The sequence below is a fragment of the Microtus pennsylvanicus genome, chromosome 4, assembly GCF_037038515.1.
Source record: "Microtus pennsylvanicus isolate mMicPen1 chromosome 4, mMicPen1.hap1, whole genome shotgun sequence".
NCBI lineage: Eukaryota > Metazoa > Chordata > Mammalia > Rodentia > Cricetidae > Microtus > Microtus pennsylvanicus.
Genome location: NC_134582.1, coordinates 23,466,223 through 23,610,401, shown reverse-complemented (window position 1 = coordinate 23,610,401; position 144,179 = coordinate 23,466,223). Strand labels below are relative to the sequence as shown.

The window sequence follows — 144,179 nt, the reverse complement described above, 5'->3', positions numbered from 1 at the left end:
CCTTTTACGTAATATGTCTTATCTTCAGATTCCTTCCTTTATTCTCGACACCCACTTGTTTCTCCATGCTAGATAACCACCCCACCTCCACGGGCATTCTCATCTCTCATCCCTCACTGTTTCCATGATGCTTGGTCAGTCTCCTCCAGATGTGAACACCCCTCAGGGAAGGATACCCAGCGGGACTCACTGGCCAGCAGGTCCCTCCTCCCTATCCCCTTTGGTGAATTTGATGCCTAAATTCTAAATTCCTCTGGAAGCTGAGCTGAACTGAAGAGAAATTCTTTTCCCTGGGAGTGGTAGGGAGTGTCAGTCCTGGGCTGGGGTCATGAATTTCATGTGTGTGTGCATGCATGCGTGAGTGTGCACATACACGTACTCCTACTACCTCAGCGTGCTGTGGGGAGCCTAATCATTAACATGGACCACACAGCGTTAGTGTGCTGTAAACCAAGGACACCAAACCAAGTCCTTAGACATGAGTTCCAGCACAGACAGGCTTGGCCACAGATATTGCCTCAAAGTATGAACCTCAGTTTCTCTACCTTTGAATGGGCCCCGGAAGAGAAGGAGGAGTCTCCGGAGGGGCAGATGTGCTGCTGCTGCAGGCCACTTCCACGCTCACTTCTGGTGAGGGACCTCAATTGTCTATCCTTTCACCAAGCAATGGGAGCTGACATTTGGGAAGGAGCCACTGGCCCTTCTGGGTGAGGCTAGAACAGCATCCTGATGACCTCTGCCTTGGTCAGCAGCCACCTTTCCTTCTGGAACAGCTGCTTCTGGCTCCTCAGCTGACCTCTGATCAGGGCGTATCCCGAAAGCTGAGCTGAGGGCAGGCCCTTAGCTCAACAGCGTTTCAGCTGGCTGCCGGCCTACCCCTGACAGATGCCTGGGCCAGCAGTGAGGAAGAGTGGGAAGGACAAAGGTCCCAGGGTCACACTGTCAGGTTCTAATTCTGACTCGGTTCTCCCCTGTTGGCTGAGAGGATCGGGAAACATGGACTCTCAGTTTCCTCATCTTTTGATTGGGGAGACTCTTCACTCAGAATGCTGCGAGGATTGAATGAGGTTTTCTTATTTTTATTGCATTCACGGTGTTCAATAAGCATTTTTATTATCAGCATCTGGAGCAGAACGGTCCTGCAGGTGCCCAATAAATGTGCACCAAATAGCTGCAAGTCTCCAGTGGAGGACGGGCGTCAAGGACCGGCTTTATTTCTGCCTAAGTTCCATTCAAACCAAATATACTGCTCCTTCAGACTCTACTAACCTTCCCCGAAGCATACCTCCAGCCTCCTGCCCTGCCACGCACTGTAGTAATTCCCTCATCTGGAATGTTCTCCTCACCTGCCTGCTGCTGTAAGAACCCCACCCTTTATCCCAACTGGAAGTCCTGTCTTCCTTTTTGTATTCCCAGGATCTTTCTCTGCTCTTTGAATTCCATGTTTACATTTTCAGTCCGTATCTTTCTTGCAAATTCTGCCCTGTGGATTCAGTATCTCCGTTTGGACATCCAATAGCCGTGACATGGGCATGTCTACTCTTCACCCTCCTCTCAGCTAAGCCGCTCCCGCTCCCGAAGTCTCCCATACCAATTACCCGTAACTCTGTCTTTCTTAGTGCCCAGGCTGGTGACATCTTACTATTCCATTGCTACCACTACAGTCAGGGCCAATGACTTCTACCCACTCGCAACCAGAGTGATTCACCAGCGTTCGGCAGAGATTGCCAAAGTGGTCCAAGGTTCCCTCAGAGTGAAAGCCAGTGTCCCAGTCACAGCCCACCATGCTTTGCAAACCGCTTACCTCCCTGATTGTCTCCTACTATGCCGCTGGCTCTTTCCGTGCATTCTGAGCCGCCTCCTCTCCCTCCTGTTCTTCCTCCTCATCCCCTTCTTCCACGTCCTCCTCCATCTTCTATTTCTTTTCAACAATATTTTGCTACATATTCTAGGGTAGCCTCAAACTCACTATCTTCCTGCCTCAGTCTCGGAAGGATTACAGGTGCGCACCATTGTACCTACATCCAGCCTTTCTTACCTCGCTTTCTTACGCATAACAATCTTCAAACACATCCTGCCAAGAGGCAGTTGGGCAGCCAGTAGCAGGCACTAGGTTGGGATGGGATGGTTGGTGAGAAGCCTGGGTATCCATTCTCTGCTAAGCCTGGCCGTGTCCCCTTAACCAGAGTTGTGGCACCTGTTCTAACAACCCCTTGACAGCAGACCTCACTCCTTGGCAGCCTGCTTGCTGGTCCATGTGCCAGCAAGCTTGCTCTCTGCTGCCCCCTTCTGGCAGGACAAGGCCTGGCGCTTGACTGACTATCCACAGGCTTGGAAATAATCTCTTCATGCAATACACTCCAATTATGTTTTTAAAAATATTTATCATAACCTGTAACTCAGCATTCCATATTTGCTTGTTTCTTACTGTCCGAGAGCAGGAATTTGCCTGTTGTTTCCCTGATGAACTAGAGAAATGGCTGGTTTATCTTAGGTGATGGGGGCATGCTTGCTGAATGAGAACACAAAACACACCCCTTTGTCCCCATCTTTCAGCGACTTTAACTGCATACTCCTTTAACACCTAGAGTCTAAGTCTGTATCTCATTCTATCAACTAGACAGATCTTCCAGGGGAAGAACCGTTGCAAAGCAAAGACCGTTAGGACCTGGCCTGCAGGTGAATTTGTTTGTACTTAAGCGTCAGCTCCTTGGATTTCAACTCTATTCTGAGCTACCTTTCCAGTGCCAAGAATTAGGATTTTTTCACTTAAAGGTGCAGATTTCTGGTTTTCATAAAAAAGCCAAAGGTCTAATTTTATTCTAGGTCATGTCGCCCTAAAAATCAAGTGGGGCCCTGATCCTTAGATTGGGCGAATCTCATACTATGTAACATGGATACGCCTCTTCCAGCTTTCTAGAGCGGAGTGGCACCCGGGTGACTTTACTCGTTAATTGCTGGCTTGTCCCTTGTAGACACAGGGCTTTGCAAACCCTAATCAATATATATGAAGGGGGCAACGGACGTGTGATTTTGGCACTGTGATATTGACAAGGGAGAAATGTGAGTTGAGTTGAATTCTGCTTCTACCCCGTTTTCCTCCTTAACGACTCATCTTGGCGATTGATGCTGCTGTCTCCAAGCACAGCTGCGGGTTTCTTCAGTTATCTCAGTTCTGCTTTCTGGTTTATGAAGGGTGATTATTAAGTGCATACATATTGCACGAGTCCCTTACTAAGTGCCCACATAGTGTATGAGCCCCAAAGAAGACCTAAGGACTCTGAGGACACTATCACCTAACTTTGGGTTGCAAACCTGAAGGCTATTATCAACATATGCCAAATGTGATTCTTTTCAAGTATATATGTATTCCGTGCCACGGTAAATAATATTCCAGACTATGGAATTAACTTTCTCCAGTTTTTAAGGAATGAAACAATGCAAAGCCTATCCTCTGACCAGTATGAAATTAAAAGAGAGGTGGATGAGGGAACGGCAGAAGGGAAACTCCAAATAATTGGAAAATAAAATCCTACACTTATCAATAAGCATAAAGGAAATTCTAAACCTTTTTGCATTGAGGAGTTAAACCACAATCTATAAAATTGGCATGATTATAACCAAAGAATAACCTGGAGAGACTATGTAGTATTAACACTTAGGAAAGGAGAAAAATCTTGTAACGACAAACTTATCTAGTAGTTTTAGAAATGAGAGCAAGGAGATATAAAGAAATAAAGGTAAGTGTAGAAGTCTATAAAATAGAGAACAGGAGTGCAGAAGAAATAATTTGTAAACTTCTATAAAACAACTGTAACATAAACTGCCAGCTAGTCTAAGGAAAAAAGAGAAGACAGAAAAAGATAAAGAAGGATTAGCTATAGCTCACACCGAAACTGGAAGAACAGGTTCTGGAGATGAATGAGAAAACCACTTGTCAGGCATGCCTGAAGGTCTGAGTTCGAGTCCCAGGAACTCTTGTAAAAGCCAAACATAGTGGTGTGAGTGTCCATCATTCCAGCACTGCTAACAGAGGCAGGAGAATACTCAGGAGTTCATAGGCCAGCTAGCTTGGCACACACAGGAGAACAATAGAAGCCCTGTCCCAAATAAGGTGGAAGGGGACTGATGCCCAAATTGTCCTCTGACCTCCACACTTATGCTATGGAATGCACACACATATGCACACGCATGCACACACGCAGGCACACATGTATATGTGCACAAACCTGGCATCCACATTATAAGAAAAATATGGCTTTACAGCAGTCAGGGAAATGCTCTGTGAAGAGACAAGAATGAACCTTGGTTCAGCCTATTTTAGGTACCAGTTTTGGGTCAAGAGGTCAAGAGTCTGACCACCGGTTTACTTTTGACCATATTTAAGCACAGCACAATTTTGGAGAAAAGTTTTCTGATAAAAATTAACTCAACCCCATAAGAAACAGAACTTAAGACATGCTTACATTGGAGCTCTTTACAAAGCACGTATAGTTTTGTCCACTGCCGGGCGGTGGTGGCGCACGCCTTTAATCCCAGCACTCGGGAGGCAGAGGCAGGCGGATCTCTGTGAATTCGAGACCAGCCTGGTCTACAAGAGCTAGTTCCAGGACAGGCTCCAAAACCACAGAGAAACCCTGTCTCGAAAAACCAAAAAAAAAAAAAAGCTTTGTCCATAAGATGTATTCTCTTTGACTTAGAAACAGTGCTCAAGATAAGGTTCTAGAGAGAATGACTGAGCTAAACATGCTGCCTGTGGGTATCAGGATTGGCCTGGCCCTAAGGCAACACAGAAGTCACTTAGGCTGTTGTAAAGTACAACTGCCATCTCTCACAAGAATTAGTTTTATGGTCTAGAAGCAATGGTCAAGCATTTAGGGGGAAAGGTCTGGGATAAACAAACATATTATTCTGGGAACCAGGCTTACCAGGTAGCAAAGGACTGCCAGGTTGTAAACTATATCCATTTCTTGACTCCAGGAGGAACAGGTTAAACGTCTCCTTTCTTAGAAGGACGCCTGTGTGTTTAATTTTCCTGGCTTCTCCCTTGCTTATCTGTGGGCACAAACACTTTTTGCCCTTTATAGCAATAGAATCAGAATGGAGCGCAAGAATTTACTCAGAAAACAGTGCCCAGGGAAGTATTGAGTAATTTATCAGAGATCTTTGGGTGTGTCATTAATCTCTCTTCTCATGTTTGTACTCAGCCCTTATTTTTCCTACCTCGATTGTGAGAACTCAGGGTTCAGGTCATGTGTCAATTGAATTCTCCTGCTTGCCTGCCCATCCAAAGAGGTACCGTCTTAGTTGGGGTTTCTGCTCCTGTGAAGGAACACCAGGACCATGGCAACTCTTATAAAGAAAAACACTTGACTGGGGTGGCTTATGGTTCAGAGGTTTAGTCCATTGTCATCATGTTGGGACATGGTGGTGTGCATGCAGACATGGTGCTGGAGAAGTAGCTGAGAGTCCTACATCTTGCTTGCAGGCAACAGGAAGTGGTCTCAGGCATCAGGTGTGGCTTGAGCATATATGAGACCTCAAAGCCCACCTCCACAGTAACACTCTTCCTTCAACAAGGCCACACCCCCTAACAGTGCCACTTCCTTTGGGGACCATTTTCTTTTGGACCACTGAAAGTAGAAAGGCGTACTGCTGGCTTTGCCAACTGAAAGCAAATTTCTTCTGGTTGTCCTCATGGATGGTACCAAAAACAAACAAACAAAAAAAGCATTTGCAAGACCAATTAATAGCTGCTTATCAGATACCAGAAGATGTACTAGTTTGCCTTGTATGTCTGGATTTTGTACATATTTGCAGACTAAAAAGCATATTTGGTTTTCCAGCTCATTACATGGGGAGTTCTGGTCAGCACAAAATCTTGGGAACCAGTGGCTGGGGCTTACTTGCTCACAGAAGAGGAGTTGGCTCACTGATACTGATGGTGCTGGTGCTGAGGTGAATCTGCATCCACCTCTCCAGATTTATCAGAAAGCCAAGGGAGGGGTTTTCAGAGTGAGCCTGGGTGTGGTTATTTTCCGAGGACGGGCACTCAGGAAAACAACAAGAACTTGATTCCTGGGATGTTCTCTGCCCTCCTCCACGCTGACAGCTCTCACAAGAACCAAACTGTGCATCTCGATCCTAGAATGTGAAGAATGTTCCACAGCCTGATAGGCATGAAGTAATCTGCAGAGAGGCGGGGAGGAGCTGCTCCCCAGGCCAAGGCTTGACAGCTCACGAGTGCTGTGGAAGCAGGTGGCTGCCCATCCCATTTTCCTGCCTCCCCTTGTTGCCTGGATACACGAAGTTGTGTTTTGCCAGAGAGCCAGGTCTTGGGTCTCTGGTATGCCTGGTAGGAGATGAGAAGAGAGGAGGCACTGTTACACAGGGGCCCCGCCCAGCACTCACATTCCCTGGCCTCACAGTTCTGGAAGGACGGTGTTATTAAGGGGTCTTTTCTAGGGAGCAGAGTGGGTCCTGGGCAGGAAGCATCTATTGATTGTGAATGAGATAACTGGCTTCATTGATGCCTTCCTTTTCCTTCCTTCCTTCCTTCCTTCCTTCCTTCCTTCCTTCCTTCCTTCCTTCCTTCCTTCCTTCCTTCTTTCTTCCTTTCTTTTTTGTTTTCTCTTTGATTTCTGCTCTGACCCTCATTATTTTCATTCTATATTCTCATTACTTTGGATCTAGTTTCTTTGCTCAGCTGCCCTGTTGGAGACTTTCTCTGTTCTAATCTTAGACCCTGATGGTATAACGGCCCTTTTGCATGCTTCTTTTGTGGCCTTGCTGGTTTCATGTGCTGTGTTTCCACTGCTTTTTGTTCAAACTGCTTTCTGATTTCTCTCTCGATTCCTCCCGTGTCCCCGGGGTTACTTAGGAACGTTTTGATCAGTTTGTGTTGGGGGGATTTTCCAGGGACAGGGCTCTTATTGGTTTCTAATTTAATTCCTCTGCTGATAGACAGCATGCACAGCTGATTTCAGTCTCTTCAAATGTATCAGTATTTGTATTCCCCACCCCCCCCAGAATGTGTTTCATTTTGGTGACATATTTGCTTGAAAATAATATCTATTCTGCTCATTTTTGGTGACATGTTGTTTAAATACCACTTAGGCTGGGGTTGATTAAGGTTTTTGATGAAATCTTTTGTTACATGGCTACCTTTTTATCTGTGTCTTCACAGGGAGATTCCCGAGGGAAATTTTTCAGGTCCCTTCAATTCTCCTACTCACTGGAAGCTAAACTTCTACTAAAGAATGCAAGAAGCATTCATTGTTACAGGACACAGCCATAGGCCAAGTTCTGAGGCATTTGGGACAGAGAGATAAGTGTTCCCTCTTTAAAAGTTAAGAGTGGACAAAGGTACCAAGAACAAGTCTGTGTTCATAAGCATGTTTTAAACTTATTGTGTTATTGTGTACATGCGTGGTATGCATTCAGGGGGCACATGAGCCGAGGCACTCATGTGGGAGGAGGCCAGAGGATGACTGTAAAGTCAGATCTCTCTCTGCTTTTATGTGGATTCTAGGGATCAGACTCCGGCCACCAGGAGTGGAGAGCAAGCGCCTTTACACCCCGGACCAACCTGGACCCCATAAACATGTTTTAAAAACTCTACAGTAATTGCCATTGAGGAAAACAGCTCAGAGGTTCCTCTTAAATTGAAACTAGAGGTACCCAGGACCCAAGAACTCTACCTACTACCAAAGGGGATGGCACATATGTGTCCAGGAGATAGCTGCACTCTCATGTACACTGTGGCAATGTCACCGTAGCCAGAGCCCAAGTGTCCATCACTGAATGAACAGTTAAAGACAATATGGTATATGTGTAGTAGACCAGAAATAGGAATGAAGTCCTATAATTGTGACAATATGCTTGGAACTGGCAATCACTAAGTGAAGTAAGCCAGGCACAGACGGATCAGTGCCACCCAATGGCACACGTATAAAATCTAGGCTTGCCCATCTCGTAGGAGTTGAACATCAACAGCCGAGGAGAGCACACAGAGTTGAGAGGGAGGGGGAACGCTGATCCATGGGCACCGGGGGGTAAGAAGTTACAGTGTGCTGTTATTCTGTAGGGTGACTATAGGAAGCAATAATGCATTGTGCATTTGAAAAAGCTTGGCGAGCCTTCTCCCAACCTGAGCCCCACTCAAAACCAGCAGCTTTCTGAGTCACTTGGTGACGATCCAGAATAACATGCCCTTGGGCAGAATGTGCTGCGTGCAAATGCCAGTGCCCACTAAGTGCCATGCTTCTTTCTTGGTGGGAGGGGACGCATGCAGATTTTTTTTTTCAGATTTTTAGAAGGAATGCCTTTCTGTCTTTGCCCTCAGCATACATGTTACTGAGGTAGAAGACCTCTGAATTTTGGTTGGATTTATTCCCACCCTTTGTACGCATATGATTTACCATCAAGTCTAGATTCATGGCTACTTCCTACTCACTTGGTTTCATCAGCATAATGTCACCTATACAAAAGACTAGTATAGTACTTTATAGAAGAGACAGATACTGAAAACCACATTATGATGTAAGATTGGAGAATGAACACATGCTTGAGGTAGGACTGTAAAGGTATTCTGCTGGCTCTCCAGCTTGCCGCTTTTGGTGATTCTTAGGGACAGCTAGAGAGAAAAAGCGGTGTACCAGTTATCAGATGTGCTGGTCTGTTCAAGCCAGGAATCCACATCTGGAGCAGCTGGAATCGTGACTTGATTAAGTTTGTGATAATTGCCTGGTTAACCCTGTTGCTGGCCTCTGAAGGTGGCCTGTGGGATCCGATCCATCTTTGGAAAACCACTAGGTGGCAGTATAGCTTAATAGTTTTCGGGCTAGTAGAGTCCCAGGCCTCAGTTGATGATGTTTAGTGTACAAAACGTGTGTGCTATTAGCACCTGTTTAACAAGCTTTTCGTGAGTTTAAATGCACTAATAACATAAAGTACTTACACTGGTGTCTGGTCCAGTGTGTTTCTGCATGTTGACATGCATTTGCTGTTATTATTGAGGTTGTTACTGGTGGCGGTGACGTTGAGAGCATGTTTGCCTGATGCTAGCTGAGCTTTCTGATTTTATAATCTGCTTATTGGTGTCTGCAACTTGGCATTTCCAAAGAACAACCTCCAAGTCAACCAGCTTCTGGGGTGTCAGGGAAGATGACCGCAGCTCTCCTTGCCATGGTGGCATCTCCCTTTTCATTGCTAACCTTTTGAGATGGGGTACATTAGCCCACAGAACTTCAGCAGCCCAGCACCATGGAGCTTACCTAGTCCCTGCATTTTAGCTGCCTAGCTAAGGGCCAACCTTACTCTGGTTAGCATCCCCATGCCACCTCTTTACCCATGGTGTCATTCACTAACCTGTGCTGCTCAGCTGTGGAGCCTAAAGCTTTGAGTTGAACATTTGATAGGAAGGGAGAAGAGGCAAAAACCGGGAAGAGGGAAAAGGGAGCATGGATCCTTGTGCGCTCAGAACACTTTGGATTGTAGACACTCAGCAACTTAGGGTGGGCTCTGGGCCCAACAGAATGATAGTCAAGCAACATGGCTTCAAACAGCCAGCACCATGCTGGTCCGAGGAGGTCACCTGTGCACCGTGCAGGCCTCAGCCCTTGCTGCATCTCCATCCTTTGCCTGTAGCTTTTCTCACTGTGCCACTGTCCTACCCCTAAGAGCTTTCAATGACCAAAAGGGTGGACATTATATTGAGAGGGCAATTGCCCTTGAAATCTGACCAGTCCATAGGGCTGGAGAGTAGGCTGCTTGTCATGGGAACAGGGTGGTTTTAGTCTCCGCAACTAACTTTGCAGGAAATGCAGCTTAGGAGGGGGAGACTACTTGGCACAGGGTCTCACTTTGTAGTTCGGGCTGCCTTGAAACGCGCCACCCTCCTGCCTCCTGCTATCAAGGGCTAGGATTGCAGGCATACAACTGGGTCTGAGTTCTCAGAAGCAATGCTACTGTTCTCCCAATGAAGCAGATCTAGCACTGAGTCCAGCCAGGATGGTGACAGGGATCTCAGGTCTTCTGAAGGTAACAGAACTTGCTCTTTATTATTGACATTTAAGAATGGTACATGTGTGTGTGTGCACGTGTGTGTGCATGCATGCGTGTGTGCATGTACATGTGTGTGCATGCCTGCCTCTCTGTCTGTGCTCATTTGCGGGTGTAGCTGAAAGGACCAGCAGGTGTATATACATATTCTCCATCCTTCCACCTTGGAAGCCCTTTTGTGTCTGACAGAGATCATACCAATCCATGTTCTTATGCTCTTGCTATTGGTACACTGTTATTTGCAAATAACAGCAGATTTTTGTGTATTTTGAAAGACTTCCAAAAACATCATCTTTTGATTGTTAATACTGATTTTCAACTGGACAAGATCTAAAAATCACCTATGAGATAAGCCTCTGGTCATGCCTGTAAGAAAATCCTTAGATGAGATGGGAAGACCCACCTTAACTGGGCAGTACCGTTCCATGGACTGGGGTCCTGGACTGGATAAGAAAAAGGAGCAGAACCCCAGAATTCATCTTCTCTCAACTTCTTGATATCACATTTAGTGTGACCGGCCGCCTCACACTTCTGCCACCGTGACTCTTCCCGGCCACAATGGACTGTAACCCTTGAACTGTGTGAGACATAATACACCCTCCCTTCGGCTGCTTTTGGACAGGTCTGTTATTATGGTAACAAGAAAAGCGACTGGCTCAGATCTCAGGATGCCTACTTGTGCTTTCTGTGTCTACTTTTTGCTGATTAGAATTTTCATGTCTCTGTAATAGCCAATTAGTTGTCTCTCTTTTTAAGTCATGACAAGAACACTTAACATGAGATCTACCGTTTAAACACAAGCCTGTCTTCCATGGGTTAGTTCAGCAAATTCTCGTGTGTGTATGGGAATGTGATGTAGGTGTGTGTAGTGTACATGCATGTGTGGGTAATGAACCTGGAGTGAGGCTGGTGGATGACAAGCCCTAGTGATACCCTTATTTTGGATATGCTCAGAATAATGAATATTTTGTAATGTTTGTGAGCATGGGGTATTGAAGCCACCCACTATTTCTGTATTAGAGTTAGTCTGTGGCTTTAAGTCTAGTGGTGTTTTCTTATGAAATTGGCTGCACTTGCATTTGGTGCGTGTATGGTCAGAATCTAATAGCTTCTTGATGGATAACTCCCTTAATTGGGATGAAGTGGCCTTTATGTCTTCTGACCAGTTTGTTTTGTCAGATACTTAACACTGAGTTTTTTCATTGCCAGCATCATACTCTGTTTTTCCTCAGTATCTTGTGTCTCTTTATTGAATTCTATTTTAAGATCCTGCATCGACTTCCTTATTTCATTTAACTGTTCATTTGCGTTCTTTCGAATCAATTCAGACATTTGTTTTTATGTTTTCTTCCACTTATTTGGATGTATTTGACATCATTTTGCTGGATTCCATGTCAGGCATTTCATTGAAGTCATATTGAGTAGGAGTCATTATTTTTAAATTGGTAGATTTTGGAGGAGATGTACTCTCTTGGTTTTTCATGTTACTGACATTTTTGCATTGTGACTTGTACATTAGGAGTTAAATCTGTGGATGAAGTTTTTAAAGGTTAATTTTTAAGTCGTCTTTTCTTCTTTCACTGGAAATGTTTGCGGTGTTCCAGAGGGACTAGGTAGAGGTGCCATTGTATGAGGGCAGCTTCTCCAGTCCTCTCCATGCACGAACACCGTCTGAAGCAGTCGCCGCTATTCAGGACTAACAGCCAACTGTAAAGCTATCAGCCCTTAAGTAAGAAGACATGGATAGCACCACGTGTGCGCTCCTTAGTAGCTTTTGCCGCTCTGGGTGTTGTGTTGAGAACCAGCATATGTAACAATATATTAGTCATTGGATATAGGAGGGGGAACGCAGGAAGGGAGGAATGAGGGAATTTGGCCGGAAGTAGACAGAAGAGGGGAAGGTAAGAACACGTATCAGATAATATCAAACAGTCTTGTACCTCAGAAATCTGAGGCACAGCCGGGCGGTGGTGGCGCACGCCTTTAATCCCAGCACTCGGGAGGCAGAGGCAGGCGGATCTCTGTGAGTTCGAGACCAGCCTGGTCTACAAGAGCTAGTTCCAGGACAGGCTCCAAAACCACAGAGAAACCCTGTCTCGAAAAACCAAAAAAAAAAAAAAAAAAAAAAAGAAATCTGAGGCACAGAAGGCTGGTAAACTAGGCCAGGCTGTATTCTTCAGGAGAGGAATAAATAAAAGGAAAGAGTTAGGAAGGGGGAAAAAGCAATGTAGAGCAGGAACTGAGGGAGCTGAGCTCACTTGCTGAAAAGGCAGTGCGTACTAAAAAGATATGAAGGGAGAGAGCAGGGTGCAGATAAAGATATGAAAATTGACTGGCCTGATTGTAACGGAGGCTTTTTGTTCCACCCAGTCTTGCAGTCACTTTTAAAGTAACTACTTTGAGGTTTAATATTAATCATTAATGTTTGGCCAATGGTTCAGGTTTATTATTAACTAGTTCTTACATTTAAATTAACCCATTCTTATTAATCTGTGTATTACCACATGGCCCATGGCTTGATGTGGTGCTCTGGCATATTGTTCCTGGGTGACTGGATGGTGTCTCTCTGACTCCACCCTTCTACTCCCTATACCTCTGCTTTGATTTCCTACCTGGTTCTATTCTGCATGGCTATTGGCCAAATTAGCTTCTTTATTAACCACTGGTAAAGAAACATATTCTCAGCAGACAGAGAAACATCCCACATCATTTCACCCTTTCTGTTTAATCAAAAAGGGAGGTTTTTAACTTTAACATAGTAAAATTGCATATAACGGAAATGGTTATCCAGCAAGAATTACAGTTACAATATGATGTCCCACATCACCTGATTGTTGTGATTACTGACTTTTGTTTGGTCTCTCTCTCTCTCTCTCTCTCTCTCTCTCTCTCTCTCTCTCTCTCTCTCTCTCATTCCTTTCCCAGGTCCTGAAATGCTGGAAGTTTAGCAAAGGTGTATTCCCTCTCCCCTTCAGCCTTCTTTTGGAGGATCTGTCACAGATGCCATCCAGGTCTGTGAAGAGTGTCTCACAGGCAGAGTCTCAGATCTGGTCATACCTTGGCAAATTGCTCTTATTTTTCTATACTTGCAGTGTAGATTAACCAGCTATATAACCCTACTCTTTTGTATTTTTTCCCCTTTATCCACCCCCCCTCCCCACCTTGGTGGTTAATTTCTTGTGTGATTTGAATATGTATAACTGTGAGCTACCCTGAACCATTCTGCAGTTAAGCTTTTGGAACGGGCTTCTCATGAATGTTTCCTTGTGAAAGTCATCAGAGAGTAGCCTTTGCCACGGTGACTGTTGTGTCAAGAGTCAGTACACAGTGTCTGTCTTCTGGACTCATCTTCTGGGTGGAGTTCCCGCATGGGCAGGTGGATTCTGTTCCCACGCTGTCTCAGGGAGTGGCCTGCAGGTTGGCAATTACCACACATGGCCTCAGACAGATGCTGCACCTCCTCAGCGTGTCCTTGTAAGGTGGAAGAATGTTTCCTAACTCCCTTGTGATTGAGCAGTAACCCTTTCGGTCTTAAGGTGTTTTGGCAAGAGCTCCCCTACTTCCCAATGGCTCAGGGTTATTGCAAGTATCAGAAGAAAAGCAGAAGGTCTAGTTCCAGCTCTGAGGACCTCCAGGCTCCCAAAGCATCTGCTCCCACTTGCCCAGTGCTCTGATTTCTGCCTTCCAGGGTTTTCCCTCTTTTGCTAAATATATTAACCTATGTCTTTCACGTTTTAGCCTACTTTGCCCTTGAGGCTCATCTGGACCAAAATCTTTGTGTAGAGGATTATAGACCCTCATGACTGTAGCTCCACCCTCTGATTGCTTACACGGGGCAGCCTTTGCTGCATCCTGCTTCAAGGCAGCCTCAGGTGTGGTATCTTTTTGAGCCTCAGCTTCTTCATCTGTGAGAGGTATACAGTGGTATTCCCTTCCTTGTAGGAGTGCTGCATGCTCAAAATGAAGTGAGATGGAAGTGCAGGCACTCAGACCAGAGTCACTCACACTCACACAATCCAGCCAGTGAGTCACACTCACACAACCAGCCAGTAACTGTGGCGCTGATCCTTTGAGCTCCAAGTTACTTCTTTTAAAGATGGCTCTGGGCTGGATATAGTGTTACATTCTGTTAGTCCCAGTACTCTTGAGGCAGAGTTAGGTGGATCTCTGAGTTCGAGGCCAGCCTGGTCTACAAAGTGAGTTCTAACACAGCCAGGGCTACACAGTGAAACCCTGTCTCAAAAAACAAAAACAAAACAAAACAAAAAAACAACCAACCAAACAAATAAACAAAATAGCCCTGAGATAACAACAAAAAAACCACAACAACAACACAATACTGTTTTAAATATAGAAATGGTTTTAAAAACTGTATTTGCTATTTGTACTGGGTACTTTCTGAAAGTTTGAAGGTTCTTTAGGAGGAAGTAAGCTTTAGCTAACCTAGAAGCTCAGTAGCCTGGGAATAATGGTTTCTGTGTCATCATGAGTTTCTCCCACACGTGGCATGCCTTCAAGCCCCACTACCCAACCTTTAGCAATTATATTCTTTCCCCAGTGACTCATCATGAACTTGCTGTAGGGGACACAATTGGGTCTCAATAGCACCCAAGCTTCCTTTTTGTGTCTTGTTTCCTCAATGTTTTCTCACCCATCTCTAGGTGTTTGCTGAAACCACCTAGTAGGGTTTGATTAGAGTTCTCAGTATAAGGCAGTGGCGGTCTACTCGATTAGTGTGCAGGAAACCAGGGACTTAATCCATAGTAACACCTAGGTCAAAATGCAAAACAAAACAAAACAATAAGAAAGAGAAATGAATAACTACATATAAATTTCCCTCCCTCTGTGACCATGCATGTATAGTGACCTCTACAAGGGCCCCTGTAGCCTCACAAAGGGAGTGGATGTTTCAGGAAGCCTTTTTGTCTCTACCTACAAGGCTCCCTTCCTCCCCTTATGCAGAACCTTGGCTTTAGGATGGTCAAATGTTTACCAAAAGGAAAGATTTAGACAAAGTTTGTCTCATTCTCCTTGGGCTGTGAAAAAGATTAAGTTTTCATGCAGCGACCACCATCGAAGTATGCATACTGAGCTAAAATCGCACAATGCCGTCTTCACACAGCATTGCCATTATGCATTTACTGAAGCCAGGCATGGGGTCTTTGTGGTGCTAAGAGGCTCAGGAGAGGGTTGAAATCAGGACACTTGAGACCCTTCCCCAGCAGCTGCCATTTAAAACCAAAATTTACTTATTTATTTCTATGTATGTTTATATCGTTCACGGAGACTTAAAACACCAGCAGTCAGATGCTGTAGAGTGGACAGTGTAGACCGTCTGACATCGATTTGATTGGCTCTGACTTTTAGAAAGGTTCTTTCTCAGATATTCTGTATTGTGTAGGTCTGTTGAAGTTATCACTTTATACAGTACCAAAGAAGTGTACGTTTGCTTGTATTTTGAAACAGTCAACTTTCCCTGGTCTTTCTTGGTAGCTTGCTCAGTGAGTGGCTACTGGAACCTGAGAAGAATGTGACTCACCTGGTAGCGTTGTGGGCATTCCCCGACTCTTGTTGAGTCTTGCCTTGCTGTCTAGATTTCCCCTGTACTTTAGCCCGTGTTTTATAAAGTGCATTTTCTGTGCTGAGATTGCCTTTCCAGCTCTTTTTATTTACTAATCTGTTTCCTCAGGTATGGTTTAAGAAGAATCAACAGCACAGCACAAAATAACAGACAGCTTTGGTGCGACACAGAAACAGCAAACTGGGCGGGGCATTTCATCCCCACTGTGGCCAGCTCAGCATTTGCTCGGCTCTGTTCTCCGCTGCTGAGCTGACCACAGTTCTTCCCACTTGGGAAACGGATTAAGCTGAGAGCCAGTGAGAGGATGAGCCATTGGTGCCCAACACTCCTTGAAGTTCTAGGTTCTAAAATTGTGCAACAAATATTACATCGTCTTAGGTCTCGTTTCCCCACTAGGTTTCGTCATGAAGGAAAAGTTCTTTGGCACAGAATGCTTCAGATAGTCTCCCATTAATTACCAGTGTGTAGCATATTCCCTTCTAGGGGTGAACACCGCTCTTTTAGTTGACATAGTTACATTTGGCATCTACTGTGGTTAGGTGTCAATTTTTTTTAAGTCTCTCTCTCTCTCTCTCTCTCTCTCTCTCTCTCTCTCTCTCTCTCTCTCTCTCTCTCTCTCTGTGCCTGTAGATCAGGACTCAGTTACTGCTCCAGGGCCATGAATTCTTCCATGCTCTTTCTCTGCTCTCCATAATGACTATAATGGACTAAACCTTTGAAACTGCACGCAAGCCCCCAATTAAGTGTTTTCTTTTATAAGAGTTACCTTGCTAATGGTGTGTCTTCACAGGAATAGAACAGTGACTAAGACAGAAATTGGTACCAGGAGTGGGACATTGCTGTGACAGACCTTACTATGCTGTCTGTTGGAGGAATATGGACTCTGAGATTCTGGACTAGAAAAGCACTTGGACACTTACGTGTGGCTTAATGGGCCATCCTAGTAGGAGCCTGGAAGACAGCGGTGCTGGAGGTGATGTGGAATGTGGGGTCCCAGATCATAAGGTTTTAGAGGGGAAGAATATTATGTAGTCTAGAGACTATTCTTGTGATATTTTGGCAAAGATATTGGTCACTTTTCTGTTCTTGTCCTAAAAATTTGCCAGAGACTAAATTGAAGAGTTTTGAATCAGTGGCATTGACAGAGAAGGTTTCAAACAGCCTAGTATTAACTCTGTCCTGTAGTTACTAGTTGTCATTCTAAGCTAAGTTTCCAACTTGTGAAAAAGAATTAAAAAAAAGACTTAAGCTTTTTCAAAACTATGCTGTTGATGGAAACTCTCACCAACAGAAAGCTGATGCAGGTGTAATTGAATGAGGGGAGGGGGTCATGTTCCAGTCCCACAAAGCAGCAGAGCTTAGCAGCTTGGGACACGTGATTCTGGCTTTAGAGTCAAGAATACAAGAAAGGGGGTGTAGACTCTCCATCTGTGACTAAGGAAAGCTGTCTAGGCCAGGTGAGTGCCAGGGTGTTCCTGCATGGAGGCCTGGAGAGGCCATTGCATGGAGCCGTGAAGGTGAAGCCTGCATTGTGTTGGAGACCCCAAGATGTTGGAAATGCCAGAGTTGTGGGATACCTACCAAGAAAAACTGCCAAGAGTGGGTAGAACCAGTCCAAGGAAAAAAAAAGTGTGTGGCAGTCAACAAAGCTGAAAGGAGTTGGGGATCTGGGAGAGCGTTTTGATATCACACATGGAGATGTAGAATTTGAAGTTTGGCTTGCTGGTGTTTGGTCTTGCTTTGGTCTAGTATTTTCTCCCTATGTTCCCTTTAGAGAGAATTCTGTGCCATTGTATGTTGGAAGTATGTGATGTGTCTTTTTTATTTTGATTTTACAGGGGGTTACAATTACTCAAGAGATTTCCTTGAGTCTCAGAAGAGACTTTGAACTTTTAAACGATGTTGAGACTGTAATAGACTTCAAAAGTTCAATTTTTGAAGTTTAATTTTTGAAGTTGGACCTAATACATTTTTGCATTATGATATGGCTACTAACCTATGGGGCCAGGGAGTAGAATGTAGTGGTTTGAATAAAAATGGTCACCAAAGGCTCATATATTTGATGCTTGGTCTTCAGGGAGTGGAACTATTTGAGGATTAAGAGGTATGGCCTTGTGAAGTAGGTATGGCCTTGTTGGAATAATTGTGCCATTGAGGGCTGTGAGTTTTTAAAAGCCCATGCTAGGCACAGCTCTCTCTTGGCCTGTGGATCAAGATGTAGCTCTCAGCTACTGCTCTAGCACCGTGAGTGTTGCCATGCTCGCCACCATGATGATAATGGACTAAACCTCTGAAACTGTAAGCAAGTCCCCAGTGAAATGGTTTTTGTTTGTTTGTTTGTTTGTTTGGTTTTGTTTTTACAAGAGTTGCCTTGGTCATAGTGTCTCTTTTCAGATATAGAACAGTTACTAAGATACACACCTACCTCCAGGGAAACGCAGAGACGGTTTTCAAGGAAGTGGTATGGGGACTTGAAGTAACGTCACATCTCATCAGGGAGAAGGAAAGCATTTCCAGGAAGAGTTTTCTTTGCCCAAGGTCACCATTTGACAGTAGCCCATGAAGTCTAGGAAAGGGCCCCACGTACACAGCCTTTTGTGTTGCACAAATTCATGAGCCTAGGAAGGTATATGCCTGTGCATGTCATAGAAGACAGAAACAGTTGCACATGGAAATGCGCACACACATTTCCTTTCTTGAGAAAGTAGCTTGCAAAGAGGTCTGTTGAAGATGAAGACTGAAGGGTCACAGCCTCACCTCTCTGATGAGCCTGTGGAAGAGTCTGCCCTCTGTTGGGTGAATTGCCCCGTGGGCTCTGCGGCAGGGTCTGGGGTTTGTTCTCCATTGTCACCTCCTGGCACATTCTCTTCTTGAAGAACGCCCTCTCTCTTCGTGGTTCGACAGTTTCCACTCACAGAATGTGCTGAGGCAAATAGAACAGGAATGACACACACAGACTTTACATAAGCAAAGAACAAACACCTATACACGCTTTTTAAGACACCTCAGTGCCATCTTTACACTACCCTCATTAAATTCTGGTTTTTGTGCTTACTTAAAGAGGCCTATGTCTAAGAGTGTTCATTCAAAATTAGGCCTTTTGACCACAAGAAGACAGCTGGGAGGCGAAGTCGAGCACTAAGATTTCTGACAGCTGGTCTTGCTCATTGCTCCTCCCAGAGAAGACAAGGCCTAGGACTGAGTGTGCGTGGGCTATCCATCTGTGTTGTCTCACACTCTATTCCAGCCTGAATTGTGTGGGCAGAAGGGTGGGAAAGCCACTTCTGCTGTCCTCCAGGGTCCAGCAGGGGCCTTGGAACAGCTTGCTGGCTAGAACCGTCATCATAGAATTGCGGTTACAAAACACCCCCAATAGGCTGCCTTAAAGTGAAGAGGGGTTTATTTTGTTCAAGTCCAAGATCGAGTAGTCCTATTTCCTTCATCTCTGGTGAGGATGGGGATATAGAAACGGTGAGTTCATGGGGCAGGCAGCAAAGAGAGCTAGGAAGCAGAGAGACGGGATGGCATGAAGGACACAAAGTCCCAGATATGCCACCTCCAGTAAGCTAAGGAGTCCCTACTAGACCCCACCTAATATTGCCATCTTAGGGATGGATGCTAGGGATGGAGAACTTATTTCTTTCCAGGGAAGGGCACAGAGGATGGTGTCACTTATTTCATTGTCGCCAGCCCAGCAGATAAAATGTTGCCTCCTGCAGTAACCCCCTATCAGCTGGGGCTCTGGGCAGCTCTCATATCACTGGGGAGCCGGGAACCCACCAGTTATCAGACTACGCCCGTGGCAGGGACCTCTTCGATAGTGCTGCCTCTTCCCTCCTAATGACCGTGCCTTGTGGTGTTGGCACTGGAACTGGAACCGCCTTCTGTGGTGTCCATTATCCTTTGGGTTAGGTCAGCTGAGGAATACAGTTACCTGGAATTTGCCCAGACCTCCCTTCTATAGGAACCCATGACTGGCCACGTTTGTATGTGGACATTCCCTCATCTCTCTCTTCTTCCATCTTCTCATCCTTCCTTCATATAGCTTTATATTTACAATGTGAAGACTGTCATGGAACATTATAGTTGAAAAGTCTCAGTAACACAAGAGATCATGCATTACAAGAGAGCATCTACTCCCTTTCTCAGCTGCGAGGAGGAGGGTATACTTTGGTTCCTGCTGGCTCCTCCATAGTTCAGGGGAGTGCACAGAGGTGGTGGGAATGACCAGATGTGCATGCACAGGCACGCACACATTCAGGCTATGTGTGTTAAGTAGCATCACATGGAAACTTTATAGGTCACTTAGTGATGTCTTCAGATTCTTTCTCGACTCTTGACATAGACTTCTTTTTCACTACTAAATCTCCATGCCTACCTATAGGTTTCTAGAGTGCTGTCCTCAGCCTCGGCTCGTAGCCTCCTGATGTTCAGGTGTGAGTATATTTCGGCAGAGGACACCCATGTGGACTCGCTGGTCAGCAGGGTCCTCTTCCCTACCCGCTCTGCTGGGTCTGCTGCCTGATATTTAAATTTCTCCGGCAAGTTGATCTCAGGAAAAATTCTTTTGTCTGGGAGTGGTAGGGAGTGTTGAGGTCTGGATGGGGTCATTAGCAACTTGGCATGTGGAGGCACACACACACACATACACATACACTCTCTCTCCCTCTTTCCTTCTCTCTCTCTTTCCCTCTCTCCTTCTCTTGTCCCCCCCCCCCCCCATCTTAAACCTGATTTTAAGACATGAGAAAGTAAGCATTATTAGTAACGCACTCCAGCCTGGAATCTTTCAAACATCAGAAATCTGTTGTCCTTTAGCTCTGGAGGTCATAAATCCACACTGAGGTGCCAACAGGTGGGACCAGAGAGATGGTTCACCAAGTTAGGAGCACTCATCATGTGGGGTAGATTTTGTCATCTTTATACAAGCTACGGTCATCTGGGAAGCAGGAACCTCCATTGAGAACATGCCTCCGTTAGATAGGCCTGTAGGCATGTTTGTGGTGCATTTTCTTGATAAACAATTGATGTAGGGGGGCCCAGCCTACTGTGGGTGGTGCCATCCCTGGGCAGTTGGTCCTGCCTGGGTTTTGTAACAAAGCAGGCTTAGAAAGCCATGGCAAACAAGCCAGTAAGCAGCATTCCTCCATGGTGTCTGGTTCAGTTCGGCTTCCAGGTTCCTGTCCTGACTTCTCTTCATGAGGGATTATAAGCTGTAAATTTAAGAAAACCCTTCCTCCCTTAGTACTTTAGTGGTGGTCTTTATCACAGCAAGAAACACCACTGGAACTAGGATGCTGTTCTTTCCGTGGGCTGCAGTTTGGTTCACCATGACTTCTAGAGGCTCACAACTCGATAACTCCAGCTCCCAGGGATCCAGTACCCTCTTCTGGTCTCCAAGAACACGCACACAAGTGTACATGCAACATGCGTATCCACATAAAATAATAAACTCATACACATACACGTAATAAAATAAACCCAGAAAATTGTCATCAGGGCCATGCTTTCCCTGGAATTGAGGGGAGGGTCTTTCCTCCTCCCAACACCCAGCTCCAACTGCTACTGTAATCCTCCATGTTCTCTGACTTGCAAGGAGGGTCACACCATTCTCTGCCGCCATTGGCCCATGAGGGTGCTCTATGTCTCTCATTCTTTCTGCTTTTTTAGACTTTCCTGTCTATTGCAATAAAAATAAAATAAAAACAATTTCTCCAACACAAAGAACCTGATGTCCAGCATTAGAAAAGGAGCTATGCAGGGTGTCACAAACACACCACAAACTATCGTGCAGTCATTAAAAGGCATGGATGAGGCTACAGAGATGGCTCAGTGGTCACGAGCCTGTGGTTCTCTTGCAGAGCCCCTGGCTCAGTTCCCAGAGCCCACAAGATGGTGCACAATCACCCATAACTCCATTTCCAGGGACTCTGCCACCTTCTGATCTTCAAGGCAAAATATTTACTCAAATAAAATAAATAAAAATTAAAAAAGGAGCCAAAGGTGGTGGCGCACGCCTTTAATCCCAGCACTCAGGAGGCAGAGGCATGCGGATCTCCATGAGTTCGAGGCCAGCCTGATCTACAGAGCGAGTTCCAGGAAAGACTCCAAAGCTACAGAGAAACCCTGTCTTGAAAAACCAAACAACAAACAAAAAAGGCTGGAAAATGACAAAACACAAAGTGCAATCTCTACTCTATACAAGACTCGAGCATTAAACAGAGTGTATCTTGTGGGGATGGCATTACTGATGTTTGTTATTTTATGTTTCTATGCTTTCAGCTTGTCTATAGTGAGGACTTTCATGGCTAGGAAGAAATTTATTTTAATTTTTAAAGTTAACATAGAAAAGAATGTTTCATTATGACATTTGCCCATGTATGTATTACTATACTTTACTCATATTCTTCCTCCTCCACTCTCTCTGGTCCCTTCCTTCCTTCCTTCCTTCCTTCCTTCCTTCCTTCCTTCCTTCCTTCCTTCCTTCCTTCCTTCCTTCCTTCCTTTCCTTTTTTGATTTTAGACAGGTTCTCAGTGTGTATCCCTGACCTTTCTGGAACTCAGTCTGTAGACCAGGCTGGCCTCTAATTCAGAGAGATTCACCTGCCTCTGACTTCTGAGTGCGGATTAAAGGCACATGTCACCATGCCCAGTCTTATTTTTGCTGTTTTGAGACAAGGTTTTGCTACATAACTCTGGCTGGCTTGGAACTCTCCATCCTCCTGCCTCAATTCCTGAATGTTGGGGTATGGCAGGTGTTAGTTACTATGCCCAGCTGAGTTGTCTCTTTCACCTCACTCTCTCTCCCCTCCCCCTCTTCTCTAGCTAACTATTCATATTAGAATAGATGTCAACTGTTCTACAGTATGATCTTACTCTGCTTTATATAATGGGACCTATGATGACCTAATTGCTAATACAATCACACTTCGATGCTGGACACATAGAACTTCTGTGTGTCCTCCCACCCCTACCCCCTCAAGTGGAACATAATTCAACCTACAGCAGGGCCTTTTTAGTTCTTCCCCACACCTGTAGTAGCCTGCCTTCTTTCCTTCTTTCTTTCTTTTCCTCTCTCTCTCTCTCTCTCTCTCTCTCTCTCTCTCTCTCTCTCTCTCTCTCTCTCTTGTCTTTTTTATGCTGGGGTTGGAATCCAGGACCTTCTGCATGTTCAGCAGGTGTTATACCTTAGCTACACTCTCTGCCCCCACTCACTCTGCTTATTACCTTGATGAGACTGTAAAATTTCCAAGAGAAGACATATTTCCCATATGCAGTGGCAAACCAGGAGCTCCGTGCCTAGCTCTGGTCTTCAGCCTCTGGCCTCTAGTTCTGGGCACTCTGAGCTTTGGAAGTCTTCTTTGAATTCGTTTGTGACATTTACAAGTCGGGGAACTCCACCAGCGGATCTGGATGTTTGGTCCCCAGGACAAAGCAGAACACCTGCTGATGTGGTCATCCCATCCTGTGATCCCCCCTAGCCCAGAGCACAGCAGGGGCTTCCCAAGTTGGGCAGAAGCACCTACTCCTTTTTGCTCCCTAGCTGGGTCAGCTGCCACTCGTCACTCAGCCAACTTTATTTGAACCAGCTGCCACCAAAAGAATATTAAGGGAATAAATGAATAAATACTTGATGATGGTGTGGGTGGCAAATAAAATGTACTTGGGATTCCCGTTTCCTTTGCGGTCATCTCCTGAATCTTCCCCAGTGAAACTGCCATCCTCACTGCTCTGCTGGGACAGCCAGTGGCGGATTCTCCGCCAATGTCGCCTCTCTATTAGCAGCTTGTAAGACACAGTGGGTCACCGAGTGTCTTAGTCGGGGCCACTCTTGTTGTGATGAAACACTATGACCAAAACGACTCAGGGAGAAAAGGGTTTATTTGGCTTATTCTTCTATATCATGGTCCGTCATTGAAGGAAGTCAGGACAGGGAGGAACTCAAGCCAGGCAGGAACCTGGAGGCAGGAGCTGATGTAGAGGCCAAGGAGGGATGCTGTTTACTGACTTGGTTCTCATGACTTGCTTAGCCTACTTTCTTACGGAAGCCAGGACCACCAGCCCAGGGATGGACCATTCACAATGGGCTGGGCCTTCTCCCATCAATCGCTAGTTAAGAAAATGGCTTAAAAAAAAAGTTGGATCTTTTGGAGGCATTTTTCCCCCAGTTGAGGCTCCCTCTTCTCTGATGACTCTAGCTTATGTTGACATAAGACTAGTCAGTACATCTGCTGTAAAGACACTTTCTTCCAGGAATTCGGTCATGCTTCTGAACTCTCACTGGCCCTGCCCCTCTCCTGCCAAAATCAGTGGATTGCAGACCCAGCCTCGATGCTTCCTTTCTATTCTATTGCACCAGCACTCTCTCAAAACATCACACTTAATTCCATGATTTAAATGTCTCCTCCCGGCTAATAGTTTTGCCTGTGGCTGGCAAGCCCCTTTGAGCTCCCGTTCTGTCTTTGCTTAGAGACATAGTGGCAAAGAGCCTTAAACTTAAAGGTTGAAAGCCATCCCCTCCAATGCTTGTTTCTCAGGACCCAACGTCTCAGCAGACACCATGCTAATTCTCTCAGTTGTTCAGGGGAAACAGTAAGTGTGCTCTTCATGAATTTGTCCCCTCATCCGCTCAGCCTGCTGCTATAGCCTTTGGAATGGTTGATTCTGTGCCACTTTACAGAGCTCATGAGAGGGAGGGAGGAAGGGAGGGAGGGAGGGAGGGAGGGAGAGAGAGAGAAAGAGAGAGAGAGAAAGCAGAACGAGAACTTTAGTCTGATTTTAGGCCTGACCATGTTTATTCATAGTTAAGGGGCATCTTGTCACTTACTTTGTCCTATAGTGAAGATGGGATATGGTCTCTATGGTGTCTTATAGGGATGGAAATGACATCCATAGCCTGCAAGGGAAGCTGGGAATTGTAGTCTTTCAGCAGGAAACTATTACAGGTGTTTGACCCACAAGTGTAAAGGTGACTGTGAAGGCACTTAGGGTAAAGATCATCTCAAAACACCCCTCCTAATATAAAAACACGGTAAGTTATGCTGGGAACATGCAGCTTAATAGTGGAGAACCTGCCTGTCCGTCATGAGGCCCTGGCTTTGGTTTTGAGTCTTTATTTTTTAAAGGGGAAACAAAAGAAAATAAATATCTTAAATAAAAACTTCAATGACTGCAGTAAGCCTGCTTGATATTCAGTGCTAACTACACCGAACACTGGCTGTTTGTCCTCAGGAGCCCCAGCGTGGAGACAGGGAGACAGGGGAGTTTGCTGCTGTGATCTCTGAGCTCATTACCCACAAACCCCTGCCCCCCAACACTCTAGCCACTGTGCTTCCTTTAATATGCAACCCAGGCTTCGGCCACAAGGCCTTTGCTCCTGCTGCCTCTCTGCCTGGAAATCTCTTGGTTCTGACCATTCATCAGAACAACTCATGAGCAGAACTGAGGCCTTTGCTTCTCAAGGGAAGCAGGGATTTCCTCGAGAATGGACCGTTCATTTCAGACTTGCCAAAATGTCTGTCTCGGTCAGCCACCCCAGGGGACCCTCTGGGACCATTGATCCGGGTCTTGATCCATCATCATTTCTGGTTGTGTGGTCCCTGTATGGCAGTGGTATGTGGAGAAGTCCCAGAGAAGGGCTAAGCCTAGCCATTTGCATACAGAGGTCAGAGCTTGGCTTCTCTCCGTTGTCTGATTCTTGGGCACCTCCCAGAGACTTTGAAAGGCTGCTTTCTAAAGAACAACTTACCCTTTCATCTTGAGTAGGTTTTGGTGAGGGGAGGGCATGGCTCACATTATAGAAAACAGACATTTTAAACAGTTGTGCAGAGACAAAACGCCCACCATGAGGGGGCTGGGATCAAGGGACTTTACCCCTGAGAGTCCTCGCCATCCCTAGCCCTCCTTGTCTCCTATGCTTTCCACCGTGGATGGATGGCTGGTCCAGAGGGTAAGAACACGTCTCTGTAAGAACATATCACTGTGTTCTGATAATGGTGGATGAGCTCACAGGTCAGAAAGGTGATACTTAAAACATGGGACCAACCAGGATGGGCGCAGGTACTAAGTCTGACATTCAGAAATGGTGTATGTGTGAATGTGTGTGCATGTGTGTATGTGTGCATGTATGTGCAGACTTGGGCAAGTTAAATGACCCTCTTCACTTGCTTTCTACCTCATCAAAAAGAAAAACGTTTATATTATGGGGCTCTTGTGGTCCTTAAATAATACATACTAGTGCTTGGCTGAAGAAAACAGCTTCTATTTGACGCACAACCAATTAGCACACAGTTTCTGAAGCTGTAGTGGAGGCCGGCTGGAGGTCCTGCGTGCTGTGTGTCCCTAGGCTGATCCACTGTGGACACTAAGGATCACTCCAGAGAGACAGACTTCTGTCCTTCTCACTGTCATCCCACTGACCAGGTCACCGCCCTTCCTAAAAGCCCAACGAAGCCTGGAAGTTCTGTCTCCAGAGAGCCCGAGACACAAGCCTGCTGCCAGGACCCTGCCTCTCTTTGCCAGTACCGTCTTGTCCTTGGGTGTTCCTGCAGACCTTTGCTCTGGGTAGGGAGGTCAGTGCCCAGTGATCCTGTGACTGGCTAGTTTGAGCAGTCAAGCATCTGAGCAGTCTCAAAGGTATGCAGCCTGTTCTCTCTGCCTCCTGTGAGTGATCTCACGGGAGATTTCTGAGGCTCAGCCCCGTTGTATGAGGTGCATTTCCTGACTCCACTGCCCATCTGAAACAGAAAAGAGCTTTCTAGCACGACCAGTTCTTCATGAATGTCTGACACCTTAAAATGGTTTGGGTAATCCAGTTCTTCAACCATAAAATTCTTGGTAACACTGGATGATTTCCTGGATTCTCTACCACCAGGACTTTGGGGGGGCCGCAGCTGGAAGGTGGGGTGCTCAACCCTGTTCACCAGCCAGTAAGTGGCTCACTGATACTACAGACTGTCACTCACTGGCCTGACTTTATCAAAAAGCCAAGGAAGCATTTGCAGAGAGGCTTTCTAAGAGCTGGCAGGGGAGTCTGTGGGCCTAGACCATCTGGGAACGAGCAAGAACGACACCCTTGATTCCCAGGATGCTCTTTGCCCTCCTCTGCCCTGGCCACCCTCACAAGAACCGAACTGTGCCTGGATCCTAGAATGCGAGGAATGTGCCACAGCCTGATAGGCATGAAGCAATCTGTCGAAAGGCAGGGAGGAGCTGCTCCCCAGGCCAAGGCCTGACAGCAAGGACTATCTGGCCTGCAGGCTGAGTGGCCCCTCCCACCTTCCCTGGCCTCCCCACTGCAGGCCGGATATCAAAGGCTGCATTGTGCATTGAGCAGCCTCGGTCCCTCGCGTGCCAGGGAGGAGGCGGGAGGAGGGCCTCCGATGGGAGGCTCCCAAGTTTCTTCTGACTGGCGTTCCCAGGGGCCTTGGCCCAGGGAGGATGGTGCACACATGGGTGGCTGCTTCTGTATCCCTGGGGAGCGGAGTCTGCCCTGGGGCCCAGGTGAGTTTCCTAAGGGGATCTGGCCTGGGTCTTAAGCTAGAGTGCTGGTCCAGGGAAGTTGGTGTTTTGGAGAAACTCTCCTTCCAAAGATTGGGAGATGGCTGTACTTTCTGGCTGCCTGCCTCTCATCCCCTTCTAGTTTGGTGTTTCCCATTCTGGGTGCAAAAAGGCAATGAAGTCTGGGAAATTCTACTTTACCTGAGAAGTAGGTTCTGTGCCGGGTCTGCGCTTTGTGAACAGGGAGTGAGGGCTGCTCTTGGCAGCCACTCCTAGTGTGTGACTAAGCCCTTCCTTCCTTTCTTCCCAAGATTCCCTAGGACAGGAAGAAGGCTCCACAGTGAGTTCCTCTGTGGCTTATGAATGGTCATAAATTTGTTTGGGGTCACTCAGCGCTATTTTCATCAGGGCTTCTGCTGCAGAGGAAGCAGGGCTGTTTCCCTCCTCTTACCTATGATGGTGGCCCAGCCTATGGAGTCGAGGTCATGGAAAGTTATGCTAAGAAGCTGTCCAGCAATCTGGACACAAGGTGACCAGTCTTCCTGGTTTTCCTGAGACTGAGGGCATTCTTGGGATGTGGTCAGCTCTATAACCCAGATCTCCATGGCGAACCAGGGCAGTTGGTCATACTGCTGAGGAACCCCTGCAGCTTTGCATAGCTCAGCAGCTGAAGGAAGCCCTGTGGTCACACTATAGGATGTCCATCCGGATCGGTTGTGGCTCTAGGGGAAAAGGGCGGGGTTGGGCTGGGGGAGGACTCACTTGGGAGATGAAGGGACTCTGCTCTAAAGCATCGGTCTGCACCTTTATTAGGGTCACGTTTCTTTCTGGAGAGCTACCATGGTTCTGGTGAGCACCACCAAGGTTCTGGTGAGCACCACCATGGTTCTGGTGAGCACCACCATGGTTCTGGTGAGCACCAAGGTTCTAGTGAGCACCACCATGGTTCTGGTGAGCACCAAGGTTCTGGTGAGCACCACCAAGGTTCTGGTCACCATGGTTCTGGTGAGCATAGCTGGGAGGTTCTGCTAGCTAAGGGCTTTTCCTCTGAATAATTGCTTTCTTCTATGGTCTGTGACTTGCGCTCCCCAAAGGACTTGAGATTTTTAAAGTGAACCCCAAGTAAGCCATAAGTCCTGGCCTACACATTTTGACACTAATAGCAAGGACTTCTTCCTAGACAAGGGACACCATGAACCCCACCCAAAACTATACATAGACAAACTCCAAATATCACAAAAGGCTGTGACATATTTTGTTTCTCCAAATTTCTGGGGGTTCAAGTCTATACATTCAAAATAGAAAACAGTCCAGCACATGGTTATTCACGCTAATAGATATCAGGCCTTGTTACTATTTCTGTGACCCTCAAATATCACATTCTCTGGGGTCCGTGGGATCCTCTAGAAAGTCTGAGGCCCCTGACACTGACCCTAGCTTCAGTGGGAGGAACTCGGCTGCTGTTTGATGGGGTTCCATTTGGGACGAGTTCAGTGGTGCGAAACTCGGACTGATACTGAAGGCGTCCTTGAAGTTTGATGACATTGTCGTCCCCCAGTTTCACCCTTTTGCTTTTTTTCCCCCCAGCACAGACCCTGGCAGCCTCTGGATTTTCTGTTTCTCCAGGAGCCAGCTTACTATTTATTCTGTCACAGCCTTCCAGTCATTCTTCCTGTATTGTTCTCCACCCACCAGCCTTTTCCTGAGGGAAGTCGCTAGGGATGCATCTGAGGCCAGATGGTGTAAATATTTCCACCCTAGCCTCCCGGTGTATCCTAGGGAAATGTCACAGAGTCTGAGACCCTTCTCTGGACAACAACTTTTGCACGACCTTAGGGAAGTCTCTGGGACCTTCGGGTAGCAGTTATCTGACTGTGGGCTGCATTGAGTGGTGGGAGGGATTAGATTGGACAGTGTGTCTCATAGATGTGACTCTCAGTGTTGGCTGGTTCTTCTGCTGTTAGCTATTACGGGCCACACCTCTTCTCTAATTTGCTATTCTCTACGGGAGAGAGGTCTGTGTTCTAGTTTCTTTGGCGGCTGTTGCTATTGGGTCTGTGTACGTGGGAGTTAACAATGAAGACCAAACCATGTGCCCTTGTGTATAGGGGAGGCAAGGGAGAAGGTTTGAAATGATGTGGGACCCTGGGTGGCTGCCCGGGTTTGCCATGGTGTAGCAGTAATGGAAGCTGGCTTGGGCTGCCTCCGCAAGCTCTGTTCCTCTGCAGAAGAAGGCTCTGTAGACCCTTCCTGCAGCTCCTCTGGTTGAGTCTTCTGCTTTCTACAGAATTCTCCCACTAGCATGTGATGAGAGGGAGGGTCCTAGCCAGTTGCCAGGCCTCTGACTCCTCCCTTTTGGGTCTCTTGTTCTTAATCACCAACAAGTGCCCACTTCAGATCACAAAGGAAGTCATGGCAGAAACGCCTAGCTCTTGTCTCTTATTCCCAACACCCCTTTGTAGAGATTTGGCAGAAATTCTTACATAGAAGATGGAGGGGAGAATTTTTTTTTGTAGACACCATCATTCTTTTTCCAGCCTTTCTATTAAGACCAACTCACTGATAGAATTATACAAGGAGGGGAGCGCACACAGCAATCAACAGGCCACCGCTCTGAATTTGAACACAGTGATGACACACAGTGTTGGAATAATGAGTTCCATCCACTTTATCATTTTGTGCCATCAGAACTGCTTCTTTTCTTTCTCCTTTTGAATAAATAAAAAAGTTGCATCCACAGTTAGGGTCCCCTGGATGGCTCCTTCCAATCTGACTCACAACTCACTCAGCAAAACCAATCACTTTTGTGAATTCTGTGGGTTCCCCCCCCCCTTTCATATCCACACACACTCAGTCACTGCAAAGAACAGTTTGCAGTTTTCAACATCAACAAAATGCTATTGTTATGCAGATTGCTTGCCGACCCCGCTGCTACTTTGCAGTCTGAGATACATCCATATAGATGGATGTAACTATAGTTAAGAGTCTGTGTTTTCTTCCAGCAAGGAGATGTGAGCTTAGCTCACAAAACCTGCTGATGGCGTGTCTTCTGGGTCAAATGAAAAAACATGGGTGATGTAATAAAGAACATGCAAGTGAGCTTTCAAGGTCGATTTTCTTGAAGTTTTGGAGTGAGGGTTGGAGCAGAGAAGCCAGAAGAAGAGAAGGGGGCGGGGCTTCACTTCCAGCAAGTGTCTGTGTTGGGATGCTCTCCTTATCAGAGACCTTTTGACCTTAGAGTTCCAAGGTCAGCTACTATAGTAGAAATAACCAAGTCTGTCCCCAGGGATTTGGATGACCTCTGTTAAGTTATTGTGTAACTTTGGTAAACTCACCACTCATTTCTATGCCTAAACTGCCCAACATTCATTTTTTGTGATGTTTCTTTCTCCCTCATATTTAGCGTCAGTCTTTTGGCAGGTCAGGGGCCCTTCTCTCTCTCTTACTTTAAGGCACAGTGTTGTTCACTCCGCTCTCTTACTTCTCACTGTTAAAATTACAGTCCAGTCTCCCACTCCCTCTCCTGACTTTCTAATGCCTTCCAGCTGGCCTGAACCTTCCGGTTCCTTCTGTGTCCCTCCTGTGTTTCTCCTAGCAAAGCGATCACTTTCATTGAGCCCCTGCACTGCTGAGAATGTCCCATAGCTCCCCACCCATTCCACCTCTGCCTGCCACAAAGTGCTCCTCTCACCTGGCCCTGCTCCATTGACCAAGCTTGGCCACTCACCTGCCCAGCACGTGCAGGTTGACTTTTGCTACCATATACGCATACGAAGCGCATCGCTACTCTGCATGCTTGTTTCTTACAGATTAAAAGAGCTTTAAAGATGTTCATTTTATTTTATGTATTTTGCTTGCATGTGTGTATGTGTACTACACGCACGCTTGGTGCCTGGGGAAGTCAGAAGAAGGAATTGGGTCCCCCTGAACTGGAGTTACAAATGGTTGTGACCCACTGTGTGGGTGCTAGGAATAAAATGAGTATGTTCAACTGAGAAAACCATCTCTCCAGTGACCCCTTAAAGGTTTCTCATGTACTTTCTTGTATACTCTAGGTTCAAGTTCTTTGATGACTGTCTGCAGTGTTAATGTTTTCTTTTACTCTGCCAGCTGTGCAGCACCCTTTTACTTACACCTTTTGATTAGCACAAGTTCTTGAATTTAATGCATTATTGTCTATGCATTATTATTATTATTATTATTGATGTGGGGAGAAGAATAGCTCTTTTCCAATCCTGCTTAGAAAACCATTAACAGCTTAAATTATACAGATAGTCAGCCATAGTTTCCGCAAGTTTATTTTTAGAGACATCTTTTACAATGTCCCATCCTCCCTACCTCTGGGGCGAGCAAACACTCGGGCTCACGTTCCAAACCTCACATCTCCTTTACAGGCCATGAAATCTGTGTTCCCCACCAGGGGCATTGCCTTTGACTTTCCTTCCTGAAGGAAGGCTCACTTCACAGGGGGCTGCCGTCAGATCTTTTTCTGTGCAAGGACACAAAGAGTGACCAGGGAGGCTGGGCTGTGGTGACTGAACAGCTTGTACTTCCCTGGGACAGTGGCCACTCACCTCTGCTGATTGTTTGAGAATGAAAGCCCTGGGCGATAAATCTTCCAGTTTTCAAAATAAAGACAAGCATTTTGGGGTAAATAAAACATTTTGACTTCCAAATGGCATTAAGCAGTTAAAACTAAAAGTTCATTCTAAAGGGGGGGGGGGAAGAGAAGATGTTTGTGGGTTTACTTTGTGGTTAAGTTTGTCATAAGATAAAAGAGCAGCCACCACACGGTACATGCTTCTTGGGCCAGTGATGGGAACACCATTTAGAAACGCTAGAAACACAAAACCCTTAGGGTTCAGCTCTGAGTAGAATACCCAGGAACAATCCAATTAGGCGCCCACTGCATATAAAAAGTATAGATGGAAGTTTCTGTCCTGCCCTCTCATAGCCATTCAGTCCCAAATAAACACTCAGAGGCTTATATTAATTATAAAGTATTTGGCCTATTAGCTCAGGATTATTATTAACTAGCTCTTACAACCTAAATTGACCTATAATTTTTATTTATGCTTCGCCATGTGGCTTGCTACCTTTACTCAGTAAGGAATTTTCACCTCGCTTCCTCTGTGTCTGACTGGCAACTCACCCTTTGCCTTTTCTTCTTCCCAGAATTCTTCTAGTCTGGTTGGCCTGCTTATTTTTTTCTGCTTGGCTACTAGCCAATTAGTGTTTTATTAAACTAATATGAGACAAATCTTTACAGTGTACAAGAGTATTATCCCACAGCAAAGAAGAACTCACTTGTGCCTATGGTTCTGAACCCTGCCTTAAACTGATGTGATCATATGGGAATTTAAAACAAAAGTACCCGTGACCCCTGTAGCTGCCCTGTAGATCACAAAAGTAAGAATCCATATTGATGAAGCCTAAGCATCAATATATTTATTTATGTTTAACATATAGATTTAATATACACATACATTACAACATATACACACGTAATGCGCATATGTATGTATGTATGTATGAATGTATGAAATATTAAACCTAGCCTGGATGACCCAAATAAATAGCCAGGGTTCAGAAGTTCTGATCTGGTCAACCCCTTCTTTCATAACTGGAGAAATTAAAGACCCCAGAAATGGACAGGTCAAATGCCTTGTCCAATGTCGTCTGCCCAGTCCATGGAGAGGTCTCATGATTTCCAGCTAGTGCCCCATCCCGCAGTTACTTCTGACTCCTGGGGGCAGAACTGCCGAATGATTCTGATGGCCTCATCTCATTTCTGCCAGATTGCCTACAAACGCTAGCTTTCAGCCCTGAGCAGTTCGCAGGGTTTTCTGCACAGAGACCTGGCACTTCCTTCTGCCTACTCAAGCTGAAATCCATTTTGTTCCTACGGCCCATCAACGGTGCTAACTGCTCCCACCGTGAAGGAAGGTAGAGAGACCCCGGGGTCAAGATGTCACCATAGAGGCCCACAGTGGAAAGGGACCAACCCTTTTGACAGCAGTATGAGGGCTAAAGTTTGGCACTAACTGAGGTGATTGTGACTGCTTGAGTCTTGTTGCATGCTTGGGCCATGCCATTAAACTGCAGGTCCAGATGGCAAGACACAGTGGGCTTGGACACCTCTGACCTAAATTTTACAGGCAACTGTGAAGAGTAAATGACTTGGAAAGAGTAGTAGAAGTAGAAACAAGATTGTCCACCTTTCTACCCTGGGAGGAGCTTATGCTGCATGGTTCTGGTCCAGTGGTTTAGTTCTTGAGAATTTTTGTGGCTGAGAGGACAAAGTCCATCTGTCAAAATTAATGTGTTGAAGACTTGAGCTCCTCTGTATCTGGAAAATACTGTGAAAGAGGCCAGTCTTGGAGGGCTCTCCAACTTTTTGGGTTTTCCACTGAAGAATGACCCGTCATAGGCTATGTATTCTCGGTGCTGTCCAAGCTCTGAGCGTGATTCATGGTCCTATAGCACAAAAGAAGGACCCTGGGCTGTATGTGGCCCAGGGGTGGTGGCTGGACACACCTTTGTGTCTCTAGCAATGGGCGAATTTCTCTGCCCTTTCTACTTCCTCGTGCTTCTTAGCTGCACTCTCTGCTCCCTTTTCAACCTTAAACAATTAAAATACCACTCCTCCAGCTTCACCCTGGTCATCTCTACCCTGTGTTTCAATCTGCATTCCCCCTTTAACACTTCTCTCTCTCTCTCTCTCTCTCTCTCTCTCTCTCTCTCTCTCTCTCTCTCTCTTTTTCTCTCTCAGGTCAGAAGATAAGTCTCAGGATCAGTTCTTTCCTGGGGATTGAAATCAGGTTATCAGACTTGATGGCCTTTGTCTACTGAGCCATCTTATCAATCTATCAGCCCACAGTCTTCCTTCTTTGAACTCTGTTATGGCGGGAGTAGGGCTGCTTATGATGGAGCCCCGAACCTTGTTCATGTAAGGCAGGCACTCTTCTGACAGCTTCGGCCTACACCCTTTGCTCCATTTCAGCGGCCACAGGAAGAGGAACTATTTTAAGGGATGGGAAGAGAGATTTTAGATGGGACCCTGTCTTGTAGGCAGCTAGGTGGAGAGCATGGGAGCTCCTCAGCCATCTCTCTAACGGTACCATTCTTTCTCACTCGGCTCCAGTCCTCCCATGCCTACGCATTGACCTAGGCCTTGCTGCAGTTAGAGCCAGAATGATCTGCGTAGGCTCCACACACCTGGAGCACTGTCAATGGACTGCACCCTGGAACTGGGTTTGACCTCTGGGTGGGAATATTTAATGAAATGGGTGCACCCAGACTGCTGCAGGATTGAGATAGCATACATGGCGGGTCTTTGATAACAGCTGGCTACAACGTAATTATAAGGCAATGGTGACAATAGTTCTCTTAAGGCCCTAGTCTTGGTTTAACCACTGGTACATGGTAGGACCCTCCAGTCCATACTTAGGACTTGCGTATACTCTTACAGCTGATCTTTTGCTTTATTCTCTGCAGATAAAGAAGTTCCTTCCAAGGATCCACCCGGATCAAGTGAGGACGCAGCCTCGCTTGAAAACAAGGGAAAATGTTTCCTGCCACAGAACATGACTCAAGGTATTGGGATCACAATGATAAGTTCAATTAAAAAAAAATACCTTTGGGTATTTCAGAAGCTTCCTCATCTCTCCCTCTGTAGACCCCCATTCCTTTGCCCTCGTTTCTTGTTACCTCCATGTGTATCTTTGTGAGTGTGTCTTTATCATCTTGTGAGTGTGTCTTTATCATCTTGTGAGTGTGTCTTTATCATCTTGTGAGTGTGTCTTTATCATCTTGTGAGTGTGTCTTTATCATCTTGTGAGTGTGTCTTTATCATCTTGTGAGTGTGTCTTTATCATCTTGTGAGTGTGTCTTTATCATCTTGTGAGTGTGTCTTTATCATCTTGTGAGTGTGTCTTTATCATCTTGCTGTCATACACACAAACCTCCCAGACTGTTAGTTAAAGCTCTTTAGAATCCAGCATGTGTCAGGAGCTCCGTATATAATTTCTGGGTTAGAGAAACAGCTTATTTATTAGATTTCTAAGGTGATATAGGGGTGTGACTAAACTGAAAAAAAAAGTGCATTCAACATGTGCATTTATGTGTATGCAGTACATAAATGTTTAGAAAATGTATGGCAGAGACACAGGTTGAGGAATGAGTATGTGGAGGACCCATTTTTGTTCTATATAACACTCACAGTCTCTTCATATTCGAGGCTCTGAGCAAATATTTCCTAAACAAATGAATAGTCAAATGAAGACCTGAGTGTATAGAATAAGATTGGCTGAGTAGAAGTATCTGAATAAATATTTTAGAAGCAGAAAATGATTTGGAAATCAATGTGACAGAAGATACCCATTTTCATTAATATCTCATAAGGTCCTCTTATATGAGGCTCTGGTGAAACTCACAAAGAGAGAATTCTCATCAGAAAATGATAGCATTGAGATGAACCTTACAGCAGAAACCAGATGACGGGCATAGAGGACGTATGGTTTCTGTAGCACAGCTTCTGGTGAGCAGTATCAGGGACCATTTTTTCTTTTTTATTTAGTATTTGAGACAGGGTCTCGTTATCTCTGGTTGTCCTGAAACTTGCTTTATAGATCAGGCTGGCCTCGAACTCACTGATATCCATCTGCCTCTACCTTCCTAGTGTTGTGATTAAAGGCGTGTGCCCCCACGCTGGGCTTAGAAGTGTCTGAATAGAGGGGACCATTTTGAGAGCAGATCCTGGTCAGGAGGTCTGTTACATGGTCTTCTTTTCACACAATCTCCTCTTTTTGGTGATACCCAAGTCCCTACCTATCAAATGGGAAGGTGGGAAGCAGAATCTCAGAAGGGACAGCAACTGTCATTTACTATGTGACAAGAAAGAGGCTTGAACTCTTGTCGTTGGGGTTCTCCAAAGGACCAGAACTGATAGGATATAGAAAGGGGATTCACTAGAGGGTCTTATAGGCCATGGTCCAGCTAGTCCAACAATGACTATGCTAACACAATGTCCAAGAATCAAGTAATTGTTCAGTCTATGAGTCTGAAAGCCTCAGCTGGTCCGCAGTATACACTGGAATCCTGAAGAAGTAGGCTCTAATGCCAGCGAAGGAATGGACTTGCTGGTGAGAGCGAGGGCAATCAGGCAGAGAGCTAAAGTTTCCTTCATCCGTGTCCTTTATACAGGATGCTGCCAGAGGTGTGGCTCTGATTTAAGGTGGATTTTCCCACCTCAAAAGATCCAAATTCAAGGTGGGTCTTCCCACATCAGATGGTTTAATTAAGAAAAATTCCTCACAGGTGTCCCCAGCTGCTTAGGGTTTAGTTAACGACAGATGTAGTCGAGTTGCCAGTGAAGTTGCCATCACTTCTGTCCTGTTTGTAACCATCACGGTCCACACTTTTCCAAAAATATACCTTCTCTTGTGACGGAAGATTTGTGGGAGAGTTACATTTTGGTATCTCTGAGTATATAAATGGTGTAAATCGATATTGTATAATTATCAAACCAGGTTCTGTCTATTCGCCTTTGGAAATTGTGTCTAAATGCTAGTTTTTAATTAAATGTTTTAAATCATGTTTATTTATGTGTGTGTTTGTATGTGTGTGGGCACACACATCAGGACTCGGGAACTGGTTCTCTCCTTCCACTATGTGTGTCTCGGGATCACACTCAGGCCATCCGGCTTACAAGTGCCTTATCCACTGGGCCATCTCAGCAGTAAGGAGAAAAACCTTGCTCTTGGGTCATTCACCTGCTTGACATGGTGAACGGTAAGCCTGGGCCGTCCCAGAAAACCCTTTGACTTTGCCTTTGGCTGCTCCAGAACCACACTGGAGTCAGTATATTGACTTACTAGTGTGTGAAAGTTGATAACTTTCCAATGAGTATCATTAGATGAAACCGAATCTCTAGGCTGAGCTTGCAGGAAGTCATGGAGTGGAAGTGGGAGACTTGATGCTAGCTTCTAATCTTGCTTTATGCAGGCCAATCCCGGAAAGAATCAGTACATTCTTGGCCTGGCTTCCAGAAAGATTAAAATAGGACACAGCCTGCTGCAGGCTGCACTGGAGTGAGCTGGACTGACTGCCCCGTGTGGTGGGGTATGACAGGATCCCACCTGCCCAGAGGTTCTGCTCTCAGTAGCAACTAAGATCTTAAGGGATGCTTTATTCAAATCAGGGTCTCTCCATTTTGTATACATGGGTTCACACATCATAAGAAGAGTCACACTGAGGGTACCACCAGTGAGCAGCAGTGATTTTGGAAGAGATCCTAAGAGGGAGTTTGCATTAGGTTTTGGAAGGCAGGAGAGATGGAGTTTAGCAGAACAGAAGCCAGCAGTATCAGCTATTGTCAAGTTTAATAGTATCAGCAGATGAGGACATTAGTGAGCAGAATTGCTGGGGTATTGGGACTGAGGGATGGTCCAAAAGTTTCACATGTATTGGACATTTAATATGGACCAGGAGCTAAGAAAAGAGGTACATGCATGGCTTGTTGGAAAGGTCCCTTTCAAAGCCCAGTCATGGGTCTTACCAAAACCATTTTTTTTTTCCTAACAGGACTATCAAGCATATAGAGGTGGTTAACTGCTCAAGGTGGCATGGGCTTGAGAGCAGAGCTAATATCTGAACCTGAGGTTCTGAGAATCCTCCCTTGGCTTCTTGTTTGTGCTATCGTGGGAGGTTAGCATGAAGAAAGACGGCCAGATGGAGGCTGGGGAGAATGGATGGATATGGAGAGGGACTTGGGTAAACTGGAGGGAACACGGGTCAGAGAGGATCTGAGCGAAAGAAATGGCCTCTTACCTAGATGCAGGTCATGTAATGTGTGCGGGAGCTGACCTGCAGCCGCAGACAATACTTTCAGCACCTCTGGGTTGCAAATGGGCCTTTTCCACGTGGGCATTCAGACTGCCCTGTGGACTCCACCTGCTGGATAAGGGCCATCTCTATAACCTGGCTTGAGCCAAATTGGAATAAGGAGCCGGTTTCTGGGAATCCAGCCCAATGCTTCTATTTCTCCTGTTAGCATATTATTAACAAACTTGGTACTTCATATCTGAAGAAACCGTTTCTGAAAGGACAATTTCTGTAGCAAATTGTCCTTTGTAGCATCCTGTGTGGCCTCTTCACGTATTCAAATGCATATAACTGTTTCTTGATTCCATTGCATTTTCCTCCCTCCTTAGTTCTTTTCTCTATGAGAAGAAATCCCTGGCAGGCCAATTCTGTCCAAGCGTCACTCATGGGAGCAGGAGCTAACCTTGTTCTTTGCTGTATGAGCACATCTAAACAGACTTCCAGGAGGCTTCAAGGAGTGTTTGTTAAATGACTGTGAACTCTGAAGAAATCAAAGATTGACTCTCAGTGTCTCCCCGGTTGTCATAAGAAATGTTAGTCCTGGAGCATGAAAACCAGGTTGGGAAAATGTGTGCAAATAGCTCATAAGATAATATTTATTGCCTATTGTACATTTGTGTGTAGGGGCTGGAGAGATGGCTCAGTAATTAAGAGCACCAACTGCTCTTTCAGAGGACCAGGGTTCAATTCCCAGCACCCATATGGCAGCTTAAAACTGTAACTCCAAGATCTGACGGCCTCATACAGACATATGCAGGCAAAACAACAATGCACACAAAATAAAAATAAATGAAAACAGAAATATGTTTAATGAAAATAAATTTGTGTATAAATGCATTCCCTTCAGTTTGGATAATGTAGTCTTCATTTGGGACATTCACACATCATCTGCTGGAAGCAATGTCCGTCCTGGCTGGTTCTGTGTCAGCACCTGGGCAGAAGTGACCGCTGTGCACCTCTCCAGAGCCCTGCTGGCCTTCAGTGTCTTTCCCTGTCTCCAGGGAGGACACTTGAAAAGGGAACATGGAGGATCCTTTAGCTTACTCTGATCTCTCGTCAGCGGAGGATAGCAATTGGGGGCTCGTGGGCGAAACATTCTCTCCTTTCCTCTCGTTCACGGTGTGTGCAGCCTTGCATCTCCGTTATCGTTCACTGTGTGTGCAGCCTTGCCTCTCCACTATCGTTCAATGTGTGTGCAGTCTTGCCTCTCCACTATTGTCCAATGTGTGTGCAGCCTTGCCTCTCCACTATCGTTCACTGTGTGTGCAGCCTTGCATCTCTCTCTGTTCTCTTGCAGACCTGGTGCTCTCATTCTGTGTGAAGAGTCGCTCCAGGAGCTGTGTCAATGCGCCCTTGCAGGAGGCTGCACGGAGGCGACTCTGGGCCCTGGAGAATGAAGACCATGAAGTCTGTGCACTGTTTAAGGTGAGCTGGGTGGCTGGCTCTCGGATCTTGGGTTCCTAATAGCATGGACAAAGTACCTCCCCCCAAAACAGCTGGCTGCCGAACAGTAATGAGTGGCCTAAACCAGAGGAACCCTCCTCCTGGCCCCTGAATTTGGTTAAGTTACTTGCACTAATGCAGAATGGGGATGTTTATAGCAACCGCCTCAGAAGTATACCTCCCCCATAACGTGCTACATTTGAATTTTGTTTTGTTACTAGGGTACAACATTCATGTATTTTCCCATTGTGATTTAAAATGCTCAATTCACTTATCTTTGTTTCCAGAAGATTCTATCCCCATCCCTCCACATTCAATCTCTGTGCCACAAGTAACTATCCATTTTCTCCTTTTCCTTGGGTCCTGGTAAAGGTTGAACTTATTTCTTTTTTTTTCTTCCAAAGACAGAGTTTCTCTGAGTAGCCCTGGCTGTCCTGGATCTCACTCTGTAGACCAGACTGGCCTTGAACTCACAGAGATCCACCTGAGGTGTGTGCCACCGTCACCTGGCAAGCACATATTTTATTTTTTTCTTTTCTTTCTTTCTCTCCCACCTTACCCCAAGACAAGTTTCTCTGTGTAATAGCCCTCGCTGTCCTGGAACTAGCTCTGTAGACCAGACTGGCTTCAAACTCACAGAGATCTGTCTGCTTCTGCCGCCTGAGTGCTGGGATTAAAGGCGTGTGCCACCATTGCCTGGCCAAGCACCTATTTTTAAAGTAATAGTATTGCCAATGAAAAAACCATAACTATAAATGTTGGGATGAGAGAAACAATGAAATAAATGGATTTTCATAGTAGATAAATGTTTAGTTGTTAAGTTATATTTGATATTACAAAAGGTCTGATCAAAGAATGAGAATCAGAAATAGAGAGAACTTGTTTCTGTCAGTGGTGGGGAAAGAAAGCATTGCTTTACATGATAAACTAATATGTCTTATTATTTTTATTTCCTCCTTAATCTGTCACAAATTGAAAGAAGGAAAGCACTGTGGCTGTCATGTAGGAGTGACAGTGGCAGTTTTTTAGGAGAAGCAAGGTTATGCCTGTAGAGAAAGCAGGTACATGGTCATGGTACCTGTTCCATAATCAATAGCTAAAAGTTAAAAAGAAACGTGTCTCCCCGTGTGTGATCGTGGTGCATGCGCATGTGCATGCATGCGTATGTGTGTGTACGCGCATGTGCATATACGCGTATGTGTGAGGATGCGCATGCACCATGCAGGTCACTGTGCTTGCGCATTCAAGGAGGCTGGAGGGGGACATTAGGTGCCCTGCTCTGTCACTTTTCTCTCTCTTCCTTTGAGACAGAGTTTCACTCACACCAGGCTGATGGCCAGCAAGCCCCAGCATTCCTCCAGTCTCTGCCCCAACCAACCTCTCAGTACTGGGGTTACCGGTGTGGGGATGACACCTGGCTTTTCTTACATGGGTGATGTCACCTAAACTCATGTCCTTATGCTTGAGCAACAAGTGGTTTTACCTCCTGAGCCATTTCTCCTGCCCTGGGCTTCTAAATTTTATTTTATTCTATTTTAACCCCTGGAATTCAGGAAGTAAAGACACCTGCTGCCAATGGCTTTAATGAATTTCTCTTTGATTTAAATGGGCTTTAATGAATTTCCCTTTGATTCAAACCACCTTTGCAGTGGGGCAGGAGCAGGGTTTGATGGCAAGAGCTGTTCCTTAGATTATATCGTATTTGAGCTGAGTATGTTGAGGGGTGGAAGCTGAGGCCAGAAGCTGTCTGTATCCCAGAGCTAATCAGGGATCTATAGCTCACTATAGGTGACCCTAGGGAATTTACCTCACCTCTCTGTATCCTCATCTTTTTTGTTTACAAAACTGGAGTGATGCTATTAGCTTCACGATACTATTAATCATAACGTTCATCCTTATTGCGTGTACATCTGAAAGAAAGTGCATCTGGTCCGTTAGGCGGGGTGACGCACTTCCTTGTCTTTATTTAAGAAGCGGTTAGATGTTACAAAAACCTGTTTTAGAGTGGATTAAATACCACTATTGCACTCTTTTCAGGTACTTATTGTGGTAGCTGAATGAAGTGTTGTGAAGATTGGCCTTACAAAGGTCTGACATTGAGCAAATTCACTATAAGTTTTTTTTTTTTTTTTACCCAGCAGCTCTGCTTGTCCTTGAGGTCTATACCCACTTAGGACCTGTGGCCTCTGAGTCTCTGGTGTTGACAGGTTGCAGATTCCCATTGGGCTTGGGCTCTTCTTTTGGGTTCTCTTCCCTGCAGGCTCCCTAAGGACCTGGTCTAGCAGTTTTTGACCCTGGAGTGGGATGGTCAGAGGGGAAGCAAGTGCCACGGGTTCAAGCCTACTTTGTTCCATTTTAGACAGCAAGGAGGTTCCAGGCCTCTTCTTGTTCTTCTTATGCAAACAAATTGGCAAATATTTTTGGAGGTTGTTGGGTGGCTGCATTTTTTGAATAGACGATGCATGTATTCTCCACTGGCAACTGTGCTTCTTAGAATCATGTACAAGCAAGGATGTGCATAAAGATTTATCTATTGAGGTAGTTATCCCAGGGCTGTTTAGGGCAATAAGATTGTAAAATCATTCAAATGTGAAAGATTTGAAAGAATGGCATTCATCAGCAGTAAACATAATGTAGACCAGTCCTTTCCGTGAGAGATGGTTTACAGCATCCTGTTTAGTAGCCGCTCATCTGCTGGTGATTAACGCTGAGTCCTCACGTGACCTCCTTAAAGGACTCTTACCACAGGCTGACTTGTTGCTCTTGCTCAGGACCTCTCTGCAAGGCTGGTGAGCGTCCAGTCCCAGAAGGACCAGTTTCTCATCACCTTCAAGACTGTGGAAGAAATCTGGAAGTTTTCCACCTACCTGAACTTAGGTATGCTCTGGATAGGTAGAGGAGAACATGCTTCTCAATCTAGCCAGCTCTTGAGCCTGACATCAGGGGACTGGTTGGTCTCTGAGAGTTAAAAGAGAGGCAGCCCTGAGATGGATGGTTGGCCTTTTGAAATATCATAAATCTCTAAAGCTAATTCTAAAATAAATATTAACCATTACTCTAAAATGTCATGTGAAGAAACTTATTTTCCTATGTCCAGGGAGAGCTTTTTTTAAGAATTGCATAACTGGGCAACCCATTTGATGAGCTACTGAGTTGGAAGCAGTGAGATAGATGTTGAGTTCCTCAAAAAGAAAGACGAGTATTCCTGAGGAAGAGTGGGAAGCTGCTCAAAATACTAAAGGTTGAAGACACTTTGTCCTGTGGGTTTGTAAGAGTCAAAGAAAGAGATCGGAGACTCTAATGGGAAGTGGCCCCAGTCTTTAGAGTTTTCTAGAAAGTTAGAGATGTCAGGACACAGTGACATTGCCACTGTAGTTGGCAGTGTTTCATCCTCTGTCCCAGGACAAAAGACATCTGGCAGGAACTGATGGCTTCAAAGCCAAGTCACCTAATTGTCCAACATTTGCTGCCTTACAGAGAACACTGGGTTCCCTGCAGTTGTACCTAGAGGGCAATGCTGAGCTGGGTTAAGGGTTAAAGTGATCCTCGGCTGGAGGGAGAACCTTGTCTTATATTCATGGTGATTTTCCTGCTCTCTGGGATGGAGGGCCTGTGACCATTACAAATGGTCGGCATTGAGACTTGTGGATCAGTTTGTTCACTCCCTGGAGTGTGTGGTGTTACAGACTCAGAAGTCCAGGCTCTAACTCAGACCTGCTAACTAGTCTCTGCATTTTTATCACACTCCTAGGTTGTGAACTTCCAAGTTTAAGAAGACTTTCGTAGTAGACAATGAAAGTGGAGAATGGCAGGTTATTGCATTACAGGAATAGTGAAGAAGACTCAAAAGAAGCAAAATTTCAATATGAGTAATTCATGTTTAGAAGAATATTGACATAATAATAATTTCTTTTTACAATTTACAAAGTTTTGAGTTCTCTTTCTCCCCCTCCTTTCTCTCTCTTTTTTCAATTCTGAGACTCAAACCCAGAGCTTTGCTCATGCTAGGTGAGCACTCTAACCACTGTCCCACATCCCCAGCCATTTCTGCTTGTAAGAAGGCGGAGCATCCTAGGCTGTATGGGAGGGCAGAATCAGAGAAGATGGTGGAATGGGATTCTGACTCCATTGGGCTGTCACAGCCTCTGAAGCATCAGAGTACAGAAATTTGAGCTTCAGGTTAGAACTTGAAGGGGAGTCTAGGAACCCTCGGAGTTGACACAGCAAACTGGAGGACTTCCATTGTTGATTTAGAAAAAACAACTGAGGGCCAATGAAATGGCTCAGTGGTGAAGACACATATCAGATAACCTGAGTTCTACCCAGAAACCCACACGGTGGGGAAAAACTGATTCTTCAAGCTGTTCTTTGGCCTCCACTCATGCACTGTGGTATACGAGTGTATTTGCTTATCCCCCACCCCCCGCAGCGTGCGCGCACACACACACACACACACACACACACACACACACACACACACACACAGATAGACAGACAGAAAATTAATAAATGTAGAAAGATTTAAAAAGATAAATATGCACTTATGGAGACCACGAAATGCTTAGAATGGTAAACACGACTTAAACTCAACTTGTATTTCCTAGCAGATGTTGAGAAGAATCAGCTCATTCTAGAAAGGTGTCTGTTTAGCACTCTGCTCCACTTAAATGATGGGTCTGGGTCTGAGGCAGGATGGAACCTGCTTTCTCTTTGGTGGTCGCTCAGGGAAGAGCTCCTCTTGTTCAGCTGTGTGGGTTTGACCTCTAGGCTACGTGTCCACATGTCTGGAACAGCTCTTCTTTGACCACAAGTACTGGCTCAACTGCAGGCTGGTGGATGACACAGAGATCCAAGTGTCTGTAGATGACAGTCACCTGGAGAACATATACCTGGGCCTCTTGCTGCAGGAAGGTGAGTCTGGCATAGGATTTGGGGTGGGAGCCTCATTGAGATGTTTGTTATTGGAGTCCCTCAGATAATTAAGATACCAAAAGAGGCAAAAAAAAAATCTTTGAAAGATGAAAACATATATTAGCCAACCTATCTGTTGTAACAAAACTTCAAACATCCTTCTCAGCCTGGTCCTGGCGTCATAAAACAGTTGTGTTAGTTGGTCTCACTGATTCATATTCAGGCTGATTGGAGGTTTGGAGAGTGGGCTGCCAGGCTCTACCCAAGCTGGTAGAGTTCTTGGAGGTGGGGACCCTGGCATTGATTGGCATCTTAAAAATAAAGTTTCCCATGTAATTCTAATGATCTCCAGAATTGAGAGACGGTTCTATAAACACATGATGTAATATGATTGTAAAGTAAATTTATAAATCTTGGAAATCCCAAACTATTTCATGAAATTCAATAGCAGAATGCCGAGAAGCCAGCTGAAGCACCCTATCTGACCTTTTCACAAGGGCAGATGCTGTCAGACTGGCAGTTGGTCAAGTCTGATCACTTATTACATATCGAAAGCCAGATTGGTTCATGATAGTTTTACAAAAGCGATTCTCTTTCCAACCCCATTGCAAACCCCTTTGATGGAATCTGTGTTGTACCAATGCAAAGTTCACGCAGTTGTCACATCCATCTAAACTGATTTCCTTCCTCTTAGTGTCTCTGAACGAAGCACAGGGTTGCAAAGACAGTCAGAGTTTAGTAAATGCACACATATTTCCAAAATGGGGGGGTTATTTCATCTCTCTTTTTTGAGGTAAAGCCCAAGTAAGCCGTATTCTCCCACATTGCTCAGATCTGTTAGTATCGATTTTAAGGGAACTCCCTGTCAGAGGGTGTTTTTACTCTTCGGGATCACAGCTCAAGACCCTGTGCCTCCTCCTGGACAGTGGACTTTACTCAGGGGAAGAAAGTTGTCTGGGCTCTGCTTCTAAGTGGCACCTTATAGGAGGTTCTCCCATTTCCAGCTACTCCTTGGAAGGTTTTTCTCATTCTCTGCAGGCCACTTCTTCTGCAGAGCCACCTGCTCCGTGGCCGAGCCAGATGAGAAGGAAGGGGAATATTTGACATTGTGCAAGAACGAGCTAATCTCCGTGCTCCCTGAAGGCGAATCTGAGTGGGAAAGCGTGTCTTTAGTGACGGGTCAGAGGGGCCTGGTGCCTGTGTCAGCCCTGGAGCCCCTGTCTGTCCCTTTCCATCAGTAAGTAGCTGCCCACTCCCTGGGGGAGGGTCCTGGAGCAGACCAAAGCTTGAGCAGAATAGATAGATATCCTTTTAGCTACAGTATTCCTGGTGCCTGGAAGAGGACACAATTGGGGTGACATTTTAATATCCTGGTTTTTTTTTATTGTATTATTTGATGCAAGTGGAAAAACCCTAAGTTTTAGATGATCATAGTATATAGGATGAAATGTATGACCTCCGTTGAAATGCTTTTCTGTTTTTAAATTTATTTTTATTTTATGTGCATTGGTGTCTTGCCTGCATGTATGTCTGGGATGGTTCCATATCACTGGAAATTGAAGCTGCATACAATTGTGAGCTGCCATGTGGGTGCTGAGAATTGAACCCAGGTCCTCTGGAAGAGCAGTGTGTGCTCTTAGCCACCGAGCCATCTCTCCAGCCTCTTGAAGTGCTTTTCAATGCGCAGACTAAGGCACTTAAATCAGTGTCACCTGAGGGTGTTATTGTGAATTCAGCTCCCTGACCCTCCTCTGATTCTCTTGGTGTTGGACCCAGAAACTTCCATTTTAGATTATCTCCTCAGACATGTTCTTCCCACTGGAGGATACGGTAAACTTGAGATTATAGAGCTATACCACTTTTTCATATCTTACACATTCTAGTTGATCCTGGCAGAATTGGCAGTGAGGATTCTCAAGGTTGTGTGTAAGTCATTTAACTGGCAGGAGAACTGCAGAGCTAGGAAACACCCCAAACTTTCATTTTTCACAGCGTAACATACGTTCTATTAAAATAAGATTAATATTAATATTAAAATAAATAAGTTTGCTGCCATTAAGATAAGATTAAATAACAATAACACCACCATCATTTTTTTTTTACGGGACTATTCTGTTCATTGTTATAATATCTTAAAACATACGTTCTATTAAAATAAGATTAATATTAATATTAAAATAAATAAGTTTGCTGCCATTAAGATAAGATTAAATAACAATAACACCACCATCATTTTTTTTTACGGGACTATTCTGTTCATTGTTATAATATCTTAAAACTCCGTGTTTCCACTGGCAGATGGTTCCTAAAGAATTACCCTGGAATCTGTGATCTTCCCAGGAAGAGAGACTGGACAGGCTCCTGTCATATTGGTATGAGATGAAGACGGCATTGTCAGGGCGATGATGTTGTCCTGCCTCCTGGTCTCACTGATGGGATGTGGGAAGCCGGTTACTGTCTCCATGCTGGGGTCTTTGCCTGTGAAGTGAAAGTTCTGGCCAGGGCTGAGGAAACAGATTCCTAACTATGTGAACAAGCAGAACACACATATGTGGAGAGGGCCGGGGGAGAGATGTTAGGGAATGGAGTGGGTGAGAGAGCTTTAAAGATAAATTGGTAGAAAAAAAGGCTTATATGGGCCAAATGAAACAATTTTGAGTCAAATGTGACCTGCAGGCCACCAGTTTCCATCTCTTTACCCAAACATTTTCTGATTTTCCATAGCATAGTGTGATTTAGGGGGACTCTGAGTGCCCAGGAAACACTGGATAAATAGATAATGAACTATGCACACACCTACCTATACACACACACACACACACACACCACAGGTCAGCTGATCTCTGTCCACACACACATGCTGCTGTTTATGTGCTAACTAGATAACAAAATATCTAAAATACACCGCTGAAACTGTATCCTTGCAACTCCCTATATTCTAGTACATTCCTATTACGTATCTCTAGTTTTAAAAAATAGTTTTACAAGTTCCAAACCCTTATGACACTTAAAACAACTAGGAGGAATCACAGAATCAAAGTATTAGAATTGTGCAGTAATTGGCCATAAACAAGGGTATTAGCATTTGAAGAAACATTACCTGTGTACAGTCAGAACTGTGGGGCTTTGGAATCTGTTGGGGTTTATACAACTTCACGCCGGCACTCCCTGCCTTCACTGGGCTTCTGCCTTCTCAATAAAGAAGTGGTGTAATCAAGCCACCAAATGCTGTCCCAAGAACTAAGCAGATGTGCAGGAAAGGTGGCAGTAGCCGGGAAGCCTGACTGCAGGTTAGCCCCTTAGACCCATCACTCAATGCTGCTTCCGGCTTTCTCATCCGCGAAGAGGGAATTCTGCTGGGTATTCTGCCTGGCATTCAGCCCCCAGGAAAACCTGGGAATAGAGATGTGCTTTGTAAACTGGACAGTTCCATACTCACAGAAACACTGTTATTGGATCCTTGGTGAGCCATTCATCAAACTTGGTAATCACTACAGCTTTAAGGATAGTCCCAGATCCCTCTGGCTTCCCTGCAGCACTCTGTTCTGCCAACGACTGTGCAGTAGCATCTTTGGAGAGTCCAATAGGTACCAGGCATGGTGCACTTTGCGTTTGACTCTAGTATTGAGAAGCATCAGGTGTCACAGTGGCTGAAGCAGCTGGAAGGAGATGTAGGCATCTTCTGCTGTAAAGCTTCTTAAGCACTGCTCTGGGGTCTTGTGCCAAGCATGGTGATGATATGTACAATGGTGGCAGAATCCGTTGAGGGTAATATAAGAATATTCCAGTTTCCTATAAGCTTATCTAGTTTAAAGGCATGCATATTCTGTATTCTGAGAATGCCTTTCTTATACTTGTGCCTTTTTTTAAAAATTATATTGAAAAGCATTTGGATTGTAGTTTCTTTTTGTATTGTTCTAGTTTGGCGAAATGCAAAACCTACTAATCCTGGCCATTCCTACCAGTTTGATTTTGGTGTGTGTGTGTGTGTGTGATCTGACTAAATTACTAAAATTCCTTAAGGCTGGGATACTCTAGCCTGTATCACACTGATAGACAGGGGAGGGTTCACTCCTATGTATCTTTCTAGTTTACCTGTATGTTGTTTTCTACAGGCAGAGGACGGTGCAAGGCCCTGATGGATTACAAACAAGAGGAAAAGGATGAACTGAGCTTCCTCCAGGGAGAAAGCATTGAGATCCTTGGCTTTGTTATCCCCGGGCTGCAGTGGTTCATTGGGAAGTCAGTGACCTCAGGAGAAGTGGGCTTTGTCCCCACCAGGAGCATAGATCCAGATTCCTGCTCCCCAGTGTGAGTATGTTTGATGCCCCAGATGCCTTCCCCAGTGCTCCCTTCTCCTCTGAGCAGCTTTGCAGAGGGTGGAGGGGGTACCCTGGATGTGGAACCAGAGGGTCTCCTTCTGACATCCAAGGTGGACACAGGAAGTTCTAGGAAGGAGGCACACTCAGAAAAAGAATCATCTCAGTTCATTTCAATAGATGTTCTTTGAGGCCTTGATGTGTTCAAATGGAGAAGCAGAGCCTCAAGACCAAAGGCTCTGCACCAAGGGTGCAATACAAGTTTCTGGATCCCATCACTTACCATGTCCAGTCGAAGGATGAACCTAAACAGAGAGCAGAAAATTACTGGCTTGGTCAATGACATTCTTTGTAGGTCAGGGAGGCAGGTTCTTTGGAGATGTTCATACGCTTGGTGTTCAGCTAAAATTTGAACTAGTGAAGTCAGCCCTGGCAAGGAGAACCAGAGGTACCTTCTCCTCCTCTCTGTCTTGATTCTGGAAGGGCTGGTTCTGAGGAGCAGACCTATGCTTCTGGTCAATTAGCAGCAGGTGGCCAGTCGATCCAACCCCCTGTCTTGGGAAAGGCAGAGACGGGCAGTACCGCCTGGTCTGTTTGGGTGGGCTTCCCAAGGTAATTGGAAAGCAGAAAGTCAGGCTCAGGCAAGCACACAGGGAAAGGTAAAGCTGCCTCCACACACCAAGTCACTGTGGCCACAGTTGTCCACAGTGGGGGAGTATCTAAAGCTACACAGAGATTATCTAAGGCTATCAAAGGAAAAACCAAGGCTACATAAGGAATATTTAAGGTTATCTGAGGAATCTCTAAGGTTACACGAAGAATATTTAAGCCTACGTAAGAAGTATCTGTGAGCACATAAAGAACATTTATGGCTACATTAGGAGTATCTAAGGTTACGTAAGGAGTCGCTACAGCTACACGAGAAATATCTACGGAACATCTATGGCTCTGTAAGGAATATCTAAGACTACATGAAAAACACCTATGGCTACATAAGGAATATCTATGGCTACATAAGGAATATCTTGCTGCCTAAGAAATAGATAGCTACAGCTATATAAGGACTATCTAAGGCTACCCAAGGACTAGCTAATGCTTTCAGTATTTATACCAGGATTATTTCCTCTCTCATGAAAAAGAGTCAACCAAGAGAGTAGACAGAGGGCAGAAACTCCCTCTGTGATCTGCCATTTCCAGGGAGAGGAGATAGGCCATTTTTCTATGTAGAAGTGCAAAATCTGAACCCTTGGACAGGGAAGGCACTCCTTGCCATCTTGGGAGGGGTGGAGGACAGTAGGGATTTATAAAGTGGACAGGGCTGTCAACAGAACAGGAGACAGGGGATACGGGAGGGGTTGGAGGGAGGAAAGGGAAGGGGGAAATGATGTTATTATATTTTAATTAAAATTAAAAAAAGAAAAATACAAAGACAGCATAGGAGAGAGAGAGAGAGAGATAGAGAGAGAGAGAGCGCGCTATTATGAGAAAGGCGACTTTTGAGTTAAACTTTGCATCATGGGAAAAAGGCAAGTTATCCTCTTGGAGACAGGTTACCCGGAGAACACTGGTATAGCCAAGACCTGGCATGGCTTTCCCTGAGGCAGAAGGTGGGGAGGCTGTGTAAGGTGTTCCCTGGACCTTATAGAGGATGCTGAGTGTCTGAATGTCTGCTGAGGCTGAGAGATGATGGGTGCTGCCTGGATTTGGGTGAGGTATATATCAACAGGGCACTGACTAGGAGGCAGGAGTCGGGCACAAGGCTAAGGCTGGAATCCTGGAGGAGGAGTGCGGAGGGGGAGGAGACTCTGGTGCTGAGTAGCAACCACCAGGAAGTTAAAGAATCTGAGAAAGTTGGACGTATGGATATCTGTGTCTTGCCCCCAAAGACTCCATCTAAATATTCTGAGAAGGGCTTGGGCCATGATAGTTATAGAAGGTGGGGCTAGCTGGCAGCCAGGTAAAAGATGCCAGTCTAAATAACCACTTTATGTTGTTGCAGGGGGAGGAGCGTGGGGACACCCCAGGAAAGGGCTTGAATCCAAAGCTCTGTACCTAGAATCCCAGCATGAAGTGTATGAATCTTGTAACGGAGGTCCTGATGAGAGGGAGAAAGAAGGAAAAGAGCAGAGACCTAGTGAGAAAAGAGCCATTTCCATAGCTAAGGAGGGAAGAAGAAAGACTACAAAAGGGGGCCCCTGAAAAAGGAGCTGCCCAGGAGATGCTGGGGTGGTTAACACTATTGCTGGCATTGGTGGGTGAGGCTGACTGGCTAGGGAATGGCCTTTGTGGCTGACAACAGGAAGGATTTGGAGGTATAGTAGCTTACCATTTTTCAGATTTGTGGGTTAGACCGGCTAAAAGATATCTGTAGTTAGTGAACCTCATGTCTTCAAGAACTAACCAGCTCCGTGACTTTGCACATAGTGAGTTATCTTATTGGCCATCAGTTTTCCTATTTGTAAAATGTGTGTGATGTTAGCTCTACCTGATAGGGTCTCCATGAGCGGAGATTAGATCACGCACACAGAGCATGCAAACCTGGTATGGGTTGATGTCTTGGCTTTGTTATTGCATTGCCGTCACCATTGCGCATGGTAATCTTTGAGGTTCAGCTTTAATAGGATGCTAGAGGTTGGTTTTCAGGTTTATCCATTGTATTTGGAATTCTGTGACTCAGACACTGCCCAGATGACAACTCAGCTCACTAAGTTGATTTGGTGCTTAGCTGTAAGGTCACCCTCTCTCACCGAGGAACAGCATCGTCCACATCAAAGGATGTGGCAGTGCCCTGGTCATTGTGGGATCCATTGCATCAGGAACTGCAATTTGGTAGGTAGGGGATGAGACTCAGGAATCGCAGCAGTGGGAGAGGTAGGGGGACCCTGCACCTTTATATCCCTAGAAGTACTGTTTGGACTGACTATAGATGTCCCTGGACCACAGGAAGGGTGGGGCATAAGTTTAGACGTCATGATCAGAGGTATGACAGTTTAGCAATCTGGCCTCACATCAGCACACTGCTGAAGTTCCTTTGTGTTATCCCTGGGCAGTGTGCCTGTCAATGCCACAGGGTGTCGCTCTTGGACTGCGTCCGTTTATTTGTGAAGGGTTTCTGAAAAAGACGACAGTGTTTGCTTACATCACACTCTTCCTAGTGTCCCATAAATGATGGGAACATAAATGCATAGGAGTTTTATGGTGTCAGTGTGTGTGTGTCTGCGTACATGTCTGTATGCATAGTCAGTTGTCCATGTGTTGAGAATCATGTTTCCCCAGGGTTGTTTTCCAAATTGCCTTTGGCTGGTGCTTTCACCACAGGGCCAAGGGATGCTTGTCCAAGGAAGCAAACGGATGCAGTTTCTTTTGACAGGATTTTAATGACAGCCGCCTAGATTCACCGTAATGGCAGCTAGAAAACGAGCCTCTAAAACTTGCAGCAAGCATCTATTTTATTTTATATTTATTCAAGTTCAAGAACAATCTTATTTGCATTTGAAAGAATGCAGAACCCAGGGCAGGCAAGTTATAAAGCCTATAATAGTTCAGCCAGCATGGAAGTCAGCCACGTGGAGGAAGGGAGGGGAACTTTGGAGAAAGGGTAAGGAAACCAAAATCCTAAGGGAAAGCATACTTAGAAAAGAGACAGGCAGAAGAAAAGAAGTTAAACTTTTCTGGATAAATTAAAAAAGTGGACAGACTTAAAGAAGTTGCATGGCTGAACCTGGTGCACTTCTGCATAAGGGGCGGGGATTCTGAGAAGGAAAAAGGACAGGATCTCATTAAAGGATAAATTCTTCTGCCTATCTCTTCAGCATGATGTAAATAGAACCTGCCTTCCTTGGGGTACTACTCCCATGGCCAGGTGATCGACCTGGCCCAACTGGAACACTAGACCAAAGGCTGGATTTGGATTCTTTTGACCAGAAGTTTGTTTTTCTTTTTAATCTTTAACTTTTATAATTTTATTTTATGCGGTTGGGTGTTTTGCTTGCATGTATGTCTGTATAACATGTCCATCCCTTGGGACTGTGGGGGTCAGAAGATGCCATTGGAGCTCCTAGAATTGGAGTTACAGATGGTTTGAGCCACTGGATGGATGGTGGGAATCAAACCTGGCCACCTGGAGAAGTATCGAGTGCTCTTAAATGGCTGAGCCATCTCTGCAGCAGTACTCAGAAGTTTTTTCTTTTCCTTTCTTTTCTTTTTTGTTTTTTAAAACGATTTATCTATCTATCTATCTATCTATCTATCTATCTATCTATCTATCTATCTATCTATCTATCTATCTATCTAATGGTATACAGTGTGCTGTCTGCATATATGCCTGCGGGCCAGAAAAGGGCATCAGATCTCAATACAGATGCTTGTAAGCCACCATGTAGTTGTTGGGAGTTGAACTCAGGACCTCTGGAAGAACAGGCAGTGCTCTTAACCACTGAACCATCTCTCCAGTTTCAGAAGTTTTCTTTTTTCTTTTTTTCTTAATGGGCCTTTATTGCTACTGTAATTCCCTACTCTGAATAAGTATCCCTAAAATCACTTAAAAACAAGATCAAGGGTCAATACCTCCAAACAATTCTGGCATCTCTGGTCTCTAACAGGAACAATACTGCCAAGAACCCAAGAAAATTTCATTTTATCCAGGAAACAAACTGGCTACTTTTCTTTGAGTTTTTTTTTTAACCTATTTAGGCAAATTGGCCAATTTCTAGTTCCTGTTCTTACCACTTCCCTCTGAAGAGGGAACCCCAATTACCATTATGGAATTGTGTCAATGACTGACTTGGCTTTTTCCAGCTGGATGTGGGTGTCAGGTGTAGCGTGTGGGGTACTCCATCCAGTGGGTTTATCTGAAAGATACCAAAAAATGCATCGGCTGCTTCCTTTGGATAACTGTCAGGTGTGACAGAAGCCTTTGGTTGGTGCCTGGGAAGAGATGTGAGGGAGAAGTAAAGGAAAGAGGCATGAGCTTTACAAATCCTAGACATGGAACCAGGAGAAACCAGAGCACAGGTTACTTTATAAACTGTCCAAATCAAAGAGCATTAGAATGTCTTGAGGCTCAGAAGAGTTTCCGTCTCATCCATCTACTGAACTCCTCTTCTTCTCCCTCTTCTTTTTTTTCCAAGTCTGGACTTGAGAGTGATGCAAGAACTCGGGATGATTTCAGGCACTTCAGTAGGTGCTGGAGTGGCTAGAATCACAGTGTGAGGTCCATCCCAGATGGCTGAGGATGGAGGGAGGAAGAGAAGAAATAATTTAGTCACCATAATTTGTAGGTTAAAATAATGGGCTTGGCTCATTTTGGTGAAATTGATCAAAAGTCAAAATATCTGGGTAGATTTTTTTTTTGATTTTTGAGACAGGGTTTCTCTGTAGCTTTGGAGCCTATCCTGGAACTAGTTTTTTTTTTCAAGAAGAAAATCACTAAGTGGGATGTGGTGGCACACACTATAACCTCAGCATTTGGGGGACAGAGGCAGAGGCACAGGTGGAGGCAGAAGCAGGGGGATCCCAGTGAGATCCCATTGGTCTACAAAGGAGGTTCCGGAACAGCCAGGGCTACAGAGCAAGACCGTGTCTTTAAAAAATCATTAGTGATAAATAATTGCCTAAATGACATCTCATATGGAGCTAAGCCTAATGTCTGGTGAGTGTGGTCCCTTGGGTTGTTCCTCAGGGAGGAAATTGACCAATCATTTTAATATTTGGTTGTACTTTCCTGTTGAGTGTTTAAGGTAACAGGTGGCCAAAATTAGGCACTTAACTTTTTACTGTCAAATCCAGTTGAGGATCTGCTCCTCAAGGGTCACCTGGGCTTGAACAGAGCCTCTGTCTCCTCAGCCATTTTTAAACCAGTGGATCCTCTATTCGAGGATAACTCAGTGCTGGACCATGACTTTGCTTGGAAATGGGGAGGAACATTTTCTTCCACATTGACCTTTGTCTTTGCAGACTGGACCTTAGTGAGAGTGCATTGGGAGGGGGGTCTCCACAAGGGAACAGGGGCCTTACATGGCAAGCACTTTGACGACTTCTTCTTCTTCTTCTTCTTCTTCTTCTTCTTCTTCTTCTTCTTCTTCTTCTTCTTCTTCTTCTTCTTCTTCTTCTTCTTCTTCTCCTTCTCCTTCTCCTTCTCCTTCTCCTTCTCCTTCTCCTTCTCCTTCTCCTTCTCCTTCTCCTTCTCCTTCTCCTTCTCCTTCTCCTTCTTCCCCTTCCCCTTCCCCTTCCCCTTCCCCTTCCCCTCCTCCTCCTCCTCCTCCTCCTCCTTTTTTTTTTTTTAGTAAACATTATGTTCCCATTGTGGTATAGTCCATTTTAACAAAGTGCAAACAACAGGAAATGCACCCAAATATCTAAACTAAAAAAAGTAAGCGAGACTGATAAACCAGTTTTTCAGAACCAGCAAAAAGAGAGTAGGGGAGAACTCAGAATTTCATAGTGTTAAAAACTGCATCTTTTGTTGTGTTCTCTTTTACACTTTATAGCTTTTCTGTTTATAATTCTATTTCTCGTGACATCGACTTTTGCTGCTCAACATTATGCTGTTAGTGTCACGGCTGTTTCTTGGCAGGTAGGCAGTCTTTTTTCCTCTCAGAACTTGGCATTCTACAGTTTTGCCAAGGTGAGAGCAGTGCCTATTGGGTGTTGATAGCAGATCAACCCCTGCTGTCTGCTCACACTCACTCTCTGGCATTTACTTCCAGCAGGATCCCACAACTTGCAAGACCTCCAGTCCTCAGCCCTTGTTTGGATGAAATACTCTTGAATGATAATTTGCCTAGGCATAGAATAGCATCTTCAAAGAATGTATGTGTGCGAAAGTAGCAAGAAAAAAAATACACGCACATCATGTTGAGGTTTTGTCTGTTTTATTAGTGTTTTCAGAAAACCATGTTTTCTTTTGCTGGCTATCTTTGTTTTCTGCACTGTTGATTATAACCTTTGCCTTAATTATTTTCTTCTTCCTTTGGTTTATTTCATATGTGTGTGTTCTTGCCATTTATATTTTTTTCTTTTCTTTTTTTTTTCTTGGGGGAGGGCTTGGCTTTACTTTTTCGAGACAGAGTTTCTCCATGTAGTCCTGACTGTCCTGGAACTTACTCTGTAGACCAGGCTGGCCTTGAATTCAGAGATCCACTGGCCTTTGTCTCTGGAGTGCTGGGATTAAAGGCGTGTACCACCATCATTTATCTTTCCTTTATGCCATTAAATTGAATGCTTAAATTGTGGATAGTTGAACCCATAAGTAAGAATAAACAAACAAACAAACAAGAAGTCGATACTTGGAAAGACCTCTAAGAAATGGAGTCCTTGTTAAAAGTGTTATTTTCATTTGTTTTGCCCAGGATTTGGTGTGCTTCTTTAGTTTGAAGACTCCTCATGTCTTTCTCCAATTCTGTAAACTTCTCTCTTTGAATATTACCCCCTCTCAATCTTTTAGCCTCTCTCCTGGAATCCTGGCTGAGGTATGTTGGACTTGTCTGTCATCAATCTTGCTGAATCAGTTTTTTTTTTTCAATCACCTTTTTGTCACTGGAGGCCACATCCTGGGGGATTCTTCAGTTTTTCTAACTTTCTCTTCTGCTACAACTGAGCTGCCATCTAACTCATCTTTGCCACCCTTAATGTGCACATCTCTGCTTTCCATTTACCGAGTGGCTTTTGCCTCCGAGGGCTGTGGCTCCGAAAACCATCCAGCCTTCATAGACGCACCTCTTCATTTCTTGTTTCTTTGTTTTAACCAGGCTTACTGTAAATCACACTTCAAATGACCGTGGCTTCTAATTTAGCTGTATTTATTAACTTTGGGATTCTTCTGGTTTTCTTTCATAATTTACATTTCTTGGTTTGCATTTTTTGTTACGTGAAGTGTGTTCAACATTTTTTTTTTTTTTGAAACATGGGCCTTGCATGAATCCGGCAGTAAAGAACACCTCCTTGCCAGGAGACGTCTCTACATTTGCTTCTCTTGAAATCTGAGCAGCTCATGGTCCAGGTCCTGTAATGTTGCAGTCTCTGCAGTGCCTGCATCACACTAATACGCTAGGATGCCACACCCTCCAATGGTGTAGGCACTGGGGCTGCAGGACTCACAGAGGTGGACGGTGTGACCAGAATGGCAGGTGTTAAGACATTTTGCAGTCCCGTGTAAGGAAACTGCTGTGTTTCTACACTGGGCTTTAGGAAAGAGCTTATGTCCAACTCCCTCATCCACAGAGTCAAGATCAAGTTTCCTGTTCCTGGCTAGTGAGGGAGGGTGATTATAACTCAGCTAAACTGCAAGAATCTCTGGGACACCTGCTATCTCCTCTCATCCTTATATCCTGCATCTCTGAGATTTCTCCTTCCTCTTTTAAACTTTAAGGGGTTGTTAAACTAGTTTTCTTTTTCATGGGTCTTCCAGGTTTTGAATGTGTGTGGGGTAGAGTAACCTAGGAACACATGCCATGCCATTGGGTGCTTTGCCATGTTCACTAGCTCCATTTCTGTGTTTAGAAATACATACTATGTAGGCTGCTCTGTCTCTTGGATTCTCTTTAAAGTCCAGGAAGTCAGGGTGCTGGCAGATCAGCTCTGAGGCAACGGACATGGATGCTGATCGACAAGACACCACTTTTAGTCTTGGCTTTACCACCCTCCAACTGTACAGTTCTGAACATGTTCCTGAGTCATATCCATCAGCAAACCTGGATTAAAAACAATTTACAAAGAGTTGTTATGAATATCAAATGATCAGATAAATTCAGAATATGTTGTAACATTTATAGTGTCTACAAAAACTATATATATACACACACATACATAAACACATACAATATATAAACACATATAATATATAAACATATATAATATAGACACATATATAATATATATTTTAAAATTTATTTATTTTATTTTTAATGATTTATTATTCTATGTGCACTGGTGTTTTCTCTGCATGTGGTCTGTGGGATGGTGTTCGATCCCCTAGAACTGGAGTTACAGATAATTATGAGCTGCCATGGGGGTGCTGGGAATTGAACCTGGGTCCTCAGGAAGAAGAGTCAGTGTCAGTGTTCTTAACGAGTTAGTTATCTCTCCAGCCCCGCAAACATTTTCTTTTCCTTTTTTTTTCTCTTTTTGTGATGGTTTCTCGAGACAGAGTTTCCCTGTGTAACAGCCTTGGCTGTCCTGGAACTCACTTTGTAGACCAAGTTAGCCTTGAACTCACAAAGATCTGTCTGCCTCTATCTCCTAAATGCTGGGATTAAAGGTGTGTGCCACCATTCCCAGCCTTTATTTTTTTTTATGCATACATGTGTGAGCCTGCGGGAACATGTGTGCGCCATGTGCATGCTGGTACTCACGGAGGCTAGATGAGGGTGTTGGATCTCCTGGAACTAGAGTTATAGGTGGTTGTGAGCCACCCAAGGTGGGTGCTGGGGACTGGACTGATACTGTATGGAAGAGCAGTATGCACTCTTTCCGCTGAGCCATATCTCAAGATCCCTTGGAGATATTTACATCGCAACCCAAGATTTTAGTCGTATGCTCTTCTGAGGCTGAAAATTAAGGTTAATAGGAGGACTCTGGAGACCAGGCCATGAGTGGGGCTCACACCTGTGGGAGAAGAACTGTGAGCCAGGTGTCAGAGCAGGGCTCTAGTGCAGTCTGCCAGGGAGGAGGGAGCGACCTTGAGCTGTCCTGCAGCCTCTGGCCTGTTGCCTGCTTTCCAGCTGCTCTTGCCTGGGCTATGGGGACAAGACAGTAAGGTCCTGATCACAGCCACTCATCCCAGTCCCTCTAGATCCCTGCCCTGACTCTTTCGCTTCCCAATCACCAATTCTAACTCTTTTTAATCTGTAAAGTTTTTATATGTAAGACTAGTCCCTGCCTAAAGAGCAACTGTGGAGATTAAATGACAGTGTGGTAACATCCTTCAAACATATTAGCTGCTGTGCATTTGGGGGTTTCGAAGAATTTGGTGTTAAATTGTTTGGTTCTCTCTCTCTCTCTCTCTCTCTCTCTCTCTCTCTCTCTCTCTCTCTCTCTCATATGTGTGTGTATATATATATATATACACACACATATGATTTATATATATAATATATATAATAGTGTATATATATATATTTTTCTGTGTTTTGTGTTCTGTTTGGGCACAATTAATTTGTTGATTATTAGGGTTCAGGGGCATCTGCTGGGATTTTTAGGTTTAATACAGGAAACTGAGCAGGCATGTGCAGGGGATGGTAGCAGAAGGAGAAAGATATGCTCTCAAGGTTGGAAGACAGCCAGAGCAGTCTCTGAAAGGATGGTGTGACACGAAGAATGGGGCTCTTTACACCCCAGTCGTATGTATTTTGGGGAGTCATTTGAGCAGGGTCGGCTTCCTGGTGTACATTCTCTGCTAATATGAAGTTTATAATGAGCTGCGGGCTGGTCACCTTCAGATACTGTGGTGTGCCTCTGCACCTGCAACAGTGGCTCCAACCAGTTCTAGCTGGCCTTGGCTGAGGGTGTGGGGTGTGAGGAACGTGGGTGAGGGCGTCTGACTTTCCTCATTGCCAGTTTTTTTTTCTTATAATAACTTTGCTGCTTTTGCCCGAGGTTTTCCTGACCTTGCTCTCTGCCCTACTCTCCTGTCTCAGTCACACTCTGTAGCCCAGGCTGGCTGGTCCAGAACTCACCACGTAGTCCAGTGTGACCTTGAATTCAAAGCGTTCCTCTGTCTCAGGCTCCCAAGGAGTGCTGGGATTTCAGGGGCCGTGCACCAGCTTGAGAAGGATCTTGCAGCATGACTAACTAAATATGGGACATGTCCTGTCAGGCATTTGTAGTTTTCAAAATCACCTCTAAGAAGCAAATGAGACCTTACAGGTAGGTCACACAAGGCTGCGCTCAAAGAGATCTTCAGGATATAATTGCTTTTCCAGCCCCACTCTCTCTGTCCCCCAGTAATTCCTCTTCTCCACCCTCCCTGTCCCTTAGCAATCTCTTTCCTTTCCTAGTGGCACGTAGTGCTGTTCCATCGTGGAACAACAGGGTAGGGGTCCTTCTGATCACAGGAGAGTTTTCTTTGCTGTTCTTTTAGATAGGTACCATTTGTGCCTGACTTCCTGGAAATAAACAGAGAAAAGAACCTTTCAGGTTTCAATTCCTGTCACTCCTATTTCAAACTGATGCCATTAGAGTTTGAAGGACAGGACTTTCTTTCTCAGGGGAGATGGAATTTTAATAGAAGGGGCATTTCAACCTCTGCTCGACCCACTTACCACTGTAAAACTTCCCTTCCTTCTCCTGCAGTGAAGCACAGCTTGCACCAGTGAGGAGTTGGTGCCAACCACGGACGAGCCTGCTTCGCTAAGCTTTACTACACCCTTGCGTGGAGAGAGGGAGGTGGGGAAGCCCAGCGCTAACCTGTGTCTATTTTCTGCCTCCTCCAGGAGCAAGAACTCTGCCTTTTTCAGTGAGGAGGAAAGATGTTCTCTCTGGGCCCCGGGAAGTGACAGGAAGGCTGAGTGTTCCGGCTTCTTACGTGCGCTTGCTTACACTGACATCGCTTCTGTCTACCGGCTTAGTGAGTGTTGCTCCTCAGACCCGGAGAAGGCACAGGCTTTCTAAAGGCTAGAAAGAAGTCCATAGCCAGGGCTCTCTACATTCTAACCCTGTTTAGGAGTTTGGGGCTGCAATCATTATTCATTTGGCTTGTATTTGGTTAGCGGAGTTTCCCTGTGGATCTCAGAGGTTTCTGGCTATCACGCATAGTGTTATCTCGCAACTGTGACACACGAAACCAACTTGCCTTTACCCTGGATGGTCAGCTGTATTGACTCTTTATCCCAAGGAAAGCAAGCACTTCCCGAGTCATGGCTAAAGGTCACAGGGCTGGCTAGGTACTAATTCAGAAATCCCACAAGTAACTGGAAAGAGATCTCAGAGATCTTGACCCTTGTTTTACTGATTAGGAAACTGAGGCCCAAGAATATTAGTACATGATCCAGGACAACTGCTAGCCAGGGCAACCTATTTCACCACACTGCCCCAGATACAAGACAATCCTGAGTTGTTGGATGTATCAGTCTTGCCTAGCATAGTTTTTGGCAATGCTGAATGAATGAATAATGAACAAATAAACGATAACAATTTCCTTATGATGGGAAAGGCCCACTGCTTTGTGTGAAGGAGTACAGTTATGCTCGCTGATAAGGCTGAGGAAGGGTTCTTCTCCTACGTTTCAGTGGCAGTAGCATGTCTGCTTCTACGTGACTGAATTAGACAGTTGACATTTCTTAGCACTAGCCAGAGATTCTCCACAAGGGACTTTCAGTCCAGTTCCCAGGAAGAGAGGGGTTTCGAGGCTCTCTTCATGTATAGGAGCCTTTGTGAGGAGTACAAAACCCAAATATTCTCACTGTAGCAGATCTGCCGGGCTCAGCCAGGAAACTGAAGTTCTGAGCACCTCCTGGTGGGGGAAGCAGAGCTCTGAACATCAAGGAGTACTTGCTCAGGGAGCAGGGAGGGCAGCAGTGGTTGGTGACAGACTTGGATCCATTTACTGCTGGTCCACTGACCGGAAGATCCAAAAGCAGATCCCAGGAAGCCTGTCACTACTTGTATAAAGACCAGGAGTTGACTTGGCTGGCTGTGGGCTATGCCTTATGCTTCTGTAGACCCCAGCCTCAAGGCAGCCAGTAGGGGAACCAGAGTATTAGCCAATGCCAGCTGTTTTAGGGCTGATGCCCTGGGCAAGGAGTGAGTCTCTAAGTCTGCGCCCATCTCGTGATGATACAGCGTGCGCTTTCAATGTCCTGGCCCCGAGAGAAACGGCCACATGAAGATGGGCATGTGTCTTTCAGCACTGGAGAGGCTAGGGCATGCACACAGCTTTCCAAGTCAAACTCCTCGCTCTCCCAGCTTCAGCGGTGGGGCCTTTCACCCCTTCTAAGTTGCATGTTGGAGTATCTGCAATGAGGAGCCCAGGAGCTCTCCCCATAGAAGAACAGGAAAAAGCTGGGCTTGATGAGGACCGCTGCTCTAGAGTTTACTGCTTCAAGGTGTGGGAACCAAACTGCTACTACGTTTTCAGGGAAAAGTGGACTCTTCCCTCTAGTGGTTGCTGTTCTGAGAACTGTGTGGCCTTGACCACCACAGGCCCCACTAGTGGGGGGCTTTTTAGTCAAGAACATGCTTCCCTTGCCTTTACTCCATGCATCTTCTTGGTTCTTACCTAGATTTTTCCCACTTTGGGAGTATTGGGTAACCAGTATAAGCCACCCTGCCTTTATGATTCTCTCGGTTCTCTGCTTTCTGTGTTTCTTTCTGGAAATGTTGATGTGCCTATTAACATACCCCCTCCCCCAACTTTTTCCTTTCTCCTTGAAATCCTTCACCTGTGTGCTCACATCAGTTCTGGGACTTGGGCCAACTCCTTGTGTTTGGTGTGAGCCACAAATCTGTATTTGCGGTTTCCACCGTCCTCCTTGGCTCTGGACCTTCTTTATTCTCTACCTTCACCTGCGACTAGCTCAAAGTCAAAACATTTAAAACCATAGAGTGTATCCGGTCAAGTTACTCGAGGGAACAAAACTGGGGGCCTTAGGTGCATTTTTGTTCCTTTAACATGAGCTTTCGTGGTCCCCAGTCTTGGCACACAGAACGCCTGTCTGTCAAATGGGGAGATGATGGGAGGATGGAGTAAAGAAGCTGGTGGGGGAGGGAGAACAGGAAGGGAGCCGGAATGGTACACTGTAGCACAGCCTGTTGGAGGTGCCCGGTGATGATGGTTCTTTCCAGCTCTGCTATAAAGTAACTGAGAGATTTGAGCCTTGCATCTCCCCAGATTAACACCCCCCGCCCTCCCCTCTGCATGCTCACATTTTCTTCTCTGACCCGCCCCCACTGTAGAGTGTGTGAGTTAAACGGGACGATGGGAACTCTGAAGCTGGTGTTGAGGGGGTAAAGACTGCCCATTCTTATCCTTACCTCATCCCAAAAGCTCCTCAGGGGTCAGCGGCATGGTGACGTGTTCTGACCTAATACTAGGCCTGTCCTTCATCTCTACCTAGGTGAGTTCGAATCCACCCAGAATCTCCAGAATGATCTGAGCGGTGAGTAGCGACCGTGCTGAGCCCGACCTCTTGTCCTCAGGTCAGCTCATCTATTCTCTTGCCAGGAGCTGACTGCCCTAGTTGCAGACACTCAGGGATGCTCAACTCTGCCTGTCCTTACAGCATCTCAGCCTGAGGGCCTCAAGGAGGCCAGGTCTGGTGGGACCTGGGAGGAGCGGCAGACCCCGAACTCCAGACGCTCCAGCAGTTCCGTGGACTCCAGCCTCGAGGAAGAGCTCCTCTCAGCCTCCTCTGACAGCTATCACCTTCCAGAGCCTGACGACCTTGAAGACCCGGAACTGTTCATGGACCTGAGCACAAGCTTGGAAGAGGATGAAGCGGAGCACTTTGCCCCCATCTTGACTTTTCTGGATCACGAGGGCTACAGCGACCACTTTAAGAGCCTCTATGATTTCTCCTTCTCTTTCCTTACTTCCTCCTTTTACAGCTTCTCTGAGGAGGATGAGCTAGTAGCCTACCTAGAGACCTCACGAAAGTGGGCCAAGATGAGCCAGATGACGTGGGCCCATGCCCGGCTCTGCTTCCTCCTGGGCCGACTAAGCATCAGGAAGATCAAACTTTCCCAGGCCAGGGTATACTTTGAGGAGGCCATCCGGGTCCTTGACGGGGCATTTGAGGACCTCTCCCTAGTGTCTGCTCTGTACATCAATTTGGCAGCCATCTATCTGAGGCAGAGGTTGAGGCATAAAGGCCCAGCCTTGCTTGAAAAGGCGGGTGCCCTGCTAGCCTGCCTGCCCGACCGTGAGTTCAGTGCCAAGAACGAGCTTGATGTGGTGGCCTATGTGCTGCGCCAAGGGATTGTGGTGGGGAGCGGCCCCCTGGAGGCCAGGTCCTGCTTCCTGGCCATCCGATTGCTCCTGAGCCTTGGCCGGCATGAGGAAGTTCTGCCATTTGCTGAGCGCCTGCAGCTGCTCTCTGGACACCCTCCTGCCTCGGAGGCTACAGTCACCATGTTGAGTTTTCTGTATGACAAGAAATACCTTCCACATCTTGCAGTGGCCTCTGTTCAGAAACGTAGTCCCCAGAGTGCCCGGGGTATGTCTGTTTCCATTTGGCAGGCCTATTTTGTTCTCCAGAATGCCACTAAGATCCTTGGTGTTCCTTCCTCAAGCTGGGGTGAAGTTTCTGCACTGGCCTGCCCAACCCTCAGGCAGGCCCTGGCTGCCTGTGAAGAGCAGACTGACCCGAGCACCCAGAGGACCTTATGTCTCATCCTGTCCAAATTGTACCTCCAGTATAGGTCTCCTGATGGTTCCATCTACTATCTGAGCCAGGCCCAGGCGTTAGGGAAGCTACTAGGTGAGCAAGAAGCCTTTGAATCGTCTCTCTGTCTGGCCTGGGCTTACCTCTTAGCCAGGCAGACCAAGAGAGCTCTGGAGATCCTTGAACCACTACTGTGTTGCTTGAGGGAGACAGAATGCATGACGCAAAGGGGCGTGGTCCATAACCTCCTGGGACTTGCTTTTCAAGAAGAAGGCCGAACAAACAGGGCAGCCAAGAGCTACCTCCGAGCTTTGATCAGGGCTCGGGAGATGGGGAATGTGCGGAACCAGGCCGTGTCTATGGCCAATCTCGGCCACTTGACCCTGAAGTCCTGCATGCAGCAGTCAGCCAGGGGTTATCTTCTGCAAGCTGTCCGACTGTATTCTGAACTCCAGGCCAGCAAAGATACAGATATGGAATTGATACAAGTGTTACTCTGGTTGGGCCAAGCTCTGGTGTCTGGACAGCAGCTGGCCCACAGCCGCCTTTGTTACGAAATGGCATTGATGTTTGGTTTAAGGCATCGGCACTTAAACAGTGAGTATGTCTCATATTGCTGGAAGCATCGGGGAGAAAAGCATTGGCACATGCTTTGCCCTTGTCTCATTCATGTCCCTGCTTTATGTTCAGGTCAGCTTCAGGTCACCAAATCCCTCTGCCATTTCTACAGCTCGGTGTCCCCAAACCCTGATGCGTGCATTACATATCACGAACACTGGCTGGCCCTGGCTCAGCAGCTCAGGGACCGGGAGATGGAGGGGCGGTTACTGGAGTCCCTGGGGCAGCTTTATCGGAACCTAAATACATCCAGGTGAGTCCCTGCCTTAGGGAGAAGTGGTGTTATTTCTATCAAGAAACCAAGTCCAAATGCGCATGCTACGGGGAAATTGCGATGGAAAACCGTGGGTCCTGCAGCTACCATGCAGCCCTAGCTGCTGGGAGTTATGTGGCCTCAGTCAGAGGTGGATAACAATGGTATTTATCTTACAGTATCACTGTGAGAAATGAATGCTTTAAAGTCCCCGAAATACAGCCAGGCTTTGTGATTATTACTATGTCACTCTTACGATCCTGTGACTGGCTGAGATTGCATAATTCAAAGAGGGCAATTATACTGAGGACCTTGGCCCCTTCAGGGGGCTCTTCACTACTTGAAGACAGCTGGGATTCTGGAAAGGATACAAAATAAATCAATACCATGAAGCAGGTGTAAAATTTTATGGTGAAAAAAATGCTTAATTGGGACCTCATCTTTAAAATTTACCCAGGACGCAGGCAATCATGTCTACTTTCACCATGTATGGAGCCTCAGAATGACCACAAGGTAGCGGAAGGGTCCCTTGGCCCTTAGCTTCGTGGGAAAACTATTTATTAGCATTTTGTTTTGCTATTAACCTCTTGGTTGGTGCTTTCTGAGAAACCTTTAGTTTTGCAAAAATATGCCCCAAATATGTCCAAGCATCCTTTAGATCCCTGATACTCAGTCTCATCCATGTGCCTTGGCGCCTGCTTGCTTGAGCTCTCTGCTTTCACCAGTCCAGGGCACCAGGGTTCTCCTTTACTCATGGGCAGTCAGCAGTCCCATCTCTACCAAGCCTTGACGCATTTCGTCAAACCCCACAGAGGTCTTAAAACCTTTCATTTCACTCTGTAAAAGATTCGTGTTCTGATACTCCATTCCCCATTTTGAACAGCTCCTAGAATGAAGTGAGATGCTTTCTAGGGATAAACAGAGAGGCATTTGAGGGGAAACTCGTTCAAGGCCGGCTTTCGTATTTTAGGCACAGCCAGAGTTAGGGTCTCTATTGTTGAGATGAAACAGAACCAAAAGCAAGGTGGGGAGGGATGGGTTTATTTGGCTTCCACTTCCACACTGTAGTCCATCACTGAAGGAGTCAGGATAGGAGCTCAAACAGGGCAGGGACCTGGAGGCAGGAGCTGATGCAGAGACTGTGGAGGAGTGGTGTTTACTGGCTTGCTTCCTGCTTTCTTACCAGCCCAGAAGTGGCACTACCCATATAGGCTGGTCCTTCCTTGATCAATCACTAAATCAGAAATGTCCTACAGGCTTGCCTACAGAAAGGCATTTTGTTAACTGAGGCTCCCTCCTCTCAGATGACTTTAGCTTGTGTCAAGTTGACATAAAACTAGCCAGCACAGGCACCACGGTAGCTCTGGGTATGTAGGCAATCAGACAGTGGTTAAGCACACGGTGAGCTCTCTTTCTCTATGTATTTCTCCCTGCTCGCTGTATTTCTTTTTGTTCCCCTCTCTCTCACAAAAATCAGACATCTTCTGAGCTCCCTACTGCCTTTGCCTTACGTGCTAAGGAGAGAATTTTGACACAAACACCATGTGGTGGTGGTGGGGGTGTCAAAGGAAAGCCTGTCCAGCCTGTTCTGCATCCATTTCTGAACATCCTAGGAGTCTGAATGCCTCTGGACAGACCCAAAAGATGGGTTTCAATGAAATTTTAAAATGGTATAGTCATATACATCTTGGAACTTGGCTTCAGGAAAGTCAGGTTTTTAACAGCTAAAGCGAGGATGTCCATGTTACCTTGTATTCTTGGCTTCAGAGTATTCCTGTTCCCAGATCCCGGCCATCCTGTGCTCTCAGCTCTGGTTTAGTTGTCAAGAATACTGAGATCCTAAAGGTGTGTGTGTGTGTGTGTGTGTGTGTGTGTGTGTGTGGAGAGAGAGAACGTGACAGAGAGAGAGAGGAAGGGAGGGAGGGAGAGAGGATTGCTGTTTTTAGATGACGCGGGTGGTATAGAGGAGATGTGAACTAGGGATCACAAGAAGCTAGCAGCTACTGGAATTATAAGTCTAGAAACCAAGTCTTGCTGTGACTTAATAACACGCCCTTAACAAGCCGCTGTCTTGGTTGCTGTGTTCATAGAATCAATTGGAATCAGGAATCTTCCAGCTGAGTCTGAGACCAGCTAGCTATAGCAAGGGCTGCCAGGTTCCTAGTTCCTCCAAAGAAGCTTTTTTTTTTTTTTTTTTTTGCAGATTCTTAAAGTTGTGGGCCTTTTAGATAGGGGGCAAAGAGTCAGAGACCTAAGGTTTTTTGAGGGGTGGGTGGGTGGGTGGGAGTCTGAATTACTCAAAGTATGGTCAGAATTCTTGTAGGCAGACATTGTGTCAAGCCTAGAACTAGGCCCTTGCTCTGTGCTTGTGCGGGCAGCTGAGTGGTAACCGAGTTGGTTAGCCCACGGGCTCACCACCCTCTTGTTGCTGCTGTGTGTTTCCTGCTTCCGATGGTTAAGAGAGAGTGGGGGTGCTGAGGGCTTAGGTAAGGAGAAAAAAAGGGGCTTGGAGTAAGGAGGCAAGCTTTCTCGTGATTAGTGACAAGTTTAGTGGTCAATGCCATCAAGGGACGTTCAGATGCTCATCCTACATGTTCTTTTGGATCCTGTCCTATGCACTATTAGGTGTAGAACAGCTTGGAGCACTCCTTAAGGGGTACTCACAAGCAAGGAACCGAGTATTGAATAGATGCCGGGACACAATGATTGGGCCCCAAATAAGGAGTTTTTCTCCCTAAAATAAAATCATTGCTTAGAGTAAAAACAAGGTAATTTACCAACACTGAAGATAATACACTGAAAAACAAGAATTCTTTGGCAAGTTTCTATGCCCCAAATTCCCCAGAAATAGCTAGTTACAGTTTAAAAAATATCAGTAAATAGTTCATGCATATGAAAGATTACATATCCCATTCTCTGTATTAAGTTCTAGGAATATTAAATATTATACACACACACATACACACACCTTAGTTATATATGTAGGATTATGATAAAAGGTCTATTATACAATGCTTCAATTTTTTATTCGAAAGGATGACTATGGAATGCCGAGGCAGCAGTTTTTGAGGCAAAATCAGTTGTTTTATTGAAAAAAATTTTCATACTATATATTTTGATAATATTTTCCCTCCCCTAGCTCCTCCCAGATCCTGTCATTCTCCCTACTTAACCAATTTTATGTTCTTTTTCTCTCTCTTAAAATAAAAAAATATGAGTCCTCAAGAAACAAAAATGAATGCAAAAATCTCCTATGCAAATGAACATCAAAACAGACAAGTAAGAGACTAATAACTCAAAAAATACCAGAACAAAGCAAAATGAAACAGGGTTCAAACTAACAAGAACTCCCCCCCCCAAACCCCAAAACAAAACAAAACAAAAACAAACAAAACAATGAGTTAGTTTTGTGCTGGCCAGCTACTACTGAGCACAGACCCTGTGATGCAGCAGGGTTAATATTCCTACTGTGACTTCATGGGAGAAAAGTGATTTTCCTTTTGCCAGTGGGTGTCATTTGAAGACAGCTTCTTGGTTAGGGGTTGAGTCTAAAGTGTGCATACACTATGGTCATCTAAAACATCTGTTCTGCCAGTGTCTCCCTCTGTCTGAAGTGTTTAACCCGTTCACAGTTAATAATCACTTTCAGGTCATCTTTAGATGCCGTTTTATCATTTTGCTGCTTGTGTTTTGTCTCACATCCTTTGCAACTTTCATTTCTTCCAAATTACTGCTTATCTCATGTTAAGTAAATATTTTATAGCTCACTGTTTCATTTCCTTCCTTCCAGTTATTTTCTCAGTGGGTTCCCAAGGGCTGTGATTACTAAATTAATCTGTGTCACTCTCAGGAGTTGCTCTGCACATGCGCTTGGCCTTCCTTCCTGGAGAGGCTGAGGCTTCACAAAGCCCCATGTGGGCATGGTTGTATTCCTCCATCTTTGCTTTTATGTGCTTTTGCCAAGTTCCTTGTATGTCGTTCCTTTTAGTGATGCCAAGGGCTGAACCCAGGGCCTCACGGATACCAAGAGAATCTTCAACTGATCTATATGCTCTGCCCTAGATTCCTACTTGTCCCAAATATTTTCTTTTTATCACCCAGAGGCAATGTTTAATTATCCTTCCATTTTGTTGTTGTTGTTGTTGTTTTCTTTTAAATGAGTAAGCTCTGAGTATTGTCTAGTAAAAATAGGCTTTCAGGGGCCATCCCCAGGGCAACTGATAGTCCTCTGGGATAAAACTTGGGGGATACAAATTCTTCCTGACCTCTCCTCCATCAGGGTTTCCCAGTAACTGACTTTGAGGCTTTGGTTTGATGTTTGTTGCAGGTCTGGGGTGAGCAGGAAGGATCGATGCTAGGTGAGAAAGCACCCCATCTCAATAAAATTAAGCTGAGATTTGAACCAACTTTCCAGGGAAAGGCTTATTTTGAAAATTCCTTGCTCACGTTTTCATTGCTTTTCTCGAGGCCTGGATTTTCTGAGGTCCTTGCTCTGTTGCTCTAGAAGCTCATTTCAGGGTTCTTTCAGTCTGCACAATTTCATTTGTTTTTATTTTATGTGTACGGTTATTTCCCTGCATGTATGTCTGCACACAATTTAGGTGCCTAGCACCTGCTGAGACCAGAAGAGGGCATGGGATCCTTTGGACCTGGAGTTACAGATGATGATAAGCTGTCATGTGGATGCTGGAAACTGAACTCTGCTCTTCCGGAAGAGCAGCCACTCTCAGCCGCTGAGTCATCTCTCCAACCCCACGGTCTTTTAATTTAAATATTCAGTAGTTCATGTTTTTGAGGTTTTTATTTGAATTCTTTGGAGGAGACATTCACTAACCAACAACATTCCCTTCCCCAGACACAACCAGTGACATTAAGAGATTCAGAAGTACTTCAGGTGTCCCAGGAAGCGACTTCAGATGGAAGGTTATTGTCCATTTGTAAAATAGTCATTTCATTGGGAGGACACGCAAGAATGCTGCACATATTTAGCATGGATGGATCACCCAGTCCTATAGAGAGCTTGTAAAAGAGAGGAAAAAGGACAAAGAACAAAGACAGAACAACAGGTGTCTCCTCACCCCTGGGTGTGGCCAATTTTAATTTCTCTTGAAACTTCCTGGTAGGTGAAGCAGAAAGGGGAAAGCCTTCTGAGGTTCTGACTGTCACATACAAGAACATGAACAAATGTGTCAGTCAGAGCAAAATTTTTTCCTGGCGTTGATTCCCAGGAAGAATTTACTCAGTGGGTCTTGATGTCATGGACCAGTGGTTCTCAACCTCCTTAATGCTGCAGCCCTTTGATACACTTCCTCAAGCTGCGGTGACCCCAATCACACAATTACTTCCACTGCTACTTCATAACTGTAATTGTGCTACTGTTGTGAATCACAATGTAAATATCTGATATGCAGGATGCTCTTAGGCGACCCCTGTGAGAAGGTCGTTCAACCCCCAGAGAGGTTGCAACCCACAGGTTGAGAACCACTGTCATGGGTTGACTTCTTCAGCTCCTCTTAAAGGATTTCCATTCTCAACAAGTTCAAGGTAAAGCAAGCAAAGGCAGGTTCAGAGGAGAGAACACTTCTAAGGAGGATGGAGTCGGGAGTGGGGGTCAATCTGCGTGACAGAAGTCATCTGGGAGTAGGGATGGGGGGTCTGTGTGACTGAAGTCATCTGGGAGTAGGGATGGGGGGGTCTGGGTGACAGAAGTCATCAGGATAAAAGGTCTGAGGAGAGTGCCAAGGGCTGAGTGTGATGTTTGAAAAGAGGAGAATGGTAGCAAATGGCCTTCCAGGTAGATGGAATAGTAGCCAGAAATCGATAGGGTCTTGTGAGTAAGTTAGGCAGGTATTGGTGATCCCTGGCACTCAGGCAGAGAAGATGCAAGCCCCTGACTAACAAAGGATGCAGAGTCAGATGGGGTTGGTGGGGGGGGGTCACCTCTCAGCAGGCCTCGGAACTTACAGTAAGCATCCATAAAGAAAATACTGGACTAACAGAAAGTTCCCATTGAACATGTGCTGTTTCTGAGCAGTGTTTGTTTCAGGGCAACCACATGTGGCAGGAACTTCTGTGGACGTAGGGAGCCAAAATGGCCTAGTGTCTTGCCTGAGGCCCTCAGCACGGGGTTGGTGCCAATGGAGTCTATGGCAGTATTGGCCAACTTGTTTGTCTTTTAATTTTTGAGGCAGAATCTCCTGGAGCAGGGTGACCTTGAACCTTTATTCTCCGGCTTCCACTTCCTAAGTGCTAGGATTATGGGTTTGAGCTACCACATCCCACATTAGCAAGCTTAAAAAAAAAAGAGAGTCAGATAGTAAATTTTTCTGCCTTTGTGGGCCATATGTTCTCTGTCAGCGCTCCTCCACTCTGCAGCTGTGGTGCAAAAACAGCTCTGGGCAGGACGTAAACAAATGGGTGTGGCTGCATTCCAAGGAGGCTACTCACAAAAGCAGACGGGAGGGTGAGCTTGGCACCCGGGGCAGAGTCTGGGGCTCTTAGTCACTAGCGCGTGTACCCAAGGACTTTGGATGTGCTTTGTTTTCGCTGCTAACAGTCCTCACCCTAGATAAGGATGCCTTGCAGACAGCTCTGCAGTGAAACCTTGTGGGATTCCAGGGATGAGAGTGGCTTAGTATCCACAGGCCCTGTCCCTGTCCGCGGTAGCCCAGACTCAGCATGCCATCCGGTTACACTGGGCTTATCTCAAACTCCCGATTTTCTTATTTAAGGTGGTTACCCTATTCTTCCACCTTTTTGGTGGTTATAATCACTTAGTTTAAAGTCGGTGGTGAGAAGTTTGGCTCACTCTTCAGTACCCACAGAGTAATGTCCTTTCTGTCTTCCAGGCGACAACTAGACTGGAATCTTGGGGTGGGAGAAGTCTTTGTGGATCTCATTCTGGGTCTTGATCCAGCGCATACAGACTGTGTTAGCTTCTTTTCCATCGCTGTGGTAAGATGCTGTGACCAAGGCAACTTATAGAAGACAGCATTTAATAGGGCTTTAGTTTTAGAAGGGTAGAGCTTATGACAGCGGGGTGAAGGCATGGTGGCAGGAACAGCTGACTGTACACATCTCAGAATTGCAATGGTGTGTGTGTGTGTGTGTGTGTGTGTGTGTGTGTGTGTGAGAGAGAGAGAGAGAGAGAGAGAGAGAGAGAGAGAGAGAGAGAGAAAGACCCCTCTAACAAAGCCACAACTCCTCTAACAAGGCCATACCTCTCAATCTTGCCCAACCATTTTACCAACCAAGGACCAAGTATTCAAACATATGAATCTGTGTGTGTGTGTGTGTGTGTGTGTGTGTGTGTGTGTTTGTGTGGTGATGGGGGGCATTCTCATTCAAACCACCATACAGACCAACCCCTTTCTCTAGAGCTGAGCCAGATAGGGCTCAGGAGGACCTTGTGGCTCTATTGGATCCACTCAACAAGTATTTATTCATCAATTGCTATGGCTCAGACAATGATCAGGAAATCAGACAAAAGAATCACAGTCCCCCGAGCGAGCTTATTATGCTCACAGAACAGTAAAGGAAAGAGAAAACGAACGGTCGCTAACGCAGTGGGAGAAACTGGTCAGTGCTTCCACATAACACTAGCTAGAAAGAGGGAGAGCTTCATGTGCAGCAGGCCCTTGTGGAGACCCAGGAGTCTCTACATGGGAAGACGATACCAGCTTCGGGTCTGCTCTCCCAGCTTTTACTTTTATTCTATTCTGCTTGCTTCTGTGGAATTAAAATAAAAACAACACAACAAACATCAGAAACAGCAAAAAAAAAAAATGCCTCTAACATCTGGTTTTCACTATAACAAATATGACTAATCTGTAACTGCTCTGCAATCCTAGATGAAGACACAGTCATATTTACTATGCCCACACTTGATCCCAAGGCTGTGGTACACTGCCACCCACTTTGCAGATAAGGACATTTTGTTCAAGGTTTGAAATTATTTGGGTCCTTAACAATTTCAGGGTTTCATTGTTTATTTGTTTGCTTGTTTTAAGTGGCAAAAAATAATCGAAGCTTTCCCACAACTGAGAGCTAAGCCAGAAGTCCAGTAAGGGTTGCTTGAATATGTGGTTAGACTCTTAGTATTAGATTCTGGTTAAACATGGTTTATTGCCTGACCACCGTTACTTATCTGAGCCTTATTTTTCCATTTTTAATTACATTTACTTATTTTACTTATTTGCTTGTGTGTGTGTGAGAGAGAGAGACAGAGACAGAGACACAGAGAGAGACAGAGAGAGAGACAGAGACAGAGACACAGAAAGAGAGAGAGAGAGAGAGACAGAGACACAGAAAGAGAGAGAGAGAGGGAGAGATGTCCACAGCATGTGTGTGATGGTGTCCATATGGAAATCAGAGGACAACTTTTACAGTCAGGTTACTCCTACTGTGTGGGTCCCAGGGATAGAACCCAGATGTTCACATCTGGTGACGAGTGCCTTAATCTCTTTCCCTAGCCCTTGCTTTCCCTTTTGTGAGATGGGTATGGGAGTAATTGTGCTGCTCTCTTGGAGCTATTGTGATGATTAAAGAGATGATGTGTGCAAAGTGCCCAGGGAATGCTTAAATGCCCAGTAAATTCCAGGTAATAGGGTTTTTTTTTGTTTGTTTGTTTTTGCCACCGCCACTAATAATTAACAGAGAGTCCAAAGTAAAGCTTTAGAAATGAATACTTGGGAATATATATATATATATATATATATATATATATATATATATATATATATTCTTGAAACAGGACTTCTCTTTGTAACGCTGGCTGTCCTAGAACTCACTCTGTAAACCAGGCTGGCCTCGAACTCACAGACACCTGCCTGCCTCTGCCGACCTGAGTGCTGGGTTTAAAGTCCTGTGTCGCCATCGCCCAGCGGGAATGCCCTTTTTTTGAGGGGGGGCATTGTTTATTTGTAATATCAGCTAAGCACCTTGCAAATCTAAAGATCTGTTTGAGAGAACGGGCGTTGGAAATGCATATCCCACCACCGGGCAGTGGGCCAGCCCTCTGAAAGTAGGGCTCTTACCAGAGGAAAGGGGCAGACTAGATCCCTGGAGGATAGGTTCTGTTGAAGGTCAGGCAGGTTCACCCAGACCTGGTTGGTAGGCCGATGCTGCTAGGAATACAGATGTGTTGGTATCACTTTGCCACAGTTTACCTGTTTTGACAGGGAGGAAGAAACAAGCCCCGAGACCCAGTGTGAACTTGGTGACAGGAAAAATAGTTAAAATAAAACCATTAACATTGGCCAGGCAGAGTCACATGAGTAGCCCACAAGGTTTTGGGTTTTTTTCCCCCCTGGTTTTATTCAAAAGCCAAACCAGATCTAGCACCTTCAGGTGGTGGCAAGAGGAACTAGGATGCTGGGTCATTCCAGGTCAAGCCTGTGAATGTGTGACCCAGCACAGCTGTTGGATTTATCGTCATGGGGGAGGGGGTGCTGGTAAGAGGTGATAAAAGCCCCAAGGCAGCTGGGCACACCTCTCAATTTAGACTGTTAAAAAGATGAATGTGTGTCTTGGTGAAAATCCCGCACTCAAGTGGAGTCTGGACGTCGCTATGCTCAAGGAGCCTCGAGTTTTACCTCCCACCCCTACCCTGGGGAGTTTCTTAGAGAGGGTGCTTATTGCTTTGTTCCCTAGCAAGGAATCTAATGCTAACTCTGCCTTAGCCTCTGAGAATCTAAATCTTGTTCCCTGAGGATCTGGAGACAGAAACTTCAGTGCAAGGACATTTGAGGTCTGTAAGTGGTAGTAAAACCCAAGAGGAAATAGGATCAAGAGAAGATTTACGAGTTCTTTCCTCACCATTCCTTTCAGTCAGATTGAGGAGAGTGGCGGAGCCTGGCCTGGGGTGTTTTAGCCCTGTTGAGGTGTGCAGAGAGAAGGTCAGAGCTGCCCTGGCTTTACGAAGGCTGTGGGTGTCCTACACGATCAGGGAGGACAGTGGCCAATACAGCATTGCATGCAGTTTCTCAGATTTCAGCGTTGTCCAAGCTTAAGGTCTCTAATTCTTGAGAGAATCTCATGTTCATCCCGGATGCCAATCATCTTATGTCAAGGGCAGGACAGCAGGGACAACCAGAGCTCTTTCCTAGCTCTTACACTGGCCACATGCCTGGGCATTCTTTTCAGAAGGCCCAATGCTGCTTCCCTGCCAAAACAGATCAGAGATCATCAGTCACGGCAGTGTTTGCATCCCTCCTTGGAGAATGGGCCTGACAGTTGAGTTGTCTGTGGCCAGCCAGCATATTAATCCATTTTCCATTGCTATTACAAAATACCTTGGGCTAGGCAATAGGGCCTGGAGCCGTCCTCACTTCAGGTCTGGCAAAGGCCTCTTGGCTGATGGCTTCACAAAGGCAAGAATGTTTGGTGAGATAAGAAACCAGAGCTGTTCTGTTTCTTCAGGACAACTCACTCTCAGTGGAACTAACCAAGGTCCCAGGAAAGCCTTGTAATCCCTCTTGTGAGCAGTGGCCCCAGGTAACCGCTGACCCAACTACTTTGGATTAAGTCCTATTGTGTCTCCTAGGCCCCACTACCTTTCAGTTTTGCTACGGCGAGGATCAAGCCTCAAACACATTAACCTTCGTGAGACAAGCTGTATCAGAAGTCCAACAGGTGGTAGCTGTGTTTGATGTGACTTCCTGTGTACGTGCTCACAGATGTGTGCGTGTGTGTGTGTGTTCTGGACTTTGGTGCATGTGAACAGAGTGTGTCTCAGGAACTCGGATTTATGGATTGTGACTATTGTGTCCAGGTGTCTCTGGGCCTCTGAGGTTTTCTGAAGCTCTCAGGTAATATTGACGCGGTGGAGGCCAAGGTCAGGGGAGGGAGTTCAGACTTTCAAAACTGTGAGTGAAGCTCTGATTTTTGATCTGCTCCTGGTGTGTTGCACAGCCGTGTGAAGTCATTTTCCATCTCTGGAGCTGTTTCCTCTGGAGCGGCGGCTCCCAACCTTCCTAAGGCTGTGACCCTTTGATACAGTTCCTCATGTTGTAGTGCTCCCCAGCCATAAAATTATTTTCATTGGCTACATCATTACTGTCATTTTGATGCTGTTATGAATTGTGATGTAGATAGTTTTGGAGATAGAGGGATCAGGACCCACAGGTTGAGAACCAGTGCTCTAGAGCCTCAACAGATTGGCCTTGGTACAGAGCTGTGCCAAGCTGTACAGCAGAGTCACACAGGCTATGACAAAATTCTGGTGCCTGGGTTATAACCAAGATTGTCTGAGATTGCCCAGGGCTCCAGCCAGTGTGACATTTTAACATACCATGGTGCATGTGTTTGTTTTAAAAGCTCCCACGTGATTTCTTGTTGCTGGAGGTAATATCTGTGGCATAGAGGGTGCCCAGTGTGCCCTGTTGCTCTCTAACTCTGGGTCTGCACCACCACGCCATCCACATCCCAGTTTTTCATTAATGGCTGTCATGGAGAAATTGCATAGTCTACGTGACATGTTTGCCCCCAAATAATTCAAGTGTAGCAATTAATTAAGGAATTTCCAAATAATTAAAGCAGGATTAAATACCAACTTCAAGAAATTCTGTCCATTTTGATTTCTCTTATTGAAACATCAAAAGCTTCATGATTTCATCTTTCCCACTGCACATTAGCATGATGGACACTCAGGCATTAATTTCATAAAGGTACATCTGGTGTCTTCTAGGGTGCCCATGAAAAACACACAGCAACGTAGTCTAAAGGTTGCGGGTTAGTAATGGTGGTCATACTATTTAAATATTCATCAACTTACTAATTCATAGGTGCTAGTTTGAGCATTCTAGATGTATTATGTTTCTCAGTCGTAACATTAACCTTCAAAGGCAGGACAATTACATTCCCCTTTTACAGATGGGGAAACAGAGGCACAGGTAGGTAATACACTGTCTCAAGGTCACACCAGGCCCTGCTCTTCCTGTGGCCTTCAGTAAGCTTGTTCTCTTCTAGAAGCCCAAGTCCTCCTGGGCTGAGGGACCTCAGAGCCCTTGGATTCTCCAAAGCTCACAGGTCCGCGCATCTGTCCTCAGGTCCCTCAGGAGGTCCCTCACCTGCATCAAGGAGAGTCTGCGGATATTCGTTGACCTAGGGGAGAGAGACAAGGCAGCTGAGGCCTGGCTGGGGGCTGGGCGTCTGCACTACCTCATGCAGGAGGACGAAGTGGTGGAGTTGTACTTGCAGGTGGGTTGGGGTGTGCTCCTGTCTTGGCCACTTGGGGAGGCGGCTGTACTTTCTCTAAGCTGGCTGGAAGTTGAGAGAGGAGAGCTCATGGCTGCTGGGGGAGGGGCACCCAACACAGCGTTTGCTGCTACTAAACTAGGGATGCGAGCTTGGAGGAGTTGTAAATGTGTTCCAAGGTTTGCTGTCTTTCCTCGCCGGAGTGGACCCCACATTTCCAAATTCAGTCATTTATTCATTAAGTGGGTGCCGTTGCTAAGTCCACGTACCCTCTGAACCATTATTTATTTATTTTTCTTGGACTCAACTTCAAACCAACCCTTTAAAAACACTTAACTTTACATAATGTCTCAAATCACTGGCTTGACTCATTTTTAATGGTTTTCCTGAAGCATATTAGAATAAACATTTAGCTGTGGAAGCACAGACTGTTTATCTGTGTGCTACTAAGATCTCCCTAAGTCCCATCAGAAGAATGTTCTCCTCCCACATAGGGGAGCTTCCAGACAGAGCATCGGAGTCTTCTTGCCAGCCTCATGGGTGAAGGCCAAGTCCATACGATGACTAGGTATTCTAGAATTCTGATTAGGTAACCTGGATGCTCCCCCTGCTAGTCTCACAGAGCTCTCTATGACCTTTTCTCTGCCTTTGACAGCCATTTCTGTCCCACTAGGCGGCCATCCAGACAGCCTTGAGGTCAGAGGAACCCTCCCTTGCTCTAAAGCTTTACGAAGAAGCAGGTGATGTGTTCTTCAATGGGACCCGCCATAGGCATCGTGCTGTGGAGTATTACCGGGTAAGCCATGGCCTTCCTGTGCTGAGGCAGACCCTGGCGCAGACGTGGGCAGTTCCACTGGACCCTCTCTGTCTTCCTTGTCTAGCACCCACGTCTTCACCCCATCTTTAACCTAGCAAAGGATCTCATCAACTTAGTTACTCTTTGGCTTGAGGTATGAACCTCAATTAGGTCTTTTGTGTGTACAGCACTTTACAGTGGTAGCATTCATAGATTATCCGTGTTCTCTTACTAATGTAGCATTATGGAAGATGATCTAAAGGGATGCAACGGTAGACATTGTTCTGACTACCTCTTCTATTGCTGCATAAAGCAATGACCAAAGTAACTTACAGAAAGGAGGGTTTGTTTTGGCTTTGTGGTTCCAAAGGAATGAGTAACATCATAATAGAGAAATGTGACCACAGGCAGGCACAGGAGCAGTGACATCTGAGAGCTCACATCTCAAACTACAAGAGACAACAAACTCGAAATGGTGACTCTTTGGGAACCTCAAAGTCCACTCTCAGGGCCATACTACCCCAGTAAGGCCATACCTCCTAGTCCTCCTCAAACAGCCATCAACTGGAAACCAAATATTCAAATGCCTGAGACTTATGGGGGACATCTCATTCATACCACCACAGACACTCAAAAACATGTTAGTGTGCTTCTAATAAGCATGTATTAAAGTGTATTTAACAATTAGGATGCACGACCCCAGCTCATCAAATCACGATTTTACAGTTATTGTTTCAAATGAGGACGCAAGAAAATTAAGAGAGTGAACAATACTAATTAAATAAATGTCCAGGTCTAGCAGATACATGAATTGTTGTTAGTCACCTGACTGATGTTTGGGAAATATTTGGTCTTAAAACTTTGCTTGTTTGGGTGTGCAATCTTTGCCCAGCTGCTTGCTTTTTCACCATACATGATTAGATAGAAAAATGAGACTAGGTGGGAGAGTAGGAAACACATTACTGACCATCAAGATACTTATTTTCATATGGGTTTTGTGGGTAATAAAAAGATTATGGCCAGGTGGTGGTGGCACATGCCTTTACTATCACAGCACTTGGGAGGCAGAGGCAGGCGGATCTCTGTGAGTTCAAGGCCAGCCTGGTCTACAGAGTGAGTTGGAACTAGACTGGCTACTGAGAAATTCTGTCTCGAGAGACATACATACATACATACATGTGTGTGTGTGTGTGTATATCTATATCTATATCTATATCTATATCTATATATATATCTGTCTGTCTGTCTGTCTTTGGACTGGAGAAATGACTCAGTGTTTAAGAGTTCTTGCTACCCTTGTAGAGGACCTGTGTTTGGTTCCCAGCACCCACAGGGGGATCATAAGTGCCTGCAGCTCCAATTCCAGGGAATCTAATATCCTCTTCTGGCACATTCAGGCACTGCATGCATGTGGTGCACATACATACATGCAGGCACACATTCATACACATAAAATAAAAATGAATAAATTAAAAAGAAAACTAAGGCTTAAAGATATGAAGTGACATGCTTAAACTTATAGCATTATGAAAACAGTGGAAAGCATTGTTTACTGAAGATCCTCAGATACCTGTTCATTTAGGTATTCCATATATCAGTGGCCATAAATGACTCCCCAGGGGACCTCAGAGTTATTAGACATTCTGGGGAGTCCCATACTGGGTGCCTTATGTTATTGGGGAAACTGAAGTTCCCTCTTTTGAGCTATTAATTGTGCTAATAAAAGAATGTGAATATGGACCTAGAAAGAAGCTCAAAGACAACTTTATTAAAGTTTAACAGAAAAACAAGGCAGGCAAGCTGTAAATCCTGGCAGCACCAGGAGGAGAAAGCAAAGAGGAGAGAAAGTTATGCTGGTTGGAAGTAGTCGGGTGGTGGAGGAGGGGCCTGAAGGTGGAGGAGGAGCCTGATATTGTGAAAGATTGAGAAAGATCAGAGCCCCAGGAGAAGTAAATCCAAGTTTTCCCAATAGCTAAGAGAGAGAGAGAGAGAGAGAGAGAGAGAGAGAGAGAGAGAGAGAGAGAGAGAGAGAGAAACATTATGTTCTTCTGAATTAGGACTCAAAAGTGAACAGACTACTTGGCAGAGGCTTGGCAGTCGAGGGAAAATACATTAGCTCACTTGGGGGGTGAGGAGGACTGACTGGCTCAGATGGATTAACTCTGTTTGAAATACCCTAGTTTGTGGAGCAGGTTAGGATGTCATGTCTTCATCCAGGGCTAGAGGTAGATTCCATTCTTTCGTGGGGCCTCAGCAGAGCCTTGGCATTCTCAATGGCCATTCCCTCCTAAGAGCTGAGACCTTGAAAACATTTAGGATTGGGCTCTAATTGGGGAGTGGATATAACCCATTTTGACCATTAAAATCTAGAGATCCCATTGCAGAGTTGTTCACCGGAAGGGATTAGTGCCTGCAAGTCTTCACCCCTAAGATGGCCCCCAGGTAGATACTCATTCAGGAAGTGACAAACCAGAGTTGCCTCCTGGCTGGGAGACAAGGATGACATGCCCTGCTTCTGGCTAAGGGCAAGAATGGAACTGTTCACTTTTGGGGGCCCTGCCTAGCCAATTTTTTTTATCTCCTATCCTCATCATTAGGAAGCTGACTTCCTTTCTGCTTTCAGTGGCCCCCTATTATAGAAGGTCCGATGGCCTCCAGTTATACCTAGGTAATACACCAAGAGCAGAACAGCTGAGAAAAGGCAGCAATGGGAGCCCAGTGGTCACCCCAATTCCTCCAGGAGAAGCCAGGCCTGTAGAGTATGGTGTGTCTGTGGATTAAGATCGCCGTGTCTTGGTTCTCAGGCTGGGGCCGTTCCTTTAGCGAGGAGAATGAAGGCGGTGAGAACCGAGCTACGGATCTTCAACAAACTGACAGAGCTACAGATCAGCCTCGAGGGCTATGAGAAAGCCTTGGAATTTGCCACCCTGGCTGCCCGGCTGAGTGTCCTCACAGGTAGGTGATCCTATCCCATAGGTGCCTGTGCAGGAGGAACAAGCACTATGCAGGCATTGCTAGTGAGGCAGTAGGCACCAGCTCCGGACTCAGGCTCTGTAGGCTCTAATCCCAGGTTCAGCAATCAGAACTGTAATTGAGCAAATTTAATTTCCACAAATTTTGTTCCTCATCAACAGAGGTTTCAAAATGAGTGTCTATCCAATTCTGTTACGAAGAGCAATGGTTGTCTATAAACATATGGCAGCATGGGGTGAGGGGTGCAAGTCCTCATTCTGAGGTCAATTGCCAATGCTAACTATTATATCCCACTTGGTAACATTCCCCCATGAGGTAAATGGTACTTTAGTCTAAGCACATGTAACATCTTTATCGCATAAAGACCTTTGGCACCAAATTTTAATTGATTGATAGTTAGGCAAAAGCACATTTTCCCCATTGAGCAGAAACGCAAATGAAGGTCAGGTTCCCATCAGCCTAACTCAGGACACAGTTGAAAGAGCTTTCACTTATGGGGAAAGCTAGTGGGAAATAGTGGAAGCCATTGGCAGGGAGCGAAGGGTGAATTAAAACGATTGAAAACAAACTCAGTCTTCAGTGTGCGTACTTCAGGAAAAGCTGTGTGGATCAGAGAAGCCTTGATTTGATGTTGGAGTGGATGGAGACCTCCTCTGTGGTTCTAGAAGGGACTTCTAGCCATTTTCAAGGTCAACCGGTGCAGGAGGGCTGTGGGTTCTGTTTGTTGAGCCAGAGGACCCTTGCTCTTCTCCTCCTCTTCAACTGCACGAAAGCTTATCAGAGCTTTGTCCCTGACCTCAGGAAGGGCCTGAGGGACCTTGGGCAGCTCAGTCAGAGTACTCTGTCTCTATTGCTTCCTGGAATGGAGCTTAAGGAGGCTGGCCTCATCTCACACAGGTGTGTGTGTGTGTGTGTGTGTGTGTGTGTGTGTGTGTGTATGTGTGTGTGTGTGTGTGTGTGTGTGTGTATATGTGTGTGTGTAAAATTACATCTCCCAGAACAGAGAATTTTCTCTCTTTGGGAGTGTGGGTTCTTTTGTGTGTGTGTGTGTGTGTTATAATTTTGGCTTTTGGTTCTTTGAAGTTTAAGAGATTTTTTTAAAGGTTTTTTTAAAAGTTGTCATCAAATAGCTACCTTGCAAGCATTCCAAAGACAGGACTGGAGGAGGAGCTTTTGTTCTCTGTATTAATAAAAGGACTTTGTATTAAAATGGTCATTTATTAAAAGCATGAACTCACACAAACTTCAAACACCTCAAGCCCCAGATGCACACAAATCCACTTCTATGAAAGCTTAGACTGAAAGAGAATGGCACTCTGTAGAGTCCTCGGAACGGAGAGTTGGTGAGGAGCTGGGAGGTCACTGGGTTTTCTGGAGAAACTTCATGTGGAAAGGACGTCTGCTACCCAGTGTTCACTGGAAGCCATTCCTAATTGCTTAATTAAGCTTGTCCTCTCATCACAGCTCATCACGGGTTTTAAGAAGCACCCCCCCCTCCAGTACTGAATTACAGTATCATCAGCAGCACAGAGAACATTTTCTTCCAGAAATAGGACAGCTCAGCATTTCTGTGGCTCTCTTGGTAGCACGTTCCATGGGCGCAATGGTCTATTTATTTGTGGGATCACTTAAGGAGTTCCTCATTCTGAAACACTGAGCCCACGAGGGCAGGGACCTCCTCTGCGCTCTTTCTGATGCTCCTCGTCTGTGACATCTAGTGGTCTCAGAAAGTCTTCTGGGCTGAATGAGTGAGTAATGCCCAGTGCTGACTGCAGGACTTCCCCTTACTCTTGTAATTCCCAGGAGATCAGAAGCAGGAGCTGGTGGCTTTTCACCGCCTGGCTACTGTGTACTTCTCTCTGAACATGTATGAGATGGCTGAAGACTGCTACCTGAGGACTCTGTCCCTCTGCCCAGCATGGCTGCAGAGTCCCAGGGAGGCCCTGTACTATGCCAAGGTGTATTATCGCCTGGGCCGCCTCACTTTCTACCAGTTGAAGGTAAGAACCGGTCTTCCATGGTGGACTTTTGAGAGCTACCCATTCAGCTGCTCTTCGCTGAGAAAGATAGTAAGGGGACTTTGGAACAGAGGTGAGAGGACCAGTGGACTGAGATGATCAGTCTTCATTCAGAGGCTATGAATGAAGGGGTGGTCTCACTGGGGACATGAGGTTTTCTTCTGTTAAGTCCCACTGGAGAAGTCTATCAAATGTTCTAAGTCAGTGCCCCACATTTTGTAGGAAATTACCTTGTATAAGAAACACACATGGATTAAAGTATGTTTGAGATAATCATGTATGGAACCTTGGATATAAGTATCTCTAAACCCTAAGAAAGTTCTTGTCTTGATTCTCTTCCTGGAGTTCAATCTACAGCACCCAGTTCCTTCCTTCTGGAAGTGAGTTGGTAGCCTGCAACCCTGTCACAACTCTGACACCAAAATTGTACCCTTAAGTTTTTTTCCCTTTCCAAAGGTCCTTGTCACCCCAGCATAACCCTTAATCTCCTAATTCAGTGGCTTGTGAGTCTTGTCTAACTTTGACCTCAAAGGGAGATTCGGGGCGGCTCTGCTGACCTTACTGGTGAAACTGTGATTCTGGCCTGAAATAATTATACAGGATAACGAGAACCAGGTGTCTCTTTTCGCATCCTTTGCATCTCTTTTTGCCTGAGGAAGCGTCTGTTTCTCATCCTACTGTGTAGAGAGGGACAGGCGAATGAAGGCCCACTTAGTGCCGTGGCATGTGGCTCAGGGACAGAGAATGTGCCACCTGGTTGCATCAGCCGAGGACTCCAGGCATTGCAAAGGGAAAAACCTTGAACGACTGGAAGCAGTTGTAACTGGAAGCTGAAGCATAGACTTAGTTTTGGGTTCTTCTGGACCCTGTTTTGCCTTCAGTTTCATGGATTCTTCTTATCTCCTTCTTGACACGGTGTGTTCCTACTTCTCTGTGTCTCTTGGCCTCACTCCTTGCCACATCCCATCTCCCAAAGGACATGGACAGTGTTCCTTGTTGGGTCCTTTTGTGGGTTTGGGTCACGCAAACACCGTTCAAATGCTGTGTTCAGTGCAATGTTGTGTCATGGTTGGATGACATGGGGAAGATGCCACTTCTGTGCCCAAGGAGGAGGGGTACCATGACTGATGGTGCCACTGGAGCCAGAGTACAGCAGGGGAAAGAACTTCCATGAGGCCCTGGGATGTGGGGAAGCAGTAATTGAAAAGTATTACTGTTCTCAGCATAGACTTTAACGCTGCCCTGGAAGCGCTGCTAATATGTCTGTCTCTTTGCCCCGTGGGATTAGGATGCTCATGATGCTACTGAATACTTCCTGCTGGCGCTAGCAGCTGCGGTCCTGCTGGGTGACGAGGAGCTTCAGGACACCATTAAGAACAGACTAGACAACATCTGCCAGAGTCCCTTGTGGCACAGCAATCCCTTGGGGTGTTCCTCAGAGAGGGCGCGGTGGCTCAGTGGCGGGAGCCTGGCCCTCTGAAGAGATCCATCTTCTTCCTGACCACTTTGCCATGGCGAGATGCTGCTTTCCTGACCCACGTTCTTAGATCTGGACTAGGAGGGTTCAAGCTTTCCCCTCATTTTATGGAGAAGAGCAGCAATGCCCGGAAGGAGAGGGGCTCTGGGAGGAGCATCTTGGCCCCATGCTTCACTTCTGGGTCTCCGCCCAGGTCACTGTGACTCCTACACAGACAGCTTCGAAGATGCCTTCTCTCAACCCAGCTCTGCAGACAGTGAGGAAGGCCGGCACTGTGCTGGGGAAAGGTTGAGCAGGCCTGTCCTGGTGCCCTCATCAGTGTTCTCAGGGAAAGACTCTTCAGTTCCAGTGGAGGAACCAAAGGAGTCAGTACTCCATGCTCATGGGGACCATAGGCACAGAAATTCAGCATAGTTGTAGCTCAAGGGACATAGCCCCAGGAGGACCAGGTGAAAGGCACAGAGGTCTAACTGGGACCCATATTCTCCATTCTACCTGGAAGCAGGGCTCTTGTACAGCCTTCCAGAGAATCAAGTGAAACTCTCCCATGGCTGAGGCTTGAGAATTATACCATACATTAATTGTAAATACTGTATATCATTAAATATTGGCTACTTGCATTTATATATGCTTTTCGTCTTCTTTATCATGGGAGAGGAGGGAGATGAACCTACCGGCTTGAATTATGGATCAAATACCAAGATGCCTTATTACTTCAGAGTGGTTCCTTTATAAAACACCTCTGTGAATTATCTGTAACCACACACCACACCAAGTGGCTTGGAACAACACTGAGTATTCATCTCTTTGTGCTTGAAGGGCAGTGATCCAAGTGTGACCTCGCTGGGTTTTCAGGCTCAGGATGGCTTACAAGACCACAGCCAAGGTGTTGGCTGGGGGAGGAGTCACCTTGGGTTCAGTTAGAGAAGAAACTGCTTCTAACTGGTTCGCAAGGTTGTTGGCAGGAGTTGGCTTGGTGGTTGCTGGCTGTTGGCCAGAAGCTAGCCACAGCTGGTGCCATGTAGACCAGGCCATCCCTTGATAACTCCCATCATCAGAGTGAGCAAGGCAGAAAGGCAAAGAGAGACCAAGCAAAAGAGACCATAATCAAATTGAGAGGTAGTACCCATTAGCTTTGTGTATTGTGTCCATTATAAGACAACATTTGCCAGAGCCCCCTATGGCATAGCAATCATTTGGGGTGCTCCTCAGAGAAGATCAGCTTACACAAAAAGAGGAGTGGGCGGCCAGCAAAAACACAGAAGTCAAAAGGGGAGGGATCACTGAGATAATTTCTGGAACTTCTCACCATGGTAGCTGAGTTCTTTGGTGATTCGGAACTAGGCAGTGAGCTCAAACTATGTTCTATTGACCACAGTGTCAATGTCAACTGCTTGATATCCGAAGTGTAAATTCTGAGTGTGTACCTGAGACTTCTGAGTGGAAACCCCTGGGGCTCAGCTCTCTACCTCTCGCAAACTCCCCCAGCCGGTCAGGTGTGTACTGAGGTGTGGGGAGTGTTCCAGGCGGTGTGCAGGCTAATTCCCTGACCACGAACTCTTGGTTCCTGCTTCTCATAACTCTGGTTCAGTGAGTCACATGTTCCCGTAGCATGCGTTTTGTGAGAGTGGCTCCAGGGATTGGGAGGCAGGAGGTTCACACCTGCTCTCGGCAGCATAACACACGTGTGGAGCTCTCTCCACCTGCACACAGTAGCCTAGATTTGACTGACTGACCACATGCCACTTGTCTTTAGACTTTGGGGGTTGGCTAGATGCTGTTGTCTGTGCGGTAGGAGTGGGAAGGGATGGTGCACTGAATAACCACGACATCAACACATTTTTTCCCCCCTGAGGGACTCAATCCCGGTCAGCAGTTCTCTACTCTGGAGTGTTCTTCCCCAGAAAGGAAATGAAATGATTCGATCTACTCCTGTGTGAAACACATGCAGTTTTGCTCCTGCTACAAGCTGTAAAACTCCCTAGGCTGGGAGGAATGCTGTGGTTGAGGATAACTGGTCTTAATCTCCCCATGCAGAGTCCTTGCAAAAACATTCCTGAGGGATGGTCAGGGCACACGCGTTCCGGAGCAGTTACACATCTTATATTTGAAGAAGGCTATCTTGGCCTAGAAGCTGTGCCGCAGTCATTCCCCATCTGACTCAAGTTACAATCTCTCCCCTTTCCCACTGATGGGTCGTTAGTCTCTGGTCAGAGCTGGAGCCGTTTCAGAGCTGCTGAGGCCTTTGATGGTGACTGGGAATCTGAAGACTATAAAGGGGTGTTGTTGTGATTAATATGATTTGATGTTACATTTTAAGCCTTATTAAGATTCATCTCTCCAGCAGCCATGTTCTATTCTCCACATCAAGCTTTTGGTCCCATGAGCTATTTCTCAATGGTTTCTAGTGTGATGCTACCTGTATGCATATGCATTTGCACATGTGCACACAGGCGTGTGTACATGAAGGACAGGATACTGATTTTAAATCTCCTCAGTTTTGGCTAAAGTTTTTTTTTTAACTCTGTGCATTCTGATTTATCTGTAAATCTAGTAAATTTGCTTGTAACCAGGTCACATATAATGATAACTATAGTTCTCAAGACAGGAATCAGGCTGTGGTGGTTTGAATGTAATTGACTCCCATGATCTCATAAGAGTGGTACTATTTAGGAGGCGCCATTTTGTTGGAGTGGTTTTGGCCTTGTTGGAGAAAGTGTGTCACTGTGGGGGGGGGGCCTTTGAGGTTTCCTATGCTCAGGATACTTCCCTGTGTCTCAGTTGACTTCCTGTTGCCTGCAAGATGTAGGACTCTCAGCTGTTGCAGCCACCATGTCTGCCTGCATACCGCCATGCTTCTCACCATGATGATAAGGAACTGAACTTCTGACATTGTAAGCGAAGTCACCCCTATTAAATGTTTTTCCTAGAAGAGTTGCCATGGTCATGGTGTTTTTTCACAGCAACAAAAAGCCTAAGACACCGGCCATTTTTTTAAACAAGCAAAACATTGTACCAGGCAGTTATAATCACTATATATTATGTACAAGTTACTCCTTAGAACAATTGTTAAATGTGTGTGTGTGTGTGTGAAATCTTAAGCAATAGGGATAGTTTCTTCTAGAATTGTGTTTCTGTTTCTTTTCTTTTTTCCTATTATCCACAGGCATTAGAAGGAAGCAGGTTTGATCTGTATATGCCATGGCTTAAGTTCCTTGTTAGCCTAGACCACCTCCTGAAACTTCTGTGGGCTGCCTGACTCCAGGTCCGTCATCTCTTACAAGAAAGGCAGAATTGTTCCTGAAGAGCCCCTTTTCCCTGTCCAATAGTACTATTATTCTGAAATCAACTACCATTCTTGAGCTTTTCTTATGTCTAAGAATCATGAAACAGATATTTGTATGTGTGTCCATGGATATACCTATTATGTATAACTTTGCTAAGAGAATATAATGTAACTCATTTCTCAGCAGTTTATTTGGGGAGGGAATGTGAAAGGGTGAAGGGAGAATGGAACAGAACAGGGGAGAATGAGAAACCTCAACTTGATGTTAATTGCAGGGAGATTCTGAAGCTCTGACCTCTGACCTTTGACCTCTGAGATCAGTTCCCCTGACAGCTCCTTTCCCACAGGCTGCTGTCATTGTCCTGCATGAGAAGGTCTGGAGATGTCATCTTGTCGTCTGTGGGAGGAAAGCAGATCTCTGTTTACCCTGACTTTATTCTTCCTTTTACAGGTGAATAAACTGAGACAAATGTCATTCTCCCAGCCACACAGGTAATGACACACACAGCAGTGCTCCAAGGTTTCTGAAGCAAGGACTTAGATGCCACTCAGAATCCCCTTTACAGTGTGTCATTGTGTCCACACATACACTTAAGCCCATGCTTATCACTTGAAGAGCCGTTTGTCAAGTTATTGATACCTACTTAGTTTGGGGTCTTTAGTAGGCCTTTCCTTCCTCCCCCTTCATTTCCTTTGCTCTCACAAATTAATTCTATAAAGGATGACTGTTGTTCACACACACACACACACACACACATACACACATGCACACCCAGAGTTGTATTGCTTTCCAACAGAATTCCACAAATAATAACAAATAAATAAAATGAACAAAAAAAGTGCACTGAATTCAAACCCAGTCCTGTGGCTTACTAAAAGTTTCTTGCCAAAGCCCGATCTTTCACTGTGCAAAAGATAGAGAAATTGACAAATGAGAAAGCGTAGAAGACAACCTAGCTTGGATCAGGTTCTTTCTGAACTATCTGAGAAAAAGAAGTAGCAAAAAGGACTCCCCTTCTCATGGCTAGAGTCAGTGCCATCCAAGCCCGTGTTTCTCAGGGCAGGGAAGTAGGGAAGCAGGGAAGCAGGGAAGCAGGGAAGCAGGGAAGCAGGGAAGCAGGGAAGCAGGGACCAGGCTCCAAGAGAGAGGAAAGGGGCATGTGACATATTGTGGAAGAATCGGGATCTACAGCATCAGGATCTGCAGCATCACTAGAGGAGTCCATTAGGAGACTGGAGCAGAGTGAGGGAAATGGGAGGAAAGACAAAAGCAGAAGTCCCTCAGAGGGTGTGGGGAGTTGCTCTGAAGATGTTTGGGTTTCACCCTGAGGACAGGAGCAAGCTGCGGAAAGGGTAGAGGTCGTTGAGAGTGACATGGAGGTTCTGTACTTTAGAAAGCAGATTTCGGAAGCAGTGTGAGACTGGTTTACGGGGAAGCAAGGGTGGAGTGAGGGGGTAGAGTTTAGAGTGGTATTAACCAACCCCATCAAATCGGCTTCTTACAGGCTGTGTGACCTTCAGCAACCACGTTTCTAAACTAAGAGCCATCAAACTGTGTCAGACAGTACATGTAAAAGTCCCCAGTACATGTAGTACCTGGCACAGAGGGTAAACTTTAGATGAGCTGATAAAGATTTGTTTGCCTTGTTCATTTCATCGACAAGGAAATGGCTGAAGCAGATCTATCTTTGGGACAGCTCATTACCTAAGGAACAAAGAAACCCCATCTAGAACACAAACAAATGGGACTATTTTTAAAGGGAATCTATTGACCCCACCCATCGGTTCGTTTATTTTAAAGTTAAGCTTTGAATTTGTTCTCTTTCTGGGCTTTTCCAGCCACTTTGCAGTTGGATTATGCACCTCTTTCTTTCTGCCATAAACTTTGACGTTAAGAAGTGCCGTGACCCTCTAGCTGTGGCTGGGGACACTGGTCCGTCGTGTGCGGATACTTGAGACTGAAGACAGCTTTACAGGGGGACCAGAGTAAGCTGTGTTACACCTCTAAAGAGTTCATTCTCTGCCTGGAGCTTGGGGTACAGCATCATGTGTGGGTGACTTGGTATGAGCCCTCCGTTCCAGTGACTGTCACAGGGAAGCAGGATTAAAGAGGTTGTTCCTGGCGTATCTGGTTCTTTCCCATCCCCAGTGTATAGGTGTGTTATGTACCTATGCCACGGCAGTCTTGCCTTGTGAGTTGTCGTCTTTCTCAGCATATATCCCATGGTACCTACAGCCCTCACCCATCTTTTGAACTCAGTGGGTGAGCAGATGGAGGCTGCTGGGCACCCTGGCTCTGAGAACTTGGCACTGTTTTGTGTACCTCAGAGGCATGTCTTCACCCCAGGGAGGCAGAGGGGAGTGGGGATTTTGGATTGGAGACTCTGTCCACCTGAGATTGCCAGAGATAGGGCCAAGAATGACACACATGGCTAAGACTCCGTGCTGCAGCCACTCTATTTGGTTTCTCAGGCTGTCTGAAGGCGCCAGAGGAGGGCACTGTGATTTAAAAATAGTTCTAAAGGTGAAACTGCACATTCTGTTCCTAAGGTTGCCTCTGACTAGTGGCCAGAGCATCAAGTAGATCCTCTTCCAGTGGAGCTTCCATAGAAGACAGTTGCTGGCCATTTTCTGCGGAAATCAAGATGTCCAGCAGGGGGCAGCAGTGTCTTTTCCAACTCTTCCTATACAGGGTACCCAAAGACTGTATAATGTATTTAAATCTCCAAATCACAACCACCTGTAACTCCAGCTCCAGGGGAACTGGTCTCCAAGAACACTCCAAATCTCTCTCTCTCTCTCTCTCTCTCTCTCTCTCTCTCTCTCTCTCTCTCTCTCTCTCTCTCTCTCTCTCTCTCTCTCTCTGTGTGTTTCTCTCAGTATCTCTCACACAGGCACACATATAGAAATAAAAAAATACATAATATGCTAATTAGATTACTTTTTAGTTTGACATGTATTGACCTGTCATTTGGTCACAGGGTCTTTTGTGAGAAAGGGCTGGTTTTGTTCTTGAATGTCTTCTGACGGACAGCATTTTGAGACTAAAGTGTGTGTACAATGACAGTTGACATGGAGTGGATGTTCTGTGTCATACAGAACCCTAGTTAGGGTCCCTCCCTGGAACCCCACATTTTTGATGGAGATACTATTGTTTTTAGTTACCCTGAGACTTAGAGAATGGAACTAGCGCTTCTAAGCCCATAGTAGTAAAGCGGTTGAGATGAGATTTGAACCCATGTCCTTCTACTGCTAGGATCATAGAACTAAGCTGTTCCATGCTTGTATGCTTTTGACAGGGAGCTGGAAGAGACAGCATGATGGATATCGCCACAGATGGGAGACAGATTCAAAGTTTTCAGCAGCTTGCAACATTGGGTGGAAAGCAGACCAAGGATTCTGTCGCTGGGTCAAAAATTTGATGACCCGAGAACACAGCCGGGGGAAACAAATTTTTCAGGAGGCCCTAGAATAAAATATGATTCTAGTTGACCATATTCAGGCTGCTTAGCAAGCCAGCCAGTCAGCTACCCAGTCAGCCAGCCAGCCAGCCAACCAATCAACCAACCAACCAACTAACCAGCCAGCCAACTAACCAGCTAGTCAACTAGCTAACTAGTCAGCCAGCCAGCCAGCCAACCAATCAACCAACCAACCAACCAACCAACTAACCAGCCAGCCAACTAACCAGCTAGTCAACTAGCTAACTAGTCAGCCAGCCAGCCAGCCAACCAACCAAGTAGCTAACCAACAAATATTCACCATATCTTGTGTGTTAGGGTCATATTCTAGTGAGCAAGAAAGACAATGGCAGATACTGACCTCCAGGAGTCTGTGGGCTTCTGGGCAGGCCAGGACCCTCTGATGGAGTCTATCATTATCTCCAGGACAACTTATATTTGAACCTGTATGTCCCAGGCACTGTACTATCTTTTGTACTTACTGTAACACTGAGTCTTCTTAACATCTTCCCAGGAATTAATTGCATAGTATAGTCGGCCATCTGGTACATATAAAGAAACAAAAGACGAGTTCTTGTCCACAGCACCACAGGTAGAAAAATGATAGAGGGAGAATACTAACCAAAACCTGGACCATATTGTAGGTATTACCCAACATGCAGACTAGACTCTCATTTAATTGCATGGAATGCAAGCTTAAACTATCTTGTTCATCTGTCTACCCTGTCTAGTGGTGCCATTGAGCAGCTCCATTGCACATCAGTCATGAAGCTTATCATTGGTAAGTGGAGGTGTTAACAGCGTTGATGAGATTGCTGTGAAAACCAAATGAGTTAATATATTTTTAACACGTGTAGCCCATTACTGCTGCATTAACAGCCATTTTATAACAGCATTTTTGAGTCAAGATGGTAATGATTTCAGCTTGTAGTGTGCAGAGATGATATGGACAGAGATTTTTATCTAGCTGAATGTGAACATAGTATGTTCATATTTTCCATTTGGTTGTGTTCCATGGCATAGAGATTGTCAATCCATGTCACCACTATATAATCATAGTGCTAGAATATGGACTGACCCGTGGGGTGGGGGTGGGGGTGCTCAGGGTTTACTTATTGCATAAAAGAACAAATAAATGAATTGCGTATGTTTTATTTACACATGGATAAGACAATGAAGTAAATAAAGACGTCCCTTATAGGATGCCAGCATGACCGTAAACAGAGAAGCACTTGTGGGATGACAAGCATCCTGTAGACTTGAAGGATGTGCAGCTTCCAGGAGAAGAAAGCGCGTGTGTGAATCATTTGCTTTCCAGTTTCAACAGAACCATCCAGGGTCCTGGGATGTCCTGAGTATCCTGAATTCTCCAGCGATGATGTGGCCAATTCCCATGAAAGAAAAAGACCTTTCATTTTTTAAAAAAATCAATATGTAAATGTGGAAAGAATATAAAATTGGATGGGTGGGGAGGTGGGGGAAGGGAAAGAACGTGATCAAAATAGAGCTCCTGAAAAAAAAATTTAATACAATTTTTAAAAAAAGAAAAAGAAAAGACCTTTCTTCCTGTCCTTTAACTTCAAACTGGGGTCAAAGGCTTTAGGCTGATTTGAAAATAAATAAAGGCCCTGAAACAGACAAAAGCTGTTCTGGAGCCAGCCCTCATTGTAAACACCAGCCTTCCTTTCCTCTGGCCTGGAGCTTCCAGGCACTTCCCTAGCTCACTGTGACCTCACTTAGCCCAAAAACCTGGCGGCTGGGGAAGCTGCTTGAAACAGATGGAGAGACTTCCGAAGGATGTCTGTGGATGCGTGCGGTCTTAGTTTTGGCTGTATAAATTTTCCTTTTATAAAGAACATACAGCACATTGTTCACAAATGACAAAATGATAGGCGATCCATTTGGAGCTCTCCCTGCTGGGGGAGCTGTTCCGTTCTTTTCCTATAAAACCTTGCCTGTACTCCAAAAAATGAAACTTCCAGTCATAATTTTCAAATTGGCTATTAATTCTAAAACAATGCATATGCTAATTTGTGTGTGTCTTGTGTCTAGGCTCACTCAGGTTGCTGTGGGATTATGAACATAGTTTTGACATGAATGTTGGTGGATACTTTTGTGAACAATTAAGATGGAAGTAGAGCAATAAAGATGTTAAAAAAATCACCCATTTGCCAATGAGGTGAGTGACTTTCTGTTACATGAGAGATAAAATAAACTGTCTCGGTTTCATTGTGTTTGTCCCCGAGAGCAGCTGTGGAGGTGCCAGAGTCTTGTGCATAATTTACACAATTGCCATCCTATTCATTTTCTTTAAAAAGATTTTACTACGTGTGTGTGTGTGTGTGTGTGTGTGTCTCACAGGCATCTTCATCTGCAGGTGGTAGTCAGAGACAACTTGTGGGAGTCGATTCTCTTTTTCTACCACGTGGGTTCCAAGGATGAAACTGACGTCATCGGGGTTGGCAGCAAGTGCCTTTCCCTCCCTGCCATACGGCCTGCCCTGCCGTACCATTCATAGCTCCAGAACACCAGAAGAACTGTAAATTGAGCTAGATTTTTTGGCATGTACCAACTTCTGTGGTATAAATGCGCCCACTGTGTTCAATGTCAAGCGTCATGAAATGGGACGTTGGGAAAGATTGAACGGTGCTCAGTTCTGGGTAGTATCCTACCACTCAGATACCAGGGCACGAACACCCCAAGAGCGTAGCTGTACCTTCACATTAGTGTGGTGCTGTGGGTGGAAGCTTATGCAGGAGACAGCGTCCTCTCCATAGGGTGAGTCATATGCCATATCCTTTCACAGTGGAACCTTTGGTGTGCTGAAGGCCATTCTAAAGGTTTAGGGATCAAGAGGGATTGGGGTCCCCAAAGGCCTGAGGGAAGTGTCAGTAGATATTTAAGAAGTAGCTCTAATTCTGTGTTTGGGGTGAAGCTTCTATGAAGGCTTGACTTGGGAGCTCAAGACTTGAACTACATTGTGTCTAGACAGTCACAGATACCAAGGCTTAGTAGCTTGGGAACCTTAGGGACCCAACCTAATTCCTCTGGGCCTCAGATTTCCCATCTGCTAAATGGGATATTCAGGATAATACTTTCTGTTTTTAAAGTACATAGTCCCAAGCTGTGTTTGGAATTTATATTCCATAATAATGGATATTTTAAGCCATGTAAACTCCAAAATAAATAAAAGCAGTTAGTGTTTACTGAGGTCTTGCTGTGCACCAGGCATTGGATAAGCTCTTTGAACCCATGATCTCATTTTGGGCTCACAAAACCTCAGGTGAGAACTATTAGCAAGTCCAGTTTGAGTCGAGGAAAGCAGGGATTTGCTCAAGATTCTGCAGCATGCGGCAGTGGAGGGAGGAGATGGACGCTTGGGCTGGCTCCAGAGACAATGCCCTTCACTGGCAAGTGCTTCTGAGAGCCTTCGCCCTCTGAGTTCATCAGCAGGGCTGTTTCCAGGTTAACCTAAAGTCTTTGTTAGGGTCTCTATTGTTGTGAAGGGACACCATGACCACGGACACTCTTATAAAGGACAACATTTAATTGGGGTGCCTCCTTTACAGTTCAGAGATTTAGTCCATTATTGTCATGCTGGGAAGCATGGTGGCATGCAGGCAGACATGGTGCTGGAGAAGGAACTAAGAGTTCTAACATCTTGACTGGCAGGAAACAGGAAGTGGTCTGAGTCACTGGGTGTGGCTTAAGCATATATGAGACCACAAAACCCACCTCCACAGTGACGCACTTTCTCCAATAAAGCCACATCTCCCAATTGTAGTAATAAGGGCGGCAGGGCTGCGTCCCCAATACCCCAGCCGCCTGCCTGGCTAGCTTTACCCGAAATAATTACACAGACACTGTATTCTTTTAATCACTGCTTGGCCCTTAGCTCTAGCCCTTACTGGCTAATTCTGATATCCCAATCAACCCATCTCTAACAATCTGTGAGCACCGGTCTTACCGGGAAGATTCTAGTTCAGAGCTTCATCGCGTGTGTCTGCCCGGGAGCTGGGCATGGCGTCTCTCTGGAGCGTCTGCTCAGGAGAGGAGAGCTGTCGAGTCTGACCTCACTTCCTCTTCCTCCTGGCATTCTGTTCTGTTTACTCCACCTACCTACGTCCTAACCAATAAGATGGGCCAAAGCAGTTCCTTTATTAGCCAATGACCTTCCTCCATCACCTAATAGTGCCACTTTCTATGAGATTATGGGGACAATTGCATTCAAACTCCTGATTATCTGTCAAATCCCCTCATTTCGGCCAATCAGCATTGTGTGTGTGTGTGTGTGTATGTGTGTGTGTGTGTGTGTTGACAAGGCCATGCTGCTTGTGAGGGGAAGAAACTAAGATGTTTCTTAGTTGCATTTCCAAAGAAGAACCATTAACCATAAACGAACATACTTCATATGGACAGTAGGTGTAGAAAGTGTGACCAGGGACAAGAATAAGAGCAAGGCTTTACTACACCCCAGAATACAGCACCATGAAACCTCCTCTACACTTGAGTCTTCCCAGAATGCTGAACCCACAGGAGAAGGCAGAGAAGAGTGGTTAAAGCAGAGGAGTTTTGCAGAATTTAGGACTGCTTAGGCATAGTTCATAGACGAGAAGTCTTCACCCCACCTGACATGCTCACCAACACATACAAAAAGGTATGTACATATCTGTACCTCCATACTCACTCTGAGGACCCGCTGACTTTTATGTGTGTCTCCTTGGTCTCTATCACTCCTCCTTTGCACACATCCCCTTGGATGGCTAGTTCCAGGGTTCACATACTAGAGCGGCAGTACGGAATGCCATAACACACAGAAGCCATTAGGGCTATTCAGATGACAGAGTTAAGCAAATGACCAGCAATATGAAAAAGACATTGGAAGATGTTAGCACTTTGGGTAATCTCCAAGCCTCAAGTGTGTGTATGTCCTTTTAGTATGACTTCCTAGGGCATATTATTCATATTATTCTGTTGACTCATCTATGACTTTTGCCCAGTGTTTCAACTACTGTGACATCATTTCGGGGTGTGTGTAAACTCAGAGACTCCCAGTAACTCCATGTGTGCTGTCTAAAAGGTGTACATAGGTTTTAATTTGGTCTTAGCATCTGTGGGTCCTTAAGAGACCATATCAGCACTTGGGGCTATGACTATTTCAACTGTAAGGTAGGGATAATGAACACCTGTATCACAAAGTTGTCATACATGTGATGCAATGATATGTCTAATCCTTTTAGAGTGGTGGCTGGAATATAATATATACTTGATACTTTAGACTTCTCTCTAAGAGTGTGACATAAGCCTCTGATATGGGAAAAAAGTCAAGAAGGAAGTCAGTGACTCCTGAAGGAGCCAAGACATACAAAGAAAATAAATCGCAGAACAATGAGGTCAGCAAATTTTTCTGCAACTCAAGACTTGTTATATATGTGTTCTGTGGATTTCCATGAATGTATGGTTGGGTCCCTTCTCTTTGGACTCAGTGAGGGGGGCACAACTAGACTGGATAACCAGCATCTGAAATCCAAAGGGGAAGAAAAAAAGGCATCTTTTGAGTACTAGAGCTGTGGTTGGACAGAATGCCTTTTGCTTGCTGTGGTCACTTATCATAAATAAGTGGCCTGACCTACAGTTTTCTGTGATTTTCAGAGTGTTGATTCAGAATTATAGCTGTCAAGATGTTTCTGTGGTTGACTCAGTAAAGTGTTTGCCTTAGAAGCAGGGGGAGCTGCGTTTGAGTCCCAACCCCCACATAAAAAAAACAAGTGTGGAGGTACGTGCCTAGAACCCCAGCACTGGTGAGGCAGATAGGAGGATTCCTGGGGCTTGCTGGCCAGCTCGTCCAGTGAAACGGATTAGCTCCAGATTCAGTGAGAGATTGTCTCACAAAGTGAAAGGGAAGCTAGGAAGATGGCTCAGAGGGTGAGAGCATTAGCAAACATGGGGACCAGATTTCAGATCCTTAACACCTATGTGAAAGGCTGGGTGTGGCTGAGTGTATGCCTGTAATCCCAGAGCAGTGGAGGGTAGAGACACTGTGGCGTTCTGGCTGCCAGCCCAGCTCCAGGTACAGTGAGGGACCCTGTTTCAAGAGAATAAGACATAGAGCTATTGAACAGAATACCTGCTGACCTCCTCTGACTTCTGCACGCACACATGCACATGTGTGAACACACACGCATGCATACATTACACACGTGTTACATACATACATCCCTACCCCAAATAATTAGGAAAGCAATTGAAGAAGATACTCGACATCAACTCTTGGCCTCAACACACATGTATATCCACATGTACATGTATGTGCACACACTTATACCCACACATTAAACATGTGCTGTGATTTATGGGAAAGTTTATTATAAAACAATCTTGGAAGATAATATTCTAAAATTTAATATTTAAAATGAATCTATTTAAGAGCCATAGATCCATTGTCATGGACATATCAACTAACCTTATAGTAAAGATCTCAGATTTATTATTTCATATACAGTTGAAATCTTTCCAATTTCAGTAGGAAATAACAAACCCTAGCTTCCAAGTTTTGAAATATTTTAAACATCTTTTTGTGAGCGTTTGCTAAGGAAGGACAGTATCTGGCACATGTGTGTGTAAGCGGTCTTACAATAAATGCAATTTGAAAAGACACGGTGTTACAGATGTTTATGGCTATATAACAAACCACCCCTAAGCTTGTGGTCTAAATTTATTTCATTATCTGTTGGTTGGAGGTGTTGACTAGGCTTACCAAGCACTTGTGTGAGCTTTTCTTGAGGAAGAGAACATCTTTCACCCTAGAGAGAAGAACCCAGCAATAGACCAAAGAAATAATCCTGCCAAGTGTTACTTGGTAAACCAATGAGTTTTATTAGGGTTACTTGATCATGGGCAACTTCTGAGCATCTACACCATTAAAGAAAATACCTTTTCTCTAACCACAAATGGACAAATGCTCCTCCCAGAAGCTGGGTGTGGGATAACTCCCTATCAATTGTTGGTTCAGGAAGGTCCCAGTGGTCCCCCAAATAATCCAGGGTATCACCGCTGCTCTTGTTTGGCTATGAGAATCAGAGAGTAAGACCCTATTGTCTGCCAGTGATAGGCATAACACTACTTTGGCTAGAAGGGGATGCAGGGGCAACCTCAGCACTGCCCTGGAGGCACCTGCAGGAGACAAACTCAACCTTCTGTTCACTGTTGGGGAAACTCATCATGAGCTTAGTCTGGGTTCACTGAGCAGAGAGTCTTAGAAGAGAGCTCAGGTTCTGAAGAAGCACAGTTTGTCATAGGGAACATGACTGGTGAGCTGTGTGTGGGAGTGACCTTAACAATGTTCTAAGTCTCAATCCAGTGATCTGCTCAGAGCAGCTTAGATTCTCATATTATCAGGTTTCCCCTTATTTCTGTAGTTATCCCTGGCACTTATTTCAGTATCTGCATCTAGTGATGCTCTCGAAAAAAATATCCACTGTTAGCTTGACTGGGAAACCCAGTGGTCTCATGTACAGTGCCAGAGACCATGGGCATAAGAGTATATAGTTTTGCTCAGCAAGAGGGCAGTTCTCTGAATGCTCAGTCTCAGCTCTCTTTGGATAAGTCATGGGTTTTGAGTCCGTATTTCTCTAGGTTTATTCATTCAGAAAGTACTAAATTCTTTCAAGTGCCTGGCGTTGCTTCAGTCTCTAGAGATAGCTCAGTAAATAAAAACCCAGGCTGCTGCCTTGGAATGAGACCCCCCGGGGGTACCCTGAGCATACCAGTGGTGGATATTTAGGCAGAACAAAGACGGCTGACAAATATGACCATCTTTCTCTGCACAGACGGGTTATCATAGTGGTTGAAGTTCAGCTAAATTCATGGGCTGGAGAGATGACTTAGTGCTAAGAGCACTTGCTTCTCTTGTAGAGGACCTGGATTTGGTTCCCAGCACTAACGAGAGCAGTTTACAGTTGCCTGTAGCTCCAGTTCCAGGGGACTCAGCACCCTTTTCTGGCCTCTGCATGCATTGGGTCAGCGTGCAATGCTCTTACATATATGTAGGCAAAAATATTCTTATACATAAAAAAATAAGCCTTTAAAAATAATTAAATTTAGCTTTTAATCCCAGCACTCAGGAGGCAGAAGTAGGTCTATCTGTGAGTTTGAAGTTAGTCTGGTCTACAGAGGGAGTTTTAGGGTTATACAGAGAAATCCTATCTCAAAAAAAAAACCCGAATTATTTCATATATTTCTTCTAGAGAGCTAGACTAATATGATGATTCTGGAATGGATCTAAAATGCAGAATTTCAAATTAGAGAACTAGGTATCAGCAATTTCCCTGAAAGAGATTCGTTATTGAGTTAATTTTTAATTTTCCAAAAATTATTTCTTAAACAATAGTTCCCTGGCATTGAACTGGAGTCTTTGAAAGCCTGCCTCTCCTTAGAACTCAGATATGACCTCATATTTTGGCATTGTTAAATAATCTCAACATTTTTGGGTGTAACCAATTTAGCAAGTTAGCACTTGATGCCGTTTATACAGCATGTTTCTCGGGGAAGCAAGACAGAACAGGGCTGGGAGACTCCAGCATGGCAATGGGATTTAGGTGTCCCTGGTTAGTCGGCCGAACAATTCTCATGCTCTAATTTTGGCTGCAAGATCTACAAATTTCAAAACAAGAGGCTTAAAAGTCTTATCAAAGAAGGTGCCTGTCATTTAGCCCCTTGAGTGTGAATAATTCAATTAAACTCCATCTTTCTAATCATCATCATTCAGTCTACATTTTTAAGGACCCATTGTGTGCCAGGCACCATAGACAACAGCGTGAATTAACTACCTGGAGGGGATTACCTCTGCAGGGACAAGAATGCAGAATGAGAACCTGCTGCTAGAAGGGAAGTGAGATGCGGTGACTGAGGTTACCTTAGGTTTTCTGGTTGCTCCATTGCAGAAGGACTGGCAAGTTGTATTTATTTAAAGTGGATTGCATTGGAGCGAAGTTCAAAGCACCCTGGAGAGGATAACTGTGTAGGACAGCTGGGCAGAAGGCCATGAGTCCCGAGCTCTCCATATAGCTTAGCCACTGAGCTAGGTATGTGTAAGTATGTGTAGGTATGTGTAGGTTTCTGTAGGTTTGTGTAGGTATGTGTAGATATGTGTAAGTATGTGTAGATTTCTGTAGCTATGTGTACATATGTGTAGGTTTGTGTACGTATATGTAGGCATGTATAGGTTACGTGTAGGCATGCGTAATTATGTGTAGGTATGTGTAAGTATGTGTAGGTTTCTGTAGGTACGTGTGGGTATGTATACATATGTGTAGGTTTGTGTACATATATGTAGGCATTTATAGGTATGTGTAAATATGTGTAGGTATGTGTAAGTATGTGTAGGTATGTGTAAGTATGTGTAGGTATGTGTAGGTTTCTGTAGGTTTGTGTAGATATGTGTACATATGTGTAGGTTTGTGTACGTATATGTAGTCATGTATAGGTATGTGTAAGTATGTTTAGGTATGTGTAGGTTTGTGTAGGCATGTGTAGGTATGTGTAGGTATGTGTAAATATGTGTAGGTATGTGTAAGTATGTGTAAATATGTGAAGGCTTGTGTAGGTATATGGAGGTATGTGTAGGAATGTGTGATCTTGGCCTCTCAAGGCCCCTGTTTCTTTACTGATGCTAACAGAGGTAAGACCTAATGGAAAACCTCCATATTCCTTTAGATTTTAACAGTTAGTAAAACTGTATAAATATGTTTATACTGCTCATGGCCGTCCCTAACTGGAACACCCCAGTGCCTTTCAGTGTGAAATGACAAGCTGACATACTGTATAATGGAACGCTACTCGGTAATGAAAAGGAATGGCCGGCAGTGCAGGCAACAGTGTAGATGAAGCTTCCAAGCATCATGCTCATTGGGGAAAGTCTGACTTGAAAGGCTACACACACATCTGATTTCACTCATATGATATTTTGGAAAACCACAAATTCAAAAAAAATAGAGCTATAGTCGCTGGGTGCTGGAAGTCATGGAGGGTTCACAAAGAAGCTGTGTGAAGTGACAGGAATGTTCTATGTCCTGATGGTGGAGTGATTGGCAAGACAGGAGGCATTTGTCAGAACTCAGAGAACCCTGAGATCTGAATAGCACGAATTTTACTGCATGAAAATTCTAACTTCATAAACAAATATGCTAATAAAGATGGTGATATATATTTGCTTGTTTGAGTTTTAAAGTATTTTAAGTGAACAGCTTTTATTTTCTTCAGAAAAAAGGGAGTCCTTCTGTATATGTGTTGCTTTTATTGGTTAATGAATAAAGAAGCTGCTTGGGCCTATGGCGGGGCAGAATTAGTCAGTCTGGAAGAGATATAGCTGAAAGAGAGAATAGGCGGAGTCGGGGAGACGCCATGTAGCAGCTGAAGGAGACAAACGCCAGACAGAACTTTACATGGTAAGCCACAACCTTGTGGTGATACACAAAATAATAGAAATTAGTTAATTTAAGATGTAAGATTTAGCTAAGAATATGCATACACCATTGGCCAAACAGTGCTGTAGTTAATATAGTTTCTGTGTTATTATTCGGGTCTAGGTGGCCAGAAATGAATGAGCAGCCTCCCACTACACCCCACCCTTATTATTTATTTTCTAGGGGTGTCCTGCAGGCTAAGAATCAACAAAACTTTCTTTAAGAACACTCTCAGTCGGATCAGTTTGGGGGACCATGAAAACCAGGTTAGAAACCAGCAAGGTGACCCCTATTGCTTTAAGGATTGCTCCCTGTTACTTGTGTTGTAAATGGAAGTGGTGCCTCTGTACTCCACATGCCTTGAACCTTGAAGCTTGATTTTCTACTTGCAGGTTACAAAGTTTGCAGGTCTGAGGAGCACAGAGAGCACGAAGCACTCAAGGTCACCCAGGTTCTCCCTTCAGAGGAGGAGTTCAGGGAACCCCGGCACTGAGACAAACTTAACACAGCAGCCCAGCTCTATGAGGGCAGAAGTGTCTGTCCATGAATCCTTGAAACAGATACAGGAATTTGCTCTTCTGCCATCCGCATCGTTGAATCACTTCCTATATCCCAAACGGAAAGACTAGGGCTTGGAAAATACAAAACCCCACCCGATGCTGAGTGAGGCAGGGCCTGAGTCAAGAGTCATTTGAGGTCTATACCATTTTCACATCCCCTTTCCTCCCAGGAACCTTCCTCACCAGTCAGTCACGGCCCAGATTAGGCCCTGAGGTTACTTTCAAGATAGCTCATCAGGCTGGGGTTATGAGAATGTCTGTAATTCCAGAACTGGGTAGGCAGAAGCAGGAATGTCATGAGTTCAAGGCTAGCTTTGCCTACTAATAGAGTTTGAGGCCAGACTGAGCCATATGAGACGCTATCTCTAAGAAAATAAAAGTAAACAAATAGATATTTTATCTGTCAGTCACGTTGGGTCATCTGGAGTTGGCATTTGTATGTGGGTTTTTTTTTAATATCTTTTTTCCCTGGCTCAACTTCTGACTTAATTTATTTAAAAATGTTACATAATTTATTAATATGTACGGGGTTTATTCAATAGAACACTCCCATAGCATATTTGACCAAGCAGAAGAAAGAAGTGGTGAACTCAAAGAGAGCATTTGAAACGATCCGGATATTTTCCGCAGAGAGAAGAACGAAGACAGCTGATGGGATTTATGGGGTGTCTAGAGAGCTAACAGCTGCAAAGCACACAATTTAGAAGCAAGTCTGAAAGAGACAAAAAGCCCACTTAAAGAAATAGTGGCTTAAAAGTTTTCCCCATCTTGGAAAAGATGTGACTGTCCAGGTACTAGAAACTGTATACAGGTTCTTTTCTCTTGGGGGAGGAAAGGAGGAAGGAAGGAAGTTTCCTGTGACTTAAAACCAAGCTGGTGGTTCCAAGAGTCGGTGACAGTGCTTCGCCAAGTCTCAGCTCGGCTCTGCTTTCATTCTTTGTTTCTCAGCCCCTTGAAATCAACGGGAGCTCCAGCGTCTCCGCATCTCCCATGCCATCCTTGGGCTGGCAGCCGCTTCTCCAGCAGCTTGAGCACAGGCTGGGACCAGATGATTTTTAGCGCAAGGAAATGGACTTTGATTCTTTGGCCTTGGGTGCAGGGGTAGAATGCTGACGGGGACCTGTGATGAGGATCAGGTAACTCCCCTCTAGGAAACTGGAATGACCTTACGGGAATGGGAAGGCTCACTTCTGCCAGACGAAACCAGTCTGGGCCTTATGTCATCAAAACCCAGATTAGTCAGCGTTAACGTATGTGCTATATGTGCTAGCAAGAAGCAAGCGTCACTTGGCTCCTTGGGTCAGTCACCAAGGAAACTGAGTGCAAAGACTCAACACGTGTCTACTTTCAGGGAATTCGCTTTGTTATGCCTCTTACTGTCTCCTTTTGGGTCACATTTGTTCATTCAGGAGGCCAGCCTTACCTCCAGGCCATAGAGGTTTCAACACCCAGGTTCTACTCTTCAGCAGAGGCCAGGAGAGAACTCTCAGCAGGAAAGACAAGCGGAGAGAGTGGGAGGGAGGAAAAGAGGGAGGAGGAGGGAGAGGGAGGGAGAGAGATCACATAAAAATCGGTACTATATATAGAACATATGACGTAACTCCTATTGAGTACAGCCTGGTCAAAGCAGACAACAGGAGGCCAGAGCAACAGGGTGCGTTTGGAAAATCCCTTCTTATTTACTTCTATGCTTTTGAAACAGTGGGAAAGTCTATCATAGGTTGTTTTAAATAAGAAGTTCTTATTTCAAAGTTCCTTCTTATTATCCTACAGACAGGAACACGAAGGCCCAAGGGAGGGAAGAGCTGAAGAGGAACCTGTCATCAGCAAGTCATCGCCAATGCCAATTTGGATTCAGGGCCAGCATCTTCTGCTCTAAAGGGGGCGTGGTCTCGGTTTCGGAGGTGACATAAACTTTAAAAGGTCAGGTTTATTTGGAGGACCAGGTCACTAAGGGTGTGGTGTCAAAGGGGATTGTTGCACAATGGTTTCTTGTTTTCTCTCTTTTGCTTCCTGGTCACTCTAAGATGAACTCTGCCCCACCGCGCATGCCCATCGTGACGTGGTACTTTACCATAAGCTCTACAGCAACAGTCCAGTAAGGGGCGGAGCTTCCAAACCGGTGCTCTCCACCTAATCTTCTAATTGTTTAAGTTGACTGTCTCAGGTAGTGTGTTATAGTAACAAACGACAACATAAAACAGCTTCTTCACATAACCTTTCACATGGTTCCTTCATAACGACTCGTTTTTGTTTAAAAAGTACCCTAAATAATTTCCCTGAACATGTAATGCAGTTTCACAGTGCCTGAATCAGAGTTAAACAGACTGACACAAAACTCCTTCTGCCCCTGGTCTCTATTTTCTGTATTCATGGGTAGCATTTGTTTGTTTGTTGTTTTTGTGCACTCTTTCAGGGACATTTCTATATACACAAACAGTCTATGGCAGACTTTTCCACTGTTTTAAAAGCATAGAATTCTGTATATTCTGCTATTATCTTGGTTTTTTTTTTTTTTGAGACATGGCTTTTTGGTGTAGCCTTTTTTTTTATCTTGTTTTAAGATATTTATCTATTTGTGTATGTGTGAGTGTTTGTGTGGAGGTCAGAAGACAACTTGCAAGAGTCCGTTCTCCCTTTCCACCCTATGGGCTCTTTATTCACTGAGCCAGCTTGCCAGCCCACTAATTAGTATTTATAGCTGCAAAGTTTTCTAAGGAGCAGCATAAAGGAGATGAAGAAGGGCCTGCTCCGTCTGCTTTCCCCTGGCTGGGATCCTCAAGAGCCAACAGGACCACATATAAAGTGAGCGTGTGTCCTCTCAAACTGACTGCGTATTGCATATTATTATTACTGATAAATTTATTTATTATTATACTTTTGGCCTGAGTTGACCTGAAGTTTTGGTTTATGTGGATAGAACTTTAAAATCCCTCTTAACATGGCTCCAGAGACACCTAGAGGCACACAAAGCCATCCAGGTTCCTTAATGCACTGGTGTCAAAAGCACACACGTCAGTCTGATACCTCAGGACAGGAGCCAGGACTGGGGTAAGAGTGAATGACCTCCACTGAGCACGTGACTAACAACTCATTGTCTACTTCAGTGCTTTTCAGCTTAGAACACCTCTTTAATTTGGACTCTCGCTGGCTTTTTATCAACTTCCTGGGTTAGGGAGGGGGAATGATTCTGCACTGAGCCTGGGGAACTGTGTTGTGAGTCTTCCGTCTTGCTGCTTACATTGGACATTTGGACAGACATTGGTGGAAGACTCCGGATCTGCACGGCCCCCTCCCGGTGTCTTGTCTGACCTTCTTGGAAGACTGGTCACCTCCGGGCTGAGGGTGTTTGACAAGGACTTGCCTGAGAGAGGCAGTGACCTCATCTTACTAAGCTGCAGAACTCTTCCTGCCAATGCTATTACACCTAAATGGGCTGTCCTGCCCAGAGGCATGGGCAAGGCAGGAATGGGGCAGACAGTCTCCATTGGGTAACTGTGTGCCCTGTTCCCCAAGCCTCTAGGCCTGCCACACTGTTCGTTCTGCTCTGAGCAATTGGCTCCACCTGCCATTGCTGGAAAATCTCCCTCCACATCTATGACTTTCTCTTCTTCCTTTCCATGGAACCCAGTCTCCCCTTTCCTTAGCTTCTGCACCAGAAGCGAATATGTTAGATGACTCATGTATGCGTAGCTATTTACTGAGCACCGACTGCGTATCAGAGCTAGCAGATGAGATCAATGCTTTCACAAAGAATCAGAGCATGGATAGGAGAAATGGCATGTAACTAAAAATACATTTTTTTAAAAAAATAATTGTGGCTATGGAAAAGAAAGAAAAAGCCGCATGTTAGTTTGGGGATGAGATATGGATGGCCCAGGTTAGACAGGGCAGTCATGGGCAGCCTGCTGAGGAAGTGAAATTTGAGCTGAGCTGTGAAGGGCCAGGTGTCCACAGCTGTGTACAAGCAGGAGGAAGGGCATTCAGGGCTCAGAGGAGAGCAGGTACCAAGACTCTAGGCAGACTCAGCATTTGAGAAACAGGAGAAAGCCAGTTGCCAGGATGGAGTGGAGGGTGGGTAGGAAAGAGTCAGGTCAGAAGGACTCTGAAGGTTTTGAGTGTAGTGTAGGGGTTTTTGGGTCTAGAAGCCACGGGATCAGTCACAATTAGGCAGGGGAAAGGCAAGAGCTGATTATAATCAACTTGTTTAACCGGTGTTGACACTTAACTTCTTTTGTGATGGACAGGCAACAAGGTGCTGAGAGCAAAAGGGGCCAGAGAGGCATCTGCCCCTAGGTGTGCCCTAGTAGAGAGGTGCTGTCCATGACTGCAGCCACTGCCCCCGGGTGTGACCTATTAGAGGCCTTGGTCTCCTAGAGCAGCCATCTAAGTACAAGGTCTCATTTCCACTTTGTAGATTAGAGCATTTAGCCTGACAGCTTCCTCTCTCATTGAGAACATGATCCAGGGCCCCCTTCACCACCTGGGAGTGTATCAAGAGTACAGACAGTGTCTGGAAGCCAAGCAGGACCCACTGTTAAGAATCTGCACTCTCATAAAAAACCTCAGCTGATCGGTATTCACATTAAATGTTGAAAAGAACATAGAAGTGACGAGAGAAATGGACTCTCACCAGCTGAATGAGAAGACCGTAACGAGGCAGAAGTCTATTACTGTAACTTACACCCCCAGGCCAGCAACCACTTATGTTGGAGGCCCTCTACAGTTAAATGTGCACACGCATTACCAAGGAGCAAACCCAGATTCTAATTCTCTTGTTTGGAATGGGATTTTGCATTCTGCGTGACTAGCACGTTTTAAGGTGATATAAACGCTGCTGCTCTGATGAGCTGAACCTTGCATGACATTGACCCAAGTGTGTATTTGATTACCATGACTACCCTGCTGTTAGCTGTTTATTCACATTCTGCCGACAGGTGAACAAGACTTAGCTTATATTTGAGCTATGTCACTCAAGGTGGGCATGTGGATTCCTATCCTTATCTATAAAATGGGAGTGGTTTCTCTTCAAGGATTGCCCGGGCAGTACACGTCACCATGGTATCATGTGCTTGGCACAGCGCCTGGCACACAGCAGGTGCTTAACATTTAGTAGCTAATTTTCTAGAATTTACACCCTTCTTTCAGCCTTAAAATCTGGGGTTCTTTCTACCAGGTCTATGGAAATCAGAAATTGTCTCAGTGAGTAGAGAAGGTTGATAATTAAAATTACTTAACACTAATTGAATACGGGTGGAGCTGATTGATGGAGTAATCACCTCGGAAGGTGATAAGTTTACTTTGACAACTCCAAGGACATTTCTATATCTGGAGTTGGCTACCCATCAGAGCATCCCCTTCTGAAGAGGCTACTGAGACTCAGAGATATGCCTTTGGGTGTCTGCCTTCTTTCCAGATCATGTGCTCATACAGGCTCTCCATTCTGACAACAACCACGAGCCCTTAGGTTTAATTGCAAAGAGCACAGTGCCTGTTCCACAGTTTAGTAATGGCTGCTGCTGCTGCTGCTGCTGCTTCTTCTTCTTCTTCTTCTTCTTCTTCTTCTTCTTCTTCTTCTTCTTCTTCTTCTTCTTCTTCTTCTTCTTCTTCTTCTTCTTCTCCTCCTCCTCCTCCTCCTCCTCCCCCTCCCCCTCCCCCCTCCTCCTCCTCCTCTTCCTTCTTATTTCTTCTTTTCATTTTTTAGACAAGATTTCTCTGTAGCTTTGGTGCTTGTCCTGGAAGTAGCTCTTGTGGATCAGGCTGGCCTTGAACTCACAGAGATCAACTTGCCTCTGCCTCCCGAATGCTGAGATTAAAGGCGTGCGCCACCACTGCCCAGTTTAGTAATGGCTTCTTGAGGAGATGCCTAGGTCCATAGAAGGCCTTGGTAACAGGGTAGTGACTAAATTTCCAGGTTACTGCAGCCACTGAAACAAGGCCTCTCAAACAAGGAGAGGGCGTAAACACTTCTTGATCACCTCCACTTCAGCTCTGTATATTGGCTTTCCTAAAAGTGCTGGAAACCCTAGGGATGGGTCCAGGCAGTCTCTCGATCCTAATTAGAAATGATCTGTTGAGCTCTTAATGATTTACAAAAGCACTTAGTTTTATTTCAGGATCTTGCAAAGGTCATAAAACAGATATTACACAAACGACACATGGGGATATTAAAGGGATTAAATAACTGGACCTGTCCCTTCTCAGGCACTGCCTTCTGATTCTACCCCTGTGCTTGTTCAGTCTCTATTTGTAGGACAGCCAGTCGGAACAGGACCAGGGCTGAGCCTGGAGACTGCAGTGCTGAGAAGAAGCAGACCTGGCCTCTCTTGAAGCAGCCTGCTTTCTAGCGAGGAAGAGGCTGAGCAGGTCATCACCCAGATAAACTGAAGAGCTCTGCTGGGACAAGGGCCAAGAAAGAGATGAAGGATGCTCTGAGAGCCTAATGGAGAGAGAGGAATTTGACATAAGAGAAAGAGCTTCTCTAAACCACTCGGAGGGGATATGGAGGATGATCTGGAAGTGCCCTGACAAGGGCACCTGCCTTCCCTCTAAGAATATTGTCCAGCCAGCCAAAGGACTGGCAGAGGTTTTGTATAAAAACTTCCTTAGCACAGATTCCCATCTGCCTTCTCATCCTTTCCTTATTTTCCTAATTCCCTGGAACATCCTTGAAGGCAGAGATGAGTCATTGAATAAAGTGACTCTCAAAGGCATTCATTTGAGACCCAAGGAAGTTCATCGGGGATTTCAAGCCATTTCCTATACAAGACTTAGACTCCATAGGGTAGAATGTTTATTAAAACATTTAACATATGTTCCTTGCTTAATATTGTTTATGCTTGTTGTAATTCTAATTATACATGCTCCCCCCCCCCCCAGCAAATGTCCCCAGAATGAAGGCAACAGAGGAGAGAAGACAAAAAGCCATGTTCTTTCCAGGCAGATGGTGTTCTACAGTTGCCCTCCAGGCCTATGTCTGAGGCATAGCAACGTATCTGGAACCATAAGAAAGAACTGTAAGAAAGCGCACTTCAGTCTTGTAATTGAAGGCTGGGGGGACAGGGCTCCGAGGTTCAAATTCCACCTAGCAGATTCTAAGCAAATAATTTGCTGCTTTATATCTGCCTGGCTTCATCTGCCAAACGAGGAAGATAAGATGTCTTCTAAAAATGTTGTGAAGGTCCAACAAGATGGTACTTGTGAAATGCTTGCCGCGTGACAAGCAGCAATGGTATTAAAACAAGGGCGCTGACACCGAGCCCAGGAGACTGTACGTCAGTTCCTCTGTTCCCTCATTATGTATGCAGAAGAACTCTTGTGAAGCATGATTGTGATCTCCTTTGAGGTTAGTTGATCAGTGATCTTGCCACTGCTAATCTTAGTCTAACTTTTGCTGCCATAATTAAATACAGAGGCTTGGGCAATTTACTAAGAATGGATGCTCATTTAACTGACAGTTCTGGGGACTAGGAGGTCCAAGAAAATGGCACAGGCATCTGCTTAACATCCAGTGAAGGCCTTGGTCTGTACCATAATGCAACAGAAGGTATCACAGGGCAAGGCAGCCAGGGGACACCAGCCCACGTCCTTTTCTTTCTCTGCAAGTCTCATCACAAAGAGCCTCACCCAACATGACCCTTTCTAAGCCTAATTGCTTCCTGGGGCACCACCTCCAAATACCACCAACATGTAAATTTAGGGATTAGGTTTCAATAAAAGTTATAAAACAAACAAACAAACAAAACCAGGCAAAGTTACTGTCCAAAAATCTCCATCCTGCCATTCATTCACTCCTACCAGTCCTTTATGCTTCCTGTTTTTGTCTGAGCAATATTCACCTCCCTGCTTCTGAAAGCTGCATTCATCTGGAGGCTTTCCCATTTCTCCACAAATACTATATATTTGTGGAATAATATATATATATATTCACCTCCCCCTCCCCCTTTTAGGCATTGAGGCTATAGCGATGGACACAGATTCAAAGCTCTTACCCTTGCATGTACAGATTAAATTTTGCTTGAGGGAACCAGGCAATGTGTAACACACAAATAGATGGCTAAGACATGTCAAATGGGGAAGTTCTGTCTTGGGGGAAAAGGTGATGTAATAAGGCCTGTCAGAGTATAGGTGGGGAGCCTAGAGGAGAGGATGGATGACTGGGGAAGACCGTTAGAGGCTGTTGGATGGTAGCATCTAGACAAGGGAAGAGATGGGAAAAGGCTGCTCCGGGCAGAGGGAAGAGAAGAGGAAAGAGAAACAGTGATGTGACCCAGAGCAGAAGCGAATGCTATAAGCTAAGCTGGAGATGGGGCAGGAGCTGGACTGAGGGTCCCCCTCTCTCTGAGACTCCCTCCGTGTCCTAAGAACAGCTGTCGTGGTCCTTTCTATCCTGGGGGTGAACCGAGTTTTCCGTATCTATGACCCTAGTACAGTTCCTGGCTTTCTGAGTGATGACCGGAGGACACTGGCAAGATGCCTCAGTACGCAAAAGTGCTTGCTGTCAAGGCGAGTGACCTGAATTGGTCCCTGAGACCCAAATGGTGGGAAGAGGAAATGGACTTCCCCAACTTGTTCTTTGACCTCTACATAAGTGCCATGGCTTGCGTGTGTATGTATGCATGGACAAATACGTAATAAATACATTTTTGAAAGTTTTCATAGAGTTACTGGTGGTAGAGATAGAGATTGGGGGGGGGTGGAGCCAGCTGAATGCAGGAAGCGCGGCTCAGGAATCCTTGCTGAGTCAGCACTCACAAAACACTTTCTTCCAGCTAATTTTGATAACAACCTAGCCTTAGCACAAAAGCTGCAAACGGTTCCAGAAGATGCCTTGCCTCTGGCTCAGGCCAACATAAATGTTTGTCCCTCCCAGATGGAGGTACAGCCAGCCAGAAGGTGTTCTGGAAGTGAACCCGAGCTGTCAATCAAGTTCTAATCAATTTCAAACTAGAATCTGGAGCAGAGTGTAGATGACCTAAGAGGAAAGAAAGACAGGGGTGTGGCCTTTCCAATCCCCAGTGAGGTTAAGCCGTTAGGACATCCGACATCGGCAAAACAGTCCTGGCAGACGGAATCTGACAGTTGAGCATGACAACGGGGAAAAAACCTGGGGCCACAAAGGATGGGGAAGCGAGAGTGAGGGTCTGAGTCACCACCGCTAATGAAACCTTGAGCCACGCTCAGCTTTTCCTGCCAGCTCAGGCCCAGTGAAAGCCGTTTGCTCAAATCCTGTTCTATTTGAGGAAACGCCAGCTGCACTGGAGGAAGTACGGCTTGTTCCACATTGGGAACAAGAGCCCCTTCTCTTTGCTTATGGGTGTTTGCAGGCACCAGCCCTGGAGTGTGCCGGGTTATCCTGCTGCTCAAATAAGTTAGGGCAGCACAGTCTAGCCTGAGAGGCCAAACAGCAATCCTGCTCGGAGACTGGGAGAAGCTGAACTGGCATCACCCCCAGGAACTGTGAATTTTAGTGTCTTTAAAAGAGCCCTGCAATTCTCCTGTACCAGCTCTAAAGGAAAGAGATGAAGTGGCCAGGTTTCACTCACGGTCCTACCTGTTGCCTTCTCTTGACGTGGAAGAGGAGCACAGAAAACCTGACCACTTTTCCCACCAGGGCATTGCTGCCTTGGGACTGGAGGCTGTGTGCATCTTGACATCCATTCGTTTCCCTGGAAACCATGGCTGAGGTGCATTCGGGCAGGCAAACTGTATGGTACCTGTTAGGCAGGAGAGGATGTCTCTCCTTTATCTGTTAAGTTTGGTTTAATGACATAGACTACTTACTAACGGTGAAGGGACTGAGCCTAGGACACACACTAAGGATTTCAGGGGCCACAGCCCCCTTTCCTCATCCCTACTGAGGCAAGTTATCTGAGCATCCTGCGTACAGTGTGGGGTAAACCTCTACAAACTGTTCTTTGCTTAGTATCTCAGTGGCTATTTCGGTTGCAAGGACTATGACACAGAGAAAATGAGTTGGTAGCTGGAAGAAATGAAACCTTCTTTATTAACCAGGGCACCCTTACATTTGTCATTTTGGGTCCTAATCGAAAGCAGACTAGTCTTTTATCATGGTAAAGGACAAGCGTCAGAGTTTATTTAGATGTTATTTCTGTGATCAGCAGCCACCTGTAGCAGGATGTGTTTGGCCAAGAAACACCACAGCTGATTTCTTTCTGCTGTTCATGTCCACAGGAGACCTTGATCCAGCACTGTGTGCCTCTCGACTCTGCCACTTTTATGTAACGAGAGAGTTGACCTAGCCCCATGATGTTTGGCATGATGAAAACAAAACCTGCTGTAGAAAGTTGTACCTGCTGGCTGTTTTCTTTGATGCTCTGGATTTAGGAGACAGCCTATGTAGAGCTGGTGCAAAGTTACCATCTTACATTTGTGAGTATGTTTTTGTGTGGGGGGGCCAGGGAATGATGTCATCAGTTGTCTTTTTTGATCACTCTCTATTTTTTTTTTATGAGACAGAGTCCTTTGTTAGACTTGGGGATTGCCTATTAGACTGTGTGGCTAGCAACTTCAAGGGTCTTCCTGTCTCCATCTGCTCAATACTGATAAACACTGATACTACACGTGTGTTATGATCATGTGGCTTTCTACATGGGTGCTGGGATTCACTCAGTTCTCCTGCTTGTTCTTGGCAAGCACTTTATTAACCTAGCTATGGCCTCCACTCTTGTCACAAAGCAGCAGTGAATGTTGGCTGCAGGGTCTCCTGGAACTGCAGGCATCTAGCCAAAGGAGAATGTGACCATGCTGCTTTGGTTCTGGGGCACAGTATTTCTTTTCATGATTGCCTGCAGCAATTCCCGTTTTCCACTTAAGGAAGTGGTGTAGGGTTTTCTCTTATAACAAATGTGCTTATGTGGATAAGAACATTTAAAGGAATACATGAACCTGGTATCAACATACGACAAAAATAGTGTGTGTGGGTGTCCAGGAACAGTTGGACTTTTGGAAAAGCAGAGACAAGTGATCTCTGTGCACCTTCATTCCAGCTTTGAACACACCTGGAAGGACAAGAGTCCTTATTTGAATGCAGAACACTCAGTGGTTATCACTGAGCCATAATTACTGAGATGCAAACCTGTCCATCTGAAATGTCTAGTGCAGCAGGTGGTACCCAGGGAGATCAACACATGGTTCCGATGCTGGCAGTGCAGGACTGTGGAACATACTGTGATGTAACTGCTTATTTCATGGTGGAGAGTAAAAGAAAAGCCCCTGCTCCTATACTAAGGTTCACAAAGCAATCACACGCACTCATGTGCATGCACACACCCACACACACCACTCCTCACATACGGATCAGAGAACTCTTTGGCATTCTTGTGCTACCATTTACTGTGACTCTGGCAAGCATCTTAGCTCTCCATGTCTCAGTTTCCTCTCCTATAATGTTACACACATGTATCACTCACATGAATATATTTTTATATAATATATATTTATTATTTATATATTTATATAATATATACTTTTTATGATGTAAAAATTTAGAGAACATCTGTATGACATTTTAGATTCTATCTGGGAAAAGGCAAGGTTGAAATTAGAATCAGATGACGAAATCAGTGACTATGTTCACCTTTTGATTGTCAGTTTCTTTGTTTTCAAATCTTATTGGCTTCCCGTTTGGAGTATTTTTAAATTGACTGGCTGCTGGGTTCAAATGGTGTTTTAAACAAGTTTTGGCGCGGGCGAAAGAGTTTGGGCGTGCCACCAAACTGCCTTGGCTGAGTGACAGTTTAAACACAGCCAAACAGCTGGTCCTGTGAGGAGACTCCTTGATAGAAAGATTTCCCAGGAACAATGACTTGTCTTGAGCTTTCTTGGCTTGGGATCCTGCAACAGTCTCTTTGGTCTCCTCGGGTCCCAGGGACCCTGCTGGCCAGAAGCATCCCTGACTCCCAGTGAGATGGATGCATCTGTGTTCTCTTTTCTCTTCCCACTGGCCCCAGTTGACTGACTTCTAGTAGTAGCGGAGAGCTGTTGCCTTTGGAGCAGAGAGGTAGAAACTGGGTTTTCTTGTCAACTTAACTATTTCAGGACCAGCCTTGTCTTTGGAAGAATCAGGGGAGGGGGACTTGAGAGTACTTTCCACTTAAGGCCCGTCTCTGCCCCCTCCTCCATGCCAGGTGTTGGATCATTGGTAATCTTTGGGGAGGGGATTTGACTCAAGCAATAGCTGAGAAGAGCTAACTTTCAATATTTCCACAGAAGGAAAAAGCAGCACTTTATTTGCTTCCCCAAACACTGAAAATGAAAATGAAAGAAAGTATTAAAATCCGAGATATACAAACCTAGCATGATCAAACAATGCTTCTTATGTGCCCAGAATTTAAATATTTTACTGGATTTTACAGATGCTTATGGAATCTCTCCAAGCAAACACCACACAAGCTGGGAACTGTTAGGATTAAGTGGCAGAACGTACCCTTGGCAAGGAAGGGCCAAGGTGTGCAACAAAGAGATCACACCACGCAGCAGATCTCATGGAAGAGGTTTATTGGGGATATGAGAGACAGACAGACAGACAGACAGACAGACAGACAGACAGACAGACAGACAGAGAGACTGGGAGACAGAGAGAGAGAGAGGGAGGGAGAGAGGGAGAGAGAGAGAGAGAGAGAGAGAGAGAGAGAGAGAGAGAGAGAGAGAGATGGATCTTTCAGAGAGTGTGTGCGTGTGGCATAGGGAAGTTACACAGCTCACAGAGACAGCAGAAATGCTCTGCACCTGAGCTGCTCACTGAGTTGCTAAAGGCAGGCTGTAGAGTGCCTGGTTTCTAAGAAGAATAGGGAGAAAAATGAGTTACCCTTTCTGAGGACAAAAAACAATCCCAGGAAATATAAATTGGATGTTGAATCCTGGGCAACACAGACAAACTTTGTAGTTTCTAGTGCTGTGGCTGCATGCACAGTTATTATAAAGAGAAACAAGACAGTGGCATGGCGGTGGTGAGTCGAGACAATGTGCGGTGTCGCAAGCAGCCCTTCCATTATCTAACCCCCAAACCGGCTCAAGGTGGTCTCAGTACATGTGTGTCAATGAGCGTGTGATGGAGTGACTGCTTATTAGGGAGGGGCTAGAAGTGTCCAAGTGGAAGATGAGTGCTCTTGAGCTGTGACGTCACCATGGAGGTGGCATTGAACACGGAGGACTGTGTTAGACCTGCTCTCCATCCAAGGATGTCCCTCAAGGCGTGGTGGTATAGACTGGCCGGATGGCTGCCAATCAATTCGCCAAAGGCGTTTCTGCATCCTTGTGCCTGCTTTGGGATGTAGTTTAGAGTTTTTTAGGTTTGCTGTGAGGGTTTAAGGACATTGATCTGGACCAAGTAGAGTATTAAGAGGGGATAAAGTGTCTGAGACGGAGGCACCTCCATTCCTTTCCTCACCTAAAGGCGTGAGTGAGTGAAAGTCCAGAACCTTAAATCACTCAGTCTGCTGGGCTTAGAGAGGACAGCAAGGAGGATGTTGGTGTAGAGGCATGGAGGATGCTGGTATAGAGTCATGGAGGATGTTGGTATAGAGGCATGGAGGATGCTGGTATAGAGGCATGGAGGATGCTGGTATAGAGGCATGGAAGATGCTGGTATAGAGGCATGGAGGATGCTGGTATAGAGGCATGGAGGAAGCTGGTAAAGAGGCATGGAGGATGTTGGTATAGAGGCATGGAGGATGCTGGTAAAGAGGCATGGAGGATGTTGGTAGAGACTTGAATACATTTTGTGCAATATCTTGTGTGGAATCAGCTCTGCCCCAGGCATTTGCTGCAGGGTTTCTGATGGCAGAGATGCATGGGTGATTAGTAAAACCTCCTGAATCTCCCTGCAGCTGTTCTTCCCATTCCGGGTATTGATTCCCAAGGAAACAGCCTCAGAGGCAATGGCCTTGGCAGGCATGTTCTAGAGGGGACTCTTGCTTGGTGAAGGATCAGAGGCCACAGTTAAAAAGACTGATGCTTATTAAGGGCTTCCCTTGACTGCCAGTGTGCCAAGGCCTGGATACTTGGACATGGTCAGTCTTCCAGGCAGCCCCACGGCAGTTACACAACAGGAGACATCTGTTAGTCCCAGTCTTAGGAAACCGTACTCATCTCCCCATGGCCTCTGGTTTCCCTACTGCAGTCTCATCATCTGCGTGTAAGGCTTTTCTGGTATGACCACCAGGATTCCTTCTCCTCCCACTATGGTACCTGAAACTTTCTTCACCTAGAGAGTGCGAGGGAAGGTCCTATTAGCATTGTTCTCCCAGCACGAGGAGTCCTTAGCATCTCAGGCAAGAGCAGAAGAATGCCTGGGAACTTAGTCACTGCCGTGCAGGTGTCTGGGCCAGATTCCCAGCAGCTTCTGCTACAGTCTGCTTCCAGTTCGCATGAGGCTCCTCTTCCCATTTGTGAGAGGCCCCACATGACCCTCTTTTCAGCAGAGTAAATTGACTTTTAGCTAGAGTGTTTTTGTGACCCTGCCAGTTCAGGTGTGTCTGATTCCAGGGTCTATGCTATGGACTTGACCTCCAGAGTCCTGGAACCTCTGGGTTTCTTCCCAGGAGGTTCTGATCCTGAGGATTCTAGGGTTAGCTGATCAGTTATATTTTAGCTTGTTTAGAACTGGTCGGTGTTGGCACCTCAAGTGTCTTTCCCCTGTCGGCTCTCTGTTGACTGTGTCTACAGCACGGCACAGTGCTGGTTCAAACTGAGCTAGGCTGGCACAGCACGTCCCTATCCTCCAAGTTGAATGACTCTCCCCTGTACTGTCCTGATCTTCAGCCCAGCCAGCCTGGGCTGACTGTTCTGCATCTGTGAACTCAAACAGTTTGAAAAGATGAGAAGGCATTGGGTCTATTCTAAGCATGAACCTACACTTGCATCTTGTCATTTGCTGGATGACATAGCCACTCACACAGTATTTAGACAGCATTCGGCATTAGAATTCAGCTTTGGTGATTTAAGGTATATCAGAGAATAACTGTAGTTTATGTGCAAATCCTACATTTTGTAGAAGAGACCTGAGCATCAGCAGATTTTATTATATGTCGTGGGTCCTGGAACCAACAACCCACAGGATGACTGTACTCAGTATTGGAGCCTTTGAGTTTGTGTTTGGGGCTGAGGAAGCCAGAAACTGGTTAAAGTTGTTGTCTCTGTGGTATTATGGTTTGCAGCTTATGTGATCTCATTGCTCTTCGGAGGCGAAGGTTTGTGCTATGGCTGCTACCCAGCATCTGAAGCAACAGGGCACCACTGCTTGTGGAAAAGCAGAGACTAATGAGGCAGGAGAACACCCTTCTTACAGTTGAATGGCCCCTCTCCTGTGCCTGGATTTAAAGCCGTGTGATTGCAGTTCGACATTCCATTAGCCAAGGCTCAGACTGGCAGTGCGCTCAGTTTCCTGGATCTTGCCACTCAAACGGATCGGGTGTACTTGGTTGCCCTCGCCTGTCACTCAGGAAGGATGATCTTCTTCTAGGCCAGAGGTCACAGACTGGCTGCCTCCACGCTGCCCCAGCCACCAGATGGTTTTGATTTGGTCTATACCAGAGTTAAAATACTTTCAAGAAAGAATTGTATTTTATGTATGCGGTAGTTTTGCCTGCATCCTTGTCTGTGTGTCACGTGCATGTGGTGCCATGGAGGCCAGAAGAAGGCGTTGGAGTTCCTGGAACTGGAGTTAGAGAGGATTGCGAGCCCTCATGTAGGCATTTTCTGAACAAGTGTTTTCTTATACTTCTGCCATCAATTAAAATAGCCTCAAAATGAAGAGGGACGTTTGCTATCCTGAGTTGTCAGCAGGTCACATAATGTCATTATTAGTGGTCAGGGCCATGAGCTACTTTTTTTTTTTTAAATGTTCCTCTCTACTCAGCCATAGCCATGAGTAAGACCTGGTCTCTCTGAAATTATTGGCTTCCATCTTTCTGACTTTAGGCCTGACCTGCAGGCATCGGCTTACCCCCTTTGTCCCTCATGAGGTCGCCAATGCTGTCTGGAATGTGTGTTGTTCTCTTCCATCTGCTCCTGCACACTCCCCCCACATTTTCTTCTCAAGATGATCCTGCAGAGTAGGGCTGCCCACCCAGCAACACTTCTTCTCCCCCTTCCTTGCCAAGTAGTATAGCTCCAAACCATGATGGAAAATGCTAGAACCTTGCTTTCCTAGTCATCTTCCCATAGGGGTCAGAGATGCTCCTTGCAGAAAAAGGCGATTTCTCAGAGGCTTCTGGGAGATATTTTCTTCCTTTCTATAACAGCAATTTAGGTGTGAGAAAGAGTTCTCTGTTCTTGCCCTTCTGGTTCTGGGTGCAACTCTGTTTGGATGTGGTGTCTGGAATTTCTGCAGTCATGAAGGGGGACACTGGTAATATGTAAAAAAAAATGGTGGGCGAAAGAAATAAAGGTTCTTGGGGGTACACTCCAGCCTTGAATCACCTCTATTGACATGGGGAAACTAATAAAGCTTATTGAAGTCACTTAGGGGTTGAAGAATGGTGGCATAGACCTGTAATCCCAGCATTTTGGAGTCTGAGGCAGGAGGATTGTAAATTGAAGACCGTTTTATGGTATATAATGAGAGCTTGTCTGAATGAAGTAAAACAGAATGAAGCAAAATGAAAAGCCACTTTATGCCAGCTCTTCTGACATAGCCAAGGGCATCCTTATCCTAACATCCAGCTTCTTTTACTCACGGTTTCTACACTATAAAACACTGATGCATCTAGTTCTTACTATGAGTGAGGTGCTGTCCCGAGGCTTTTGTGCACCAATTAATTCAGTTTCCATGGTGATGTGAGGAAACTGGCACTTCCTCTATGCAGTCTCTGAAAATTCACACGCTGGCATGATGCAGAACCACGAGTTAGTCCTGGGGTTTCTGGATTCCCAGGCTCTGGGCCCAGTGGCAACCTGGTGTCCCCTAACAGAAAGAGAATGGCTTTTTCCATGTCACATGGCACTGTGCTGGCACGGACTCTTGTGTCACATTTGCCATGGGACCAACACTGGAACCTCTGCTCTGCGGTCCGCCCTCCTCCCCCTTCAACCTGCCTGCTTCCAGATCTTAGCGGGTTCTCAGTTCTAGCACGAGGCTTTCAAGGCTCCTCGACAAACGACCTGCTACTCTTGCTTCCTCCCTTTACGGTTCAGACTTCAGACCTTGGCCAGGCTGGGTGAACTCAGGAAGAGGGTGTAGGAAGTCTGATTACATATGCCTTCTATCCTGATGTAAGAAAATTGCCTGGCAGACACTACTTTGGACTTGAAGTCAGACAGAGTTAAATTCAGTCATGGTGCTGCTTCTAGCTGTGTTACTTTAGGATAATTCCTTTCCCTCTCAGAGCATTGGCATTCTCTTCTGTAACATGTGATAATAAAGCCCTATATGCTAGGGTCCCTTTGGAACATTAAATGGGAGTGTTGATACCAAATACTCAACAAAAACCTATACTCCAATCTTTGTTTATAATTTTGCTCAATATATGGAAATAGTGATACAGCATTAAGAGCACTTCCTCTATTCACTCAAGCAGACCTAAAAAGTGGGTATGTTTTCAATTCCCATTTTCAATGGAGGAAAGTCGGACAGCTAAGTGAACCTCAGCCAAGGTCGCACTGCAGTTAGAAGGTGAGTGGGCATGAGAACGTCTGCCAGTTAGTGCTTCCCCAGCTGGCTTTTTCAGCACTTCTCCCTTGTCCTCAGCCTCGGCGACAGCCATGGGCATGGGAGCATGCACCAGGAGGTCACAAGCTCAGTTAATCCCTCTGCAGCAGTTGGGAGTATGCCAATGTGGGAGTCATGTCAGAGAGGAAGAAACTGCTTTGGCATGATTATGTAAGCTGTCTGCAGTGTGGGGGTGGTGGAGCTAGGCTGTCCATGCATAAGGGCAGTGAAGTGAGAAACTCTCCAGGGCATCAAAGAAGTGGGGGGCTTCCCCCCCACAGTGAGTCCACAGGTGGACGGGGCTGGGACTTCACGGGAGCCTTTTCAGTGAGTGCTGGTCTAGGGGTGTCGCTGGAATAGTGATCGTGGAGAGGTCCCCGCCCTGTCCCTTGCACTAGTCAAGGGAAATGGTTCAGTGAGTTAGAGCACATGCTTCGGGAACATACAGACCTATGTTCAAGGCACAGCTGCAACCATCAAAGAGTGGTCCCCCCTCCCTCATCCTGTTTCTTCTGCAAAATGGGATGTTAGGGCCCCTCTCCCCCGGGTTTGAGGAGAAGCAAGTGAGGACCCTTCATCACACGTCTGCCAGGATAACTATCATGCAGTCAGCCTGGGGGAGCTTAGGTAGCTCTGTTCTTACTGCAAGGATCTGTGAGCCAGAGAGGTTTGAGAACACTGCTCCATGAAGAGAAAGCACGAGGTCTGCTTTATGACTGACTGCTTGTCATGGTGGAGGCCAGAAGGTTGAGGAGGTTGAGACAATGAATCATATCTAGGAGTGTCTACATGAGACACTCATATTCTGGGACACTCATAGGCACGTGCACTTGCAAACTGCATACACATGCTTATACATATGTTTGTGTATAAGCACACATATTTATGTGTGATATACTTGTGGCATATAGAGTCCTTACACATACAGACTTTGCAAGCACATTGCAGAAACACACATAACACTTGTGCACACACATATACACATACAAAACTGTGTGTTCACACAGAACATAGGTGGCAGATAGATGCTCCCAAACTCACACACACCATGTACATGTGTGCACACTTCTAGTTAGCACTGCTCACTCTTCAGCTATCAGACTTGAGATTCTAGCTTCAGAGCCACTGGCTGTCCTGACTCCTGGGAGTGGGCAGGCAGCCCATGCTGTGTTCTTTTGCCCCTCTGACTTTCCACTCTTGGGTTTGGATTTCAGATGCCATTGAACAATTGGAATAAACTGCACAATTATACATTCTAAACTGGACTGTTAGTTCTGTGAAGGGCAGGAAACAGCCTGACCATTCACAACACAATCACCTGACAGCTTGAGGCACAGTGATTCTTTAATACCATCAGTGAGCATCTCCAGGATCTATATGTACCAGCAATGTGTATGTCCAGGATCCATATGTACCATCAGTGAGCATCTCCAGGATCCTCCAGGATCCATATGTACCATCAGTGAGCATCATAATAACCCATATGTACCACCAGTGAACATCTCCAGGACCCATATGAACCACCAGTAAACATCTCTAGGATCCATATGTGCCATCTATGAGCATGCCAGGATCCTTCTTGGCTGCAGGATAGGAAACCTGTTGCTTTACCCTGCAGCTACTTTGCCTAAGACACCTTGTAGAGCATTTTGGTCTTAGGGTCTATGGGGACTTTGTATACTTTTCAAGGAGCCAAGCCTCAGAACACTATAAACATTTCAGTTATATTCCTACTCACAAAAAATAAATTCCAGAGAGGAGAATATCTAACTTTTACATGTGAACAGCTCTTTACTGTCATGTCCCCCACCACCACCGCTGTGTTTAGGAGACACCAGCAGCTGCCATAAGTAATAAGCTTGACAAGTCACTGTCTGGGCCGGAACAGACTGTTTTCTTTCTCTTGGGCCAGATTACAACAATAAGCAGGCCCCTGTTAGACATCAAGAGGGCAGGAGTCAAGGGGGTTGGGGACCTAGAAAGACAAACACAGACATGATGGTAAAAAGCAGCAGCTCAGGGGAGAGCCATTTGCTTCAATTTATTCACTTACTCATTGATTAGATGGTCTTGGGGCACCTTCTAAGTGATCAGGACTACGTAAACTGTCTGGGAGAAAGTGAGGCAGACAGACCTTGGCTTCTGGGCTCTTGAGCCTAGTTGCGGAGAAAGACCGGGACATAGACTGCCAGCATTCAGTGCTCTCAGTGGTCCTGGGGAAGGTCAGGAGGGTATCTGGTGGAGAGGGTGTTAAGCTGAGGGTAGGAGATGAGCGGTGCCTTGTCAGAATTTGGAGGCACGAGAACTGTTAGTGGTCAGGCTCTGCAGGGAGACAGGGAACACAGGCAGAAGCTCAGTATGGCAGCCATGGGGCAGGGTGGAGTACAGGGGTACACACAGCTTGTACATGTGAGTCCTGGAACTTCTGGGTAACAGTGATGGACCTGGGACTGAAGCATCACAGACTGAGAGAACCCAGGGCAAGTGGGGTGCTATAGGAGACATGGTTCTGACTCTTGGGACCTGGACACAGGAGATGTGGGAGAAGGGGCTTAGCAATGACTGCTTATGAAACAGCCATTCTCTGTGCTGTCGTCTCTTCTGACAAAAGGAACAGGGAGGCCCATATAGCCTGTCGAGTCTCTCACAGTTGCTATTGTCCCTGTATCAGTCTGGATGAACGCCCCCACCACATGTGCTACCCTCTCCCACGCCATTGCTCTTTGTGTCCCGGGGGGGGGGTGTCTACATTGGGCACCCAGATCTCATCTCTGTCCCCGCCAGAGGCTGTGACACTGTAACACACTCACATTTTTTTCTCGGGCCTGTTTTCACATAGATGGGAAACTGACGTAATAAGGAAGTACCTTTACTCCAGGTTACCCCTGGCCTGCCCTCAATACCTCAAGCTCATAGAGTTCAAGCTTGCCCAGAGGCATTTTTTTCAGAGACATTCCCTGAATAGTAGCCACCATTTCTTAAATTCCTCATTAGTTGTGTGTGTTTCCTTCCTCAGACTCCTCCCAGTGCTGTTTGTCTTCCTTTGGTGTGATTACCAAGTATCCTCTTGTGGTTACCAAGCATTCAGGTAGGGGGTATATATGACCTGCTCATGGCTACATCCTTTCATCTGGTCCTGTCTTGGATATATTTTGTCTATGAAGTTGCCAGGCATCAACATGATAAATGATATTGGTGGGTTTAATATAGCTCATAGACACTTGCAATACTTGTTAATTACACTCAAGCCTGACCTGAAAATATAAGGAGCTCCAATTTTCAAATGTCACAAAATTATAGTGACACATCCTGGTCACTAGAGGGCGATGCACAGTCATAAAGCTGGGAGGCTACTGAGACCCCAACCCCTTAGCGGAGACATGAGAGTCCAGCCTTCAGTACCTTCTGCTTTCTGCTATAGACACCCAGACTGGATAACATGTATTCATGTTTGTAAAATATGTATTTGATTATATATTTTTTCCTCTATGCCATCTAACTCTTTCAGATCTTCCTGACCTCCCTATCCATCCAACATCATGGTGTTCCTTTTTTCCATTCCCTTTCTTCTTTCCTTTCTTCCCTCCTTCCTTCCTTCCTACCTTTCTTTTTTCCTCTTTCTTAAAAAACAAACAATCAAACAAACAAGCCATAAAAATCAAAACAGACAAATGAGAAAAAAAAACAAGACAAAACAATACAAAAAGTTCTTAAATGAGCACTCACCTCCACGCCTCATAGCCTACTTCATTCCATAATGAATCGAAAAGGACATAGAACTCAACTCTGCAAAAGACTCATAGTCTTCATCGCTACAGAAGTCGGGGGTTGGGCAGGAGACAAAGATCTGTGGCAGGAGACAAAACAAATTAAATTCCAAAGCCAAGAGTTTTAAGCTGCTCCAGACTGAAGCATTATTTGTTGTTGGATTTACAGTCACCGATCACCTGGGACAGGTGAGTCTAGCCAAGCGTCCCCTGAATGTAGCTCACCGTTTGATGCCCTTGAATGTATTGTTACTGAAGAGGCTGCACTGTAGCTTTGGCTTGGGAGTCGAGCCCATGGGATTAAGATGCTTTCTACCTGGACTGGAGGATTAGGACAGAGCTATCTTCCATCACGAAGTGACTTGGGTTGTGACGAGAAATATTTCCTTCAGAACTCTCATCTCCAGGCCCGTGACTTGCCCATCCTTTTTCCATTTATAAGACCAACAGATTTAGTACAGGACAAATGGCGGAGACTCTCGGAGCCACAGCCACTCCCATGCAGCAAGCGAAAGTCTGGGATGGAAGAGATTAATGATGGAGATGTTCCAGCAGCTTTCTTCCTTCTAGGCCAACCAGAACTCTGAGAGGTGGGTGATGAGGACCAGGCCGGGTAAACAAGTGGCAGATGTCTGTGTGCTGGCGGTTGCCTGAAGTCACGCCAAATCAGGGGTCTAGGCTGCTGGGTTAGAGAGACTAATCAACCGGATTTAGCACCTGAAGTCTCCATGCAATTCACATCAGTGGGGAGGAAGGAGATGGGGTTCGGAGGGACCAGAAAGATAACAATAAAATCAACAGGTACAGGAGAGCGGTACCAGTGAAAGTCTGCCATGGAAGAAGTTGAGAAAAAGTTATAAATGCTAGAGAGAACTGAACATAGAAATGTGTCTTTGTAATCCGTTCGCTCGGGAGCTGGAGGCAGGGAGGCCAGGAACCATCTTTACTATGTAGAGTTCAAGGCCAACCGTGCTACAAGAAACCTGGCATCCAAAACAAGTATATAAACAAATTTTAGAGGAAAGCATTGCTTTTAATACAGTTCCTCCTATGCTCTTGACTGTATTGACATGAGTCCCTCCTTTGATCTCCATCGGAGCTGCAAGGCAGGCTGGTTTTTATATATTAACCCGGAGATTAGTCCTGCAGAGAGCTACTCAGTGGCATGGCCACAAAAAAAGTCGGGGCCTCCCTCTCTGTGCTTACTGCTATTGAGTCAGTAAGTTTCTTACTGTCAGTCCTGTTAAATGACATTTTACACAAGGAACAAAATAAGGCACCTATTCTCTCACAGTTTATCTCTCTGTGAGACTCAACCATAACAAGAACCCCAACTGAAAATCACCATGTTTGTTAGCGTTTTAAGGCACAGGCTACCCAAGTTTCCTGATTCCTTGGCAGGAGAAGAGGCTCAGGGGTCATTAATCTAGGGGCACCTACAAAAAGGATCAGCACAGGAAAGACACAAGAGAGGGAAACTCAAAAGGAAGTTGACAGTTGCAAGAGATATAAGGCCTGGACTGTAAAAACTCTGATCAAGGGTTGGGTGCTGCTGGTCACAGGACAAGCCACAGAGCCTGGGGAGGACAGTGGATAGTTGGCTCTGGCCCTATAGAGCAGTTACTGTGGGATCTCACATCTTTGGAATGAGAAGCTGGGCCTTGGAGCCTTGTTGGCAGAAGCTGTTTTTCGTTCCCGGCTGCCCAGATGAGAAATAATCATTCAGAAACTATATTAATTAAATCACAGCTTGGCCTATTAGCTTATGCATATTTCCAGCTAGCTCTTACATCTTAAATTTACCCATTTCTGTTATTTCATATTTTACCACAAGGCTTGTGGCCTATTGGCAAGGCTCACACCGGGCAGCTAGTGTCTTTCTCCTCTGGTGGCTACATGGCATCTCCCTGACTCCGCCTACTCTCTCTCTCTTTTCCAGCCTGGTTATATTCTGTTACACTATTGGCCGAAAACAGCTTCTTTATTATCCAATGTCAATAAAACATATTCATAGCATACAGAGGGGACTCCCACATCAGAGCCTGACAGACTTCAGTTCGAGTCCCTGTCTTGCACATTCTAATTGTGTTTTCAGAGAAAAGGTCATGTCATTTAGTCTCAGTTTCTTCACATGCAAAATGGGAGAAATAATGATTGTAGGAATTAAATGTAATCGAGCTTAAAAACGCTCACCATGATGATGCCTCTAAATAAGCATCAGCAGTTACTGTAACCACGTGGAAACCATGTTGGATGGCTTCTTTTCTTCCCTCTAGCTGACCAAGTCTTCCACCGCAGCCCTGCTGAGACTCTGCACTCTGTCTCTTCCACTTTTCCCTTCCCATTTTTTCTTTTAACATTGTTTTGGTCAGATCTGTTTTTTTCTTACTGGGTAAAGATTTATTTCCTTCTGAATTTACAAAGTCTGAATCTTGGTGAGGTGTTGTGGTCAGGAGACGTAGTTAAGAGTAATCCTTATGGAATGAATGCCATCCTTGAACTTAGTAATGACCTATACACCTAGCCTCTGCCTTCAGCAGGGAAAGCAGACTTCACAAGATGTATGGAGAAACCCGCCAGGGATTGTGTAGTAGGAACTGGTTTAACACAGGGGACGGGAAGTCTGCAGAAGTGAGCCATATTACTGGAGACCAGCCAAGATGCTTACAGTAGGGCAATTCAGATGGATGCTCATAGTAGGTGAAACAGATGGATGCTGTCTTTAAAAATCATCTGGGCACTGTTTCCAGAAGACAGAATGAAGGAAGTGTGTAGGCTGTGAGGTTTTTTTTCCTAACTTTAACTATGTATTTACTATGGTCTTTTTTATTTCTCTTTCTCTCTTTCTTTTTTTATATTTACATGGCAATAAAGTATTTAGTTTTGAAATAAATAGAAGCAAAGAAATGCCTCTAGTCGATACCAGCAGCTGGTGACTCACCTGTAGCAAAATCACCAGCCTGGGAGCCTAATATTGGAGTTGAGGAACCCCTGTGTTTGACAAAGTGTGGAAGAGGAAAAAAAATGGAGACTTGGAAGTCTCAGTGGCTGGCTGTCACAGGGTGAATTAGTGGCTGAGTTTAGTCATAGAAAATGCACTCATTGTTCCCCAAACCGTAGGATAATGGGAAAAGTGATGCATGACACTTGGGACCCAAAAGATAGCTGACGAATGTCACACAGCTCTGCCTGCAGCTGTAACTAGGGCTGGAATCTCTGTTACTTCCTGTTTGCTCCCTTAGTTTCTCCTTCCAGTCTTCTGTGTCTCCTGCGGTGAGAGGGACTGAGCCACGGAGGAGGCCAGTATCATTTTGCTCTCTTGGCCTTGGATCACAAAGCTAAGCTGTGGTCGCCTGTGACCTTAGTAGTGTGAGGACATGATTTCTAGCTGGGACGGGTTCTGCCTCAACTTTACCCTGAAGTGGCGGTGGGGGGGGGGGTTAGTGACAGGGGGTGTGCGTCACTACTGCCCCCAGCCTGCCAGCCTTGCAGGGCTGTTTCAGAAAGCAAAAAGACTAGGCATGTTAGAAGGTCAGGAGATGGCCTTGGACCGGCCATCCCATCCTCTCCTGCCATCACAGGCTCCCTCTCAGCGGCAGGAGGTGCATGATCCTAAGCCATCCTGGCTCCAGGGGTTGACGCTACTCTGATTCTGAGCCCAGAAAATGCTTCTGTTTACTCAGCAGCCTGGACTGCTCTTACTTAGAGCTAAAAAAACCCAGAATATCATAGCATGCCCTGGGTTTCATTTTGATTTTGATAACAGTGTTCCCTTTTCGTAAGGATAAAATTGAAGCCCGAGAACGAGGCCGGTTCTAACCAGCAGGCGGTTGAATGGAGCCTGGGATTGGCTCACAACAGGTACTCCTTCCTCATCACTTCCAGTGTTGCCTGTGAGAAAGGGACAATCATGGAAGGCTCTGACCAACAATGGCCTCTCTATTCAATCTGACATTCATCATGCAAATGCCAAGCACACTCACTTTCTTTTCGGTCAATTGTTTTATTAGTGTGTTTAATTGTACAAAATAATGGTTTCATTGAGATGTTAATGCATCTTCATTTTTTTTTTTGTTTTGGAAACAGACATGTAGGGACAGATAGTAATTTGCTTTTGAACCTTAATTTTATCTATGAGAAAATAGCTTCCTAACCGCATCCAGATACATTTAACTAAATAACCGAGTATGGACGCCTGACTAGTAGGTACAAATTAACTACTGGAATGTCTAAGTGTACAGTATAACATACAGAGTAGCTTGTATTAATTTTACGGAGCATTTATTGCAGGCCAGGCACCATTCTGTTATTGAATAATTTCCAACTGCAATTACAATACAGTCGCCAACAGTCAACAAAGATAAATGGTGGTCTCCAACATAGGAGACAATCGTGAGTAGCCATGAAGGGATGTGAGCACTGGGCAGACAGAGGCAGGAAGGATTGGAAAAGTGCTTGGACAGTCACTTAATCTCCGAGTTTCTTTTTCCTCATGTGTAATACAGAGTTAAAAATAGTGCTTACCTCATTCACAGAGCGGGTGCTCAACAAATATTTATCAGCCGAATCAATGTTGAAGAAAATCATTGTAATTCTGTCGCCAGAATTAAAGGAGAGAGTCTACCAAAAGCCCCTCACATGGTGCCTGGCTAGAGATTAGAACATGGTGAATCTGACTCTTGGAGCACTGGTATATTTTTCTCCTGACCGCTGTAGACACAGCCATGCACAGTGCTGTAACTCACCTCACAGGGACCCAGGGAACAGTGTGGCTCCCGGGAAGCTCTTGTTTCTAAAGGCAGTGACTGGACAGTAATTGCCCTGGCCTGAGTCAGGGGCTGTTTTTTGCTTACTTCTTAGCACTGTCCTGGGGCAGCCAGTTCTCTGTGGCTCCCAGAATGTGTACTTGGAGCCCTGGCTATAATAGGTCTTGGCCCAGAAAAGTCTCTGAAGGCCCAGGTAATGTGGACTGGAGCCGGGTGAGTCCCCACATCTGTGCCAAGCGCACTCTGCCAGGAGCTCCCTTACAGAGTCCACTCTCTGACTCTCAGAAGAGAATGGCTGCCTTCTCCTCCTAAGCCAGTACCTCCCTCGGGGCACCATCAATTAGGCTAATCATTCCCTTCTATCCTAAAACAAACTGCACCATTGATGGAATTAAGCTGAGCAAGGACAACAGGAATACTACAAGTCATTAACAGTTCGTTAATCGTTCAGCGAGGGTTGATGCTATACCAAAAGCAGCCGCTCAGCTCTGACACCTACCAGTCCTGTGACCTTGGTCAAGCTTTTTCCATCTCTCTTATGACTCAGCATCTTCATCTGTACCGTGGGTAATATTATACCTACTTAAAAGGGTCTCAGGATGTTTGGGTGTGTTAGCATATGTGAAGTGCATGAAAACATGTATGGGCATAAGATGTGTACAGTGAGCAGCAACTATTTCTGGTGACTATTATGACTGTTATATCTATTGCTACTTTCCCCTCTACTGTGTGTTGAGAAATTCCACTGGTTTTAGAGGAAAGAGCACTGAACCCTACAAACATGGCCCCTGGCTTCGTGAGGTTTCTGTGCTTTGAAAACTAATAAGTAGACAAAAAGTTTAGTGATTACAGACTCTAACAAGCATTGTTAAAACAAACAAACAAACAAAAAACCAACAGTGTGCTGTGCACTGGGAACAGGATCTACTGGGAAAGGTGGATGAGGGAGGGCCTGGGTGACCTGTAATTGTCATGAAGATGGGAGGGGTGAGAAAGAAGGCCTAGGAATAAGGAAGTGTGTGTATGAAACCTTTGGGGAGCAGAGAACCTGCTACAGCCGTGAGGATGGGAAAAGTCAGTGTGGCTGGAGCAGCGATAGAAATGCCAGCCATCACCAACTCTCACATGGCACCCACTGCAGATCCTGCACCTCCCTGTCTGGTTTCTATGGTTACTTAACTCCATGGCAACCCTAGGACACAGCACAGTCTAGATCAGCTCATGCACACCCCCCACTCTTCCTGCTGCCCCCACACCCCAATTTAATCATGAACTCCCAACTTGGAATGACTGATGCTTTGCAATGCAGTCACAATCGAACTTCTAGGCTTATTTTCTTTTGTTGTTATTTTATTGTATTGTGAAATTAATTTCCTTATACATGCAATATGCATTTTTAAAAAATAATATGGTAAAGGTTTTAAGTATTTAATGTTTTATTTTAGCATCCTCTCCTTATTCCATTTCTGTAATGATGCTATTGACATATTGTAAATCTTTCTATGAAATATGTATTCATATATTAGATTTTTTTCAAGACAGGGTCTCATATAGGCCAGGTTGATCTTAACTTCACTGAGTAGCAAACACTGGCCTTGAAATTCTTATCCTTCTGCCTCTATCTTCACAGTCCTAGAATTCTAGTGATATATTCCCTTGCCTAGTTTATAGAAACATGCATGTTGTCTAAAATATAGAAATACATAGAATGTATATGAGGTTAAAAATGAATACAAGTTAAACTTTTTAGTAGTATTTTTCTGTACTTCTTTCCATGAAGTAGCTTCCATGTTGGTATACATGGATTTAGATTAATTTATATTATTTTTTTAAATGGCTGCATAGTTTTCTGACTAGTTTCTTTAATGTTGAGTATTTAAGATGCTATGGTTCGGGTCTGGCCTGAGTATTTTCCAAGCATCCATGCTTTGAAAGGGTTGTGCCTTTTGGAGGAAGTGGGGAGCCCAGAATGCGGCCTAGTAAGAGGAAACTGAGTCACAAAGGGTGTGCCGTAGGAGATCCTGCATGCTTTGGAAACAGGCCTCCTCACCATGACATCCATCCTATCAGCAACCAGGAGTTCCCACAACATTCTCCTCTTTTTAAGTTGATCATTTCAGATGTGTTGCCACAGCAACAGAAAGCTGAAGTACTGCATGGGATATTTTATACTAACTGTTTGCCATGAGAAATAATTTAGCAAAATACAACACACCTTCTGAAGGACGCCAGTGCAGGGGTGTGTTCAGCAAGGGATTGAAGTCCCACAGGAAATGATGCAACCCAGAGACTATGAAACACAGGAGCAACACCTGAACAGCCAGAACACCGGGGACAAATGTGTGAACGGGACCCAGAAGGGAGAAATCTGCCCTGGGAGCTGGGGCCCTGGAAGGAAGGGCTGGGAGAGAAGTGGGGGGTGACATTTCACTTTCTCTTTTCTTTTCTCCAGCAGTGCATTATGCTTGGGCTCATAGAACCTCAAGTGTGGCAGTGTTTCTTCCTCTTCCATTCTACCAAATACTTTGAAGAATAGTGGCATTCTTTTTAGAAGGTTTAGTAGAATTCTGTGATTAATTTATCTAAAGACTGGTCACGTGTCACATCTGGGCAGGCCTGGAGACTTGAAGGAGTATTGAGGATGCCGGTGATCAGAGACCATGACCTGGGATCAAGGTGTTCAAGTATTTTCTAAAGGGGTCAAAAGCTTTACATAACCCTTTTGCATTTTTTCCCACTAAGTCTTACGATGGACAACTAGGGCTCCATGAAATACGTGCAAATACGTGAAGTTTCCGACCAGAGCACTTAATGCACAGTATCCTAGTTCATCTTATTCAAACTTAGAAGCTGGTAAAACCGTGGGGGCAGGTGGGTTGGGTTGAATGTTGGCAATGCAGCTCTAAGCCACCCTTACCAGCTGTAGAAGCCTGGAAAAATTGCCTAAGCTATCTGGATCTCAGGGTCATGATCCCTAAATGTGGATAATTATAGCACCTCTAGATTAAATATGGAATATGGAAACAATAAAAAAATGTTTATTCCTACTATAGGCAATAATACTTATAAACGATGATGCATGACTTAAAGGAAAATATCATGCTGAATCTATGTGCGGGTTAGCTTTTTATGCCAACTTGACACAAGCTAGAATCATGTGTCTAATTGAGAAATTGCTTCCACCATATGTTTTGTAGGCAAGTCTTTGGGGGTGTTTTCTCGATTAGTGATTGATGTGAGAAGGCCCAGTCCACTGTGGGCAGAGCCACGCCTGGCAGGCGGTCTGTGTGGTATAAGAAAAAACAAGCAGAGCAAGCCATGAGGAGTAAACCAGTAGGCAGCATTCCTCCATGGCCCAAGCTTCAGTTCCTACCTCCATGTTCCTACCTTGAGTTCTTTCCTTAACTTCTTGTCTTAGCTGGAATTTCTATCACTGTGAAAAGACACCATGACCACAGCAACTCTTATACAGGAAAATCATTTAGTTGGAGTGGCTTACATTTTCAGAGGTTTAGACCATTTTCTTCATGGTGGTATGCAGGCAGACAGGGTGCTGGAGGAGAAGCTGAGAATTCTCTATCTTGACCCATAGGCAACAGGAAGAAGTCTGTCTCACTGGGTATGAGACCTCAAAGGCCACTTCCACAGTGACACACTTCCTCCAACAAGGCCACACCCCTCCCACAAGGCCACATGTCCTACCAGTGACATTCCTTTGGGGGCCATTTTCTTCCAAACCACCAGATCTCTCTGAATGTAGGACTGTAAACTGTAAGGTGAAATGAACCCTTTCCCCATCCCAAGCTGCTTGTGGGCACGGTCTTTAACACACCAATAGAAAGCAAACCAGAGCAGGTCTCCTAAGACTTCCATGGCCAGCATGCCTGGTGCTAGAGTCATTGGACAGTTAAAATGGCCATCATAGAGTTGTTTGGACAGTTTATTGGTCTCTCAGGGCAGGGACAGCTCTGTGATGCCCTAAGCTCCAGTGTCCAAGCTCGTTATTAACTCCCAACTTCACCTACACAGGGAAAAAGCGTCTTGTTAATTTTAGAAGCCTTACAGCCCTTGCACTGAATCTATTCAGCTAAGCTCCTAATGTAAGATGTCCTGAGGTTAGGTTCATTGGTTTCTCCCCTGCATAAAAACACTGTGGCTCACCACAGAGGCAATATTCTTTCACATGATTTAAAACAACCATTAAATCATTCTGTCCACAGATCCGTGCCCAAGGCTTCCGTATATCATCTGAATGTGAGTTTGTGTGAAAAATATTACTGTGTAAAATTATATAGATAAAATTCCTGTGCATGTGGCTATGTCTTTTAGGCAAAACAATATACCTTCACTTGACCATTTTGTTTTCATTTATTTATTTATTTAACAGATGGTTTTGAGTACTGAGAAGTTGGTATAGTAAGGCTTTTTAAGCTACCAGAGCATTTCAGAGGACTTGAGATGTAAAATCCCTTCTCTCTGCACTAACAGGAGTGAAAGGAGTCAGTTGAAGGCCAACTTGTTCTCCTAATTACTGATTAAAGCTGCTCAGTGTGGAGCCAAATGGTTTGCGAGTGGTTCTAATCCACTTCTGGAAGGCAACACCAGACAAGCTCAGAACTGATCAGCACGGCTCTGAGCGTAGACAAGGAAGTGACCTCCTTTATTCGGGTAGCCTGTCCTTGGAGAAGAGAAGGAAAGCCTAGAACCTCTTGTTCTGAACAGACCAATCAGATAAGGCCTCTTCCTCCTCTGAGAAGGACTCCTGGGAGAAAGGTATCACGTGTTTTCCTAATAAGCCCTGATGGATTTCTTCCATGAGGAACAACAGTTCTCAACCTGTGGCTGGCAACCCTTTGGGGAGTGGGGATCACATGACCCTTTCACAGGGGTCACCTGAGACCATTGGAAAACACAGATATTTACATTACAATTCATAACAGTAGTAAAATTACAGTTATGAAGTAGTAATAGTATAATTTTATGGTTAGGGGTCACCACAACATGGGGAACTGTATTAAAGAGGCGCAGCATTAGGACAGGTGAGACAGCTGATGTAGAAACATCTGCAAGCTGAAGAAAGGTTCTCCCCTAACAGCAGTTCATGGAGAGAAAAGTAGAAGCAGCTTTATCAGTTCTCTAGTGGCTGCTCAGTCCACGGCCTGGGAAGCCTGGCTGGTACCGGAGACTGTTAGACTCTGGACACACTCCCTCAGGAATGGCTGGGTTGTGACGGAAAAGGACAGAACTATGCAGGACACAGAACAGAGCCTCGTCTGCAGCTTGCTTTCTGAGGCTGGTGTGGGCAGGATTGGAAACAATCACTACAATGGGAGTTGTAAGGTGTTTCCAGTGCTAAGTATTTAAGAAAGGAAAAGGAAGGATGCAGGGCTGGAAGGAACAAGCAGGACTGATGGGCTCTCAGACACCCTGGTGAGACCTTACTGTCACTGGAAAGGGTCAGTGTGGCCCAGCCATTCACGGGGTCCTATGCTCCAGTCCCCTGAGAGATTCAGGGCAGGGCAGGCAGATCTCTCCAGCTGGGGAGACCTGGAGGAGCTAGCAGCTGCGTAGCTCCTTTCTGTGCCCACTGTGCAGACCCCCCCCCACTTTCAGCCCTCACCCCTCTGTTCTTGCCTGCTCCACCACTGCTGACCTTTTGACATTTAAGCCATGCCCAGTCGCTCTGGTTTCCGGCAGAACGCATACCTTCCTTCACCCCAGGTATCTGAGATTTCTTTTCTATTTCTACCTGCCCTTGTTTTTTCATGACTTCTCTTTCCACCTTGTCAAATGACATCGAGCCTTCTGTGGCTGGAGCTCTCAGCCTGCACTGGGCCTCAGCATTTCCATGGGCTCATTGCTTGCCACCTTCGCACCTAGACTATCGTGTAAGATCCTGGCATCGGACAGGTGTTTAGCAGGTGGCTGTCCTTTCACCTGTCCCTCTGGGACATGGTCACCTCTGACACACATTTACTGGGTACTTCTGTGTTAGTCATGTAGGCCTGCGTGCCTTGTTCTGTTTTGTAGCCTCCAGGGTACCCCAAAATAGACTCTCATACGTGCATACACTTTCTCAGGAAATACTTTTCAAAAAAATCTTGTATTAAATCAAAGCTTATCTGCTCTGGCCAAAAAATGTTCAACACAGGATCTGGAAGCAGAGGGGAAACTCGAGCAGGTAGGGATTCCAGGCACAGGGGCAGGCAAGGTCTTAGAAGGCGCTGGAAATAATGTCTAAGGAAAGGAAACCGGCTCCGTAGATACCCTTCTGGATTTGTTTTCGTCTGTTCCAGGGAGGAATTACTCAGAGCTCTGTAAAGATAAGTGAGGACGTTAGAGTGAGAAGGTAGAGATGGGCAGGGAGAACGGTGGACAAGGGGGCCGGATGACACCGTCATTTCCTTTAAGTCCAGGTACAGAAACTATTCCCTCTACAGTGCGTAGGAAGTCCCAAAGAGGTAACATGTACTAGCCTACTCACCCCAGGTTGACACGGAATGTTGAAAGTGACTGTCCTTCAGTCATTGGCTGAGCCTCAAAGGCTACAGGGAGGTAAGATCTGACGTACCAGAGAGAATTGGGGGCTTCAAACCAGCCAAACAGGAAAAGGAAAGGCCATTTCAATTGTTCAGGGGGTAAAGAGGAAGACATCGGCAATACCATCTTTCATCAGCCACGCCCCACGGGGGCTATGCTTTCCTACCGCTTCTCTGAGCTCGCAGGAACGGCTGCTTCCTTCTCCATTAGAAGCCGAGTTGTAATCAGATGGTAACTCTGACTGGATGACTGGATGGGGACTCTCTGGGGCCAACTCAAAGTCACAGCCTTTCTTTTGGCACTTATTATCTCCTTGGATTATTCTGTGGCAGAGAGTTCTTAGACTTTTTTTTTTTAACTTCAGAGGTTGAACGATTTTGAAGGAATCTCCTCTGGATTTGGTGGATATGTGACTTTTAGCTCCTTTTTGTCACCAAGGGGCCAGTAGCCTTTTAGCAAGCCAGACCAGTGACAACAAATGCACTGTGACCACCTTACTGTGGCTCATTGTGTCTTTACCTATTCCTCTTAAAGACGCCATAAGACGTTGCAGACAATCTTCCCCTTTGGCGGAAGCCAAAGTTCAGGAACTGTAGTCAAAGTCACCACCGGAAGCAAGTAGCCATGGAGAGATACAGTCTCAAGCATGGCAACTCTCACCTGGGGTGGTCCTGCTCCCTTACCCCCTCTTCCAGAAAGCACTAACAATATTTGCAGACATTTGGGTTGTCACAGTAAGTGTGGGTGGGGATGGAGTCCAGGACTGCCGTTAAACATGCAATGCACAGGGAAGTCCTTCTCAGCAACAATACTGGCCTTAGCATGACGACAGTGCGGAGGCTGAGAAAGACTGGGGAATCCATCTCTAATCTCTGTGTGGATGTGGGCTGTTCTGACTGTCGCTCGCCTGACCTCCTGTGTGCTGTCTTCACAGGACTCACCATCTCATCGGTATGGTTTTCTGGTAATTTCGGTTGTTAGCCATCATGCATATTCCCAGCTGTTAGTGTGTAAAGGTTTCACCAGTTCATCCCCAACTCCTCCTCAGTACTCAGAACATAGCAAGTGTTCAACGAAGAGTTGTTAACTGAGAACTGGCAGAGGGACATGGGGAAAGTGCAACCCCATAAAATAACAAAAGCAAGGTGGCCAGCCCAGTAGTGAAGCCTGCTTCTGTCTGAATCCCAATCCTTTGCTCCTGGCCCTGTGTCATGGGGTTGCGATGGGGGAGAGGATTGGAATCCAGTCTGTATTCCGTACAGGCTCAGAGCCCATCCCAGGAGGGAGAGAGTCATTGAGTGTTAGGGTGCGATGCCAGATTCAGACTGGGACAGATGAAGGATGGGAGGAACGCGGGCTGCCTGAGTCCTTCTGGTACATGCAGACCATGAGGGAATGTATGTGGAGCACTGCCCAGATATTAAAAGAACAGCTTAATGTGCCTACAGCCATTCTATCTCTCCTTTTAGCAAAGATGGTCAGAAGAACATTTATCTTTTCCTAGTCCTTGGGGATTCTGGATCTCTTACAGTCTTCAGAAGCGATGGCTAGTGGCCGAACAAATGTAAATTCAAGACCCAGAAATACTCTAAAGTCAAGTACCTGGTTGGCACTGGCTCCATCTCTCCAATGTGGGCTCTGGTGGGAGCAGTGACCAATTAAATGTGGGAGCAAACTCCCACGACTCAAGGCTGGAGAAGCTGCAGGGAGGGGCGGGAAGGGCTGGGTAAGGGGAGCATGAGAGAGAAGGAGATGTGGGTGAGGGAAGGAGCTGGGAGGGATGAGGCAAGGGCAGGAGGAGGAAGAGAGGCAGGGAAAGGAGAAGAGAGGGAAGGACAGAGGGAAGAAAGAAAATTAGGGCAAAAAAAAAAACCCCCAGAAAGTACTTAAAAAAACTCTTCCTATCACTATAAATCAAATATTAAATATAATATTAAAGTTACCTTTTATACTGAAATCATCCACATGGCTCATTTTATCTCCTATGGGGCATTTGTTCTCTGGTAGTTTTTAAAAGATTTATTTATTTTTAATTATGGGTTTATGTGTGGGTTTGTGTACCTGTGGATGCAGGGACCCATGGAATCCAGAAGAGGCCATCAGATATCTTAGAGCTGGAGTTACGGGCAGTTGTGAGCCAACTGACCTGGGTGTTGAACTGAACTTAGGTCCTCTACAAGAGCAGTAAGCCTGCTCTCAACTGCTGAGTCATCTTTCTAACCCATCTCATGGGCTTTTTATAAACATAAAATTTCCCAATGCATACAGATTTAACCAAACTAAAGTGGCAAAGGTGATAACGTAGATTCAGAAGTAAAAAAGCAGCGGGGGGGGGGGGGGATAGGAACCATTGCTCTGGATAGGTGGAGTGGAAGGAGGTAGGGCATGGGAAGAAGGATGAATTTGGGGGAGTTCCTAGGGAGTCTATCAGCATACACTCCAAGTTCTTGCCTGTCTGGGGGTAGAACAAGCTGTCTGGACAGAGACACGAGTGACTAGTGGCCCACTTGGGGTTTAGGGGCAGCCGGGAAGGCTGTTTGTCCAATGGACTTTGCAGACAGATTGTTCCAGAGAGTCCTTGATGACACTGTGATTCCAAGAGTACGGTAAAGCCACTGAGAGATATTTGTCTTTCCATCTTCCAGCTAAACAGACAGGAACCATGAGAATGATCCAATGACTCTCTTTTTATTATGCTTCGGGACAAGGAAAAGAAAGAAACAAAGTCCGGAAGTTATTAATATAAACAGGAGTGCTTCCTGTACATGTTAAGTCTGCAGGTCACATCTGACATTGTATTCCTGTTCTGTAGTAGGTGTCGGAGCCTCCGCTTCAGGAAAAAAGGCAAAAGTGCCTTAGCAAGAGAAGCTCAATCAGTAAGAGCCTAGCTTTCTGGTTTGGGACTTCCTCAGTTGTTACCTCTTTCCTGAGCTTTGGAAATTGAGTTCAATGTTTTTCCAGTGAAATTAGTATTTTTTTTTTCAAATTCACTTCCCAGAATGAAAAGTCCTCGACGCTGGCCTATTAGTCATGAAGAGAAGATTAATGCTAACATCAGTCTAAGATGTGCTTATGCCAAATGTTCCTATAATAATTGTTTATAAAAGAGCCTATTTAGGAAAATGTTGGATCCCAAAAGAGTAGTGCATGCCCTCCCAGGAACAAATTAATAGAAGCAAACAGCAGTGTCTTTGGAATCCCTTAGATAAATACATCTGAACACACCATTCCCTTAGGCCCCACTGTGCCGGGGATGGCGATCTCACTTGTCTTTAAAGCCAGTCCTGAAGAGGTTGTATTTACTTTCTGTGTCCTGGTTTGCTATTCCAACTCCCGACTTCAACTCCGGTGGATCGTTCTTTCCGTATAATTAGTACATTGTGTCTTATTAATACTCCCCTAGAGGACAAAGTCCCCAGGGCTGAGCCTAGCCCTTCTTGATTGTTACTATGTCCTCAGCATGTTGTTTGGTTCACAGTAGGTCCGTAATACATTTTAGTTGGAAGAATGAATGCATGGGGTCACCAACCATGAAAGGCCGATAGACTAGCATCAATCTGTTTGCTTTCTCAGACCCAGCAATGGCACAGAGAACGGAAGCTCCTAGAAAGGTCTGCCAGAACTGAATCAAGGAGTCTCAGAGGTGCTGCTTCACGAAACATACCCTTCCAATAGAATTTGCCTGTCTGGTGAGAAAACATCACACCAGGCTTTGGCAGTGAGTGGTGTGCTCTCCATATGTGAGCATTCCATGGTGCCCCTGTGAAATCAAAGTCCTTGCTGGGGGATCCCTTTCCACCCAGGGCTGCAAGTCATAATAGCAATGTCTGGTAGGTCCCAAGCACTGTGCCAGGGCTTTACCCATGCCGATTCAGCTAATTCTTATAACTAAGCCCATGAGGAAGGACTAGTTATTTTTTCTGTCTACAGAGGAATCTGGGAAAGAAGATGTGTGGATATCTGTGAATGGAAGCTTCTAGACTGCCCCAGGGAGAGAGGGCAGGGCAAGACCTCTTGAAGCCTAGGAAGAAAAGCAGCCAAGAGCCTGATCTATCTTTTCTGTATCTAATATCAGGACTCTATTAAATGTTGTATAATTGGGATTCTGCAAAAATTGGTAGAAGAAAGCATTTTCCTAGGGACTACAAATCAAAACCAATGTTTTGGTTCTAAAGCTAGAAGTACTGAAAATCTGGAAATGTTAAATAATTCAAAGTCAGTCTCATATAAGAAGTGGAGCCAAGGCTGAAAATCTCCATTCCAAATAGCCCAGATATTAATTTCCTTTGCCACATGGCCTTCATATCCAGGGGTCCCCATAATGGTACCCGAGTTTCTAATACTTTTAAATCAAGAGGCTACCTACCTCTCTGCCCCCCCATTTTTTTATATAAAGCTTTTGTTTCCAAGGGTTATGTCCTGAATTAATACTGAATAAAATAAAGCAAGTTGAAGGTAAATTTGAACACACTTGCCTTGGAGTTGCTAGAGAATGAGAGACATGAAAGAAAGGTAAAGGCCAGGCAGAAGGGGATATGGAGAGAAACTCGTGGGATTTGGCTAAGACTAGAGAATGTGGCCGATGTATGCTAGCCCTGGAATGAAAACACAACATTACTAGTGACAGTAGCAACATCACTGTTTTTGAATTTTAGATGAAAATGTCTCCCATAGATTCAGATATGATAATACTTGGTCCTCAGTAGGTGGTGCTACTTGTGGAGGGTTGGGAATTGTGACCTTAGAGGAAGTAGGTCATTGGGGGCGGGCCTTGAGAGTTTAAAATACTCACGCCACTCCTAATTCCTTCTCTCTGTTTTACTGCTTGCACTCCCAGAAGTAGGCTCTCAGCTTCCAGGTGCAGCTGCTCTGGCTCTGCTCTGCCATCGTGGACACTTACCTCTGACACTATCAGCCCAAACACACCCGTTCTTCTGCAATGCCCTGGCTGTAGCATTTTATCCCAGCAACAGGGAGGTGACACGTGACATCTACACAGACAAAAGCTTTATATTCTGTCATTAACATCTTTAATACTGAAATGGGTCAGCTCTGAGAGGAAAGTTAAGCTGGTAAGAGAATCTAAACCAACACCTATGTGGCAATAAAACACAAAATCTGAGTCCTTAGAGCCACCGTAACTGGAAGCCACGAGGTCATAGATACCGGGGCTTTTTTTGTCCTTCAGCAACTCTTGGGTCTCCTCTAGAGTGAAGACCCCTGGTCCTGCCTCAAGGATGATATAAGGATGGAATTCACCTGTTTGAAGACAAGCCGAGCCAGTCTAGGCTGATTCTACTACCACATACTCAGATGTCTGAGATTTTCTGACCTGGTGCCAAGCTTTCCAGTCCCTAGCAGGAGACAGAATACTAAGGCTCAGGCTGGTGAGATGGCTCAGTGTGTTAAGGTATGTGCCACCAAGCCCTACTACCTGAGTTTGATCGCTGGGAACCACATGGTGGAAGAAGATAACTGACTCGCCCAAGTTATGAGTTCTACTTTGGTTTTTATTGCTGTGATAAACACCATGACCAAAAGCAACTTGAAGAGGAAAGGATTTATTTGGCTTACAGTTTAATGTCACAATCCATTACTGAGGGAAGTCAGGGCAGGAATTCAAGGCAGGAACTGGTGTCAGGGACTGATGCAGAGGGAACACTGTCTACTGACTTGCTGTCCATGGATTGCTCAGCTTAGTTTCCTTACACCAAGGACCACCTTCCCAGGAGTGGTCGGTGTGGGAAGTCCTTCTGTATAGGTGTTGCTTTTATTGGGTAATAAATAGGCTGCTTTTGGCCAAGAGCTTAGCAGAGTAAAGCCAGGCTGAAAGAGATATATAGAGAGAGTAGGGGGAGTCAGAGAGATGCTGTGTAGCTGCCAGAGGGGAAAGATGCAAGCTGCCAGTTAGAACCTTGCTGGTAGGTCATGAGCCTCGTGGTAAAATATAAAATAATAGAAATGGGTTAATTCTAGAGCTAGCTAGCAATACACTTAAGCTATTGGCCAAACAGTATTGCAAATAGCATAGTTTCTGAATGATTATTTCAGGCTGGAGCAGCTGGGAATGAACAAACAGCCATCCCTCAGCAGGTGATGGCACTGCCCACACTCATCTGGGTTCTCCTATATCAATCTCTAATCAAGAAAATTCCCCACAAACAAAGCTTCAGGCCAGTCTAATGGAGGCATTTTCTAAATTGAAGTTCCCTCTTTCCAGATAGTCCAGGCTTGTGTCAAGTTAACAGAAATTAATCATTCTGCTCATAAATAAATATAAATGTAATAAAAACACTGAGGCTCTAGGATGTCCATTCTAGTAACCTGAGGGAGTAAGGCTAGCCAGTGAGCATGTTGAAAGCAATGACCTGAAGTGATTCCTACATCTGTAGGGCCCTTTAACGTTTTTGAAGCGTGTACCTCTGTGCTTTGGAGTCCATGCTCGACTCCTGTAGTGGGGAGACAAGACTACAGATTAGAACAAGGGAAGCGTTTACAGAGGGCTACATGCATCTTAGGAAGCAGCAACTGGGAACTAACTTCCATGTCCGTGTGGGTCATTTCCCCTTCCCAAGACACCAGCAAAGAGTAAGGTCCAAGGAGGAATTAAAAATCTGAGGGTTAGAAATGAGTCCGTGAGGGTCTCAGCGAGGCTGGGACATTTTGACGACAGAAGCTAGCTGCCTAGTGCTGGCTGGCCTTGTTCCTCCTAAGCCGGGTGGGGGCCCCGAGAGGAGTTGTGCCCAGTGGTATTTTTGTCTTGTTGCCTCAACCCAGGCAGCTCCACTTGGAATGATTTATGATGATTTCTTTGGTTTGTTTTGTAAACACAGCCCACACCCCTAGAGGGAGTTGTATTCCCAGGGTCTTCCTGTGCAGGGGTATTTCTTTAAGAAGTATTTGCTGAAGGCAGAAGCTCTTTGTGCATGTTCTTAAGTAGCTTAACCTAGAGCATTAGAAGCTTGAGAGTCAGCTAAGGTTACTGAGCCCTGCTCCCTCTTTTTACCGTTCCGTTCGTGGAACTGAGGCTGAGCATAGGCTAGAGAGAGTGGCTGACTGGAAAGGCTTGCCTACAGAGTCCTCAGATATTACTCCAGGCTGACTGTGGCCCTGGGGAGAGCATAACATACGCAGCCATTGCTTTGATTGAACTCACCCTTAACCAGGGCATTTTGGCTTGAAATCAATGAGTGAAATTGTGTTGTTTAGAAAGGGAGAGGCTTTGGGGACTTCAACCAAGGCAGCACACCCTGACTTAGGGCTGTTGGTGGGTTTAGATAGAGACCTGAACGAAGAGGAGGAGTTAGTCCAGGGACCAGGGGAAAGAATGGGTGCTGGGTAGAATCCGAGGCAAGAAGGCAGGAGCAAGGGACTGAGGCACTGAGCGCTGCAAATCAAGGGCCTGGTAAGAAGTGGGGAGGTGCATGGAAAGAATTAGATTGAATTACAGACTAAGAGAGAAGCAGGAGCTTTTCAAATATAAGCAGGTGAAGTGATGAGATTGGGTTTGCCCTTTCAGTAAGATCGCTTTGGCTGCGTGGAAGAGAACGTGCTGGAACCTCAGGTCTTGTACAGACAGTGGCTCCTTATTCTATCCAAAGTGGCTTCTGTGGTTCAGGATCTAAGTGTAGAGGGATGTTCTGTTACAGCTGAGCTGTCTATGAAGCCAGGGGTTAAACACAAAGCTGAGTCTAGGACACCTGTTTTACAAAAACCCCATGGCCTGATTTTGGCCATGAATTGGGACAGTGTAATTTCTTAGTGTTTGAAAGACACTTTTCGATTCCTGAGACCCGTCGCAGGTAAAAGGTGACAGGTTTGAGAAGAAACCTGGGATGGACAAGGGAGCCCCAAGCAGCCAGGTCTCTGGGTAGGCTGGTCCAGAATGGGCCCTTCTCTCTCCCAGGCCGCTTTAGCAGGGAGTCTTAAGCTCACAAAGCTGTCTTATGTTCCCCCCAATACACACCCCTGTTTGTCTTCCTAAGTGTTGTCTGCCTCTCCATCCTTTCCCACAACCCACTGCAGGAAGTAGTGTGATGAAGTCAAACATACAGGCTTTGGAGACAAAGATCTAGGTTGGAATAATGATGGTTTTTACATATATTAGCTGTGTCAGTGCTCTGACAACATGCCTGCAATATCTCCCCACTGTGGTGGTGGTCCATGCTTGGCTGCATCCGACTGGTTTTAGGCTGCGGTAAGAGCATCATGGTGGAGAGCATGAAGTTGAGCTAAGCTGCTCACATCATTTTGGGTTCCTTGGAGATAGAATCGGTGGTCACTGATTGTAGAAATCACTGTAAGGCATATTTTATCTCCTTGAATGGAGTAAAGTTGTATGCTGTCTTTGGGTATCTAGCAGTAGAACAGGCTCTTCAACAGGTAAAGCTTACTCAGTCTCTGGGAATGCTTGGGCATAGGCTGGGTAAACCAAGTTGGACTTTTGTGGTATCTGTACTTTGGGTTGTCATTAGGTTTCTCTTTGGGGTGGGTAGATGTGTATGTTGTATTTCCCCATGAAGAATTTGTTACACAGCAGTTCTTTCAATGCTTTCTAGAGTATTGATTTTTGAAGTACTTCTTTATATATTTTAGAAATCAGAATAATGTTGTCATTTGAAAGGTTCTAAAGGTTAGGACCCCAAACTGCTGTTTATTACTGAGAAAACTGAGCCTCATCTAGTGGGAGATGGGAAGGGGGTGCAGGTATCTTTGCTCTTGTCTCATAATCGTCAATTTATCATAATTTCACGATTGAACATTGATTAAATTATCTTGTTTTCCCTGAAGAATAGTCTCAAACAACAAATGACGTGGCAATAAATCTTTAGGTATGACATCAGAAGCACAGGCAGTCCAAACAAAACTCATTAAGAGAACCATTTATATCAAACTGTTCTGCACAATAAACAGCCACCAAATGAGAAAGAGCTTGGTGATGCATCTTTGTCGTCTTAGAACATTGCAGGTAGAGCTAAAGGATCAGGAGTTCAAGGCCTGGCTTGGCTATAGTTGAGGTCATCCTAGGTTGTATGACACAGCATCTCAAAAAATATGCATATGCACATATATGTATATATACACATATATATGTATATACACATAATACACACATATATTATATATGGGAAGCCTTAAAACCCCAAATAAACCCTGTTTATTTTATTCTGTATATTGTTGATGGAGTATATTGCTGCAGTCCATAGAGAATATAGTACAAAGAAAGTGATAGAAAGTGTTATCCAACAATCCTGGGTATATATCTGTATTAGTCATGTCAGAAAGAGAGAGAGAGAGAGAGAGAGAGAGAGAGAGAGAG

At 45.4% G+C, this 144,179-nt stretch overlaps 1 protein-coding gene across 1 annotated transcript; it reads left to right on the top strand.

Moving 5' to 3' along the window:
• The first annotated feature begins 27,058 nt into the window (after nucleotides 1–27,058).
• Sh3tc2 (SH3 domain and tetratricopeptide repeats 2) lies at nucleotides 27,059–84,970 on the top strand. The gene is made up of 17 exons (XM_075968501.1): nucleotides 27,059–27,145; nucleotides 34,640–34,738; nucleotides 39,324–39,451; nucleotides 42,241–42,346; nucleotides 44,237–44,380; nucleotides 45,419–45,617; nucleotides 46,679–46,752; nucleotides 48,496–48,691; nucleotides 60,129–60,262; nucleotides 62,751–62,792; nucleotides 62,916–64,613; nucleotides 64,707–64,887; nucleotides 76,935–77,085; nucleotides 77,756–77,878; nucleotides 80,683–80,833; nucleotides 82,655–82,851; nucleotides 84,158–84,970. Exons 1-17 carry the CDS (start codon nucleotides 27,094–27,096, stop codon nucleotides 84,347–84,349), a joined length of 3,867 nt encoding a protein of 1,288 aa, XP_075824616.1. The 5' UTR covers nucleotides 27,059–27,093; the 3' UTR covers nucleotides 84,350–84,970.
• Nucleotides 84,971–144,179: the final 59,209 nt, after the last annotated feature.

Coding starts and splice junctions, on each gene's coding strand:
- Sh3tc2 (XM_075968501.1), top strand. CDS start 27,094: ATGGGTGGCTGCTTCTGTATCCCTGGGGAGCGGAGTCTGCCCTGGGGC. Junction 44,381..45,418: donor GGGCCTCTTGCTGCAGGAAG/GTGAGTCTGGCA, acceptor CATTCTCTGCAG/GCCACTTCTTCTGCAGAGCC. Junction 46,753..48,495: donor GACAGGCTCCTGTCATATTG/GTATGAGATGAA, acceptor TGTTTTCTACAG/GCAGAGGACGGTGCAAGGCC.